At 37.7% G+C, this 144,179-nt stretch overlaps 4 protein-coding genes and 8 long non-coding RNA genes across 18 annotated transcripts; 4 read left to right on the forward strand and 8 right to left on the reverse strand.

The window, feature by feature from the left end:
* Window positions 1-29,808: 29,808 nt before the first annotated feature.
* LOC147511684 (uncharacterized) lies at window positions 29,809-34,307 on the reverse strand. 4 transcript variants are annotated; one of them, XR_015219480.1, is made up of 8 exons: window positions 33,861-34,307; window positions 33,277-33,645; window positions 33,117-33,191; window positions 32,948-33,038; window positions 32,706-32,872; window positions 32,514-32,634; window positions 30,080-32,428; window positions 29,809-29,982 (listed from the first exon to the last, which is right to left on the reverse strand). It is a non-coding gene; the product is annotated as an uncharacterized LOC147511684 (long non-coding RNA). The 4 variants fall into 4 exon arrangements; XR_015219482.1 differs by having other exon boundaries at window positions 32,081-32,428; window positions 33,861-34,298; XR_015219481.1 differs by having other exon boundaries at window positions 29,809-30,326; window positions 32,081-32,428; window positions 33,861-34,298.
* Window positions 34,308-39,131: 4,824 nt separating this feature from the next.
* On the forward strand, window positions 39,132-39,617 carry LOC147511685 (putative disease resistance protein RGA3). The gene has a single exon (XM_086598540.1). The coding sequence runs from the start codon at window positions 39,132-39,134 to the stop codon at window positions 39,615-39,617; it is 486 nt and encodes a 161-aa protein (XP_086454666.1).
* Window positions 39,618-39,680: 63 nt separating this feature from the next.
* Window positions 39,681-40,184, forward strand: LOC147511686 (putative disease resistance protein RGA3). The gene has a single exon (XM_086598541.1). It carries the CDS (start codon window positions 39,681-39,683, stop codon window positions 40,182-40,184), a length of 504 nt encoding a protein of 167 aa, XP_086454667.1.
* Window positions 40,185-43,505: 3,321 nt separating this feature from the next.
* Window positions 43,506-43,922, reverse strand: LOC147511687 (uncharacterized). Its single transcript, XR_015219485.1, has 2 exons — window positions 43,783-43,922; window positions 43,506-43,716 (listed from the first exon to the last, which is right to left on the reverse strand). It is a non-coding gene; the product is annotated as an uncharacterized LOC147511687 (long non-coding RNA).
* Window positions 43,706-45,998, forward strand: LOC147511688 (uncharacterized). Its single transcript, XR_015219484.1, has 3 exons — window positions 43,706-44,130; window positions 44,713-44,760; window positions 45,667-45,998. It is a non-coding gene; the product is annotated as an uncharacterized LOC147511688 (long non-coding RNA).
* Window positions 45,999-46,949: 951 nt separating this feature from the next.
* On the reverse strand, window positions 46,950-49,625 carry LOC147511689 (uncharacterized). Its single transcript, XR_015219483.1, has 3 exons — window positions 49,414-49,625; window positions 49,240-49,329; window positions 46,950-47,448 (listed from the first exon to the last, which is right to left on the reverse strand). It is a non-coding gene; the product is annotated as an uncharacterized LOC147511689 (long non-coding RNA).
* Window positions 49,626-61,047: 11,422 nt separating this feature from the next.
* Window positions 61,048-61,641, reverse strand: LOC147511690 (uncharacterized). Its single transcript, XM_086598542.1, has one exon. It carries the CDS (start codon window positions 61,639-61,641, stop codon window positions 61,048-61,050), a length of 594 nt encoding a protein of 197 aa, XP_086454668.1.
* Window positions 61,642-75,558: 13,917 nt separating this feature from the next.
* LOC147511691 (uncharacterized) lies at window positions 75,559-82,500 on the reverse strand. Of its 4 annotated transcripts, none has more exons than XR_015217053.1 (6): window positions 82,355-82,500; window positions 82,149-82,245; window positions 81,768-81,873; window positions 81,510-81,582; window positions 76,897-76,931; window positions 75,559-75,843 (listed from the first exon to the last, which is right to left on the reverse strand). It is a non-coding gene; the product is annotated as an uncharacterized LOC147511691 (long non-coding RNA). The 4 variants fall into 4 exon arrangements; XR_015217052.1 differs by having other exon boundaries at window positions 75,983-76,931; XR_015217054.1 differs by lacking the exon at window positions 76,897-76,931.
* A 280-nt stretch (window positions 82,501-82,780) lies between these two features.
* LOC147511692 (uncharacterized) lies at window positions 82,781-90,494 on the reverse strand. Its single transcript, XR_015217050.1, has 3 exons — window positions 89,449-90,494; window positions 89,257-89,362; window positions 82,781-83,218 (listed from the first exon to the last, which is right to left on the reverse strand). It is a non-coding gene; the product is annotated as an uncharacterized LOC147511692 (long non-coding RNA).
* A 304-nt stretch (window positions 90,495-90,798) lies between these two features.
* Window positions 90,799-91,411, reverse strand: LOC147511693 (uncharacterized). Its single transcript, XR_015217055.1, has 3 exons — window positions 91,286-91,411; window positions 91,098-91,149; window positions 90,799-90,870 (listed from the first exon to the last, which is right to left on the reverse strand). It is a non-coding gene; the product is annotated as an uncharacterized LOC147511693 (long non-coding RNA).
* Window positions 91,412-98,334: 6,923 nt separating this feature from the next.
* LOC147511694 (uncharacterized) lies at window positions 98,335-99,000 on the reverse strand. The gene has a single exon (XM_086598543.1). It carries the CDS (start codon window positions 98,998-99,000, stop codon window positions 98,335-98,337), a length of 666 nt encoding a protein of 221 aa, XP_086454669.1.
* Window positions 99,001-126,007: 27,007 nt separating this feature from the next.
* LOC147511695 (uncharacterized) lies at window positions 126,008-126,760 on the forward strand. Its single transcript, XR_015217056.1, has 2 exons — window positions 126,008-126,231; window positions 126,326-126,760. It is a non-coding gene; the product is annotated as an uncharacterized LOC147511695 (long non-coding RNA).
* The last annotated feature ends 17,419 nt before the right edge of the window (window positions 126,761-144,179 follow it).

Consider the following 144,179-nt stretch of genomic DNA (forward strand, 5'->3'; position numbering starts at 1 on the left):
TTCTTTTCGCCAAAGACACCCCGTGAATCCTTTTCGAAGCATGGAGCAGATTTATCGATCGCTTCTCGAATGTCCCCATCATCAACTCGACACCGCTGTATTAGTCCGTTCATTCTTTAATGGTCTCTCTGACCATCAAAAGGAAACCTTAGATATCATGAACAGTGGTTATTTCATGGACAAGGGCGCTACTGAAGCATATAATTTTCTTGAGAAACAGGCTTCACGAAGCACCCATTGGGGAAACACTGATTCTTCCAGATCTTCTAAAGACACTCCTACCAAAGTTACGTCTATGTTCGAGGTCAAACCCGATCCGGAATTAAAAACTCTAATTGAGTCCCTAAACAAAAAGGTCGATGCTCTTTCGGTACAAGTAAATGATCAAAAACCCAAACAGGTTATGGCTGCCAACGCTTCCCTATGTCCTCTTTGCTTAAGTCTTGAGCATGACAATTCTTATTGTCCTTTGGTATACGAGTGCCCTCCCCAACCTTCTAAAGAGGCTTGTGCTTTCAACGTCCCTAATGCACCTTGGCAACAACATCCGAATTTAGCTTGGGCACCCCCTACCCAACAACAAGCTCCTCTGGGTGTCAACAACGTTCCTGTACGACCACCCACGAACTACAATTCCTATCGTCAAGGAAATCCTCAGCAATTCCAGCAAGGGCAAAGTAATTTTCCCAACAATGCAAATATAGGGTACCAAAACAACCGCAACCTTGTTCCCGCTAATCAAGGATATGACTACCAAAATCAACCCCAGAATAATAACCCGGAACTAGTTCCCCTTTGCTCCCCTGGTACAATCCACAGTCGATAAAATAGATGAAACTTTTCTGACATACATGAATCAACAGAATCAAATCCTAGCTTCTATCCAACAGTCTCTTCAGCTGTTAGCTCAGGATAAAAGTCAAAAGGGCGTGTTCCCTGGCCAAGCAATTCCAAACCCTAAGCTTACAAACACTGCCTTTGAACTCAACAATGCACCAGGATCTAGTAATCCAAGCCAGGGTGAGATAAATGTCATTACCACTCTTCGTTCTGGCCGAACCATCGACAATAATATACGTATGCCAGATGAGGAATCGACGGAAACCACGGCTGACGTCCTTCCAACTCCTACCTCGCAACCTATAACGGACGAAGTTATGCCTTCCAATTCTACACCCACATCCCTAGGGAAGACGCCACTGATCCTTATGCGCGATTCTGCCCAAAAGCTCCGTTCCCTACCCGTTTGGTAAAGAACAAACGCGATGAACATTTCGATGAGATCCATGAAACCTTCAAAAATTTGACCATAAACTTACCTTTCCTAGATGCACTTAAGTATTTACCCAAGCATGCCAAGTTTTTGAAGAACATGTGCACCACCAAACGACGTACGAATGTTCCTTAACAAGCGTTTCTCACTGAACAGTTTCCCTCGATTACCACTACCAATGGTGTGGTAAAGTACAAGGACCCTGGTCGACCAACTGTACCATGCATGTTGGGCGACAAGTATACCGCTACCGCACTTTTAGACCTAGGCGCCAGTGTTAACCTACTTCCCTACTACTTATTTAAGCAGTTAGGTCTTCATGAATTAAAACCTACCAATATGACTCAAGAACTTCGCGGATCGCTTCCATCAAGTACCCAAAGGGCATAGTAGAGAACGCCATAGTCAAGGTCCAAGATTTTTACTACCCAGTTGATTTTGTCATTCTATATCTCGAAGTGGCACGTGACTCCATTCCTATCATCTTGGGGACGCCCTTTTCTTTGCAATCGCTAACTTGGCGCTCATAAATTGTTGGGACGGTTCAATGACATTGTCTTTCGGGAACCTTTCTGTCGAGCTCAACGTATTCAAATTAATAAAACAATTTCCCGATCCTATAATGGAGGTCGAGATTAGTTTGGTTGATAGTCTAGAACATGATTATTTCACAAACTCTTTTCCCCTAGACGAGATACACCAATTTCTTTCTTTTGATAATCCTGAGTTTGATTATGACTCGTACATAAAGGATGTCCACGCATTATTAGAGTCGGTACCACTATTTGATCCTACTGCTGCGTTGCAAACTGATTCAGAAGAACTGGATTAGCTCATTTTCATTGAAGAGATGATCCCTCACGAATCCTTGATCCCTAATCCTCCAACTCCGGATTTAAAACCTTTACCCTCTGATTTGAAGTACGTGCATCTCGATCTCGATGGTAGTCACCCTAAAATAATTTATGCTCACTTAACTACCGACGAAGAGGCACATTTGATTCATGTCATTCATGAACACCGCTCCACTATCGGATGGTCCTTAGATGATATCAAGGGAATAGACCCTAGCATATGCACGCATCGCATACATCTCGATGACGGCACAAAGACATCGCGAGAACCACAACGCCGCCTTAATCCCGCCATGAAGGAAGTGGTGAGAGAGGAAGTTTTATGTTTACTTGATGCGGGTATCATATACCCTATCTCTGATAGTGATTGGGTTAGTCTTGTCCACGTTGTTCCCAAAAAGTCCGGCATTCAAGTTGTACAAAATGAAAATGGTGAGTACATCTCCACTCGCATTCCATTAAAATGGAGAATTTGCATTGACTATCGCAAACTTAATATCAGAACACGTAAAGATCACTTTCCTCTCCCATTCATTGACCAGATGCTAGAACATTTAGCCGGTCATGCTTACTACTGTTTTCTTGATGGATATTCCGGATACTTCCAAATTGTCATCGATCCCGCCGATCAAGAAAAGATAACTTTCACGTGTCCCTTTGGAACATTTGCATACAGACGAATGCCTTTTGGTGTTTGTAATGCCCAGGCACCTTCCAACGCTGCATGCTTCACATTTTCAGTGATATAGTGGAACGTTATATGGAAGTCTTCATGGACGATTTTTCCATCTACGAAAATTCCTTTGACGACTACCTATCCAACCTTTCTAAAGTATTAACGCGTTGCGAAGAGAAAAATCTGGTACTCAATTGGGAGAAGTGTCATTTCATGGTTACCAAAGGACTTGTTCTAGGTCATACTATTTCGAAAGACGGGATAGAGGTTGATAAAGCTAAAATTGTTAAAATTGCTTCGCTACCTTTCCCACGCAGTTAAATGGATATCCGCGTGCCTTTTAAGCCACGCTGGGTTTTACAGGAGATTCATTTAGGATTTTTCTAAAGTTGCTCGACCTTTAACCAATCTCCTGCTTAAGGATGCAGTAGCAGGGGATTGGTTAAAGGTCGAATTACCAAATGAAATATGATGCCCCTAAATCCTATCTTGATTGTGGAAATTTTTTATGTTTGGGGCATTGATTTTATGGGACCTTTCCCTATTTCTCAAGGTTTTCTATACATTTTAGTCGTTGTAGACTATATGTCCAAATGGATTAAGGCACTCGCATGTCACTCAAATGACCATAAGACTGTCGTGAAATTTGTTAAAGAAAACATTTTCTCTCATTTTGGTGTCCCTAAAGCTATCATCAGTGATGGGGGTACACATTTTTGTAGTAAACTTTTTGGGTTTTTAATGAAGAAATATGGAGTTACTCACAAAGTTGCTACTCCATATCACCCACAAACGAGTGGCCAAGTGGAAGTCTCTAACAGAGAGATAAAGCCTATTCTGGAGAAAACTGTCAACCCATCAAGAAAAGACTAGTCTCTCCGCTTATCGGATGCCTTGTGGGCATCTTGAGCGATATTTAAGACACCTATAGGGATGTCTCCTTACCGCATTATTTTTGGAAAACCTTGTCATCTGCCAGTTGAACTTGAGCATCGTGCCCTTAGGGCCATCAAAAGCCTCAATTACAATATCATCGAGGCAGGCGAGAAGCGAAAACTGCAATTAAATGAGCTTGAGGAGATTCGGAGTGATGCTTATGATCTCTCGAAATCCTATAAAGCAAACATGAAAAGAGTGCACGACAAGCACATTTTGCGTAAGGATTTTAAAATTAGCCAAAAAGTTTTACTGTACAACTCCAGATTACACATTTTTCCTGGTAAATTGAAAACACGATGGTCTGGTCCTTTCATTGTGTCAGCTGTGAAACATTATGGGGCAATCTCTTTGCTTAATCCACAAGATAACAGCGAATTTCAAGTCAATGGACAACGCCTAAAACATTACCATGAATTACGCTCACCAGATGTTGAACAAACTCTTCTTCAGGATCCGGTCTATACAGACTAGATGTTTCGTTTTCGTACTCAATCTTGTTTCTATAGAGGGTACGCCATTTTGGTAGCCAGGCCATCTTCTATCTTATGATCTCCATAGTTCTTTGAAGTGTGTGGTTGCAAGCGCCGGAACCTTAGTCCACGAAAACTCTATTTCAGAACTGAGTGTAAATGTCTTCTGCAACACGAGCAAACGTGCTTTTCGGTAAACGATGGGTACCTAAAATTTCACCTCCTTCCTTCTCTTCCCATTTCTACTCTCTACCTCGCGAACTTCAACTAATCATTTGGTGTAAATCTCACTCATCACGAATAGGGAATGGTCATAGTACTTTTGCTCGTAAACGACGTGCGTGAAGGATGGGTGGTGTATGCATTGTCAAACACCCTTCTGTCTTGACTTCCTATCCGATACTAGCCAGTTTAAGGTATACTTTTGTTTGACACCAGCTGCGCAGGATAGTCTTCGTCGCCACGCCGTTTCTCCCACAGGTTGGGATTCGTCTTGAGGATCTAACGTTAAAAGACTCACCTTGTAGATATGTTTATATTGTTGCCTTTTCCATTTGCATTAAGTTTTGCACATGAGATTCATGTCCAACCTCAGATGTCGCATACTTGGAACACAAACGGGTAATGCATTCCACCAGACCAACCCTAGAATTGGTTACTTTAAGATCCCTTGGGGAGGTTTGAGGATAGTCGTATGTAATAAGGGCAATTTTATTAGACCGTAGCGCGCACGGTCCAGAATGGTACCGTCCTACCCCTAACCCCATAATACATAAAGGTAAAGCCACAGTCTGGTTGGATTGGGTTCGCTCCAGAGCCAACATGACAGTTGTCTATGATTTAAGATGGTGACTCTTCTGGACATCCACTGTTCTTCACGTATATCTCCCTTGTATATAAATAAAACCCTTGTTTATAAATAAAATACTCTCCTTCTTTTCAAAAACTCTTATGACCTTTGAATGACTTATACAATTGGATAACATTTTTTGTGCCGATCATTTCGATATCTCATTCATCCAATTCGGAGTCCAAACGAGTCGTGGGCAAGCGTTTAGTTTTTTTAGGCTTAAATCGGGTTTTTGGCTTGATTTGGGATTGAGAAAATTTTTGGCCCAACCAAAATATCGAAATCTCGGGCCCTTTAAACCCGACAAACCCGACCACACGCGTCACCATCACTCATTTCTTTTTCCCTAAATTCCGGATCTTGCCCCTTCTCATTTAAGTCTCGCACGAGACAGACCCACGCTAATTCCAGGTCTCGCGCGAGACTCTTACAACTCCGACCACAATTCCCTTCCGTCAGCAAGTCCTATTTCTCCCCCTCATCATTAATCAATATCCAGCCTCTCCCTAAGACCAGTGATGGCTGGTAACAGGCGCATTTGTGTGGATAAATGTTTTAGAAATTTATTTGAAAACGGGGTGTTTGCTCCATTCTTTGATAATGAAATTCACTCTAGAGGATGGGAGTACTTGTTATATGCTAATGGAGGGCTTTATTCCAAGGATTTTGTGATGAAATTCTACGACAATGGGAGCTTTAATGGCGACCATTTTTGTGTTACCGTCGAGGGTGTGTGATAAGAGCCCAAAACTGTAGTTTTAACCCTGTAACAGTCATACTTTTAGACCAATTATGTGAGTAATAATTAAGAGTTAATACCGATTACGTGTTTTTATACATTTCAGGCTTCAAAGTCCATTATGTGCAGAAATGTGCCACTTTAGCGAGATAAAGGAACAAAGGTCGGTTGCTAAGGAGTTTTTTTATTAAAGGCCAAGATTCAAGAAGACAAAGCCTTTCTAAAGCCCGCTCAAAAGGTGAAAAGTCGACGCGAGGGCGTAAACAAAGACTCAAAGTCGTGAGAACTCCGAAGGCCATATCTTTGGACTCAGACCTCGGAATTGGGCCTACCTTATGTCAAAATGACCGGCTCGGAAAGAGCTTTCCAATGGTCTAAGCCTTAACCCAATCAGAGGAGCATAAATGGACTAAAAGTCTGTTGAAGCTAACTGCAGCTGAAGAGGCCTTTTTGGACTGAAAGAATTGGGTTTTGGGCCTGATTCTCTGGCCCAAAACATGGATCCAAGCCCATGCACGATTTTTGGATCTGAACATATAAAAACCAAAACTTAGCTCTTTGTTAATGGTAGCTAGTTAGACCTAAAACAATAGATAATTCTAGATCTAGTTTTCATTAATTAAATTAAGTTTAGTTTAAATTCAATTCTTGTTTTAGATTAAACTCTTAGAATCATTATTCTTCATTAGTATTGATAAATAAAATAGTTAGTTTGTTAATTTCGATTTTTGTCATTTCAATTTATAGATCTAATTTTAATTCTTGTTGAGTATCATTTCTGAGTTGTTAAATTAGATTGAAGTATTGTTAGTTAAATTAGCCAAGTAGAATTTTGGTATGATGTTTAGTTTTAAATCAATGGGAAATGATAGTGGTATGAATCAAGGCTAAACATCCATTAGAGGGGTTGAAGAAGCCTTGATGACTCTTGATCTTTGTTAAACCTAGGAATCGTTGTGATAATTATTCCACTCTAGAAACGATTAATTCACCATGAGAATGGGTTTAATCGCTCACATGCTAGTTATGAATTGGTTGAAATGCCATGCATAATTAGGGATTAGGATTACTATTTTGATATGCTAAGCATTCAATTTGAAACACGACGAGTCTTTGTTAGTAGGATTAAGTTGCGTTAAGGTGGATTCAATTCCCTTTAATTATTTATCTAGATTCAAACCCTTAGCATTCTCTCTTTTCGTTATTCGTAACTTGTTAATTTAATTCACCTCGTAGAATAGAATTCCCCTCGTAAAACTCTCATTAGACTTAAGACCGATTAGTTAACTATGAAATCATTCCATGCTAGAGAACTAGGAGTGGAACGAATTTGTTACTCCACTCTATTTCGATAGAATTGAGAGTAGAAAACTTGATAAATATAGACTCGTATAAGTTTTAGTTTACTTGCGTTTTGAGTTTCATCGTTCATTTCGTAGGTAAACTTTCATTTTTATCTTTTATCAAATGGCGCCGCTGCTATCTTAGTTACCTTTAGCATTGTTTTCATAGTATAATTAGTCATTTTTAAGTCCCATTAAACCCACCTACCCTTGTTTGATTCATACTGTGGTTGTCCGTTACAAGATTGAAAAGTTCCGCGAAAAACTACACTGAGCGCGACCTGCGCCCAAACGGAGCGCACCTGCGCCCAAACGCCTGGAACCTTGAGTGTGACCCGCCTAAAGTGAGCGCGACCCGCGCCCAAAGTGAGCGCACCCGCGCCTAAGCTGACTTTTGCCGGATTTCCACAGGTTTGTTTCGAACTTCGAGTTTTTATGTTTTTCAGTGTTCTAACTTGTTATATACACTGAACACGCGTAAACAAGACGCTATTCATAAGAGAAGCAAGGATGCAATCAGGTATTCCTTTCTTCCATACCTCACATCTCCAGTTAGAGGTTTATACTGATATATCAAGATTGTTTGGAGGGTTGTCGTGTTTAGACTTAGACTTGTATGAGATTAAGGTCTGGTCGGAGAAAAACACCGAACGTAATTAACCATCAACGTCAACAAACAAGCTAGTCTATCGAGTATACCAATCACTACACCTCTAGCTATTATCCCACCCACCACACCTGACATAATTGCTGAAGAAAGAGAGACTCCTCTCTCCGACTTTTACAAAGCCTTGAGTGATAGCCCAAAATCTTGCATCGTTCTAGCAGACCCAGTGGGGGATTTTCGAATTCCCCCAAACATATTTAATTTGTTACCCGTTTTCCATGGTTTAGACCATGAAAAACCTTATCAACACATGCGTAGGATTGAACAAGTCCTTACAACATTCCATCATCCTACGGTTGGTGCGGAACAAATTAAACCGAGGGTATTTCCCTTCACCTTAGCCGATAAGGCGTGCGTCTTGGTTAACTCGCCCAAGCCTAACTCAGTAAACTTCGTGGGCTAAACTTGTTCAATTGTTTATGGAACATTTTTACCCACCCCTAAAGACGGATGAGATGCTTTCCAAGATTCATTTTTTCGGAGAATCCTCATGAATCATTTTCTCGAGGCTTGGAATCGTTTAGCCCGATCTGCTTATAGAGTGCCCACACCATAACCTAGCAAAAGACACGTTAGTTCGTGCCTTTTCAAAGGACTTCTACACCACCATAAAGAAGTCCTTGACATAATGAATGGGGTAGTTTCCTAAGTAAGGGAGCCTCGAGGATTACAAATTTTTAGAAGATCAAACTAAAGCTAATAATAATGGGGGTAGTGATGATATCCCCCCCGCTAGTTCTTCTTCAACAGTTAAGGCCGCCGATATGTTTGAGATGAAACCCGATCTAGAACTTAAAATTTTAATCGAATCTCTAACTAAAAAGGTAGAGGCTATTTATGTTCAACAAAACCTATCCCCCGCCATGAATGTCAACTCCAACCCATGTAATTTCTGTTTGAGTCCCCGAGCACCTCGACTCTATTATCCTCTCGCCTATGAACAACAACAATTAGAGCAAGATAATGTTTGCTCCATTAATAGCTATCCTATTCCTAATGCCCCATGGAGACAACATCCCAACTTTAGTTGGCGAAACAATCAACAAGTTACACCTCCAGGGTTTAATAACCAAAATTTTAGGCAAGCAAACAATTATAACCAAACTCCACCTAGACAAGGACAAGGTCAGGGGAATTATAATAATTATAACAACCAAGCGCAACCACGACAAGGTCTAGCACAAGGTCAGGGTAATTATAATAGTTATAATACCAATAGAGGTATCGTTCCGATTAACAATAGTAACTATCACAACCCACCCATAAATAATCAACGTGAGATAGTTCCAGTCGCACCACCTGTGACTACTACACCTACACAACCGGATCGTATCGACACTTTTATCCAGGTTACCCAACAACTTTTCCAATCAATGACTCAATCAAACCAACAGATCTTACAATCCATAAATCAGGGCATACAATAGTTAGCCCAAGAGAAAGCCCAACCAAAAGGTGTGTTTCCAGGACAAGCGATACCAAATCCTAAAATAGCAAACACAGCCTTTGAGGTAAACGGTAATACTAGTACGGAAACTACAATCGTAGGTGACCTAAATGCCATCACCACTCTCCGTTCTGGAAGAGTGGTTGATAACAAAGTAATTATGCCTATAGTTACCCCATCAGTACTCCCTACACCGGATATCGAACTAGATACCGAAATAGAAACTGAAGAGCCTACCACTATAGAGATACCAGTTAAACAACAAACTAAGAAACAAAAAGCCAAGGTTACACATCAAGTCGAGCCATACGCTAAATATAGAGCGAAACCACCGTTCCCTCAGAAATTAGCCATGCTAACCAGGGATACAAACTTTGAGGAGATTAGGAACGTTTTCAAGAATCTAACGATAAACCTTCCTTTTCTCGAAGCTATTAAAAAGCTACCTAACCACGCTAAGTTTCTTAAAGAGTTGTGCACTACTAGGCGTAAGACCAACATACCTAAAGACGCCTTTCTAACTGAACAGTTCCCAACTTTATCCGAAAATAATGGAATTGTTAAGTACAAGGACCCTGGTCGTCCTATTGTAAAATGCACCTTAGGAGATTCCCACACGACGACCCTTTTATTAGACCTGGGGGCGAGTGTTAACTTACTCCCGTATTATTTGTATAAGCAAATAGGTCTACAGGAAATGCAACCTACAAGAATAACATTGCAGTTAGCGGACATGTCAATTAAGTATCCTAAGGGTGTAGTGGAAAATGTGCTTGTTAAGGTTCAGGATTTCTACTATCCTGCTGATTTTGTTATCCTCGATACAGAAGTCGCTAACGACTCAGACCGATCATCTTAGGGCCCCTTCTTGGTAACCGCAAAGCCGCTTTTATAAATTGCCACGATGGTAAGATGTCCTTATCTTTTAGCCATCTTTCTGTTGAAGTAAATGTTTTTAAAATGATGAAACAGTTACCAGAATCGTCTATAGATGGGGAGGTTAGCATGATTGAGAGCTTAGCTCAAGATTATTTTAACAACACTTTTCCCGAACACAATATATATAAATTCCTTTCTTTTGGAACTTCAGATTTTGTAAATGACTCCTACTTAGAGGAAGTCAACACCATCCTTGAGTCCACACCAATTGTAGACCCTTCGGTAGCTCCATATACTAAGTATGAAGACTTGCTACCTAAACAAGTATTCATTATGCAAAATGGGGACCCTGATGAAACATCTATTGATTTTTCTTTCCACCCGGTCTTAAACCTCTTCCCCCGAAGTTAAAATATATTCAACTTGATCCGGATGGTAGTCATTCGGTAATTATATCTTCTCAGTTAACTAAAGGTGAAGAGACAAGTTTAATCCGGGTGATTAGGGAACATCGGTCTGCGATTGGTTGGTCCCTAGCCGACATTAAGGGAATTGACCCTAATGTTTGCACTCATCGCATCCATTTGGAGGATAACGCGAAGACTTCTCGCGAACCTCAGCGTCGTCTGAACCCTGCCATGAAAGAGGTGGTTAGGGAAGAAGTCTTACGATTACTCGATGCGGGTATCATATATCCAATCTCTAATAGTGAATGGGTAAGCCCCATTCATGTAGTTCTTAAGAAATCGGGAGTTACCATGGTACGTAACGGAAAGGGTGACTATGTTGTCACACAAGGTTCTATGAAATGGAGAATCTGTATTGATTACAAACGTTTAAATGCTATGACACGAAAGGATCACTTTCCGTTACCTTTTATAGATCAGATGCTCGAACGCCTAGCTGGTCATGCTTTTTATTGTTTTCTGGATGGCTACTCAGGCTATTTTCATATTATTATTGATATTGATGACCAAGAAAAGACTACCTTCACATGTCCCTTTGGAACGTATGCCGATAAACGAATGCCTTTTGGCCTTTGTAATGCTCCTGGTACCTTCCAGCAGTGTATGCTTCATATATTTAGTGACATGGTATAGCGCTTTATGGAAGTTTTCATGGATGATTTTTCTATCTATGGAGACTTCTTCACAGACTGCTTTGTCTACCCTCGGTTTGTCTAAGGTTTTGACACGGTGTGAAGAAAAGTGCCTCGTTTTAAATTGGGAAAAGTGTCATTTCATGGAGAAAAAGGGCATAGTACTAGGTCACATTGTATCTAGCGATGGCATTGAAGTAGATAAGGCCAAACTAGATAAGATAGCGACTCTACCTAAACCACGGACTGTCCGTGATATTAGAGCCTTTCTAGGCCATGCAGGTTTTATAGGCGATTTATTAAAGATTTTCAAAATAGCTAGGCCTTTAACTAATCCGCTTTTAAAAGATGCAATCTTTTATTTTAATTTTAATCGTAGCGTGCTTTTGAAACTTTAAAAGTTCAGCTCTAACCTCTCGCACCAATTATCTGACCTCCGATTGGTCTAAACCTTCGAACTCATGTGTGATGCTAGTGATTATGCAGGTTGGTCTTTGTCTTGGGATAGAAACTAGATAATAAGTCCACTTTGTTATTTACTATGCTAGTAAAACCTTAAACGATGCTCAACGAAATTATTCAACTACTGAAAAACTAATTCTTAGTCGTCATTTATGCTTTAGATAAGTTTAAGCCCTTATTTGGTTGGTTCTAAAACTTTAGTTTACACGGACCATGCAATTTCTTTTAAGTACCTTCTTGCAAAGAAGGATGCTAAGCGTAGATTAATCCGATGGATCCTTCTCCGCAAGAGTTCACATTAGAAATAAAGGACAAAAAGAGGGTCGAAAACGTAGTTGCCGACCATTTATCTAGACTTACAAACGGCGATAATAGTGATTTCGAGTCCATACCGGACTCTTTCCGATGAGCATCTCAGATGCTATTTTTTCAGCACCATGGTATGCTGACATTGTAAATTATTTAGCGGCTGATGTTATACCTTATAATTGGTCAAGAAATGAACGTAAGAAGTTCTTGGCCAGAGTTAAGCTATACTACTGGGATGAGCCCTACCTTTTTAAGTATTGTGCGGATCAAATTATTCATCGTTGCATTCCCCAGTGGGAATATAATGAAGTTCTATCGTTCTGCCATGACAAAGAGTGTGGTGGCCATTTTAGTGGAATGAAAATAGCCGCTAAAGTTCTTCAATGTGGATTTTATTGGCCTACCCTTTTTAAGGATGCCCAAGTGCATTGCAAGACGTGTATTCGTTGCCAACAACTTGGGCAAATCACGAAGCTTAATATGATGCCATTAAATCTAATCTTGATAGTAGAAATTTTTGACGTTTGGGGTATTGATTTCATGGGTCCCTTCCCTGTTTCCCAAGGTTATATTTATATTCTAGTTGCCGTGGACTACGTGTCTAAATGGATAGAGGCCCTAGCTTGCCGTAGCAATGACCATAAGACAGTTGTATTTTTTATTAAGGAATATATTTTCTGTCGGTTTGGCATTCCTAAAGCCATCATTAGTGATGGTGGAACACATTTTTGCAACAGAGTTGTTGCATCCCTAGTGAAAAAGTATGGAGTTACACACAAAGTAGCAACTCCTTATCATCTACAAACTAGCGGACAAGTAGAAGTTTCTAATAGGGAAATCAAAAAAGATTTTAGAAACAACTGTAAACCCCGATAGGAAAGATCGGTCAAGTTGTCTATCGGATGCCTTATAAGTATGGGGACGGCTTTCAAAACTCCTATCGGTATGTCTCCCCTTTAGACTTGTATTTGGGAAACCATGTCATTTGCCCGTTGAATTAGAGCACACCGTGCTCGTGGGCTATAAAAGCCTTAACTTCAATATTGATGAGGTGGGTGTCAAACGCGAAGTTGCAATTTAATGAGCTTGAAGAAACCGTGAAGCGATTCTTACGATCTCATGAAGGATTATAAAGCTAACATGAAACGTATTCATGATAAGGAAATCTTGCGCAAAGAGTTTGTGGTTGGTCAAAAGGTTTTGCTTTACAACCCCGCCTACATATTTTCCTGTGGAAACTAAAACCCGTTGGTCCGGTCCTTTTCTCGTTATCGGGTTGAAGCCACCCCTTACGGGGCAATTACCTTGGTAAATCCAAGGACAACACAGTACCTTTCAAGTTAATGGTCAACGGTTAAAACATTTTCACTTAACTTCGTCCCCACGATGTAGAGGAAGTCCTTTTACAGGACCCTGGTCTATGAGGATTGACCTTTGTCATTTGGTGTACTTCCTTTCACTTCCATATAGTGGTAAGTGCACCATTCAGGAACCAGGCCCTCCCTATGGAGTGTGTGGGCTGTAAGTACCGGATCCTAAGTCCACGTTTCACATAATTCACGTTTTCCACTTTTGCATGTTTTCTCGGTTTTTGAGTCATGTTCCTCTATGGGGTGAATTATGTATTTATTGTCTTTCGTTTTCTTATAAAAAAAAAAATCTAAAATCATAGAAATAGCAATCCAACAAGTCTTGGGAATCTGACTAAAAAACGACCCACGTTAAAACAAAGTTTGTGTTAAAAAATTTGTTTGGGGGTAGGCAGTCGGTCTTTCCATCCGGATTGCTCGAACTTTCCATTGGTGTTGCTTTGGCCCATTAGTTATAGTTCAATTGGGTTGACGTTATCTAAAACTTAGATTTCCTTCGTTCGCATAACTTACGTCACACATTCACTTTGAGGCGTTTTTCCACCTTCTTATACGTCACCCATGGTTGGAATTGAGTATTTTATGGATCATTGGATTGGAAATTCTCTACTGATCATTTCCATAACTCATTCGCCAAAATCGGACCAGTAACGAAGCGGCAAATTGAATTTGAAATTGCGCGAAATATCGAAAAAGTTCGGAATTCAAATTGGGCTTGGGCCCAAACTCGCGCGCACTGGCAGCGCACCTGCGCCCCCCTTTGTTTTCACGAACAGTATCACGTTCTAACCCACCACCACCATTAACAAAGTTTTCAACCTTAAAAAAAAAAAAAAAAAAAGGAAACCTAACTAAACCCACGCCAAGTAGTTAAACCAAACTGACATCTTCTCCAAACCATTACTACCACCAACCCCAACAATTTTAAAACTCGAAAATAGCCACCAATTCAAGCTTCAACCTGCCACCGTACCCACCAACGCCACCACCGTTGTTTTACATCAAACTCGCCTCCTTCACCGTCTACAAAACCATTGGTTGTTTCAAAAACTTCAATGGCACTACGACGAAGAATTGTGCTGGAGCACGCGTTTGCGTCCGACCGTTTCGCGCCATTTTACGACGCGGAGATGATTAGGAGAAATTGGAATGGACTGTGGTACTCGAGTGAGGAGTTCTATCACTACGATTTGGTAGAACAGTTTTATAAGAAGCGAGAATTGGAGGGGGATAGGATTTTCATTAAGGTAGCAGGAACGAGGAGGGAAGTAACGAGACAGTTGTTGGCTGAGCTGTTAGGAATTACCGAAAGCAACCTAGAAATGACCATTCGGGAATCCGAAGATATTGGAGTTCCCGCTTTGATGAAAGATAATGTCGTGGAGGGTGAATACAATACGAAGTTCTCATCAAGGTTTTTGCCAATCAACCCCGAGAACCAATCAACCGGGTCAGAGCTCGGTGGATTGGTAGGAACGCCCCGGGGAAAGACAAAGTCGGCCGATATCGGTCCGCAATGTCCTGACGTTCTCTGGATTTTGCAAACGAATAAGTATAATTTCTGCATCCTCGATTTAATTTTTAATGTGATTAGAGGAGTGGGAAAGAGCATGGCGCCTCTTCCCGTATTGATCACTAAGATCATTCTCTCATTTAGAGCTATCACAAAATCTGCTCCTATTAAGATCAAATTGCATTCTAATGCAAGTATCTATACGGATTGCATCCAAGAGACTTGGCCGTTGTCCGAAGGAAATGTGGTTGAGTCGGAGGATGAAAGGGAGGATATGACATGTCTGGATGATGATGCATTAGATAGCTGTAGTTCTAATTTAGAACGCATGCAAGTGTTGCAAACTTGCTTGCGTTGCGTTTATGGTATTTGTGAAAATATCCGAGATAGACAGATTGTAATTCGAAATAAGCAAACGAACCTTCAGACGAGACTTGAAATGCTCGAAAGGGGTCAGGACGATATCTTGTCTAACTTGGAGACTATCCACCAGCATCACCAAGCCCAGTATGTAGTACTCAGGATTGAGATGGAAGCACAGCGTTTGTTCAGAATAGAGATGCTACGACGCATGCCACCCGTGGAGGATTCTGTTTTAGCCGAGTCTGAGAGGCATGAGCGTCATCGCCGAAGGACAGATGGCTCAAGCCATTCTTCATCCCAGGACCAATCTCCATCTCGGGGTCCATCTTCATCACATGGCTAGGTGTTCACCATCGGTTTGTGTTATTTGTTATTTCATTGTTTTGATTGTTTTATTAGTTGGATTTTAATTCAGTTGTTAAATTTAAATATTAATGTGTTTGTTTTATGTTGTTTGGATTTAAATTTTTAATATAAATGGTTATTTTTGAATTGTGAGTGTTTTTATCATTAATCCCACCTTCCTGAATTGTTTGGGGGTGGTAATATTTATACCGAGCATAATTCGTTATATGATCATCTTCTGTAAGGTTGTCTTGGAGTTAAAGGTTGAGAATTTGGCCGATATCGGCATATCTATGAATATGTGTGGTGGTAGCATGAAACCTAGGAGAGTTTAGAAGTTACTATCTAAATCCAGTATAAAAGATACTAGGGTTGTTAGAAAATCAAGAATATGGTTTGTTTCCGTTTTCGGGTTTGAAATTTTTCTATTTCCGGAAATTGCCTTAAAACAATTTGGCAACTTGCCGATTCATTTTGGAAGCTCAGAACCTATTTAAACGCCCTTCATTCTACACTCACAAACCACACCACACCCCACCATCATCCCTCACCTTTCACTCCAAGCTTTTTTTTTTTTTCCTTTTAAACTTCGCCAAGATTTACGAGCTTCAAGCTGCGCCTAGACACTTCCAGAAATTTTACTTTCGGGCCACCGGCCAAACACTATAAATCCAAAACACCCGAGCTGACTGCACCCAAGTGGAGCGCGCGCCGCTCCCCCTCCGTACACCGCGAAAATTTCCAATTTTTCGGGGTCGTTCAGGATTTTTGAGTCGTTCAAAAGAGTAGTTGAGATGACATCTCCTATAGTCATACCCCGAACAGTCTTTTCGAAGACGTGTTGGGAACCGAGACCTATGGACATTGGTTCCGGCTACGGGATCCCGCGATTAGGATGGCCATCCATCGGGTAAGTGATGACGATTCATATTGAAGACTACTTTCGCTTATTTCTACGACCACGTTAGATTCTATTGTAATCGGGATGGAGAACAAGAATTCTCCGCCGTGAGTCGATGACACAACACTAGAATTCAATAAAAATGTGGTCGCTTTAGTTTCGTGGATTACCAATACCGATCCCGGCCCACACATGGGCATATATGACCGATAATGCATACCTTTATGATTATACATATTTCCATGAGTATTATGGAGAAGGGGTATTTCGAGTAATGGACCAGGGGCGATATAGCATTGCCCTTGGTAGCCTATCCCTAAACGTAGGCACCACTATGTTATTCATCCTGATGAATATTTTGGGGGAATGGCAGTTCATTTCTGCAAATAGTACTGCTGGTGACATTTTCCTCGCTTTAGCTGAGGGACGTCGCCGATATGACATTCCCCGAGTTTTAGTCGCTAGTCTTAAGAGAGCCCAAAGCATGAGACGTAAGTATCTTCTTATGCCTATTTTGGTAAGCCGCATCATGCGTAGTTGTTTACCTGTATTCTATGCCCAATTCACAGATTGGAAAAGGGTTGATGTCATGAGACCCACCAATGGGTGGTTCGCTCATTGTGAATTATGACTTGGTAGGGATGGCAGTGCACTTTAATTGGTCGCCCACATACATCCCATCAGACATAATAACACTTAACAGGTTAGCATTAATAGATGATAAATGGTGGCAAGCTTGGCAAGTTATAATGGCCTGGCAGGATGCGAAGGAACCTCATCTCTTTGCTAAGGAGGAGGATGCTTAAGCGGGAGATAAGGTAAGTTTTTAGTTTTGTTATTATCTGCTTATGTCCCAAGCAATTTAATTCTGTTAACCCCATAATGGGTGGAACTCTTATAGAGTTGCGTCAGTATTTTTATTTCCTATATTAGTATGTTCTAACCTTGTTTTGCAGATGTTCCAGAATTTTACGCGTTTCCATGGTATTTTTCTACCCTCTTTATTTAAATGCTTTAAGGACAAAGCATGCTTCTTGTTTGGGGGGGGCCTTAGAAACACGTGTAATTAAGGCATCTGTTAGGATATAGATATGTATAACATGCATTTGTTTTCAAGTTAAAAATTTCAAAAATATAAATAAATAAGTTTATGTTATACACTTAGGAATATTGGTGTTGTTTTCTTTCTCTATGCTCTTAACAATCTAAAAGTCTCACGTAGCTTTTGCATCAGAATAATTGTTAGAAACTTAGGTTAATATGTAGGTAATAATCTTTGCATCTATCTATAAATATATTACATGAGTATCTATGATTGTTAGCAGTAAGTTTCTGAAATCTAGGCTAGAGTACTTATTCTATAAATCCTGTGAGAATATAGCCTAAAGCCTTATATGAGCTAAACATTTGAGAAATGACACAAGGGAGAAGTAAAATCCGGATAGGAAATCACAACGTCCACTTGCTTGATCACTATGCCATATCCTAAGCGAGAATTTAGGCCCTCTTTGGATCGATATAGCCAGAAATTCAAACCTATGAATTATTTTCCGCTAGTCGCCCCTCTGAGCCTTTCTTTAGCCTTTCATAAATCACAAATCCTTTACCCTGTTACAAAAACAAAACAAAATAAATAAATAAATAAATAAAAAAAAAAAAAATCAACCTATCCAATCTAGAATAAGTCTGAGAATAGAATGAGGAAGAAAGAAGAAGAGAAAAACCTGTGTAAACAAAAGTTAGTTAATTATTTCAGAAAATAAAGAAAAGAAGTTTCCATCCAAAGAAAAGAAAAATAAAAATAGAAATAAAATAAAAACTCCAAAAAAATAGAATAAAAGGAGTCAAAAGCTAAAGAAAAAGAAAAAAATATGGCTAAGGATGGAAACAAAGTGTAGAAGCAAAAGTAAATAACAAGGTTTTCTCTAGTTACATAATATGAAGACTCTATTATCTCAGACTTGTTCTTTTGAATATCCATTTCATTCCTTCTTAAACCATCTCCTAATCCCCGCAACACCTAATAAAGACCTCTAGCTCAATTAGGAATAGGTTAGTGTGATAGTAAGTGGCAGATGTGTTTGATCGACTCCGGCTTCTTTGTTGTCATTGAGATTGTAAGGTAAAGTGTGCCCACCGCATTAACCGGAGTAAATTAAACTTGAGCGGAAAAATCAGAGTGGTTTTCGTCTTGACATTTATGTGAGGACCTACTTAAAGACGTTATTCCGAGTTTTCATAAACGAACCTGCTAGGCATTTCATAGTATTACTCATAGTATTTATATTTGTATCATAGATGATTGATTATTATGCATATATTAGCTTAGGTTTTTGACTTGGTTATTCTTATTCATTTGCTAGTGAGATGTATAGATAGTTGAGACATGAATGAGGAAACAATAGTTTTATTTCTTAGTCGTTGTAGTATAGATGAAGTTTGTGAGTACCTTCACTGGAAAACTCTCACGAGGCTATAACTTGTCCACTAGGGAATTCCTAGTGGTTTAAGGCCTTGTCAAGATATGGTCAATGCAATCGCGACTCAAATAAAACGAGTAGATAGAACTCCATTTTTGGCCACTTATTCTAATTTCTCATCTTTGCTTGAGGACAAGCAAAATGCTGTTTGGGGGTGGTTTGATAAGAGCCCAAAACTGTAGTTTTAACCCTGTAACAGTCATACTTTTAGACCAATTATGTAAGTAATAATTAAGAGTTAATACTGATTACGTGTTTTTATGCATTTCAGGCTTCAAAGTCCATTATGTGCAAAAATGTGCCACTTTAGCGAGATAAAGGAGCAAAGGTCAGTTGCTAAGGAGTTCTATGATTAAAGGCCAAGATTCAAGAAGACAAAGCCTTTCTAAAGCCCGGTCAAAAGCTGAAAAGTCGACGCCGGGTAGAAAACAAAGACTCAAAGTCGTGAGAACTTCCGAGGTCAGATCTTTGGACTCGGACCCGAATTGGGCCTACCTTATATCAAAACGACCGGCTCGGAAAGAGATTTCCAATGGTCTAAGACTTGACCCAATCAGAGGAGCAGAAGTGGATGAAAAGTCTGTTGAATCCAACTGCAGCTGAAGAGGCTTTTTTGGACTGAAAGAATTGGGTTTTGGGCCTGATTTTCTGGCCCAAAACATAGATCTAAGCCCATGCACGATTTTTGGATCTGAACATATAAAAACCAAAGCTTAGCTCTTTGTTAATGGTAGCTAGTTAGACCTAAAACAATAGATAATTCTAGATCTAGTTTTCATTAATTAAATTAAGTTTAGTTTAAATTTAATTCTTGTTTTAGATTAAACTCTTAGAATCATTGTTCTTCATTAGTATTGATAAATAAAATAGCTAGTTTGTTAATTTCGATTTTTGTCATTTCAATTTATAGATCTAATTTTAATTCTTGTTGAGTATCATTTCTGAGTTGTTAAATTAGATTGAAGTATTGTTAGTTAAATTAGCCAAGTAGAATTTTGGTATGATGTTTAGTTTTAAATCAATGGAAAATGAAAGTGCTATGAATCAAGGTTAAACCTCCATTAGAGGGGTTGAAGAAGCCTTGATGTCGCTTGATCTTTGTTAAACCTAGGAATCGTTGTGATAATTATTCCACTCTAGAAACGATTAATTCACCATGAGAATGGGTTTAATCGCTCACATGCTAGTTATGAATTGGTAGAAATGCCATGTATAATTAGGGATTAGGATTACTATTTTGATATGCTAAGCATTCAATTTGGATCACGACAAGTCTTTGTTAGTAGGATTAAGTCGCGTTAAGGTGGATTCAATTCCCTTTAATTCTTTATCTAGATTCAAACCCTTAGCATTCTCTCTTTTCGTTATTCGTAACTTGTTAATTTAATTCACCTCGTAGAATAGAATTCCCCTCGTAAAACTCTCATTAGACTTAAGACCGATTAGTTAACTATGAAATCATTCCATGCTAGAGAACTAGGAGTGGAACGAATTTGTTACTCCACTTTATTTCGATAGAATTGAGAGTAGAAAACTTGATAAATATAGACTCGTATAAGTTTTAGTTTATTTGCGTTTTGAGTTTCATCGTTCATTTCGTAGGTAAACTTTCATTTTTATCTTTTATCAGTGTGCGCCACGAAGTCACACCTGTTTTGCTATCCGGGATCACGGGCATTCCTCCGGGTCGACCACCACGTCTTTCGGCGAAGTAGCCAGGTACCCACGTGCATTTACGACTAATGCTTTCGACACGCTTAATCGAGGGAGAGTACAACATAGACGGAAAATCAGCGTATCAGCGTTGGTCGCGGCGGAACCGGTTGGGTTGGACTCAATGGCTGGGACTGAACGTCATTGGCACCTCGAAGCCCTCAAACATCAACAAGACCTTCCTCCACCTTCTCTGGATCCTCCAGGAGCAAAAGGGTATGTAACTTCTGCATCGTTACCTTTCTTTTTTATATTATTACACATGCCACTCTTAAATCAGCCCCTCTTGCTATTCTGGTAACACAAGTTATGATTACCTTGGGTTTTCTATCCGCCACCCAGCTACTCCCTATACCACAATATGAGAATATGCTTGTCTTCAAGAAATGCATACTGGACCCTTGGGAACCCACAACACCAAGGGATGCTGAGCACGCTAGCGTAGGCTCATCTCACCCACCCTACTTTGATGAGACTACCATGAGTAAGATGACCCACCCCATAGATGCCTTACGTGCTGTGAACAGTGGTTTGAGAGACATGTACACTTGCCAGGTATCGATGAGACGTACCTTGGGCGAGTTAAGGACAGATATGACCACTCGCCACGAGTCGATGACGACAAAGATGGGCTTAATTCAAAGCAGGAAATGAGAGCTTCCATGACTGCATTTCAGGACCATATGCTTACTCGCCAGAACCAGTTCCAGTTCATGGTAAGCCAGCATCAATTTCAGGCTCAGGTGATGGATACTCTGGGTGATATCCAGGAGCAGTTAGCCTCCACGGGAGCTCAGATCGACGACGTCCGCAGGACTCCCGGTTCTTCTTTCCGCAGCCCCGAGGATTCTTCTGCAGCTCCTGAGGATCATCAGTAGCTAGTTTATTTTTCCAGTCTTGTATAATATTTATGTCAGATATTTGATTTACGTGTTTGCATTTCGAGCCTAATAGTAGGTTATTTCCTAAAAAATTCTGCATGGATATGTCAGTTATATCTAATATTATATTATATATGTAGGAACATATATAATAATATTAGTAATAATAATTTATATACATATATATACATATATATTTTAGATGTCACACTTAACAGCAAACTTTACCGTAAACTAACGTTTTATTAAATGGTCAGAAAACGGTCATGAAAACGCACAAAAAACGGTCATGAAATCGCATCTAAAAACAGTCAGAAAACGGCAATTTTCTTTCTATAAATAAGTTCAACACTTCCTCCACATTCACTCATTCCATATTCTTCCCTCTACACTTCTTCTTCTAAAAATTGTTTTTAGTCCGCTCCAAATTTCAAGCTTCATAGATGCACTAGAAAAGTTTGAGCAGCGGCAAATTGAACATGCTACTCAAGTCTTCATGCTTGTTTGTTTCATTATAGTAATGTTGTTAATGTGGCATATAGTTCTATCTAATATTTAGGTTTGTATTTCATTCCCCGTATCATTATGTTGTGTTTCCATACCATTGTACGTTCTTACATCTTATTATGATAGTATATCTACATTTTCCTTGTCTTTCTACTTAACGCTATTTACGTGGAAAAAAAAAAAAAAAAAGAGCACTCCTTGTCACATGCCCCATTCTTCTCATCCACACTACATCCACTTTTGCGCATATCTTAGAAGATACACGTGGTCTAACTACCCTGTGACACCTCGATCCGTATCTTTTACATTTTCAGATTGGTGCCTATTTATAACAAGGATAGACACCTCAAAAATCTAACTTCCCTTTTTCCAAAATTTTTTTTTCTTCACCACTCCATCTTTAATGGCCCTCACTCGAAGTTTCGTACCCGAGCAAAATTTTATGGAAAATTTCCAAAATGGTCTTTTTCATCCCTTTTTGACACGAAATAAATATTCGAGGATGGTACCCTCTTGTACATCATAAGCGGGCTTTTTATTCCAAATAATTGGTCTTGTTGTTCTATAAAAGCGGTTATTTCCAAAGCGGGCAATTCTTTGTCCCGTGCTAATGATCTTGGCGTGAATTGACTATGGAAATCATCTCGAGGTACTTCAAATTTCTATTACAAACCAAGGAGTACACCGAGGATTCACCTTTTCGACAATATCGGGCATCGATGTTTGCAACTATCCTTTACGGCGAATACAACTGGAAAAACCGTATTGTTTATCAGCGATCTTTGCAAAAGAACCAATTATCTGTGATCCAATGGGTAGCTCATAATGTGCTCGTCACATCTAAGACTTCCGAAATAACCAAACCCCTCCTCCATCTACTCTGGGTCTTACAGAGTAACTGCAATGATTTTTGCATTATTAAATTTCTCTGGAACGCGATCGCACGTGCCAGGAAAAAGGCAGCTCCTTTACCAACCATTGTGACACTTATCATGATACGTTGGGGTTTTTCTAGTACTTCTCCTCATACACCTTTTCGAACAGCTAACATTCTTACCATTAACTCAGTATGTAGGAACGGATTCTGGCGACGTTGCAAAAAACCATGTCGGTGCAGAAACTGACGAAGATTGTTCCGCCGACAACATCTTCACTGAAAATGCATTATGTAACGTATTTAATCCCATGGAAGGCCTTCGTTTAATTCAACAAGGACTGATGACATTATTCAAACGTCAGAACATTATCATCACCAGTATTCTTGAATTTCAGGACCTGCGGACAATAAACGAAGAGGAACAAGCACAATTCTTGCACAGCCACAACCAGTTCTTGGCAAATCACACTCTCATAATGGAGAACCACGCCGAGATTTACCAGACAGAAAGCAAAATGTTGCAACGGGCTGTTGCACGGATTGACGGCATAGAAAATCTTATAAATGGATCCCTCCCACAAAAGGATCCTCGCCGTTGCTTGGGCCCATGACACCATTTAAATTTTGCAATTTTATGTTATTTGTCATTTTCTTTTTAGTTTTTAATTATAGTGAAATTTTCCTATGGTAATTTTTTTTTTACTTAATTATTCTCATCATACTCTAATATTTGTTTATCCTTGTCTAAACAGGTCACATTTTTTTCACACATCTTCTACAATGGAAGCTCCAAAGATGATTCTAGAACAATCTTTCCATTCGTTGCTGAATTCTCCTGCATATGGACATCTTTTCAGAGACTACATCACTCAAGTTGGTTGGAACTCTCTTATTCTACACCCGGAGCAGACATACTCCCCAGGTTTGGCAACTTATTTTTATGATCACATGGAAGATCTACTAGCTGTACAGGGTTTCCCTTTGAATGGATTTACAATCCGTATTGGTAACACCCAACACTCTTTTTACGAGCCAACTGTTGCTATGTCTCTAGACCTTCCTCCTCTTCAGCCAGACCTCCCCATTCAATATATGATAGAGAATGACTTTAATGACTATTCTAGGGAAGATTTTGCTGCCCGGTATGGCGATGGCATTGCCCATATCAGTGAACGTGTCGAAGCTGGCCGATGGCCAGACTTCACTATTCCACTAGCCAGTATGACCATGAATGTTGGAACTGCCATGTTATTTATTCTTCTGAACATCATGGGGGATTAGCATTTTTCCACTGCATCAAAGTCAGGGTGTAAGACATTCCATGCATTGGCCCAGCAACATACCGCCTTTGACATTACAGACCTAGTAATTGAGAATCTTAAGAAGGCTCGGTCTTTTCGGCAACACTATATCACCTTGCCAGTGACAGCATACAGGATAGTGAGGACGTACTTCCCACAATTTGCGGCCACCTTTCAGGACTGGGTAAAGGTCGACTCTATGTGTCCAACAAACAAGATAATTTGTTCTTTGCGATTTCGGACATGGCGACGCCCTGCAAGGTATCTAAAGAAAGTTTGTTCTTTCCCTAATGATGATAAAATAATAGCTCATCTAGACAATGCAAAAAAGAGGAAGTGGAGCAAAGTTTGGAAAGCTATGATAGATTGGCGTGATGCAAAGGAATGTCCTTTCTACAGGGACGAGGCAAGGATGGACTATCCCCCAGTTCAAGGTTGGGGCAATGTGAATTGATGCATGTACATATTTGTTTTACGTTTTGATGTGAAATAAATAAATAACCTAACAGTGTGCTACTCTAACAATGTGCTTCTACTTTTATGATGTATAATATATAGTGTGTTATAATAAATTTCTGTGGAAGATGTCAGCTATATTTTTGCTCAAAGCCTCTCAGGTATACTCTTTCTTCCTCTTAACACTTTGAGGACACAGTGTCCGACTGTTTGGGGGTGGTGAGAACCTTTTGCAAATATTAGGCATGCATAGTTGTATATAGTTTACTTGATGTCTAAATAAACGTATTTAGTGACAAATTCTCGTTTCCCTTTCTATGATGAAAAATATTTAGAAATCTCACCCTAGCATCAGAATTAGGACTTGTTCTTAGAAACTTAATTTAATACGTATGCAATAGTTTTTACATCTTTTCATGGGCATTCATGCACTGACTATCATTAAATATACACAGCAATAAGTTTCTGGGACCCACGGTTAGACAACTTAGTTTCCATATCCTTTAAGAATCTAACCAAAAGCCTCAAAATGTGTGATATATGAGTAATGACATAGAGGAGTAGTTCTTCCGAATAGCAAAGTTCACACGTCTACTTACTTGATCACTACCCAAATCCTATGCGAGAATTTAGGCCTTCTTTGGATCGATATAGCCAAAAAAATTAAAAAAAAAAAAAAAAAAAAAAAAAAACCGCTAATCGCTCCACTGAACCTTTCATTAATCCTTTCTACTTCACCAAAAAAAATCATTACCCATCTATTAACCACAAATAAATAAGCCTACCTAGATGATGAGTATGAGAAATATGATGAAGTGCAGAAAAATGAAGAGAAAAACTTTGTCACAAATCAAAATCAGTTACTGTTTCAGAAGAAAAGAAAAAGAAAAAAAATATATATAGAAATATATTTCCAAAAATCAAAAGAAATATCAAGGTTAGAATTCCCCCCAAAAATCAAATCAAAAGGGAATACAAAAGCTTGAAAAATCCAAGTATGGAAACCCATGTTAGAAACAGGATAGAAAATAAGGATTCTCTAGTATAAATATCTCGAAGACCTTATTCTCTCATACTTATCATTTTTGAATTTTCCATTCCAGTTTATTCTACACTACCTCCTAAGCCCCATAACACCTAATAAAGACCTCTAGCTCAATTAGGAGTAGGATAGTGTGATAATAAGTAGTAGTTGTGACTTCTCGACCTCGGCTCCTCTGACTGTCATTGAGTATGTGAGGAAACATGTGCCCACTACACACTAGAGATAGCAAAACTTGAGTGGAAAAATAAGAGAGAAATTGTGTTTCGACACATACCTGTGAGAACCTATTTAAGAACGCTATCCAAAGGATCCAGAAATAGTCATGCTCGTACATTTCATTATAAGATCACTGCATGCATGCTCATACGTAGATGTTTTGATTATTGTATGTATATTAATTTGAAATTCGAAATTAAATCCTTGTTTCCCCCGCTAGTGAGATGTCTAGATACCTGATATTAATTAAGGAAACAAGCCTTTGTTACTGAGTCGTTGTAGTATAAACGAAGTTTGTGAATATCTTCTCTGGAAAACTCTCACGAGGCTATAACTCGTCCACTAGGGAATTCCTAGTGGTTCAAGACCTTGTTGCATACGGTTAATGCAACCGCACTTTACGAAATGAGATTTAGCTTAGGACAACACATTTTTGACCACTTATCATTTTAATGACTCCTCTTTGCTTGAGGACAAGCAAAATGCTGTTTGGGGTGGTGTGATAAGCACCAAAAACTGTAATATTAAACCCCGAGAGACATAGCATTTTGGTCGATTATGTGTTTAATAATTATGTAATAATTATATTTTCGTACTTTTGCAGGTTTCCGCATTTAAAATGAATATAATGATAAAACATGCATCGAAGTATGGGAATACTGGAATATTTGAAGTTTCCCACTCAACCCCAGTGAAGCCCAATAAAGCCTGACTAGAACCAAAGTTTCCAAAAGAACAAAACCAGTGCAGAATGGGTCCACATATAAAGAAGCAGCAAACTTCCAAAGCTCACATCTGATAAATCTGGGTGTCGACGTTAGCTAGTGAACTGCCATAGCGACCAGGGCGACAAACTCTACGCAAAGACAGGAAGTTGCATGTAAAAACGCCAAAATCGGTACCGCCACTGGACATACTAAGTGGACCCACTCAACGGGGCCCAAAGGCATGACGAGTCAGCATAGGCAGGTGGCAAGAGATGGTCACAAAATTGTGCCACCTTGCAATGTGAGAAGACACGTACCTGTTCAAAGATTGAAATGAAATTGAGCAAAGGGACAAATACAAAGCACAAAAGGACGAAACATTAAATGAAGTTTTGTTTCGTAAACAAAACTTTGGTTAAAAAGAATTCACATGCAAACAAAACTTTGAATATCAAAGTTTTGAATGTCTCAAATTGAGAAACGGCCAAAACTCAATTAATCCTTCTCCAGTCTCCAGCCTACATATATGAGGGGGTAGCCTTTGATATTCTTCCTTCAGCATTCTATGCTTTAGCTATACATTAGTTTTACTTAACGTCTATAGTTTCATTCCAGCACTTAAACTCTGTCATTTTCATTCCAGCAGCTTAAATACTGTAAGTCATTTTACCCTTAATAACAGTCATTTCTTTTCTACTTTAATTCTTGTCCTGCATTTATTTACTTAATGTATAAAGCAAGTTTTATTATTCCTTCAATGACCATAAGTTAATTCCCCCCCCCCCCCTTCAGGGGGAGGGTTATGCTGCTCGTGTGAGAATCCGGATTGACTCTTTAATATTCTAGAATTACTACTTAGGAATTAGGCATAGATTAGACATCCGGTCCCAAAATGACCGAGGCATAAAATTGGAGTGCCGATGCTCGAATCAGCCTCGTCGTCGCGACCCAAAATGTTCTCGCGAATTCTATGTGTCGGACGACTCTCCAATTTGTCCAAATTGATGTGGAATCGAGCAGAGCTGAAATGATATTTCCAGAGATGAAATATTAGTTCAACTCCTTATGCTAGTGCGATGCGGCTCAGAGATGTGGGCATGCGCTAGGGATCAATACTCGACGTCGTCTCTGAACACGAAACGAAGTAGAGATGTAGTGATGTGGTAATATAAACTGTTGAAAAAATGATTCTTGCATGAGTATGATTAATCCTTTCCCTGTTTCTCTATCTTTGTTTATCTACATCAAAATCACCGTAGTAATTTACATTATTTACATTACCGTTAATTTAATTAAACCAACTAAAAAACCTAAAATACTACTCACCAAAAGTTGTAATTCCAGTTGTGAACCTTTCCGAGCCCTAAGGTTTGGACGATCCCTTACTCGACCTATCCTACCAAACCCACGTGAGTAAGGTAACTTGACTAAAATGAACGACTATATGGACTTTGGACTTTGGACTTTGGTCTTCGGACTTCGGACTGTGGACCTCGGACTTAAGAATAAAAACCAATAAACATACAATTAAAAGTTTTTATCAGTACCTTCACTGGAAAACTCTCACTAGGCTATAACTCATCCACTAGGGAATTCCTAGTGGTTTAAGGCCTTGTTGCATATGGTCAATGCAATCACACTTGGCAAAACGAGATTAGTTAGAACTCCATTTTTGGTCACTTATGCTAATTTCTCATATTTGCTTAAGGACAAGCAAAATGCTGTTTGGGGGTGGTTTGATAAGAGCCCAAAACTGTAGTTTTAACCCCTTAACAATAATACTTTTAGACCAATTATGCGAGTAATAAATAAGAGTTAATGCTAATTATGTGCTTTTATGTATTTCAGACATTGAAGTCAATTATGTGCAGAAATGTACCACTTTGGCGATATAAAGGAGTAAGGGTTGGTTGCTAAGAAGTTCTGGGATTAAAGGCCAAGGCATGACACACCCAACAAAAGCTTGAAGTGCAAGTTGATTGTGAATCAGGTTAAACTATATGATTCCTCATATAAGGAAAAACTGCAATATGCATTAGTTTTTTCTTTGTTTTATGTAATATATGTTTCCTAGGGGAAATGGGAAAAAGTTATTCAGGAGAATCAAACTATTGTTCTCTCTATCCTGCTTAATTGAGAGGCATTCAATTAGGCAATTCGCTAGTCACTTCCCAAGTTCGAATTAAAAGGTCGAGAACATGCTATAAGGGCATAAGTTAAAACAGATCTAAGACTGATTATGTGCGCCAGAAAGCGGCTATTCAGAGATAAAAAACTCATACATGCGCAGAGATAGACTGCATGATAATAAAATGAAACAATAAAAAACATGATATTAACTCAAATAATGATTTTGAACAAAATTTTTCAGCTGTGTACAGTCAAAGAATCTAGATAGAAACGAGCTCTCACGCAAAGCGAAGGCACTAATTTCCCCAATATTATCTAAGTTAAAAGATTCGGCCAAAGGGAGCATCTAAAGCAAAGCTGAAGTGCATTGTCGTATTAAGCAACAATGGTTATACTACATGGTAGGCGTGAGTGCGAATCGAATCGTGAGGGGCCTTCAAAGAAAGTGTTTGTTTACTAATATCATAACAAACACTATTACATGGCATAGCAAATCTAGTAGTTTGATAGAACAACTATTTATGTAAATCCTATTGCATTACTATTACATGGCAGAGCAAATCTAGTAGACATTAGTAACACCACTGTTGCATTACAAATTAAATTCCAAGAACAAAATATCTAATAACCATAAATAATAAAACAATAGTAAGTTTAGGACAATAATAATAACGACATGGTCCAATCCATCTCCAGCATTCAGTCCTATTACCGTTTACATGCTCCAATCTCAAACAACAACATCAGCAGCATAATAAGTCGACTACACTACTAAACCGCCTGCCACCTACATTACTACAAACATCACACACCGGTTAAGCACGATACTGAACCAAAGACACTCACCACACGACACCACCGGGCATCAAAGGAAGCCGGCGCAAAGACTTGGAAGCGGCGAAAATAGCAATAGTAGCGGTGTACGGAAAAAGACCTACCACGTAGCGGCCAGAAGCACCCAACACACACAAGAGCGAGAATGGAATCGCACACCACCAAGTACACAACAGCAATAAAACCCAACACTCAACACAACACCACATACACAGCACACCACAACACCACGTCACACACACACACACTACCACCTCCACCAAACCAAACCACACCATACACTACCACATCCACAACACCATACCACAGCACACACATTAGCACACACATTCACTCCTATAACGACATATTCTTTCATCAAACTTTTATTGAAACTAAATATAACAATAGATGGAAGTTTAGCATTCTACTGAACATAATTAAAGTCTATTACCTGGTAAATTTTACGGATTCTCTTAGATGCAGCAGTCATGTCTGAAGTTTCCATGGTTTCATTAAAATTGTATGGATAAATTTCATGTGCCAACATAATACGCACATTTTTTCCCCTTGTGTTAGTTATAAAGGATAGTGAATTGATAAAAACAAATATGTAAAAATCATCGCGGTTGTATATTTACCACACATTTAGACTTTCTACGCATCCGTTTAGGCTTTGTTTCCTTAGTTGAGGTTCCAAGCTGTTCAGCAGAATTTTCAAGTGGTAATATATGTATCAAGAAGGATTGAATTTCTAATGAGCTGCCCTGCCCAAGACATGATTCTTAACAAAATAATATTTAATTTTCTAATTGAAACACCTCCCGTTACAAATAATAAAAGATGGCAACAGATAACATACTTTAAGGCATAGAACTTACCGATGGTTGATTGAAGATTGAAAGAACTAACAATTTTATTTATTTTTCCAAAAACAATGGTATGGCTTATAACGTTATAATCATAAAGATCCATGAACCAAAGCACCTTACATGCACTAACATGAAAAAAACATGCTAGCATACCCACGAAGTCACTAACACACGTTCAGGTGCAGGTAAGCACAGCTACAACCACAGGCATGCATACACCTCTATAACGAAGCAGAAACACGCATGGTCAACAACTAACTCATTATAAAGCATATACACACAACATGCACATATTCACCATACTTATCTCATTATAAAGCATGAAAAAAACATGCTAGCATATTCACCATACTTTTTCATCCTCTTCAAGAATACTTTATCAAACATAACTATAACTCAAGTCCCCAGAGTTTTTTCTATTGATATTGCACTACGTACCTCGTGATTCATTGTGTCAAACAGATCTCTACACATCCCTAACCTAAATAAGAGAGAGATACATATCAATCTTCACGGATAGTCCATTAATGGTTTGAAGCTCCTGAGCCAGATCACCAACTCACTAAAAAACAGGTAGTCTGACCATTGTCCCACACATGCCGAGCTAGCTCAGTCAAAATCTTAGACATCTCATAAGAGTTAATTAAGAACCAAGAGTGTGTTTAATTTGTGGGAATTATTCCAACTCATTTTTAAGAAAATACATGCAAAATTGTAAGGGTTTGTTGGTTCTAAGAGGAATATTTCCTACTCGATATTTTACCCAAACTCTTTGCTCCCCAAACTTCTAAAAAATTTACCACAGAATCAGGAGTAGGATCAAAATTACCTACAAAAAAGGAAGTTTCCTGTAGGAAAACCTTCTCTTGGAAAAAAAATAAATAAATAAAAAATGACGCCCCAACTAAATTTGCAGTAGCAACCCCTTCATCCTCAGTGACAGGTATCAAACCAGTGGCATGATACAGCGCTAATTCATTATCGTTCATTGTGCAATTGCCCTCTAGGAAAATCCTGCAATGTGATCAGTTCACTTAGTTTCTCTGACTGCAGATTTGTTGGCTCTCCTTTCTAATGGGTTATATGACATTTTTCTTCTGGAATGTCGCTAATGATTGGATTGGTTTATATTCTGTGACTAATTTAAGCATTATGTACCTAGAAGTCTAATTGGCTTTCCTAATAGCTTTCCTAATAAAGCTTCAAATGAGTGAGAAAGGAAAAAGAGGAAGAATAAAAAAAGGTTATTGTTCATCAACTTTACATTAACCTTCCTACAAAATCCTAAAGTATGCATCTTTTGAGTTTTTGAAGTGGTCGAGTGAATATGTAGGCAGCTTAAGGTTTGGAAAGTAATGAAGAAAGTAGGAAACATACGTAATGAAGGTATTAGTATGTAAATTTACATACTAAATAAAACGTGAAAACAATAGCTTATCTCAAAAGTTTCTCTCTAATTACACGTAAAAACATGTAATAGCATATTGGTATATACATTTTCTCTCTAATATATATATATAACAATTATCTGAAGTAAACAATTAAATAAAAACCTTTTTTTCGATTAGTTTAGAATCACTCACTTTTGGACGCTCGGATATAGGATTTGGGTAGATAGTATTAAGAGTATGAATTTCCACTTTGGCATGCATCTATAATCACAAAAAGAAATTATGCATTGAATAAATAAAAAATAATGTCTTGTCTATCTATCTTAAACTTTTATTAAATATACTTTTTCTTTTTCCCTGATCAATGTGAGTAAGCATCATGTCTCCTTCTAGCTTGTAATCCACAGGAAAAACTTTAGTTGTTATGAAGCCATTGGTGCCTTGATTGTTGATGTTGTATTCACTAATTTTTATTTCAAAAATTAATGATGAACCTATAAGCTCATTTAGTATATTCTTAACAATTTGTGAACCACTTGCCTGGTTTAAGAAAAGATTATGCGCTTGAATTAGATATATTTAAAGGCAAATAAATTAGTGCTGAAATGTTTAATAGTAGATTTACCGATCTAAGCATAGCCTCCAATTCAGATGCTGGATGTTTAACCAGTTTTTCTGCTTCTTTTCCAAATATTGTCACAATTGAACGATTTGTGTGATCTTGAATGCGAGCTCGAATTTGATATCTAGCATTCAATGTCAATATAAATAATTGAAAGGGAAGTGAAGAAGTTATAATAAAATATAATAGTTTTACCTTGTAAATGGAGATGGTATAAACTCATTACAGTTGTTACACCAATAGCGATCATCTTTTTCCAAAACTTTTTTCTTTCAACAGCCAGCTTTAGGGCAGGATAAATAATATGGCTCGTAGTCATGTATGACTTCGCAAATTGAAGCTTTGCATGTCAAAACATGTCCCTGTAAAGAATGATTCTATATAGTGAGAAGTTTTAAAGCAAAAAAAAATAATATAAAAGTGTAATGTTAACTCACAATGGTGTCTCTGTCCAATGAATTGAGAATTTTAAAGCAATTTTGCGCTTCCAAAATCACAAAGCTTTATGTCATGGGTATGAGTATCAACCTGCTCCAAAAGAAGAAAACTTAAACAATACATCTCATAACACTTTAATTGAATATAAAACACTGAGAGAGTAATTACCAGAAGATTTTGTGGCTTCACATCCCGATGGCAAACTCTAGGTACAGTGTGAATATATGCTAGCCCTCTAAAGATCTAAAAGAAATTCATCAATTACATAGTGTCCTATCAAAGTACTATGATAAAAAAAATATATATGAAAAAGAAGGGAACTACATACTTGGTATGTATAGAGTTTCGCATAGAGGAGTGGCATCCTCTGATTCATGTTCGAGTAGTGCTTAAGAACTCGGTAGACAGTTTCAGGGACTTATTCCATTACCAAGTTGAGATAAAGTTCATTTCTACTGGTGGAAGAAAAAAAATAGTGCTTTAATGAAACAATGTTTGGGTGATCCATTGAACACATCAACTGAAGCTCACGATTCTTATATCGTCTGTCCTGTAAAACCTTCTTTATAGCCACAGTCTCTCCAGATTCTAAGCATTTAGCCTGACATGAAAGAGGGTGGAAATCATGATATCAAAGAGAACGGACAACTCCTAAAGATCCATTTCCAACAACCCGCTCTGCCATGTAGCTAATGGTCTGCAAGATGAAGGACAAACAACATTAAAATCCAAATCACCAGAGAATAGTTAATCTAAAAGAAAAGAAAATACTAAATTATGGCAATGTAAAACCAACGAAAAAAAAAGAGAAGATCGACAAACGACAGTAAGAAAACCAAAGAAAATAGTACCATACCAAAGTTGCATACTAAGTAATATTAGGAAAGAATAAAAATAAAAAGACAGGCAGACCTTTTGATTTGAAGAATGAATCATAGTTGTTTGCAAACCCTGATTTGGAAAGCGCGAAGGTTGAAAACATACCTCTGACATTGGGACTAGAGAGTGACTAAATGAAAATGAATTGAACCGATGACATAAGAGAGATTGATAATCTGGTAGAACAATTTTGGTTCAGTAAAACAAAATGAACCAAAACAATGAATAATCAAAAAACAAACAGTGAATTAGAATTTGTGGTGAGTGAGTTTCAGAAGATGAGGAGAGTCGGGATGATGATGAAAAGCGTTGAAGATAATTTGTGTGGCAGTTATTTGTTACCGTTTTGTGATTTGTTTCCGTTTTGTGAAAGAGTACGTCTGTTTAGTTTTTCTCAGTTGTAATTTAAGTGAATTAAAGGACAAAGCGTGTTTACAATTTTACCCTTTGTGTCAAGAGCAAAACTAAAGTGGCTGTCCAACTTTCCGGTATCCTTCCAATTTAAAACTTTGGTGTAAAACTGGGAATACGGGAACTAATTGTGAAATCTGGTATCCGCTTTATATATAAGATATAAGATATATATATATATATATATATATCTCCATGTTGTTATGCTACATATAATATAATTGAGTTTGTTAATTTTTCAGGGAAGAATGCCGGGTTCAGCGAGATTAAGAGATTGATATTTTACGCAATATTACTAGCAAGCAAGCGGAGGAGAAGAGATTGTATGGTGCTATATGTGTTATACCTGCCGTTACTCTTCGGCCTTGGGGACTTTTGAAAAGAAAGCAGGTAATTTAAATACATTGTAATATTGGTTATCTACTTTTTGTCAAGTGAGCTTAACTGGTTATAGTTATTTTTGCAAGACTAAGACCATGCCAACCTTTATCTGCTACTCTTCTAGGAAGGTATACATAATTCAATAATTATTATTTTGTCACAATTGATAATGTTGTTGTCGCTGTTGTTGTTGTTTTTTAGAATCTGGATTGCCCAACTTTCTTAATTAAACTTTACTTATATTTCGTCTCTCTGTGAATAGAGCACAGGGTTGGTGATGAGGATGAGGGACGTGCAAGTAATCCAAGCAAAAAGTCTTATAGTGGCCCTCCGGAAAAGTGTGATTGGGACAGAGTTAAAATGTTTGTTAAGTTTCTCCAAGATTATTTAGAATCAACAAACAACATATTTGGGTTTAATTATGTCACTTCTGATGTTTTGTTACATGAGCTTATCACAATGAGGAGTAGTTTGAAACAATTATGCGACTCTGAGGAAATCCATTTATGTGAAATGGGTTTGAGGATGGCTGAAAAGTTTGACATGCATTGGAGCCTCGAAAATAATATCAACCCGTTATTGTTAGTTGCGGTTGTTCTCGATCCTAGGTTCAAGTTGGAATATGTGAGGTTTAGTTTGGTGGATTTATATGAAGCCTCGAAGATCGATTCGATTGTAAGGAAAGTGAAGACTACATTACAGCGTTTGCATGAGTGGTATGCTGGGAATAGCTCAAGTATGGCATCACAGAATGAGAGTGAAGAAATTGTCTTTGACGATGAGGTCAACGACTTTGCTACTGAATGGAGAAGGTTTATCCAGAAGCAGCAAAGGTTGGGGAGTGTGTCAGAGGTTGAGAAGTATTTGACATATCCTCTTGAAGAAGAAAGTGGACATAAAGCTTTTGAAATCTTAGGTTGGTGGAAGAATATAATGCCACCGAGTATCCATTCCTCTCTCTCTCTGGCGCGGGATGTATTGGCCATTCATATGACTTCGGTTGCATCAGAGTCTGCTTTTAGCACAACAGGTCGTATACTTGATCCATTTCATAGTTCCTTGCGGCCTAACACGGTTGAAGCCCTCATATGCATGCAAAATTGGCTCTGGTCTAATGCAAAGCCAATCGATCTTCAAACTTCAACGAAAAAAATAGAACAATATGACACAATGGATGCATGCAGGTACACTTTTTAGCAGCTTTGTACTGATATCTTTTGTTTATAGCTTTAATTGGTTATTTATTTAATCAGAATTGTTCGAAGCAGCAACTTCACCGTTATTATTGCAGACTTCTTCTTCTCAAAAAGTTGAAAGTTCCATCTAACTCTATCGTTTCTTTTCAATACAGCCTTCAAGCCCCTGCAACATTTTTTACATCGATCAATGATAAGTGACTATCTCATCCCCAAGACGCGGTCAGCGAGAATTATTTATTAGGGCCTTGGGGACCATATACACAACCAAACCCAGAAAAAAGGCTCAAGATCTAAATCAAATTAAGGTATGTGATGAAAAAAGGCTCAAGATCTAAATCGAATTAAGGTATGTGATGAAAAAAGGCAAAGTCAATATTTGTTATTTGAATTATTATGTTCTCATTTTTTTTTTTCTTTCTCTTCTCTTGGTTAGTTATTTATGATTTTTAGTTATTTATTTTTTGTATCTATTTCAAAAAACATGCATGTTATTGTGAGGTTCTTCTTTGTCTTTCTTCTGGTAATGACCTGACTCTGTTTTGGTGTCCTTTTTCTATTTGAAGAAACGCTTATTGAGATGTATTGAATTTGGGCTATAAAGAGCATACTTCTTGACCTTTTTTTTTGTCATTTAATTGTTTTTTAAATTGATGATGAAGTATGTTTAAATTCTCCTTTTGTTTCTAATATATTTTTTCTAAAAACATTTGTTCTATGTTTTTTGATGGAGAAATTGGGACACTGGAGGGAATTCAAGACATGAGGTGGAAGTTCAGTGTGCAATGCTACCGATCTCAAAGTACTAAACATATGCATATTAAGGTGTTTATAACAATATTATAATTGAGAGATGGAATAGGAGACAACATAGTGGATGACAAAATTTCTTAGGATTTAACTTCTCAAGCTCTTCCGGAACAGACAATGATACATACTATAGATTGACAATGATAAATACCATAGATTGTTGCAAAGGTGTCTAGAAAAGGAGTTGCTATAGTAACTATTTTGTCATTAGTGAAAAATATGGCATTGGGCTAGCTATTATATAGAGATATAACTAATCTGAATAAGCATTAGCTATAAACATGACTTATTGTAGGTATTTATTTGCACCTACCTTGAGATACCCTGGATCATTTCTCCGTGGCAACAATGCAAGCATTAGGTAGCAAGATAAGGAGATATATATACCCTGCGTCATGAAAACCAAATGGCTAAAAAATATGGCATCACTAATTATCATGTACTTACCTCTTCTAACTTTTGGTGTTCACCTGTTTAAGATCAATAAATTTTAGCCTTGGGGCAGTTTATTACAGTTTAGACTATGCATGCTCCTAGGCATTTCTATGCCATAAAACATCTTGCATTCATTACTTTTCACTTCTTCTAATACAATTGCTGCTACTATGCAACTCTGGAAGCAAATTTAAAGAGTTGGAAAGGGAATTTTATGCAAGCTTCATATATGTTATGCCATCTCTGATTTTTTATTTTTTATTTTATTTTTATTTTTTTGTTAATAGTGGTATATCCAAGAAATAAAGTTTGGAAGCAGTGATTGTATGACATGCAGCTTGAGAGGTAACTATCAATATTTCATCCAATATTAAATCATTTTGTTTTCTGATTTTTATAAATTTATTTCTTAACCTCTTCCAAATAAAATTTTGATTTTCTAATAAGAAGCGAACCTTGGCTACAGTACAGGTGTAGTTTTTCTACCAAATTTTTATCAATAGTTTTCTGTTGCACACCATCAGGTTTTGCTGAAGGAAGGGAGGGAAACGTGTCTGCAAGTGTGAGACCTTATTTACCCATTTTGACATTGTGCATTCTATTTCCTTAAATCACAAATTGAGTAGTTATTATAAGCTTCCCGCTTACCTAATTTATGTCTTCCACGATTTAAATATCAATAGTGTTCTTTGTTGAAGCTCTATTTGAGACCGCCATGGTTCTATATTTCAAAACTGTAGAAATGGTTCTTTGATGGGTATTTCCGTAGCTTAGACTATACATTAATCATTTAAACCAAATATTAAATTGAATTTTCTATTATACATATCATAGTTGATGTTAATTGCTATTGTTTGAAATGCTTCCATACCTTTGTCGGTTATTGTCATGAAAATGTTATGTATCTTGGAATGTTTCTCACGCATTATAAATTTATGGAATGGTAGGAAGATTCTTAGTTTTACTTTTTATTTAAATAAAATTACATTAGACCTCAAAATCTTAAACTGGAATGCGTATGGAATTCTATTTTCATTTGTTAATGTAACTTCTATTTCTCATCAAAATAGTATTATATTATCTGACTCGGGCAGTTGAATGTTTAGCATTTTCTAGAGCTCTTAGACGTTGCGGTAGCTTTGTCCCTCCTAATAATTAATAATATAGATTTTTGCTTTCTATGAAAGTTTGATTTTTTTTTTCCTATTGTTTAGTCATATTAATGGCTATTTTTTTTTATGTGATAAGATGGTTTTAATTGTGAGTTTGACTGTTTGAGGAGTTGTCTCATAGAATGGTTCCATTAGTTTTGATCAGGCACTTTGTTACCTATGCTTGGGATGTCGGTCAGTATATATAACAGTGACAAATGTGATAATCTGATTACTCTTGCATTTAAAATTTCTAATATTGTTTTCATCAATAATTTCAGCAACTATAAAAGCTTACAAAATTGAAGAACCAAAGGCACTCGCTTGGAGGCTCTAGAAAAGTTGTACGATGATTTGAAACAAGACCATTACGAGCCAACGACAAGCAAAGTGAGTTCAACGTACCCTGCTTAACAAATATTATAGTTGTGATCTATATGATATATGCAGTTAGAACTACCACTAAATATATTTATTTGCATTTGGCAATATATTAGATATTCCATTCAAGGTTTACACTAGACATATTGGTAACAACATAATTTGGCACAGATACAAAATCGACATATACACAATATGCATGTTTGTTATATATATAAGCACATAGCTTAGATTTTTTGTATAGACTTTTGAATTGGTGTGGTATATTGACCTTATTTTGGCATTGCAGGAAGAGTGGTAGAACAAACTCTAGGGATGCAAAGATCAGTGGTTAATCACATGGCCACTTTCAAGGTGCACAACAGATATGTTCATGGTGCACAACGAATTGCAACTATTTATGGTCGTACAAGTACAAAACAATGAAGGATCACTTGCACAAACCCATAATAGTCTCTTTTCCTCACTTTAGATCTCAAATTTAATTGTTCAGCTGAAAAAATTTTCTTTTCCTCTATTGCCATCGCAGTACGAAAGAAATGGTTGATGCACTTGTTTCTGTTGTGTTGGAACAATTAACTTCTATCATCCGAAGAGAAGTTGAGAAAGAAGTAAAACTAGTGGTGGATGTTCGTGAAGAAATTGGAAATCTCAGTTCTGCGCTCGGTATGCTCCAAGATGTGCTTGATGATGCCGAGGAGAAGCAAGTTAAGGAGAAAGCAGTCAAGCGTTGGCTAGAAAATCTCAAAGAAGTAGTCTATGACGCCGATGACGTACTCGACGAGTGGAACACTAGAACTATTATCTCACAAATTCATGGAGTTGATGATGATGTTGTTAATGGTGGCATACGCAAAAAGGTACTTTCCTACTTGTTCTCTCCTTGCTTCTGCTTTAAAGATGTTGTTGTTCGCCATGATATTGGTCATAGGATAAAAGAAGTGAGAGAGCGACTGGATGTGATTGCTGAAGAGAAGAATCAGTACAATCTCATTCCAAGGCGAAGCCCGGACAGACCTCGATAACTAACTAGCTCCCTTATCGATGTTCCAGAGGTATATGGTCGTGATCATGATAAAGCAGTTATAATGGGGATGTTGTTTAGTGACAGTAGTAGCCAAGTAATGTCATTCGATGCCATCTCCATAGTTGGAACTGGGGGATTCGGCAAGACTACACTTGCGAGGCTAATTCTAAAGGAAGAGGAAGTGACGATAGCCTTCGAGAAGACGATGTGGGTGTGTGTTTCCAAGCCGTTTGATCATACAAGGATTGTTAAGGAAATTATTGAGCAAGCTGGAGAAAAAATTCCGGACGTGGTTGGTTGGGATGCTCTTCACAAGTATTTGTGCGAGTCACTCAGAGGAAAGAAGTTTATTTTAGTCCTAGACGATGTTTGGACAAAAGATGCCAATGATTGGAACCCTTTGAAATTTGCTCTGGATGGTGGTGCTTCTGGTAGTAGAGTCTTGATCACAACACATAATGAGAAAGTTGCACATATGATGGGCTCTACCCAAAACCATAAGTTGGGGGGATTGTCTAAGGATGATAGCTGGTTGTTGTTTAAGCTTATCGCTTTTCAGGGATGAAAAGAAGATCTTAACAAATTATTGGAAGGTATTGGTAGACAAATTGTTGAGAAATGTAAAGGTGTCACACCCCGAATTTCGATAGAATTCGGAAAAACATTATTCGTTTCGACTCTTCGATCTTCGAGGTGTGATGCACTCTCAACTCCCAAAAACCCATAAACAGTTTAAATATGCGGATAATTAAAAACCAATACAAATTTTAACTTAAACAAAAGTCCTCTTCATTACAAAACAATTTACAAATGAAAATGGAAATAACCTTATCTCAACTGTAAATCTATATCACCTCAAAGGAAAACAAAGCCTATCTTGAAATGCGACGCTAACGCAAACCACCAACAACAACCAATCTTCTTCAACACTAAACCTGTCAAGACTTATCAACTATGTTCATTTAATTTATGACTAAGGGCAATGTGGTTATGAGTCATACATTATTGCTGCTGGGTCATAAATTTACGAGTCATACATTTACGAGTCATATATTCAGGTGTCATTTCCATGTTCAACAGGTTCAGGGTCATAGCCATGGTTCATGGCTAAGGGCAATGTGCATGGCTCATGGGCTCATGACTAAGGTAATGGTTCGGACCCAACTGGCCAAGCCCAAACCTTAGAACCCGAAAGTCTAAATATTGAAAGACCCATTTGGATCTCTACTAAGTCCTATGGACTGGCCCCAAACAATATTAGAAATTTGCCCAAAAACTTTAGACTGAACCGGCCCAAAACACAACTGAGTTCGGCCCAAAAATTAAACTAAACTGTCCCAAAACTAAAACAAAACCGGGCCCAAACAAAACAAAGAGAACTGGATCATAGAGCTTAATCTAGAAATGGCCCAACAACTTAAAACAAAAACGGGCCCAAGCCTCAAGCCCAAGCCCCAGGCCCAGCCGGTCAACAGTTCTTCTTCCTCCACCAACTCCTCAAGTCCGGCCACCACTCGTCCTCCTCTCTTAAGCCACCGATTGTAATCCCCATAAAAACCAAACAACATTAATAAAAACAAAAATCTCAAATCCTTAAATCCAAACTTCACCAAACTAGATCTGGAAATAATTCCCGCCGCCATTAACGCTTGTTTCAAGCTTCCAACCGCCCCTATTCGACCGCCCTCACCCACTCAAACACACCCCCTTCAACCCATTATAAATCAACTAGCCAAAATCAACCAAAAACAGTTTATATTAGTTTACTGGAGTCTGTCAGGGCGTGCCGCCATTAACGCCGGATTCGAGGCTTCGACAACACCCTTCCTCCACCACCAAATCACCAATACACTTTACCCATACACCAACAACCAACAATATCAACCACTAACACCATACCCCAGTTCAAAATAAAACAATCCACACCACCTCCTTATCCTAGTTCGACAGTAAAAAGGAAAGGGTGATGGTTTGGGGCTCGCGCCTCATGAACCATCACTTAAGAGTTTCAACAGTTCGGACAGTTCACTATCAATATCCGAGTTTCACTAGAGTTTTAACAACCCGACAAACACGACGTCGAATAAAACAATATAATGAACATTATATAAAAAAAAACATAAACATTACACAGTATACACCGATACACGAAAACCATAAATCCGGTGAAATAGCAAAATAGCTACTCACCTTAATCCCAAGCTCCACGAATTCTCCTAGTCCAAATCGTCACGTTCCAACGCTCTAGAAATCCAGCTTCTATCTTTGCCTCCATTTTTATTATTTTTTTATTCTCTCAAAACCCTATTCTCTAGAACAATGTGATTATATACTTGGAGTGCGAAACCCAAGCCAAACAGAACTTCGGCCCGTAAATCAGGCCCACATGTCCCAAATCCAATCCAACAGATTTTTAAATAACTAATTAAATTAATAAATTAATAAATAAAATACGTATTTTAAATACGGGTGTTACAAAAGGCGTCCCTCTCTCTCTCAAGATTATAGCAGGCCTAATGCGATTTAAGAAAACAAAGAAAGATTGGAACGATGTTCTAACAAGTGAAACCTAGAATATACAAAATGTTGAAAAAGAGATTTTACCTTATTGAGCTATTACCCTTTGTCCTCAAATTTTGAAGCAATGTTTTATATATTGTGTGGTCTTTCCTAAAGATAAAATAACAACAAAGGATTGGTTGGTGAAATTATGGATGGCACAAGGTTTTCTTGGCTCAGGAGGAAGTAGATATCTTGAAAAAATCGGAGAAAAATATTATAATGATCTTGCGATGCGCTCATTTTTTCAAGATTTTGATAGAAATTTGGATGACAACATTATAAGTTGCAAGATGCATGATCTTGTTCATGATTTTGCACAATATCTTGCGAAGAGTGAATGTTGCATTCTAAAGACGAACCATACAAAATTTGATGAAAGCAAAGTCCGTCATTTAGCAGTAATACAAGGTTTGGAGAATTCCTTAGTTTACTCGGCAGAGAAGTTGAGAAGGATTTTGACGCCAACTAAACTAGCAATTCCGATAGAGTTATATCGTCTTAGGACATTGGATTTAGGTGGTTGTTTTGACATCGTGGAACTACCAAATGAAGTCGGAAGATTACTGCATCCAAGATACTTTAATTTGTGGTCTACAAAGTTGTTAGAGTTGCCCGAGACTGTATGCAATTTGTACAATTTACAATCCTTGCTACTCAATTGGTAAACTATGAGACGGCATTGGGAGAAATCTTCATAAAACCATGGACCAAAATATCGCCGATATATCCGATATATCGCCGATATATATCGGTATTTTGGTACACCGATATCGATATTTCCGGAATATAGAACTCTTTTTTTTCCGATATATATCGAATTTCCGATATGAAACTTTATATCGCCGATATAATCGATATTTCGATATAATCGATATATATCGGTTGACTTTTTGACCATTTTAAAAATAAATCCGATATTTCCAATATATTTCGATATATATCCGATATTTCGATATTATATTTCGATATATTCGATATTTTCGATATTTTAAATAGTTTGCAGTTTGGGAAATATCCGATATATCCGATATATATCGGTTTTTGGGTACACCGATATATTAATCGATATCGATATTTTGGGCCTTGATAAAAACTATGAGACGGCATTGGGAAGCTATCTAATTTGAGGCACGATGAAATAAAAAAAATAAAAAATACTTATGCTCTGGACTACTTGCCACGCGGGATAGGTAGATTGGGCTTCCTCGGAACATTGAAGGATTGGAACGGGTGGGAGCAAAGGATGCAAAATAGGAGAAGTAAAAAATCTCAATTTTTAAGAATTGAAGGATTGGAACGGGTGGGGGACATGAATGAGGCGGCTGAAGCAGAATTGGAAAAGAAGAACTATACTTTGAAGCAGAATGGCAAAATGAAAGTGAAAGGTGTTCTCAAAAACCTTCAACCGCATGAAAATCTGGAGGTTGTCCAACCTAGTCAATTTGACGATTGACTCTTGGAAAAACCTGAGGGTATTACCGGATCTTTCAAAACTCAAATCTCTGGAAGCCCTCACGTTGTGGGACTTGGCTAACCTGGAAGAGTGTGAGGAGATGGTTCCAAGTTGCCCCGTCTCCGTCAAGTTAAAAGTAGTGCCGCACTTGTTTTCTTCACTCCTTGAGTATCTTGTCAATAGTTGACTGTCTGTCCAGAACTTGGAGGGGTCCAGCCTCGTCTTCCTCCACTCATTGTGGAGGGATGTAGGTGTCTTTTCAAAGTCACTTCCATTAGTCGGCGAATGCAGCAGTTACCCAAATCTCAAAACTGTTTTCATCTGGTATTCACCGCATTCGTCACTCCCCAAGGGCTTCAATTCAAAGATTGGAACTTCAGGAATTGTGGATCTACAATTGCCCTATTCTGAAAGATCAACTCTTTCCCATGTCCCAAAGATCACCATTGATGACAATGAGATTACAGAAAGCCGCAACTGACCTACTCTTCTCAAGGTATGATGATGAGCTAGCTACTCTTCTCTGCTCTTGTAAAAAAAAAATTTGGGTGATTTTAAGCAAAACCATTTATAATAAATTTTGCTTGTAATTGTAGTAAATTTATTTTGATATATCTGCTTTGTATCTTTTTTGGGTGTGTTTTACAGGTTAGTGAATTACTGTTTAAGGAGAAGTACTCTGCCTTGTTTTAATTTTGGATTGTTCTAGCGTGAGCTTGTATTTTAACAGAAACAAGAGACCACCCATTGCACTTGTTTTAGTGACCACTTGGAGGTTGTCAAAGCTTGGGAAACTTTTTTTTTTCAGCAAATATATTTCTATAACATTGGCAATAAATATTATTTTGTGGACCTCGATATAGGCTCGTTTGGTGTAGAGCAATAGTTTGCTCTGTGACTGGATTATATTGGAAACAGTCCTTCAGGATTTAAGAATGTAACCGTTTCCTCATTTCAATCTCACCATATAACCCGTGGATGACTAATGCAATGAAAAAAAACCCTGTACTTTGCATCCTGCTTTGTTAGTGGGAACATCTACCATGACAAGCTGCTGACCTACTTTTTCGCATACTAGGTTCGAGGAACTCAAAACAGAGCACGCATGCACCACAACACCAAACAGGTAGTCCTTTTTAAAAACTCTATCTAGTTTCTCCTTTTTAGCTTGGTGATCCTATATACATACAAGTAATTTTATACTTTTGGGTGGCTGCAGTTGTCAACACTCTTCATTTCATATTTACATAAGAGTGATCTCCATCTATTAAACATGTGCATTAGGACTTTTTTATATATATTTTTCGGGTCTATGATATCCAACTATTCTATTTATCTCTCTTTGCTAGTTTTACCGAATTTGAAATGTACATAGATATTTGAAAACAACTACACTTAAATATGGCATTATTTTCGAGTTGAAGTTTAACATCAATTTTTCTTGGGTTTTGTTTTTGTTCGTGGGAAATGTGAAACCAAATGATAAAAATAAAACACGATATCGACATCTTATAAGGTCTCTAAAACTACTTCTGCGATCTCACCCAGAACAGTTATTTCTTCGCAGAATACCTTAGCTCAATGTACGGATGGAGTTTTAAACATCATTGACCCTTTTTTGGTTTGTCTAGATTGTAGATAGGCAAGCATCTTCGATACAGAGATATGCATCCTCTAAAGTTGTCGCAGTGCAAGTTCTTCTTTCAAAAACTTTTCTGCACCTATGACTTTTCCTCTCATATGATTAAATGCCAAAGTATAGTTTACTGCTCTTAAGAAAAGGTAGATGTTATTCATTTTGATGAGGTCACAGTCATCAAGTTTAACTGAATTTTTTTCTTATATATGCGAGACAGAAAATTTAGATGTAAGGTTGAGCATATTGGCATGGAGATCATATCTTTGCATATTTTCAAATGTATGGAGGCGATCTGTGCGCATTACAATCTTCTCTAGAGTGGCTATGCACATGAGCAATGTCTTAAGAGCTTTTTCTGGTTGTTGATTCTTGATCTGTCCTTTTTTTTTCCAGACAAATGGTGATTTGTTTTGCAATGGAGAGTGAACAGATGAGTACCACTGGGATCTTGACATTATGTGCTATTAGTTGAACTACGAAATGGCACCATTTGAGGCCAAGGAATCTTCGACAGAAAAAGTTACGCAGAAGTTCAGAACAATCTTGTGTACGATTCCTGTTATGTGTTCGTGTTCTAGGAAGTATGAGCAAAAGGACACTTGGTTTATGAGCTGGCACTCAGATAGCAATAGCTGATTCTATGTATGTGTACACTAGCCTTGAGGACTCAATTGTATACTTATCATTTCGAATCCATAATATAAAATCATTCTATTATTTTGTTATCCTAGAAGTGTTGACTCATGGAAATTTTTTGTCATGTTTGATGTGTTTAGATCCCATTTCATATTTGGCACTGCTAGTTGTAGCGTGTTAAAGTGTTATTTCAACTCCATTTTGGTCAAGGTCTTATACAATATTCTTAGTACTTAAGATAAACTAACTAGAAAGATTTATGTTCAAATGCTTTTTTTTTTTATATAAGAGGGGCATTTCTAAAAGTAGTTGTGTTAGAACAAGACTTTTACTAGCGAATAGGTATTGATCGAAAGGTAGCTGTGTACATGGATCCTTGGTGACTTATCAATGACAAACCGGTTTTGTTGGAAGATTGGGTTGATGTTGAAGATTGCGACGGTGGTTGGATGGTGTACTCTCTGTTATTAGAGGGTGCTCGAGTGTGGGATAGAGGCATACTTCTGAACCTTTCCCAGTTCCTCCTGTCGAGACTATTATGGCTATTAATGTGAGACCAGGCTATATGGGAGACAGGTTATCCTGGCTGGGTAAAAGGCGGGCAATTTTCTGTATAATCTGCTTATCAGAGTTGGGCTTTGCAACTTCTTCCATCAACCCGAACACTCTAAAACAGATACGGAAGCTTGTACTCATAGCTCAATGTCAGACTTTTCTTTGGAAACTATACATGGCCACATGGGTGGTTTAGCATTTAGCAACTGGGGACCAAACAGTTTAAAAGCGATGTCTTGTGTTTCCTGTTTTCATCATAGTGAAACTCCTGATTGTTAAAGGTGCTGATACTAGGGAAGTTATGCTCAGGCAAATTACACATTTAGCTAATCAACTAACTGCGGCATATCTCGAGAATGATGAAAATCCTTTGATGCAGGACATCAATTCTGCTACTCATCATTCTACAACTCCTCATGCTAAGGTTCTTTTTGATGCTGGATATGGTAGAGTGACAAGTAAGGCTTCTGCAGCAGAAGTGCGTATTTGGACAAATGGTGATGTTATCCGTTGCTACTTATATAAGATTTTGATCCCCAGGAGGCAGAACTGATAGGTGCCAAGGTGACAATGGTGCTTGGCTACAAAACTTCAACTCCAATCAGTTCATATTTTAGGAGATAACAAGTCAGTCACTAATGATGCAGAATTTACAGAAGGGCAGACACTTCAAATGTGTAATCATAATTATAAGCAGAATATTCAACTGAGTCTTAATCGAGTATATTCATGGAGCATGCGATCTCTTTCTACTCTCGGGAAACAAATAATTGCTGCGTCCATTGCATACTTCCTTTAGCTGAACCATCGAACTACAATGAATGAAACCATTTGGCACACAAGAACTTGAACACACTGCTTATGCCTGTCTAGCCAGATCCAGAATTCAACCCGGTCCGTCCTCAACAAGCCCCACCAGTAGACTTCGAAAAGAAGAACAGAGTTGATTTGGTACACCACCAACTCCACTATCAAAAAATACACCTGCGGATATGAAAATGAAGCTAATTATTGACTTGTAACAGCCATTCCAATGATTCACAAAACAATGATTAACATGGAAACTTGAAATATTTGTTAAATAACTAATAGCATTTCATTCCTTGCATTGTATGTGGAACTTTTCTAGGTCTCCAAATCAAGAACTCCTAGTCCTCCCTATGTTCTTGATCGGAAAATGGATTCCAAGCTACAGAGCACCTTTTCATCTCCATACCTAAACCTGCTTTGGAATCTGCTGCAGACCTTATTAGTTTCTCTGACAACAGCCTAACGCATGATTACTAAACCCTGTTTAATAAATGCCTTAGCTGGTTAGAACTGAATCTATAAGCTGCACTCCCGCAGCATAAAAGAGATATCAAGATGCCCACGGGGAGAGCTTAGAAGCAAGTTGTCCCAGAGAGGCTGAAGATATGTAGCAATGAGTTCAGAGGCAATAAGGTAGCCCCAAACAGGTATTATCACTATTATGAGGTCAAATGAAACTGCTTACGCAGCTTTTCAACGGAGACATCCAAGACCAAGTGGAGCAAACCAATATGGCATAGCATCACACCAAGACACCATAACCTAATCAAGCATGATAAAATTGTCAAAAGCGGCTCTTTACCTCAAACAAATTGTGTACTATGCACTCATCACAAACGATTAGGCAGCAATAATAGTATGTAGCCGGTAGCAGCAGCTTCTAATTCAACTGCTAGTCTTGGCCCTTGGGCAGTAGAATGATTTGTTAAACCCTAAAGGACCTTGCTTACTAAGACTTTCAACAACTCAATGTAAGGGGAATTTACCTACTCAACCAACAGGGAGACGCGCAAATAGCAATTCTAGGCCAAGTATAATAACAGATACGAGGCTTTTCCACATGGCTAATTCAACTAGGAAAATCAGGAATAAGGTTGACATTATGTGTAGTCTTTTAGCAAAGGACAAAACAGGATTCAAATGAGAATCTCCCATTCTGGTCAAATAGACTAGACTCAACACTCTCTGCTCAGTCTCACAGCAGGTGTAGGCGTATAGCATCCAACCTCCCCATGAGGATATGACAAATTGAATTGCCAAATCCCAAGCAATATGCACATTATCTAACGACAAGAAATTAAAAAAAAAACATGGCAATTCTTAGTGGCGGAACTGAAATAGTCTAGAAAAGTAGAAAATAGTACGAACAAAGGTCCCTGCTCCAACCCTTTCTCCTCCCAAAACCTTATCCTAGCCTTCGCACTCCGATTGGAATTTCCCAAACCTATTCTACCACTCTGCTACCTAACCTGGATGTTGGTTATCGTTCAAGTTCAAATATACTAGAAGAAGGGAGCAATTGCACAACAGATGAACCACAAGGAGCGGAGTGCACAAAGACAATTTAGGCTACTTAGAGGAGCAGGCACTTGGTGGCTGCCACCCGAGACAATGTTACAACATTCCAGGCATTTGACATCATCAATCACATCAGGTGGCGCAAGCATGGCGACTACTTGGGTATCAAAAACTTGCTCTAGACTCTTGTATTCTGTTTTGTATCCTGTGCCAAGAAACTTGCCTTGACGTTGGTTAAAGAGAATCTCTACCAGAAATAAACTATCAAAAAACCTACCTTATCTAACGGTTGCTTCTTGCAAAAAAGACTACCAAGTATCAACTGATAAATGTGCAATTTACTTTGCATGTAGCTCCCAGAATAAGAACTCATAAATAGTTACAAGCACTTCAATAATTTATTGTTATTATGTCCAGTTGTCAAGAAACTCTGCAAGATGGTCTCACCTGTACTTTTGCTGATGTTGGAATAGAACTGGAAGGAACAACATGCAGGGAAACCGAGCTAGGTCTTTTTTCGGAAATTGATAGTCTTCACTATCAAGATTTGGGGATATCATTGATTAGCTTAAGAAGCTGCAAAAATTCTACAAGAAGATCATTAATGAAAAGTTTCCTCACCTGGAGTTGTTGCCTGAAGAAATCTTTTCTACAGTCTGTTGTTTATTCTATACAACAGAATCTCCGATGAGAGAGAAGCCTACAAGCAGCTCTACCTAATACCAAAGTTTATTGTGGGTCCAAGTAAGGCATGGGATTTAAGGACATAATGTCAGGTGAGAAAGTACCATGTTGGCAGAGAATGCACAATCACAAAGTTGTCATTTGTAGGTAAGAAGGAAATATTAGCAGTTCTCTTTAAACTAAGTTATATTGACACGTATCTCACACGGATACGAAGTGTCTGACACGGTGAAATATCAATAATTGAGCTATATCACAATAAAATATGTGTTTGCGTCATGTCTGACACACATAGATACGTATCTGATATAGAATAGTTTCAAAATAAGGCATGCCCATATAACATAGCTTTTTCATAAACTTTCAGGGAGGCAGTATCCACAACTGACCGCACTTTTCAGTGACTTGCAAACTTTTCTGTCTGTAAACACTGAAAAGCCATAACAATCATAAAAATTGCAAAATCATAAAGCATTTTCTATCAATAATCAGGAGGAACCAATTTTAGCAAAAAAACAAGAAGGAATTAAGCTTTTACCTAATAGGTGTACAACCGCTGTTGTTCCATTTTAAGAAATTTCATCAACATCAATATCTTCCTCCACTGAGGAACAAATTAGTGCACAACTTTTTTTTATCAATAAAATATAATTTAATTCCAAAAACTTGTTACAAGTAGCTAAACTTTAGTGAGTTGCTAATTGTAGCTAATTACAATTCCAAAATATAACCCAATTCCAAGAAGTGACTTACAAAACTATCCCATTTACACATGAAAACTTGAAATCTAAGTTCCCCAGGTTGACACTCCTTGACCAATCATATAGACGCGCCTTGATGTCCACCAAAAATCTTGTAATTTTCCTTGAAACGCTCTCCAGTTGCACTCATTCCATATCTGTCTGCAATCCATTTAACCCGGAGCAAGATCCTTAATGACGATGTCCACACCAGTACACCACCTTTACATTCCCGGAAAAAATCCAAAATTCATTCAACGAAAAGATAAAAACCATTCCCACAATCGCTTTGCTACCGGACAAAGAACAAGATGATGATCCACTTCCTTGCAAAGTGGGCAAAATTAACCAACTCCATACCTCTCTCATTAATACTGTCTATTTGGATGCACCCAAGATATACCAGCCATGAGAAGAAAGCCAGTTGGTACAAGATTGAAGACACACATGATTGTGTAAGAAAATAAGCAACGAGCACATGCTCCTTTAGCTCCTATAGCACGTGTTTGGTCTCCACACACTTTCTCCTCCATACTTTCCCACAGTGACCTTTCTATATAATTTTCTTTATCCTCCCCATGGCCCATACCCCCACACCCATTTGGACAATAAAGATTTGTTCATTAAAGAGATGTATTTGGAATCAACACCTCCTCCCCGCTTCTCAAGATTAACCTCACCCAAACGGATGTATTACTAAAAAGATGTAAAAAAAAACACTCCCTATTCTGCTACGACTAGATCTGAGAAGAAAGAAAATTAATCTTTGTAATAAAACCAACAAAGTTTACTCACAAGGGCCATTGACAGATTGCGAATAGAACATCTTCTATGCAATAATGACAAGAGGATTTAGACGAACGGAGCTTCGAAACAGTCTTCATTTGTGGCCAAATAAATTGTCAAGAAAAAATACCACTGCAATGTTCAGGTGCATTTATATGTACAATCTGATATGTTACGAAAGGTTTATGTTAATTGAGGTAAACGGTCGAACAGTTTTAACCGAAAAAATACTTGTCAAATTAAAACAGGCTACACAGAGCCTCGATACATCTCACAGAAGGTTTTAAACAGTTAAACCTGTATCACGGTCGAACAAGATTACCTGTAAATCAATGTAACACAAGTCCTTACTTGATACACCTAAATATTTGCAAGAACTGATATGTGTCTGGTGTCTACCCCTACATTGGTTATCAAAATTGGTTTTGAAATTAATAGTGGCATTTTCACAGAAAGCATACTACATAAAACTAAAATAAAAATAGACATAAATACTGGAAAAATAGACAGAAGCCATTTGCAAATTTGTCCTAATATAGTAAAATAGATTTTAAGAGGTCAAAATTAATCCCCAACTGTGAGTTCCGCCAAGCAGATTTGCTAGGAAGACAATTGACCAAACAAATTGCAATTACCCATTTGAATAGCCTTTACATTTAAAGATAATGCTAAACCCAAAACACAGCATGGATAAGGATGGTTTTTTAAATCAAACAACAGAAAGAGCAGCCTGAAGAGAAGGAGATGGCACAAAAAGAGCAACAAGGATCAAAAGAAGAAGGGAAGTGAAGGAGTCCTTTTGCTTCCTAAAACCTGCAATGTCTACGGTTGATGACATTGAGCACATGCCAGGGTTCCCGAGAGGATTCACAGACCAAATCTCATAAACTGTGATCCCTTAGGGTAGTGTCAATGTATATGACAATTAGTTATTACAATTGGCTCAAGGTATAGATTTATAGTAATCCAAGCATGCATTTAACAACATTTTAGATAAAAGGAATTTTACCACCATGTTATCTATTAAAACCTGCCCTCAATACATTCTAGAAAGTTCAATACATCCTCCATGTTATCCATCTTGTATTGGAAGATTGATATGTCTTGTGTTAAGCTAACATGTCTTAACGACTAGATATTTGCTTTTTTTCTTATCAAAGACCCACGTCAGTCCCTTTTTTTCTCTGGACACATCAGATTTTACATAAAAAAATGAATTATACGCTCTTTTTTGGAGATTTCAATTGTTCGTAACCCAAAATAGATAAAAACATTTTCTATATTTTTTTTAATTCTACAAAATACTCCCAACTCTCCAAAAAAAAATTCATCTCTTCAAACCCTCTCTTATTCTTCTATTCTTCCAAAATTATCACTTTTGTTACTATGTCTAATACAGAAAGAAATTACTTATTCTTCTCTTCTTCCAAAATTATCACTTTTGTTACTATGTCTGATACAGAAAGAAGTTAATACATTCACTAAATGGTTTCCTTAATTCTATAGAGTATTGTTATGGGAATAATGATTCAGTCGCCACCATTATTATGTGCCATTCTTACGTTCTTTGCATTTGGAGGTGCATATTCTATTGATGTAAGTGTTTTTAACTTATTTGATTTTTTTTTTTCGAAAAAGTAGATTACTTTGTAGTATAGTTCCTCATATAAAATTCTTTAACTTATTTTGTTCTTTCGCATTAGTTTCCCTTCCTTAGATGGAAGAGTAATGCTATTCTCGACGCAATTTGCATCATGGGTGCAAGAGCATTTTCTATTCAAATTTCGTCTTCCTTCACATCCAGGTATCATCAGATTATCTTAGCCATATATCTCAAGTTTATTTCATATAATAGAAGAGTTCATAAGTTAACTTCCAGAGATATGTACTTGGGAAGCCTATGGCGTTTACAAGATCATCAGTTTTGGCCACAGTGTTCATGTGCATGTTTGCAGTTGTTGTCTCAGTACTCAAGGTATTACATCAATCATATTCAGAAATCCTTAAACGTGAATATTATTTTCTAAACAAAAAAAATTGGTAAGGAACAAAGACACTGGTTGGTACACTGGGTGTTCTGAATGCAGAAGGCATACTACTAATGTTAGCTTTTTCCCCTTCCGTGACTCATTTACAATAACCAGGAAATGTTAGTGCTGGGAAAAATCGATTTGATTTTTTCTATTTTTGTTTAGATAGATAGATGATCCTGGGGTATGCGTACATGGGTGACCTTGTGAAGGCTCCATTTGCATTGAATTTAGTGGGACTAAATATTAATTGGTTTTGGTGAACAACTACAATTGTTAAATGGCTTAGGTGGAGTACGTTGTCCAAATTCTCAACTCCTAGAATTCACTCCTTCTCTTTCATCATGGTCTCCATCGTCCTTGCCTTAACCCAGTTAGGGCATCTCCAATGGGGGGTGTAAACCGTATAGAGTGGAAATTTTACACTCCAAATATCAAAAAACTCTCTCCAATGGAGGTGCTAAACCGTAGGTAATAGTGTATTAGCTAATAGAGAGGGTGGGGAATTCCCCCTCTCGCTATTAGTTAATAAAAAGCCCGGACGTCACTTAAAATAACGTCTGTTTAACTTAAAAACTCGGACGTCACTTCAACACACGTTTGAAGCTTTATTTTTTAACTCGGACGTCACTCCAAGTGACGTCCCAGTTTAAATTAAAGAGGGACGTCACTTGGAGTGACGTCCGAGTTTAAAATCTATTTTTTTACACTCTTCCATTGGAGAGTATAGAGTGTGGATATTTATGAGCTATACAATACTATACAATTAGAGGTGTAAAATCCTAATGCCACCTACGTGGAGCCTAGGTGGAGGTGTAATTTTACACCCCCTATTGGAGATGCCCTTAATCACTTAATCCCATATGAAAAGGGAGTGCTAACTTTATTCTTACATTAATGTTTGTGCAAAGTTACGGTAGCATTGAACTAGAAGATGAGATGGAATTGCAGTGCCGTGAGAGATCACTAATCTATTACATCAAAATTATCTCAAAAACGGATCTGGACATATAGGAAAAAGTCTGTAATAGCATATATATTGACTTCTAAGTCGAGTATAAATTTTGTAATTTGGTTTGAACTTTAGGATATACCTGATATGGATGGAGATGAAGCGTTTGGAACGAAAAGCTTAGCGATTCTCTTGGGTAAAGAAAAAGTAAGTGTCTACGTTTATAATTCTTCAACCATATATCTTCTCATAATGGGATCCTTACATAGAGATCCTGGATTTTCTTTTATTCCTCCTTGGTAGTTGTGTGGTATCTACAAGATTTTATTTCCTTTTGTTGTTGTTATAGGATTTGTTTTTGTCTATATGGATGATGAGCGAGATGCCGAGGATGCAATTTGAGGACTTAACAGGGTGGAATTTGGAAGATAGGACCGGTGGCTTCATGTTGAGTGTACAAAGGTATGTTTGACAGGACAAATCAAGCCATCTGTCGTGGGTTTGAATCAGGACACAGTGATACATACATGCAAAGGTTCCAGTCAATGGATTAATAGAATGAGACGTAATGGGAACCTCCAGTACCCGCCTACAATGAAATATCTTCACTTGCCTAAGTGTGATATCGTCTCTGTAAGCCTTCAAGTTCTGATCAAGACCTACTAATTTAGTGTTCTTCCTTGATTGTAATTTAATTCCACTTTGATTTTGAGTTGTTGGGATATTGTAGGAGGTGTGGATTAATGAAGTGTTGGGATATATATGTTTGGGTTCTGCCCTATTTTGCAGATATGAAAATTTTGTATACCAACTTCATTGATCATTCCACTTCACAGTCATCCAGGAATTGTATTGAGCACCTCTATGGTTCATTATATGTAAAATCAAATGACTGTCTTGATTTGCTTGGGACTATTAATCCGTCAGAAGATATGACTCTTTTAAATATTGTTCAAAACAATTGGAACCTAGCAATGGATCCTAGAATGACAGAATGTCAGCACAAAAGGACCAATAATTATACTTCGTATATTTGAATTCAATTAATCATTATGCAAAGCAAAATACTTTTTTGAAATAGATTCAATATCAATGTATGGGTTAAAATAGTTATTGAGAAAGTCCAAAAAATATGGACCCAAAATAATCAGCATGGAAAAAGTAATGTAAAATACAAAGACTTCTAATAAAAAACCATGAATACTGAGTAGTTGAGAATGCTCCTAGTGAAACACGTCAACCCAGACACGTCACCCTCTGCAGAAAAAAAAAGCAAATCCACGCCCTTTTCAATTGTTCATAAAAAAAACCAAAAAACAGAAAGTCTAAAAGAGAAACCTCTCTCTTCCTAGCTCTTATCTCCATTCTTAAACAAAAAGAAACTTGAAAAGTGAGAGCTCTCCAAAGTAGTAACTCATGAACCCTAACTTACTGCAAGGATAGAATATGCAAAGTTTTTACATGATACGGTCAAAGAAATGGCAAAAGAAGTTCAAAATTCGCGTTCCACAAACCAAATTTCTCTCTCTCTCAAAAAATTTGAATGCTGTCGTTTTTTGTTTTGGGTAATATTAAAGATGTTATTAATGAGGAGGGTGTTACGAAAGAAACTATGCAGAAACAACCATGGCGTTTTCTATGGTAGAAGCTAAACTTCAATTCGCAGTAGAGTCTTTAGAATCTGTGAAAGAAACGGGTATCTCTGTTGATGATTCAGTAGAGGGTGATATAGAGAATGGGAAAAAAAATGGGGCGTCGGTTTCAGTGGAAGAAGAGGTACTTTTGGTTGCTCAGGATGAGATAGTCAACTGTAGAAATAATTTGGAACAATGTCAGTCGAAGTTGAGTCGGTTACAAAGTAGAAAAGAAGAGATGCAGATCGAAGGAAGTAGACAAACTTAGTGAGGTCGCAGAGAGAGCACAAATGAATGCTTTGAAAGCAGAGAAGGATGTGGCAAATATAATGCACCCAGAGCGTAATCGCATTTTTGAAGTGAGGCTACTAAACGTGTCAATGACGCAGAGATTGCTTTGGCGAGAGCAGAGAAACTTCTTTCCACTTCCATCTTAGGTAGAGAGATCTCTTATGGTTACTGGGTTTGGATATGAACATGATGATGCATGGGCGACAAACATAGAGTTATTCAAAGAATTTACTGATATCAGCAGGGTAAGTTGTAATTCATCTTTCGATAACACTTGCAAAGGGTGTTTTTGGTTGCTTCATGAATTTATTTACTATTCGTTTTACAGGGCGTGAGATGGCTAGGTGCAGCTGCGGTGGACATGTGTCATGTAGCTTTGGGAATCGTAGAAGCTTATTGGGAATACCATCTAAAGCCATGGGACATGGCTGCAGGAGTTCTCGTAATGTCATTTGCATAATTGCACAGTACTCCACATTAAGACAGTTAAAACCGTAATGAAAACATAGTTCGGGATTTCGGAATTCTCGGAATTCCGGTAATTCTAAAAACCGAAATCCAGTAAATTTCGACCCTATATAATTCGGAATTTCGAATTCATTTGGAATTTCGATTATTTCGACACTATATTTAAAATTTCGATTTTTTGAAAAACCGAAATTCCGAGCGGAATTCCGGAGTTTCGTTCAGAATCACGAACTATGAATGAAAAACAATCACATTAACTCATTTTTTTAGTGTTTTGTTAGGATTTCTTGATAGCCCTACATGTAAAAAATTGGGTAAAAAAACGGATGATGGACAGTATTGTGTGAAACTGATTGCTTTTCTAATTTTATTTCTTCGAAAGAATTGAAAGCAAGTATTCCAAAAGTAAGATGTTCAACACTTAATTTGCCAACAAACCACCTAGAATGAGGTTTGTGACATTTATTTGCTTGCTTTGACCCCCAAACTGTGGGAGTGCGGAAACTGATACTGAATTTATGGCAATGGGGAAGAAATCGGGAACCATCAAAGACATTCTTTTGACAATCTGAGTGGAAATGGATGGGGACGAGGGGTACATTAGAGATGCTCTCATACATTTGATTTATACTACTATTTTACTCAGTTTTGTCATGCAAAAATATAAAGGACGAGGATATATAATAAAAGACGAGTCTTTGTTTGAGGAGGAGGAGGGGAGCCAAGAAATTCTTGGCACTATTAGCAATGAAGTAGAGGGAGAAATAGCAGCTGGTATAGGGGAGCCGAATCTGATGTAAGTTACCTTGGTGTAGGGGAGCCGAATCACTCCATCGCCACATCATCACTACTCCAACCACTACAGCACAAACTTCTCTCTCTCATCAAAAAATGGAACCGTAATCTATGAAAACCCTAACCGGAAAACAACAATATTCATCTTCTCCCGTTGTCTCATTCAGCCATTTCAGCAACCCCCCTTGCCTTCTACAAAATTTAATCAAGTCTTCCACCCTAGAACTCCCCATCAAAATGAAAACATCTCTTCTCATCAACAATACTTCCAAGATTGTTCAATCCCTCATTGTCACAGCCCGAATTTCTAAACAATTAAAAAAAAATGAATATTTGAAATATAAATATCTCAAACATCACTTGGTTCAATTGTCTAAAAACCCAGGCTATGACGGGGTGGATACAACACATGTCAAAACCTAAAACCCACATCATAAACAATCTTAACCACAAATTCAATCTCCAAAATTCTCTTTATTACATTATAAAAAATCTATCTTCCGTCCCAATAAAACATCAAACCACTCTAAGAATAACAGGTCTTCCACATCGTATTTTCATGTCATATGAAAAGAAAACTACGTTATTACATACTTCCAAAAGATCAGACCTAATAAAAATAAACTCCCGGACTGCTCCAGATCAAATCCAAATCAAACGCCGCGGTTCCACTGCCTTCCACCTATGTTTCCAAAAGAACACACCTACGTTGCTAAAACAAAGCAAACATGGGTTAGCAAAATGGAATTTGCTGGTATGAGTAGACTAACCACATATAAATATTATCATACTTTAATTATCCAAACAATCACGTTATATTTTCCTATAACTTAATCATTCTCAGCTTGGAAGACAGGTAGTTCCGTCATTTCATCCGGCATAGTTTCTTCCCAAGCAAAACTTCCATTATATTAACTCATTCTAATAACTCGTTTTTAATATCTAAATCATTGAATTAAAACTTACCGATATCCACTGCGGTATAAGGGTAGGACCGCGTCCCTGCACAAAATATTATTAAGTCCTACCCTCCTGCAAAAGAAAGTTAGAACTTGTATATAACATATGTAGATATCCTATATGTATTCAAAAGTAAGCCCAAACACACTCGCATAATCAAATTAATACCACTAACCCGCAAGGCGAATACCTTAGTTCCTCTCTAGGGCAGTCCAAACAATCTGGTCATTCATGGCACATTCAATGGTCATTCATGGCACATTATATAACGCTAACGGACCATTTATGACACATTCAATAAATGCCCACCTAACATATGACATCAACAGTGATAAAACTAAATCCAAAACTTTAGGCGTGGAGAGTTCTAAAAGAGGTGGTAAATTTGTTTACGCATTATTGAACCTTATTGCATATATTATTTCAGAGAACGTAGGAGTACCTTGATTCATGTATTTTTTATTTACGCGTTATTAATTTTAAAGATGTATAAGTGTCATAACGTTGTGTATAAAACTGAAATATCATATAGTATTTAATACACATACCCACGTATATATAAAGATCTTAGCCTAAAGCCAAGCATGCTAATAGCCCTAGACCTATCCTAATAGACCGAATCATAATCCGAGTTGAAAGTCAAAATGGGTCAACTGGTCAAAGTCAACTCTGGTCAACAGTCAACAATCAACTCTAGTCAAAACCCCAAAGACTAAGGCCCAAAGGGTTTAGTCTTTCACAGGCCCAATCTAACATAACTTTAGCCCAAACTGAAATGTCAAAATTCAAAACACTTAAGCCTAGCCACTAAGTTCGGCCCAAGCACAAGCCCAGGCCCAAACCAAAGAAAATTAGAAACTGGCCCAACACTCTACTTAATTTGGCCCAAAACAACTTAAACTAAAAGAGCCCCAAACAAAACACCCTAAGGCCCAATGAACCAAACTAAGGTCCAAGGCCCAACAGAACAAACTTTTCGGCCCAAGGCCCAACTGACCAAACAGTGTCATCTTCTTCACCCCACCCCACCAGCCACCACCGGCTTGAATTCCGGCCACCACTCGTCCACCCATCAAACCGATTTCACTCCCCATAAGAAACCCAACAACATTAATGAAAACAAAAAGCCCAAATCATTCAATCTAAACATCACCAAAACTAGATCTGGAAGAAATTTCGGCCTCCATTAATGGCTTCTCCAAGTTCCACTCGACAGCACACACACACACAACCAATAACTACTCATCAAACTCCCAACCCACAACCAAAATAGTTCAAACAAATGTAATAGGATTTCATTCATGTCTGGGCGATTCTCTGGCCGCCATTAACGCACCTTCAGAGCTAGAACAGCTCCTCCACAACCGATTCTACACCCACATCATTCCCATATACCCCGACAGTTCAACCACCCATCTCTAAACTCCCGACAATCCACCAAAGCAAAACAACAAAAAAAACAAAAACGAATCTTTGGGGTTTTCATTTTGCCACCATTGACGCTCTGTCGAAGCTCCCAACAGTTCTATTAGATGGATCGACACCCCTCTGTGGGATCACAAGTAAATATAATCCTAAAAGTTCAAATAACAAAATCGACGATTTCTTGTCTTTGGACTCGCGTCGCCGCCATTGACGACTTCCGAGTTCCAACAGTTCCAATACCGATTTCAGAGATTCAACAGTTCAAATCAAATCTAAACATATCGACAAAACTAAAAATTATAAAAAAATTGGACGGAAACATTCGACAGTAAAATACGTAAATATTAAACAGACGAAAATCATAGTTTTAGTAGTGGTGAGAGATAAACTCTACTCACCTGTAGCTCTCCAATTATCAACCAAATACTACCGGGAAAAACCTTCCTTTCCTTCCTTCAAGAAAACTCTCATTTTTTTTTTCTAAAACTCATTTGTGTTTTTTCCCAAAACTCTCATTGAGAAAACTCCCCGAAAAACAAGGGCAACACTTATCCATTTACCTACGGGCTTTTATCCGTATCTGATAGTTATCTATATTCAGTTTAACCTATTATTATTATTATTATTATTATTATTATTATTATTATTATTATTATTATTAGGAAAATAAAAGAATAAAACACGGGGTGTTATAATATACATACCTTAAAAGGATCTCATCCCGAGATTCAAGGTAGAGTGTAGATTAACCAAACAAATAGTACATCAACCAATAAAAATGAGACATACGTGTATACGCAAGTATACACACCTTAAAAGGAATAAACATAATTAGTTTTCTTCAATTGCTAACACTTAATTAAAATCATTCTTTCACAGTTCAATAGATTCATATCATCAACAACTTATACTATGTCCACTATCACATAGGATCAAACACCTACAATGTGATGCATGCACACTGGCTCACACACCAACGATATGCAAGTATACACTGGTTCACACACCAACGATGCATACTAACTCTCTACCATCACATAAGATCAAACACCAACAATGTGTGGTATGCACACTGGATCACACTCCAACGGTGTACATGTATACACTAGATCAAACTCCAACAATGCATACAGAGAGATGTTATGTATATTGGATCACACACCAACGATATACATAACTTGGACAATATATAAAAACTTTCAACTCCAACCTTTATCAAAAGGGTTTTCCTTATTCCTTGGGTACATTCCAAATTACTCAAATATGAAATTTTAAAATAACAATTTCTTCTTTAGCCAATACTTACTTAAAATAGAAAACTCCGTTAGGAAAACAACACTATAACATGCTGAACAATTTCAATTATAAATTTCATAAGAGCTAACCGTTAAAACAACCAACATTTTATTTTCATAATCATACGATAAATTCTTACATGCTAAGTACCAATAAAGGAAACTAGCAAACAACAAATTCAAACATACCTAACATTAACCAGTGCAGTTCTTAGCATAGTGTCCCAGCTGTCCACATTTATAACACTTGCCTACTAGTTCATTGGGTTTAGAACATCTTCGAATAGTATGTCCAACCTCCCCGCAGTTCAAACAATTACCATCAAATCTCTTTAGCAAAGCACTCGCGTCCTTATTCACATACTTATTGGTTTGCCTATTATATGGGTGATGCTGACTTTTTCTCTGCCCTTGACGTGGTTGACTAGAAATAAGGTGTAGGCTGGCTTGTTTTGGGGAATTCTCTTTAATCTTCTCATCTCTGGGTTTATTATCCAATTGTTCATATCTTAATGCCAAATATAACACGCGATCGAAAGTTTCTGAATTAAAGGGTATCAAATAACTCGATAGATATGGCTCTAGTCCCCGAATGAACTTCTGGTTCTTCTTTAGTTGGGTATCCACTAGATAAGGAGCATACCTCGATAGTTCATTGAACTTAGTCACGTACTCCGTAACAGTTTTCCCTCCTTGGGTCAGATGAAAGAATTCCTCAGTTAATTGCTCCTTAACAGCATTAGGAACAAACCTTCCCTCAAATCTTACCTGGAAATCCTCCCAAGTCATAGTTTCCACATCCACATTATCATTGATAGACCTCCACCAAAATTAAGCTGACCCCTCCAACTGGTGAGAAGCCAATTCTTGCTTCTGCACCTCAGTGAGTTGCATCTTAGCAAACACGGACTCACACATAGTAACCCATTTCTCAGCATCAATGGCCCCTTTCTCTCCCTTGAACTTCTGGCCTCCTAAAGTTGCAAAATCCTTGTTTCTCCTAGCAAAAGGATCCCCTAGATTAGCATGTTGACCCCTCTGAATAGTTTGCACCAACTGAGTTAATATTGCTCCCAAATCAGCAGATATAGTATTACTTCCAGTACCAGTCATGTCAGTGTCATCTCCAGCCATCACCTTAAAACAAAACGAACTTCTATTAGTACTCTAAACATCTTAAACTCAAACACACCCAACCACCACATTCCGAGGATCACCTAGACCTTCCAAATCTAGGCTAACCTAAGCTCCGATATCAAAAATGTCACAGCCCGAATTTCTAAACAATTAAAAAAAATGAATATTTGAAATATAAATATCTCAAACATCATTTGGTTCAATTGTCTAAAAACCCAGGCTATGACGGGGTGGATACAACACATGTCAAAACCAAAAACCCACATCATAAACAATCTTAACCACAAATTCAATCTCCAAAATTCTCTTTATTACTTTATAAAAAATCTATCTTCCGTCCCAATAAAACATCAAACCACTCTAAGAATAACAGGTCTTTCACATCGTATTTTCATGTCATATGAAAAGAAAACTACGTTATTACATACTTCCAAAAGATCGGACCTAATAAAATAAACTCCCGGTTGCTCGGATCAAATCCAAATCAAACGCCGCGGTTCCATTGCCTTCCACCTATGTTCCCAAGAACACACCCACGTTGCCAAAACAAAACAAACATGGGTCAGCAAAATGGAATTTGCTGGTATGAGTAGACTAACCACATATAAATATTATCATACTTTAATTATCCAAACAATCACGTTATATTTTCCCATAACTTAATCATTCTCAGCTTGGAAGACAGGTAGTTCCGTCATTTCATCTGGCATAGTTTCTTCCCAAGAAAAATTTCCATTATATTAACTCATTCTAATAACTCGTTTTTAATATCTAAATCATTGAATTAAAACTTACCGATATCCACTGCGGTATAAGAGTAGGACTGCGTCTCTGCACAAAATATTATTAAGTCCTACCCTCCTGCAAAAGAAAGTTAGAACTTTTATATAACATATGTAGATATCTTATATGTATTCAAAAGTAAGCCCAAACACACTCGCATAATCAAATTAATACCACTAACCCACAAGGCGAATACCTTAGTTCCTCTCTAGGGCAGTCCAAACAATCTGGTCATTCATGACACATTCAATGAATACCCCTATATAACGCTAACGGGCCATTTATGACACAGTCAATAAATGCCCACCTAACATATGACATCAACAGTGATAAAACTAAATCCAAAACTTTAGGCGTGGAGAGTTCTAAAAGAGGTGGTAAATTTGTTTACGCATTATTGAACCTTATTGCATATATTATTTCAGATAACGTAGGAGTACCTTGATTCATGTATTTTTTATTTACGCGTTATTAATTTTATGGATGTATAAGTGTCATAACGTTGTGTATAAAATTGAAATATCACATAGTATTTAATACACATACCCACGTATATATAAAGGTCTTAGCCTAAAGCCAAGCATGCTAATAGCCCTAGACCTATCCTAATAGACCGAATCATAATCCGAGTTGAAAGTCAAAATGGGTCAACTGGTCAAAGTCAACTCTGGTCAACAGTCAATAGTCAACTCCAGTCAAAACCCCAAAGACTAAGGCCCAAAGGGTTTAGTCTTTCACAGGCCCAATCTAACATAACTTTAGCCCAAACTGAAATGTCAAAATTCAAAACACTTAAGCCCCGCCACTAAGTTCAGCCCAAGCACAAGCCCAGGCCCAAACCAAAGAAAATTAGAAACTGGCCCAACACTCTACTTAATCTGGCCCAAAACAACTTAAACTAAAAGAGCCCCAAACAAAACACCCTAAGGCCTAAAGAACCAAACTAAGGTCCAAGGCCCAACAGAACAAACTTTTCGGCCCAAGTCCCAATTGACCAAACAGTGTCATCTTCTTCCCCCACTGACCACCAGAAGCTTGAATTCCGGCCACCACTCGTCAACCCATCAAACCGATTTTACTCCCCATAAGAAACCCAACAACATTAATGAAAACAAAAAGCCCAAATCATTCAATCTAAACATCACCAAAACTAGATCTGGAAGAAATTTCGGCCTCCATTAATGGCTTCTCCAAGCTCCACTCGACAGCACACACACACACAACCAATAACTACTCATCAAACTCCCAACCCACAACCAAAATAGTTCAAACAAATGTAATAGGATTTCATTCATGTCTGGGCGATTCTCTGGCCGCCATTAACGCACCTTCAGAGCTAGAACAGCTCCTCCACAACCGATTTTACACCCACATCATTCCCATATACCCCGACAGTTCGACCACCCATCTCTAAACTCCCGACAATCCACCAAAGCAAAACAACAACAAAAACAAAATGAATTGGGGGTTTTTTTGCCACCATTGACCTTCTGTCGAAGCTCCCAACAGTTTATCGGATGGATCGACACCCCGGGATCACGAGTAAATATAATCCTAAAAGTTCAAATAACAAAGCTCGGGCCGATTTCTTCTTTTCTTTGGACTCGCGTCGCCATTGGCGACTTCGAGTTCCAATAGTTCCAATACCGATTTCAGAGATTCAACAGTTCAAATCAAATCTAAACATATCGATTTAACTAAAATTATAAAAACGGCCGGAAACACTTTCGACAAGTAAAATACGTAAATATTAAAGCGGGGCGAAAATCATAGTTTTAGTAGTGGTGAGAGATAAACTCTACTCACTGTAGTGCTCTCCGATTATCAACCGCCTACCGGGGAAAAACCTTCTTTTCCTTCCTTGATAAAACTCCCATTTTTTTTTCCTAAAACCCATTGTTTTTTTTTTTCCAAAAACTCTACGTGAGAAAACTCCCGAAAAACAAGGACAACACTTATCCATTTACCTACGGGCTTTTATCCGTATCTGATAGTTATCTATATTCAGTTTAACCTATTATTATTATTATTATTATTATTATTATTATTATTATTAGGAAAATAAAAGAATAAAACACGGGGTGTTATACTCATCATCAAAATTGTATGAGAAGATATAAGAAAAACTTTCAGAATCTCTTTCACCATTCATAGCTTCTACTTACAAATCAGGCATGACTTCTCTTTTTGATTGTTTTTAATTTCCAATTTCTTTTGAATTTCTATCATATCTAACGCTTTTAATTTCCAATTTCTTTTGAATTTCATATATGTCATTAATTCAATATCTACTATGATATATTTGTTTCCTTAAATCTTTAGTTAGTTTTTCTATCGTGTCTTGCTTCCATCTTTTTACCATTAGTAGAAGAAAATTATTTGCTAAGGAAAAGTTTAGACCTTCAATCTCAAGAAATATATACACCAAGATCATTGATTAAGAATTACTTTGGTATGATTAAGAATAGACTGCTTCTTGCATAGTGTAACACACCACAGGAGATTCTTCAATCTGCTTGAGGAAAATGAAGAAACATATTTGGTCTCTCCGGACAAAAGAAGAAGCTTCAGCTAATTGGAGAAAGTGGTTTGGGAATAAACATGACAGGGAATGAGAATGCATGATTGGTAATTGGCTCAATTTCACTCCCCAATATAAAGTTTCAACTACATATATGCAAGAAAATGGTTTTACTTCTAATAGGGATGACTTGTTAAAATATACCTGCAATGCATATAATTTAAAGAGGTATGAAGAACAATGCAGTTCTATGAAGCGTCATTAGGCAAAGTGCATTTCTTTGATAGTACATTTGTTTCATTCCAAATTGGATATAAGACAAATAATTTAGTTATGCGCACTGGAATAAATGTGCTGCTATTGGAAATAGTTGGATTTAGATAACTACCATGGAGTTCGTGTTGAGGATTTACAGTTAGGTGTCATTTGAAATCTCAGTATTCAGTCCCCTAAGGTGTTAGTTAATAATTAAGCTTTTGAGGAGACAATATTCTATATACGTTGGGTTTAGTTTGGAAAGATGTTCATGTTTTAAGCAAATAATTTGGTTATAATTGAAGATATCTTTATATTATTGGTATCCAGTAAATATTTATGCAAGGTATTACTTCACACCACTGAACTTTGTCGGGTTTTTAGGATTCATTAATGGACTTCTACATCAGGAATGACTCTGTGATTATTGAATACCTAAGTGATCTACAAAGGAAAAATTCCTTTCAGAGGGTGGGTGTAATGTCTAGAAATGTAGGGTTTTGACATATACAGACTTTATTCATGAAAATTAGAAATTTGTAAAGGCAAAAAGGAATTTCCCTCTTTCTACATATCTCAACATTACTTGACTTTATCATGTTTCAGTGTCTACTCACGTTTTGTAGAAAGCATAGAGTCACAATACGAAGCTCGATGAGGAGTTGTAGTCAACGGGTTATCTCTAATAGAATGTATTCTAACAAACGTTTAATATGGTAAGAACAAAAGTTTGTATTTCCCTGATCATGCATTGAAATGATTTATCATGGTGAACCAGAAAATTTTAACTTTGATCTGCATTGTATGGAATTATATAAAAAAATATATGTTTCCCAATATTTCTTAATTCTTTTTTTGTAGTGATTTTCAAATTGAGTTATGCTGCCTTTATGCTTATATATATATAGTCACTGAGTTTGAATGGAGGGATTTGGTTGAATAGGTGGTAAATAAAGTCATTCATAGAAAATTTTGTTAGTTTGGTTTCTCCTTTGCCCACCTTCTCTTAAGTTTAATGGCATCTATCTGTAAGCCTAGCTACTTAAAGATCCAAGCTCCATATAGTATATATTCTGACTTTAAATTTTGTTAGTTTGGTTTCTCCTTCGGCCACCATCTTCTAAGCTTAATGGCATCCATCTGTAAGCTTAGCTACTTAAAGATCCAAGCTCCATATAGTATATATTCTGACTTTCTAAGAATGTAGTTTCCTTAAAATCCATCTTTTCTTTGTTGTGATGCTGCCTTAGTTGTTCATTCGAACTATGTATGTATTTTGAGAAGGCCAAACTAACTTAAGATTCTATTTAAATTCTTTAAATTTGCACACAATTTAATAAAACTAAAAACTCTTTCTATGATCCACAAATACATATAAACATTTATTATGCTTTACACGATTTGTAGATCAAACCGCTTGACTAAGTAACTTATATTTTGTTGCATTTGTTCCCGATCCTTGATAGCTATGCTGCTAGCAATATAGGCACAGTTAATAAATTGATATATGTTATGCCTTTGACTGCTACTTAGTGCATATATTGTTTTCATCTCTTAAAAAAAATAGAAAAACATAAACTCTTCAAACAAAGTATGCAATAAATCATTAGCTATCAATATACATATATTATTTTTTCAAGTGGACTTTAGGCTTTTGAGTCATTAGCTATCTATGTAGCAAGTCCGGCCATAGGCCGGGCCAAATGGCTAGTAAATTGTAAAGACTAGATTGCAAGATAAAATATGTTGTATCTTTATTTTTCTTACTCTTCTCTCTTCAACCCTAGGTCTTTTTCTCTCTCCTAGTGAATTTCTCTCCTCTCTTTTCTCTTCTCTTCTTTTCTCTTTATAACCCTGTCTCCTTTCATCTTAGTCGTACACCTGCCTTCTCATCTCACGGTCTCTGACTTTCTACGTGTGTTTTCCGCCAAGTGATTCAGTGATCTGCGACCTTGATCCCTGCCTCTCGACTCTCTTAGTTGTTTGGCTTCGGGGCCATCCCCACATTGATCCTTTGCTCCAGGGATTGATCCACTACAAATACAAATGCCCCCTTTCGAGTCCGCGAAAACATAATAGTGATCGGGGGTCGAGAAGCCCACTCCTTTTCTCGTGTCCTATTCCCTTGTTTGCACGTGCCACCAGTACACGTATACAGTTACACATGTCCATCACATGTGTCCTTGCCAGCGCCCCTTCGATTCTCGTGCTTCCACGCGTTAAGCTCCCCCTGGCCCATTTAGTGGCCCCTCAATTTCAACCCCTCTTTTTTACCTTTTTGCCCCTCCTCCCCTTCAAATCCCACTCTATTCTTTCTCTCCCTTATTTTCCTTATTCACCCTCTCGTCTCTAGCCCCTCACTCCCATTTCTTACTCCCCTTTTTACTACCCTCCCTTCTGCTTGCAACCCATTTCCCTCTCAATTGGGGGTGTTTCTTCATTACTGGCCTTCTTCCTCGTTGTACTTGTTCCGGCTTGTTTAGTCTCGATCGGGCTCTGTTCATGTTGGTTTCTCTATTTTATTTGTTTCCTTTGGCCTGTTTTCTCTCTCTCACTCTCAATTTTTTATCGCTTTTGTCCCTTGCACTTCCCTACTCTCTAACTCACTGACTCACCTTCGTCACCATGTCTAAATCCCACTCCGGTGATTCTTCTTCCTCAAGATCCAACATGGTGGCGTCCCCTCCTCCGGTTGACATCATTATGGCCCCCTCCACATCTAGGCGGTCCACTAGCCTGCTGCCACCCCCGTCACGATTATGTAGACCTAACTTAGAAGCAATTAGGGATGCCTATGGGATTCCTGATGACATCCTCTTAGAACACGTGCCCGAGGTAACTCACTTCCTACATTTGGTTCCTGGTCGGGCGGGGTGTCTTGTAGCCACCATTGGTCAAATCATATATGGTCTGTGGTTCTTTTTGTCGCTTTTGGATGTCGAAGTGTGCAATCACTTCAATATCTCTCCCTATCAATACATCGATAACTTCTTGAGGATTATGTATGCCGCGAACCATTATAACAAAACTGGGGAGCCCAAGATATCCTGCCGCGACATAATTGCTCATTATTATTACATAAAAAAGAGCACCAAGGATGGCAGCGTGGGATATCACTCTTTTTGTGTTCGTCCTAAAAAACAATCTTTTGTCTTTCGTATTACTTCATCGGACAAGACATGACATTATTATCCTTTGTATGTTTATGGAAACTTTCTACCCGCGGACATCCCACCTGCTGTGACTCTTAACCGCCTCACTTTCCTGTCCAGTGGTTAGTTATATATACACCAGAAAAGGCATTTACCAACAGCCATATTCGTTACTAATATTTTTATTAACGCTTATATTCGTTAGCTCTGGAGTGTTACTGTCACTTAGGCAAAAATTACTAACAGATATATCCGTTACTTAAATTATTTTTAGTAACGATTGTTTCGGCAGTAACCTGCTTCAACATAACGAGAGCAATGGTAAAGAACGCACTAAGAAACAAAGGAATTTGATGTTGGGAGAGATGAAACTAAACCAAATAATGACTGCCAACGTACCCAAGATCTATTCTCTAGGGATCAAGTTTCAACGTAGTTCCTTATTGTGAGAGAGAATGTTTTTTTATGAATTGGTAGAGGTTGAGTCCTAATAGGACTGTGTTTGTTTGTCAAAAGAATTCTTATCTCTTTGAACATCTATCCTTATATTTTAGAATAATAAACCTGGACATATTCATAAATAGACCAGTTATTAGGTGTAGCTAGGATTAAGCCCTTGGGCTTAATTGAACTGGGCTGGATCCGTGGGCTTAATGAGCCACAAAGTGGGGGTCTATACATCGCCCTCTCTTTGGTGGATAGGCAAATCCCATGTGGCAAAGAAGTTAATATAGAAAAAAAAAATGGAAGAATAACGATTAAAAGAATAAAATAAAATAGAATAAATGTTACCAAGTATTAGCGTATGTAGTCTCATTGTCAAAAGCGATAGTAGGCGATGACAGGAGACAAAAATTATTGGCGACAAAAGACGGAAATAATTAGCGGAAATTATTGGCGGAAGTAATTGGCGAAAATTTATTGGTGGAAGTTATTGGCGGAAATTATTGGCAGAAGTTATTGGCGGAAATAATTAGCGGAAATTATTGGCGGAAGTAATTGGCGAAAAGACGGAAATTAGTGGCGGAAATTAGTAGCGGAAATAATTGGCAAAAATTATTGACGAAAATTATTGACGGAAGGATAGAAATTAGTGGTGGAAATAATTGGCGGAAGGGCGGAAGTCTTAACTTAAGAGATTGTGTGAGGTTGGCTTTAAACATATTGAATTTGGCCGGTTGAATGGGACGTAAGTAGTTTGCCCAAAAATAGAATAACAATAGGACTACTAAAAAGGCTGGAGTGATAAATTAAACTAATAAAATAAAAAAGGAATTGGAATTGGTATTGATACGACCGGCTAAAAGCTTTGGGTAATATAATATTTGTTTTGGGACTTGCTTATTGAGCTGGTCATCATATATAGATATGAATAAAAGATTGGCAATGTGAATGCATAAAAGCTTTGGTGAATAGGAGGGCCAGCCTTGATCTATTTTTGTTTTTTCTGGTTTTAGGAAGAGACAAAACTCAGTAGACCCGCATATATATATGAACCGCTCCTTTATCCTTTACAGCATTCTCTTGCTCACCTCTCTCTACCTTTTTTTATTATAAAAAAAAGAAAAGAAAATAAAAACACGCTGTTTGAAAACAGTATAGTATAGGTTCATTCTCTGTTTTCGTGAAGCCGGTAGGCTTAGGACCTTAACGAAACAGTCTTGCAATTTCGCTTTTTGAAAAAGGTGAAGAGCAAACATAGTAGTATAAGGAAACAAATAAAATAAAGTTTATGAGCTTGTTCCAATGGAGAGTAGAGTCCTATTGCTAGAGGGAAACAGACTTACAGTCCTAATTCAACTCAAACAAAAGAGTTCATCATTATAAATAACGAGGTAGGACACACATGGATAAAACATATTGAAGGAAAGAAAAAATAACAGGAAAGCGAGATTAAGTAATTTGATATAACAAATTAGAAGCGAGAATTTGATACGATAATGGTGAGAATTCAACTTCAACGAAGATGGACCAAAACAAAAGGTACTCTATACATACGAGGTCAACCAAGGAAGACTTCAATAACGGAGATGAAGAAATGGTTTGCATTACAAGAATTCAATATGGACAGTGTGAAAAGTGTTTTACAAAAGCCAAAGAAGATGAAGTAGTAGCAACATGGCACCAATTATCATATGGTTTGAAATTTCCCTTGGATAATACTGTTGCAAGGATCTTAGAATGGTGGTATGTTACACCTGCACAGATGTCAGTTCCATTTTGGTTAATAGTCTCAAGGATGCGAAGATTACAATTACGATACAAATGAAGATGTGGGTGTCAAGAGTTTTACGCAATTGCAAGGCCTCATGTCACTTCGAAAGACAATTTCATAATGCTTGGCGTGCACTTTAAAAATAGAAGGGAGAGGTTTAGTGGTCTTCCGGATAGCTACAAGTATTGGGAAGATCATCCGTATCGCATACGAGGGAAGTGGAACACGACAGGAAGGGACGTTCAAACAATTTTATTGGTAAGTAACTGTATTGTGTTTACGTATAGGTGATACTATGTTTGTGTTAGGAAAGGAAGATTTTGCAATAACTTTATTACTAATTGTGTTTCTGTTGTTGGCGGTATTTGTAGAGGAAAATCCACCCATTGATATGGTAGACATGAATAGCAAAACACAAGATAACTTAAAATTTTACTTCCATGGGAAAATACCATCTGAAGTATTTGACCTAAGTTTCCCGGATGAAATTGTGGACTTCCTATGTGAGGTGGAGGAAGAGGTGGAAAAAGAGGATGAGAGTGAAGGGCAATAGAGTGAAGAAGAAAGTGATGAGGGAGAAGAAGAAGGAAGTATTGAAGGAGAGGATGAAGATAAGAGTTGTAAAGTTGTAGGAAGGAAAAATAATAAAAAAGGTGTGGAGAAAAAGCAAACTAAAGAATTTGAAGTTATGAGTATACAATTAATTAGACAAAATAAGATCAAAGACCAAAACAATATTATTAGGAATAAGCGAATAATCGTAGAAGATGAAGATAGTAATAGTGATATAGAGGAACGGGTGAATACTTCAAAAAAGAGGAGAACGTTAAGAAGAAAAGATTATGAGTTACCGCTAAAGGACGACGGTGAAACCTATAAATTTTTAGAAGATGATTATGAGAGAGAAGAGAGCATAAAAGAAAAGGAGAAAACTGTGGCTAAAAATTTAGAGAAGAAAGACAATACTATACAGGTTGGAGTTGGCATTTTAGCACTGAAGGAAAATCACAAAACGCAAGGTGAATCCAACAATTTAATCCAAGTAACAACTAGCATGCAACGAGAGAAAAGAAACGAGGTAAATTATTTGTTCTATTTGTTTATTTATTTAACTGTAACATGCGTTTTAAGGTTATGTTAATGTTTCAGGTAGTGAGAATAATGGAAGAATTAAATGAGATGGAAGAACAGGAGTGGAACGCCACTGTAAGGACCGAAGAATTAGAAGATTTGAAAGCTCGGGTGAAAACGCAAGAAGAAGAAAACGAAAAGATGACTGCAAAAGTGTTGGGATTAGAAAAAGAATTAAGTGCTGCTGAGAAAGAGAATGGGGAAAATAAGATATTGTTAACACAAGCTTTCCTAGAGATAGGAAATAAGGAGATGGAGAGGATGCAAGCAATTATGCAAAAGGCAGATGTTCTGGAAGAGAATGAAGAGAGAAAGAATACCTATAATAAATTATATCTAATGTATATGGATATTGTTAAAGTTGTTCCGAAAGGTGTGCCTTTTCTAGAGGGAACTTAATAGACAGTTGATTTTGAAATAAATATAGTAAAAATACTACCAACCTTGAATGAACATGCATTGTCGGCAATAACTTGATAATAATATATCATATCCCTTTTGATCTTGCATGATGTACGTGTTGTATGCTGATACGTAGTATGGATAGAAAAATATGATAGCGATATAACGAGGGGAATGCAGACGCCTCCAATATAAAATCCATTGGAGAAAATGTGATTGAAAGGCAAAGGAGCCATGATCGTCCTCAATGAACCTAACTATTCAGGTGTCAAAATATTTGTACCGAACGTTAGGCAAGGTCTAGAATTTTCCGCAGGTGCAAGGTTGTCATTCTTGCACTTGGACCAAACACAACGTCGTTGCCTTAGTATTGGAATTCACACGGATATTAAAATTTGAGAGTATTCCAATAACCGTACCGAGCAAGAATAACCATCTTATTGACTCGGATTTCCTTCAAGCAAGCATGAATGCGACATACTTGGACTGAAGAAGACATAATATGGATGACCTCTTTGGAATTAATGCTAATGAATGACAATATTGTTGAAAGGATGAGTACAGAATAATAGAGTAATGTAATAAAGGACAACCAAACATATGAGAATGGAAATTGAATGTCTTTATTGATGGATAACATGTAAAAATGTAAAAGAACTTTGTAACGGTACGGTAAAAAATGTCGTTTGAGTCTGTTTCAACAGCAACCATCGAGATGTACTGGAAATCAACTATATGGATGAAACTGATTCAACACCATATTCAAGGTTGAAAGGTGATAATGCAGTTAAATACTTCGGCGTTGTACTATAAGCCTGCAAAATTACAGGTAACTCCTTTACCCAATTCCCTTTGAGAAACGACAAAGTTCTTCATGCCCGTGACCATTATTTGTGGAAGTTACATCAAAGGGACTTTGTGTTAAGTGGGGTGAAATCCGTTTCATCCAGAAGATTTAAACAAACAGACGCCCCCGGTCGAGCCTATGTGGAGGATGACACCTGCCATTATCTCTTACAAGAGTTGGAGATTTTAGGCGGTACACATTTTCAGGTCCGACTGGAGATTGTCTTTTTCTTTATGTGTAACCAGCCTATCTAAATCGGTAGCTTGTCTGGGATCGTGGTCTTCCCTCTAGTTGCTTCTGTGACACCTTCCTTCCCAATCGGATCAGACCTGTTTAGGATGGCGATTTTCCTCTAGTCAACGAGGTCGACCTTCCCTGTCACGTCGGTCTCGTTTGGGATATTGTTCTTCCTTATATTTTCTTCCGTGACACCTTCTTTCCCTGTCTGGGATGGCAATTTTTCTCAAATCTGCAAGGTCGGCCTTCCCTGTCAGGTCAGTCCGGCCTGGGATGATGATCTTCCTTATACTTTCTTCCGTGACACCTTCTTTCCCGGCCTGTCTGGTCGGACCTGTCTAGGATGGCAATTTTCCTCAAATCTGTGAGGTCGGCCTTCCCTATCAGGTCCGTCCGGTCTAGGATGATGGTCTTCTTTATAGTTTTTTCAGTGATGATATTTTTTTTGTTAGGTCAGACTTGTCTGGGATGGCGATTTGCCTCAAATCAGTAAGGTCGCCCTTCCCTGTCAGGTCGGACCTGTCTAGGATGTCGATCTTCCCTGTCAGGTCAAACCTGTCTGGGATGACGTTTTTTCATAACTTATCAAGTACATTTCCTTGACTATCAAATTTTAAATTCTGACATCCCTTGACTCTATCGTTAAGTTTTTTTGGAATCAACTATTTCAATTGTTGTTCCATCAGAGTTAAAGTATTTGCTCAAACAGATAGAAGCCCCCGGTCGTGCTCATGTGGAGAAGGATACCGTCCATTGTCTCTTATTGGAGTTAGAGATCTTTGGCGGTAAGCACGATTAGCTCCGACTGGTGATTGTCTTTCTCTATCCCTGTAGCCAGCCTGCCTAGGTCGGTAGTCACCCTTGGCAGGGCGGTCGGTATAATTATACCGCTCTTCCATGTTTGGTTGCTCTTGTCTGTGGTGCCTGCCTTCCCAGTCATGTCAGACATATCTCGGATGGCAGTTTTCCCTGAAATTGATTCTCTGTGGTAAATCTTCCCTTTAAGATCGGACGTGTCTAGGGTAGTAGTTATCCCTGTCAATCCGATTCTCCCCATAAGTTCGGGTAATAGGGTCATTACTCTTAGAGCGTGCAACGGTTGATTGTGCTTGAGAAATAACACCTTGTGGTGGCGCTGTTGCAGTTGGATGTTGAGAATTGATCCTACCACTAGGAGCAACTCGATTGTTCAACGATTCTTGCATTGGGCGACTTGAATTTCGAGGGTTGCGATTCCTATTGGCAGGAGGAATATGTTGACTATTTGGTCTGCTTCTTGTGCTTACCATCTTGATTGTTTCACGTGATAATGGATTCAAAAAACCCACAGATGGCGCCAATTATGTTTCGGCAGTAACCTGCTTCAACACAACGAGAGCAATGGTAAAGAACGCACTAAGAAACAGAGGAATTTGATGTTGGGGGAGATGAAACTAAACCAAATAATGGCTGCCTACATACCCAAGATCTATTCTCTAGGGATCAAGTTTCAACGTAGTTCCTTATTGTGAGAGAGAATGTTTTTTATGAATTGGTAAAGGCTTAGTCCTAAGAGGACTGTGTTTGTTTGTCAAAAGAATTCTTATCTCTTTGAACATCTATCCCTATATTTTAGAATAATGAATCTGGACATATTCATAAATAGACCAGTTATTAGGTATAGTTAGGATTAAACCCTTGGGCTTAATTGAACTGGGCTGGATCTGTGGGCTTAATGAGCCACAAAGTGGGGGTCTATACAACGATTACATCTGTTATTAAAAATATTTGTAACGGATAGATAGTTGTTGATTGAACGGGTACAAATGTTACTAAAGTTTGGTGATAAGTGAAAAAAAATGATTTGGTTTTGTCACGAAAATATCCGTTAGTAATGGATGTATCTGTTACTAAAGTTTAGTCTAGAAAAAAACATAAAAATAAAAATCCTAGGGTCAAATTGCTCTACCAAATCCGACTATTCAATCTTACAAACATATCACACTTCCGCAACAACTCAAACAACAATTGAAAAACAATAAAAGCCAACCAGTTGAACTTTATAGAAACAAAGCCACCAATCAGCCAAATCTCAATTTACATATAAACAATGCTTCCAATCCAAATACCAATTTACATAGAAACAAAAACTACATCTTAAGGAATTTTCCTACTTTCTTCATTCATTTCAACCATACACATACAAACATATATTGACAAACATAATAAGCAAAATTAGTCTAGCCTTTCAACATTCCTCCATATTATCTTCAAATAGAGAACGATTTGTTCAAGTTGAAAATGAAGGGCTCCACAATGGCAACAAAACAACCTGCATAAAAAATAGGTTTTGGCCTCAAAAAGCATTTGAGAATGAAAGAAATTGGAAAAAAATTGCAACAAAGCAACGACCTTTCAATAAGCAATGCAACTTGGGTAAAAGTAAAAGCAAAAAAATATTTAATACTTACCATCAAAAGCTTTTCATCCTTGACATGAATTTCTAACGAACCCAAGAACGTCGCATTTGTCTTTAGCAAAATGAAACCTAAAGTCTCGACATAATATCACTACTGTACTCCAACTCATCAATTCCCTTTAAAAGATGACTGTGCAGTTAAATCGCTACTCGTTTGAAGAGCGAGTAGCCACTCGAGTAGGTGTAATCGGTCGGGGATTAATCAGGATTAATCAGACGATTTTTTATAACACTATATTTTTTTACAAATAATTATTAAATATATTTAACTTTGAAATACCAACATAATGAAACCAATTAAGAACCTAATCAATCAATAAACAATTAAAACACTCAATCAACTAAAATAAATATGATTAAAGTGTAAAACTTTACAGAATCGAGGGTTGGTCGAATCGGCAAAATGTCGAGTTCAATTACATTGAAATAGTTGAAATATTAAACACAATTACTCGGCTAATCAGCTAATCGGGCCTAATCGGCCGAGTACTCGGGGAGTTTTTGAGCCCGATTGTGATCAGGGATTAAATTGTTAGTCGGGTCGGCTAAGCAGCGAAGTACTCACCGATTACTCGGCGAGTATACAACGATTTAATAGCCCAGAAGGATGATTCCATGCCTCCTCACAGACATAATACACCAAGCAGCTCAATCAGAAGGGGGGAAGGTCTTTTTGTGCCTCGGAAGCTAATAAGATGGCTATTGGAAAGCCACCTCCTCTTTAACCGGTAAGATAACCAACACTATATGATTTCTTTATGACTTGAAATAGCACAATACCACAAGGAGACCATGCATGACTTTCCCAAGAGCCTCATAATGGTTAATAGGAAAAAAAAAATTGCCAGAAGGGTAATATCTAAAAAGAGAGTAACGAAATAGAAATAACACTAACTAGGTGACCACCTTCACGTATTTCGTCATCTCTTTCCATGTTGTATCTGCACCACAAACTAAAATACTTGAAATCCCTTTGTTGTGAATAATTAACTGCGGAAACAACGTTATCCACATCAAACGGATCAATCCTACACAAAGATTGATCTTTCTCAATAGACAAGACTTCAACACCCTCCAAGCAATATCCCAACGCTTCTCATTAACAATTTAACAAGCATATAAAGTAAATATAATAATGCAAAAGAGAACCAACCACAAGACAAGGATATAAGCAATTTGCCTACATCCACATTTGGCGAGATCCAAGCTTTACTAGAAAAAGTAACAGATTACAAGAGCTCTCAATTCACTCACAAAGAATGAACACTTCACTAAGAATTACAATCTCTCTCTTTCTTTCTTTTTGGAAAAGTTAGGTTTTCAAAAACTGATTTTGTTTTATTTTTATACTAAAACAAAAAATGTGATTCTAAAGGCCGCTAAACAAAAGATGCTTCCATTTAATGGTCGCCAAAATCGGGCTTAATCGGAGCTGGATGGCGCTTGAATTGGTCGGCGCCAAACATATCGGGCTTGGTCGAAATTCGAGCGCGGTGGCGGCTCTCATCGGAAAAGCAGAAAAACACCGCTTTTTCTACATTCTCCACCTCGGTGAGGTTTTAACACATTTTGAAACACATCCAAACAAAGAACACATCCATCCGAACTTCGCGATAACCGCCCGAAGGCCATGCCCACAAAGGGCCACCCACAAAGAGTGTCATGCTCACAAAGAGCCACCCACAAAGAGTGTCATGCTCACAAAGAGCCACCCACAAAGAGTGTCATGCTCACAAAGAGCCACCCACAAAGAGTGTCTTGCTCACAAAGAGCCACCCACAAAGAGTGTCATGCTCACAAAGAGCCACCCACAAAGAGTGTCTTGCTCACAAAGAGCCACCCACAAAGAGTGTCATGCTCACAAAGAGCCACCCACAAAGAGTGTCTTGCTCACAAAGAGCCACCCACAAAGAGTGTCATGCTCACGAAGAGCACGTCATGCCCACAAAGGGCCACGCCTACGAAAGGCATCAATCAACAATGGATGAGCCTCCACCATTTGTGGAGTACCTCCAACCAATAGAGAACCTTCTACAACCCAAAACCCTTTTGCCCTTAGGCAATGAAACAAATTCCCAAGTACAAAACTTGTCACGAGCCTCCACCATTTTCTGCATATCCACCGACCAATCTCTGTAATGAGCATCTCTAACAGCTTCCTTGAAGCTATCGTTCATCATCACGCAATCGTGATAAAGAGTCCGGTTGACCATAATGCTTCACCGGCTTATCAGCCATAACTTGTTTCACACTTCCTCTTTGGCTTTGATCTAGCCACCGCCTTCAGTTAAACTAACTTCTTGTTGAATAGTTCTTTCACTAAGAACTCTTTAGCATGACGCTTTATCTCAATTGAGATTGTATAGTATCACCCCCTATTTGCCTTCTCCGGCCGCTAAAATAGCACCGAAGTCTCATCAAAGGTAACCTCCCTTTACCAGAACTTGTGGAGACACCCAATCCGTGATCCCTTTTCCTCCTTTGCATAGCCCAAGAATATTCCTTTCCTAGCTTTAGAATCAAGTTTACTATCATTCATGTGGTAGTAAGCACTAGATCCAAACACTTCGCAAAGTACCATAATCATTTTGGTTTTCCGTCCACACCTCATAAGGTGTTTTGCGTCTATCGCCGGAACCGGTGATCTATTAAACAAGTAAACGCCAAAACTCTTTGCCAAGGTTGGCATTGGAAAGCAAACACCTAGCTTTTCAAACAACGGCGATTCATTTCTCTCGTAACCCATTCTTTTATTTGCGCACAAAACTCTTGGAAAGGCCTATAGGTATACACAAACTACCATTACTTGAAAAAGTCTTCACCTTCCTATCGTGCGATTCTCAACCCCTTGCCTTCCACTTCTTAAATGTCTCGAAAACTGCATTTGGACGTACAAAGCGTGTATAATCATCATGAAAGAGACATAATACCGGTTACCTCCCCTTAGAAGCCACTCGAGAAGGTCCCCAAACATCCCTATGCACATAATCCGGGATGCCTCTCGTCTTGTGCTTGCTTGTACCGAACTTGACTCTGACCGCTTGCCAAGACACAATATTTCCATACTTGGTTTCTCCAAGTCTTTCAAGTAGCCCTCGCTTGACAACTCGGACAATCCCTTTTGGCTCATATGCCCAAGGCATATGCCACAATTTTGTGCACTCGGAATCATCACTACATGTACCCAGTACATCATTATCACCGTACTACCCAACAAAGTATACAAGTTTCCATGTTCTTTGACCCTTCATAATGACTAAAAGAGCCACTAAGGATCTTTAGGACTCCACCATTTCCCACAAAATTGGGCCTTTGGAATCCAAGGTACCAAGAGAAATAAGGTTCTTCTTTTCGGGGAACATGCCTCACATCGGTTAAAGTCCTCACTACACCATCATGCATCTTGACCCGTATAGTTCCAATCCCAACCGCCTTACAAGCAACGTTATTGCCCATCAAAAGCGGAACCTCCACTCAAGTTCTCATAGGTAGCAAACCACTTCCTATTTGGACACATGTGGTAGGAACACCGAATCAAGAATCCACGCATTATCGGTCATGTGGTCGTCTTTGTAGACACCGAAAAGACTTACATCATCCCCATCGAAGCGGAAGCAAGACTTGCTTCACTAACATCCTCATTCTCAAACTTACCACTCATCTTGTTACTTTTTTCGGCTAGAGCAATCACATAGATTAAGACATGTTTTAAAGGCTTCTTCGAACTACCCTTCCACTTGCTTGTGGAAGTCATCTCATTCGACATCATCCTCGCCATCTTTTCTTTTGCTTCTTTATCAAACTTCTCTACTTTAAATCTAGCATTTGACATCTTTTTTTTCAAACACACAATAACCCAAAAAATTATCTCACTCGGGAATTTTATCGAACACCTTTGTCTACATAAATTTCGAAAGCACTATGGTTATTTACCAAAACTCAAAATCCTAGGTGGATACCTCGCCTCGATACCATTTGTTGTGAATAATTAATGCGGAAACAACGTTATCCACATCAAACGGATCAATCCTACACAAAGATTGATCTTTCTCAATAGACAAGAAACCCTCCAAGCAATATCCCAACGCTTCTCATTAACAATTTAACAAGCATATAAAGTAAATATAATAATGCAAAAGAGAACCAACCACAAGACAAAGGATAATCGTGGTTGCAATTTGCCTACATCCACCTTTAGATCCAAGCTTTACTAGAAAGTAACGGATTACAAGAGCTCTCAATTTCACAAAGAATGAACACTTAACTGCTAAGAATTTTCTCTTACAATCTCTCTTTCTTTCTTTTTGGAAAAAAAACTCCATTTTGTTTTTATACTAAAACAAAAAAATTCTTTGAAGCGAGGCCCATAAAACAAAGACTGGCGCTGGCGCTCCATTTAGCCGGGTGCGCCAAAAGTTTGCTTTAAGCCAAACAATGACTTCTTTCGAGCGCTGGCGCTTCTCATCGTGGAAAAGAAAAAAACACCCTTTTTCTCTACACCCTTGATTTTTTTTTACTACAAAGCAAGTCATGACATAACCAATAAAAATATTTGACAACTAAAGAGTTATTTAATGGGCGGGCGGCAGTATTGGCACCGCACTTTATGGGATTGGCACTCTTTTGGCAAAAAGTAAAACAATAATTATTATTTTTTATGTCCTTTTACACCCCACATGCCCAATAGTTCTCCAGCATCGGGTTACCACGAGATCCTATATCCCACGGCAGGCAGTTGCTGCAAGATCCCATATCCCACGACAGGGAGTTGCCGCGGAATATTTTTTTTGTGTTCTTTGTTTTTTTTCACTTCAAATTTTGCGTATTGAACACACACGACATATTAATACCTAATGTTTTTCTTTAAAGTTTCTTTATACACTCCAAGAACAACACAAAAACCATGACAAAAAAAAAATGTACAATCGAAACATAATTTTGCTATCTCGCGGCAAATATATTTCATATGCTATAAGAAAAACTTGTGATCAAATTAATAAAGAAAAGTTTTGATAATTAACACAAACAAAGACTCCATTTTAGTGAACACAATTAAAAAAAAATTAAAAGAAAAATGACCCACGACAACCACCTTCCGTGGGATATGGGATCTCGCGGCAACCCGATGCCGTAGATTGTGCGATCTCGCGGCAGCTTCTTGCCGTGTGTTTTTTTATGTGATTAATGGAGAGGTGTCAGTACCTTTGAATTGGCAAAGGGGTGCCAATTCCAAAAAGTAGGGTGTCAATACCGCGACCCTATTTAATTACTACTAAACATGTCAATAAAAGATTTTGTGGGAATGACTCCATCACCAGAATACATCATGATAACTAAAAATAAAAGAAAGATAATTGGAAAACAAACACCCAGTTCATAAGCATAACAACAAGTTCATGATTCACGTAGAACAAAGAGTTCAAATTTAAGTCTATTGTTTCTCTTTAGTGAGCCACTGAGCCCATCATTTAGAATAGTTGGAAAACTAATTTAAAACCTAAACTTTTTTCTTTCCTGACCTGATGCCCTTCTCTCATCTCATCATTTGTCACAAGAAAGCACTTGAACATAATAGCAGCATATAACCAGTACCTGAAATAAAGATTATGAGCCTTTGCAAATTAAGTGACTTAAAAAGCTAATAACTTCACAGTAGCATATCATTGAAGGAATACCAACCAAGAAAAAAAATCATCCAATGACGCGTACATTACAATACTCATCTGGAAGATTATAAGTACTGAATTCCTTGTATTTTCTGTAAAAATGTTCCTCACCATTATCATTTGATCCTGTAGGTTTGCCATAGAGTGCATCCACATTCTTCCACTTCTCTAACAAAAATTTGTTTGCTGGTTCATCCATCTTGGGTCCTGACACACACTTGAGTAGCACAAAATCAACTCAGTAGTCAGCTTATGCACCAACCAATCAACTCATTGGGGTGCATTGGGAGTGTGCAATTAGACTTTCAGATATATGTTGGTAGAGATCCACGAGTAACCCAAAGAGTTAATGCTCATTTCTCTGCCTCTCTAACGGACTCCTCTTAGATAAGTATTATTGATCGTTTCCCAGGGTTTTTCAGGTGTGAAACACAATGTCAATAATGTGAACAAGTATAAAAGGCATTAAAAAATAGTGGTGACAAAAAGTACCAGAGATTCCCATCTCTTTCTAGCAGCAGTCATTTCATTCACCTGCTTAGTTTCACTATCTCCACCATCAACTCTCACTTGAAAACTAGCTAGAATTCTGAAAAACAAATCCAACCCCATTTTAGAAAACTGAAACTAAAATCAATACAACAAATACCCATCAGCTAAAAACATCACTACAATGTAAGAAAGTTTTGAGTACGTACATGTTGCTGGCTTCTGTAACTGCGTTTCAGTTTGAGAACAGATGTTTTGAAAACAGCAAGTCACGTGTTCTCTGTTTCAGTTTGTGGAGATTATGGTTTGGAATGGTTAAATTATTGAGAGTTGGAAAACCAAAAGCTTTCATTGTTAGAGACTAGTGAATGCCCGTGCCAGTCGGCACTCTAGACATATTGCTTTTGAACAACATCCCAAGAGAGACCATCTCTATGGTAGCATTGGATCGATGATATAACCATTTCCAACAGTTTTATACTTCATAACCATTTCATACGCATATTCAAGTGAGTTTAATTATTGCAATTCTATGTATTTCATTTCTCACAAACCAACTCATTACACATATCCTTATACATTCATTAATTCAGTACATATCAGAATGAGAATGATGAAAATAAAGGGAGAGAGTCTTCAATTAAGAGCATCATCATTTTTTTTTAAAAAAAAATAAAAAAATTCAGCAGAGTCTCCTTTGCATTTTCAACATTTCAAAAACCTAAATCCTGTCATAACCTGAAAATCAAACAATACAATTCTCATAGATCAACCATACCAAAATATATAACTTCATATTTATACATAACACAAATTACTTCTAAAACTAAAAGACAACTCATTAAATATTAAAGAAGACTTTGCATAATTTTTCACCTGGGGCTAATTCTAGTAATGAAATAGAACAATAAAATAAAATAAATACTCCACGCCCACTTATCGAGTTCTTCATTTCTCTCATTCTCCCCTCTATACATACTTTTCACACCATTCTGCTACCATATGGATAAATGCACCATGGAGCAAAGACTACAATCATGTTGCTGAAAAATTATGGCAATTTAACTTGGTACCTGCAAACAAACCACATACACATGATTTTTTTAGACTTGATACATTTAGCATATTGTTTACAAAAGAGATGGTTCTCAAAATAAAATAATCTCTATTCTTATTTTTAAGTATCCACGCTATCATCAACAAAAAAAAACTATCATAAAAACTTACATAACATATATATGGATACAATATATTCTTTATTTTCTAAACCAATAAAAGTAACATTTTTTTAATTTCTCACTTGCCTTTTCTCATTGGTATCGATGTCCTTAGAGAACTTCTGGGTATACGACATTTGTAGTGCAATTTCTTACATTAGGTGGAAGAAAAATGGATATTCTTTTTGAAGAAGTACATCTGGACATGGCCACATAAAGTTGCCCATGACTGAAAACCGGTGTCCTCAAATCAATGCCAACATATTTCACTGACTAGCCTTGCGACTTATTAATTGTCATGGCATAAGCTAGTCGAACAGGGAATTGTTGTCTTGATAGTTTGAAAGGCAACTCTGCATTTGAGGGAGCCAGAGATATTCTTGGGATGAGTACCGGATTTCCAGCTTTCTCTCCAGTCAAAATTTTGGCTTGAAGGACTTTACTGCACATTATTGAAGCACCATAAGTCGGTCCCATTGCAAAGGCCATCTTTAGGTGCTATGTTCCCGAAAGCAACATTATAGGGCATCCGGTTTTAACTTGAGATTGAAAGGTGGTAAGCTAGAAGGGTCGAGGGAGTTCAAACTTCGGTGGGATAGTGAGCCCCACTTGGATTATCAATATCATCTTCGATAATTTTATCTGCAGACCAAATACTCTGCCGCTTCACCAGAAACAAATTCAGTGCAACCTCATTAATTGCACTCACATCATCATTACGGGCAGCAAGAATAGTGCGATCAGTTAAGAAATTTGGAGACGGTGTGTCCATAACATCCAATTGGGGATAGACAGAGAAGATGAGTTCTTGGATATTGGTACACTTGCGTATTCCATTCGGCAATTGTACGCATTCTTTGGGATTCGAACCAATCTAAATGAATCAAAGCAAAAAATGAATTCATTAGTTTCTAAAATAGTTCGTTTATATATGGAACTAATGGAGAAAAAAACATTCTAATTAGAAGGCATTAGTAGCACACCTCCAACAAAAAATCGGCGAATTCGACATTCTCGGACTCTGCCATTTCAAGCCGCATGTTCTGTACCAAGTGCAAAACTTCTAAATAACTCCAAAGGAAAGAGTGCCGTAGTGATGCACCAACAAATTGCTCTCTCTGACCTAACGGTATAACAGGCAGTGTTTGTCGAAAATCACCACCAAGAACTGTAGTGATACCACCAAATATCTTCTTGTTTCCACAAATATCTTGAAGTGTTCTATCCACCACCTCAACACAAGATCTATGTTGCATGGGCACCTCGTCCCAAACAATTAGTTTTGTTTCTTTAAATAGGTCGACAAAGGTCGAGAATGTTTAGTGAAGCCGCAAAAAAAGTGGTATCCATCACATCAATTGGAATTTTAAATGTAGAATGAGCGGTCGCCCACCGATTAATAACAGAGATGCAATTTCCCGATGATGCCACCATGATGACAATAAGACCCATCTTTGCGGCAGGCCTTTGCAATTGTATTATACAAAAAAGTTTTCCCTGTACCAGCTGCTCCATTCAAAAAGAAAAGTTTGCCCTTGTCACCAAATACTGAATCAATCACAGCAGTGTAAGCATGAAGTTGTTCGTCATTAAGACAACTCACATCAATTGTAGCCTCTTCTCATATGCCTTCATGCTGAAGTTGGCGTTGCTCCCAAATGAGCCTATTGCCAACAATTTTGCTCCAATCCTTTTTTTGCTTTGGCATGGGCGGGAAATCTTCCAATGTCTTCCCAGATTCTAAAAGGATTTGTTCCACCAGATATAAGCCGTAATCTGTTATTTGCTCATCAGTTGGATCTGGGATGTCGTGCTTTGTTCGAAGCCAATGTCCAAGATCATCACATATACTCGATGCAAATTTGCTCCAAAGTAGATCTGGTCGTAACGGATGACACTCTAAAAGAATTATACAAAACAACCTCCGCAGTTGATATCCAGTTTTCATTATCGCCGCCTCTTCTAGGCATTGTATCCACTCATCATCAGCTTCCAACAGCCCACGGGCAATACATGCTTCTTTGTATGTGTTGTACACGGTATCACCGACTTTATAAAGATATGCTAAGGAGGTAGGCCCTTTTACAACAGTAAGTAGTAAGCGTAGATAAAACCGCTCCCCGGCATTAGGGCTTGCAAAATACATCCTACCAATGGAAGGTCCCTGAGTCCTAGGAGTCCACTCTTGAAAGTCTTTGTGGAAAACATAGTGTCGTGGAAATTCTTGATAGGTATATGCTCGTGCATCTGGATCTTCAGCACAACGCTTAAAGAAAGCTGTCAGTGTTGAAGTTTGGTCTCTGGCTCGGGCAAGAATTGCATCCATAGGTTCTTTGCTATTGGAAACAACCCTATGCATGCCTTCCAAATGAAGCGCCAATCGTTGGACACTTGGAAACTCTTTATGCATTGGATTTTGAAATAGATGTCATGCAGCTTCTGTTGGTCCAATGTACCTTGCATCGATATATTGCTGAATCTCATCATTTGTTCCTGCCACCACCACTGTTGCTTTGTCATAGCCTTTGTAGATGTACTTGTTAATATATTTAATAGCTTGACACGATGCACAAACTTCAACATTGATATGGCAGTCAAACATTTCAAACAGATATGCATTGTAGGGAACAACATCTCCATTATCAACTTTAACCATTTTATTCTTCCTCTTCACATAATATTTCTTGCCAGTGTCGCGCCTTCGGTAAATGGAGTACCCTTTTTTATCCATAATTGTTTCCTCCACAAACTCTTTTGGATAGGCTTTGGTGCATCGACCATTTTCCATACATGAAGCACTCGGATCTCGATCACCACAGGGGCCATGAACCATGCACTTCTTCACTGTTTCAAACAATGCAGGGTGGGTGTCGGGGTCTGGGAATTCGGCACATACAAATTTATCCACTTGCTCACTGTTTCGGATCTTGTCATCATGCGCGAGAAATAAAAGGCAATGCATGTGTGGAAGACCGCGCTTCTGAAATTCAATGGTATAGACATATGCAACCACCCGGCCGAAGATATCATTCTTCAAGATTTCTTTCATAATTGCTTTTCGTTTCAGCTCGAATACCCGTGCAACTATTTCAGGCCGAAGTGTCGAAGTCTGGTGTTCCTTGAGCGCATCTTTAATTTCCTGCCAATTAGGGTTTGCAGTCACCGTAAGAAAAATATCTGGGTGCTTATAGTGCCGGGTGATAGCCATTGAATCCTGAAAAATCTCGTACATGTGCCTTGGACTTCCAACATGCGAGGAAGGCAAAATGAACCGTTGGCCAATTTGATCAGGACTTAATCCCTCAAGTGCAACATCTGTCAAGCACTTGTACACATCCGAACGGATGGTGTCTTGATTTAGTCTAATGTATCGCAGACGGTTCTGTTCATATGCAGCCCAAGCATCAACCAAAAATTCATGCAACAATTTACACCCCAGCAAGATGGATGAGTACTCGGGTCGCTCAAACAAAAACGGTAGGCGTAATACAATAATTGGGTGAGTCTTGCATTACTTGGAACATTTCCCTTGACGTCCCACAACTTCAAATCAGGTGACCAACCCAAATCCCCATAAGGAAACATAAGAACATAATGCAAAGGAAAATAAGCGGGATGACATTCGCTTATCCGTTCCAACTCATGCCCTCCTCTCAAGCGAAGTACAATATCACGCATGGCATCAACCTTACTCCCATCTCCAAGCAATATCACTGCAATCTCATCAGTTGTCGGAAGATTGTACCTTCGTCTATCCGAACGCGGATCATAGTGTAGATGGACCGGAACATTGTTATTCTCAGAAGCATTTTCAGTTAAAACCTCAAATGCTTGCTTATAGATATCACAAAACTTGTGGGTCTGCAGAAGAGTTTCTTGTACAGTTTTCAACACTTCTCTTGACAAATTCGGGTTGCGATTGTGGCGGTGATCCAAAGCAGCTAGGGGATCATAAATATAAAGTTGCGAAAACTTAGGTTCCATCCCCGGATCAGGCAACAATGAACCGATTTGGTGCCGCAACTCCCCATGGACAGTGAATGAGGTTGGACCACGCCCATGTAACACACGATCGTTAAATTTGCAACCAAGACTGGTAAAGGCATTACACACATTGTATTGCCGAATCTGCTCACGGAATAATCTTGCACGTTTATTAGATCCTTCGAATAAAGATTTAAGTGCCGAAGGTAGTGGAGAAAGAAGCGGTAGCTTAACTTTTCCTTGTAAACAGCAAGTTCCAAATAAAGGTCGGTTGTGCCTTGATTTTGATAACTGTTCATCTTTCCAATGAAGGGCCGAACAAAATGGACAGAGAACATCCATCTTTCCCAGAAAGTGGCGGCGATTTGGAACAGGAAGCACATGGCCTCTATGAGGATTAAGAATTTCTTCTTCACTTTCATCAAATCCAGTCATATCATGATCACTGCAAAAATAGACCTATGATATATCACGCTTTACGGTATGTTGAAACCTAACAAAAGAGTGAGAATTTAAGCACTTGACTTACATATTGTTATCCTCACAACTTTGCATTGTGACATCTTCCGTGATAGATGAAGAGGACCCAACTTCGTACGTTGACCTCGTCTTCTTAAAGGAATCTGATATGTAATCAGACATAACGTCTCTTTCCCTCCGTCTTCGATTTTGTTGTGCTATAGTCCTTTTATCGATATCTTTTTCTCTTCGAAGACGTTGTGCAATAGATCTCCGATTAGGAGGTGCAATAGAGCTTTGAGTGGGAGGCACAATAGATAAGAGATTGGGAGACGCAGTAGATCTTCGATTAGGAGGCACAACAGATAACACATTAGGAGCTGCGGGAGATCGTCGATTAGGAGGCACAACAGATAACCTATTAAGAGCCGCAGGAGAGCTTCGATTAGGAGGCACGACAGATAACCTATTAAGAGCTGCGGGAGATTTTCGATTAGAAGGCACAACAGATAACCTATTCGGAGCCGCATTAGATCTTCGATTAGGAGGCACAACAACAGATAACCTATTCGGAGCCGCATTAGATCTTCGATTAGGAGGCACAACAAATAAAATATTGGGAGTCGCAGTTGATCTTCGATTAGGAGGCACATATACCAGATTAGGAGACACAACATTTCTTCGATGTGGAGGCACATATACCAGATTGGGAGTTTCTGCTATGGAATTGGCTGGGTGAACTAACGATTCCCTTCCTCTCTCTTCAATGCACTCTTTAACCATGATTGCCTAGGAAGCGCCAATTCGCAAAAAAATTGGAAACATAAAGTTAAAGAATCAAAACGGAGCTCTAATCAAATAGCAGCAAAGAAAGACTCAAAGTAGTAAAATATAAAAAGGAAACCAACCAGCAATGCTCGTAGACTTTTCCCACTAAAGTAAGACCACCAGTGGAACGAAGTAAGAAATTGCCTTCACTTACTTCTGAACGGTCAATTTAAATAAAATCACTTCCTATTAAATAAAAGGATTCTCCACTTCCTATTAGATAGATTGAAATTATAACAAATTGGCAAGAGTTTGAGTTGTCGAGATATATCTAGAAATTAACAAAGAAAATTCTAATTCTAATTAAGTCTACATTTTAACCATCTATTCTCCACTACCGATATATATCTAGGAATTAATAAAGAAAATTCTAATTCTAATTAAGTCTACATTTTAACTTCTGTCATTCTCCACTATCGATGGTAAAAAAAGGAATTCGAAAATAACCCCATTAAACGCTCTAGTAACGACAGCAGTACAAAGTTAAAAAAAAAATAGCACACCAGCACAAAGTTAACAAATACCCATTTCTTAATTCAAAAAGAAAAAACAAATAAGCTAGGGGGTTTAATAAAATTCAAAAAGAAAAATTCAAATAAGCTAGAGGGTTCAATAAATTTCACCTTAAAATCGGAACAACAAAATACTTTGTGACTGCGGAATAGCAACGACGCCAGTTTCGATCTCTCGGAAGTTGTCTCCACCTCCAACAACGACGCCAGCACGAAGCTAAAAAATGGTACACATTTCTTTGATACCAATTTCGTAATTTGAAAATAAAAAACAAATAAGCTAGAGGGTTCAATAAAATTCACCTTAAACGGCTTTAGATTATCAAAGTATCAAACCAAACAGTAGCAAGGAAGTCTTGCTATGGTCGTCCAATCCACTATCAACTTGACTATTCCAAGTCTTGCTATGGTCATCCACTCCTAAACTGGATTCCAACTGAAAATTTTCTTCTCATACTCCTAAACTGGCAAAATTTAGTTCACCCCTCCTGCCACTTCCATCATCGTACTTCGATATCAGAACTTGGAGGATAGAATGTGGTACTGCATATCCTAGACTGTAAAGAGCATCCCGCAGTTCCGTTGTGTCGATTTTTCCACTGCGGTCTTTGTCAAATCTCTCGAATATGGCCTAAGAAAGTGAACAAATTAAAATAGTGAATACCAAATATCATAAGAGTACACTTTCAACAGAGCACATTAATAGGAAGGGTGGCCAGGAGGTTGCACACATCAGTTTATAATTTATGCTATAACCCTATATTAAGGTGTTCAAGATAGAATTGCTCCTAAAAATTCTTTTAGTTGGAAAAGTTCAGATATCTATAACCATAAACTCATATCAATCATTTGTATCCTATTTAGATAGACCCAACTAAATAATGCATCCTAGAGGGAATTATTTATCTGACAATATCCTCTTAATATTAACAATAACAAATAATTTCTGTGAAGCACATATTGTTTGGCTAAAACTTCGGCACATATTGTTTGGCTAAAACTTCACAATAGGATTTTGCTGTGATTTTCTCTAGACAGTGCTTATTGAAAAGTGATGAACTCCAAAAGTAACAGCACGGAAGTTGCATGTATCTGAAAGAGTGTCAGGTGCCCTAACCAGGTCCTATATATCTTTTAAAAACATATGATGCACACAATCATAGTCACGTGATAAGATTAAAATGTACTACTCGCATCCCTAGGTCTTACCAATTAAGACCAAAGGAAGAACATCATCTTCACCTTCCAGAACAATGTTTCCTTTTAACCATTAAAGACATACCTCAATGCTAGAATATAGGACCTTATGAAAGAGTACTGCAAACACACTCTATCAAGAATAGATCAAATCATTCACTCAAGTAAACCAAATGACATTTGGTAATTTAAAGTGAATCATAGAATAGCAATAACTAAATATAAACATAAGTAAAACAGTGGTTAATAATAAAGGCACTGCACAGTAATTGGAGGATGGTGAGTAAAACCCCAAAGTGAGAGAAATGGTGAGAAGATGTGTTTTGGTAAAAAAAACCGAAACTAATGTTTTTTTGGGCTCGAACCCACGCCGTGGGATTTTGCTAGAAATGATCCTGACCGTCCTTTATTATAGTTTTGTCTTTTAGTGCTTAAAAAATCCCTATCTTATTAGATAGATGACCCAGAGTGAGCATGTATCCCTCCACCCAAATTTGCTAGTCAGATCAGAGTATTCACCCTCGAGCCCTTTCATTATGTATTGAAAATAATAAATATTAAAATTTACAGTCATTCAAGTATACAGAGAATAGAATTAAAACGACAATATCACTAAATAAATCAAAAAAAAAAAAAAAAGACTTTTCCAAACAATCTATTAAACCAAGAAAGATTTAACAAGTAGACATAGCGAATATGAGGAAAGGAAAGGAAATTATAACAAACAAAAACATACGATTGTGAAGATAGCTTACAGAATTTCTTCATTGAAGTTTCTGGTTACTTGACAAAATCTCTTAACAAACGCTTGTTCAAACGATCCAAAACAAAACCACAAATATTTCTTCAGTAGCAGTAGGTCAACCACCATCAAGAATGCATAAATTTAAAAAAAAAAAAAAAAACAAATTGCTAGAAATGGGACTGGGATTAATTTGCTTACCAGTTCATCTGGGCGATTAGGATTATATTTTCCAATTAATTGGGATCGAAGGAGAGAACAAAATGGATTAATCGGAGAAGAGAATGAAATTACAGAGTTTCTTGGCGAGAGAGAGAGAATGAAAAAAGAGATAAAAGTAAAGGAGATCGGTGCGTGATTAAAAGCCGTCAGCTTCTATTTTTTTTTTAATTACTGTTTTCGATATTTTTCAGCTATTTTGAAACTTTACTCACGGATAAATACGTTAGACATTGCCCACAAAATAACCGTGATAAGCTACTAGTATACTGCGTGGCAGTGGGGAGTGAGCGGAGCTGCGGCTGAGGGAGAGAGTTGGGTGATGCGGGGGGGAGAGAGAGAGGTGGGCGAAGGAGAAAGGTATTTGGGCGAAAAAAAAATAAGAGAGAAGATGAGGACAGACAGACAGAAACCAACCAAGTTGGTTTTTGTCTCGCATAGCCCCCCTTTTCCCAAAATCGTTCGCTTCGCTCACTCGATTAAATATTTATTTTTCGATATTTACTAACCAATTCTTCATTAAGTAACATATATATTCGTGACAAAATTGGTAACATAAATAAATTTTTGGTATGTTAGAAAATGACTGTTCTGGTGCAGTTTCCTTCCTAATTTTCCTTTTTATGTACAATCTCTATCACTAAACAAACTTTTGCCATCTCCTTGCGTAGGTTATTGGAGGACTGATTCTAAGTCGTGCATCTACGTTGGAATTACTTTAGGTGTTTTCCAACAACTCTGTGGTCTGGGATCTGCTCAATCCGATGTTCTAGGCATACACCCTAATCTTGGTACTCCACTGTTGTCTGACCCTAAGCTTCACTCTCTTGGAACGTACTCTGCTCCATTTTACCGCCCTCCCCCTCCTGAAGAAAGAAAATCTCGTGCCTCTCCTCCGTCAAAGAAAATATCTCAGCCCAAAAAAGGCAACTCCCGTAATCCTGCTAGCCGCGGATTCACCACCAAGACTTCCACATCCCAGGTTCGTGCCCAAGCTTTGGCCGCCGTAGTTCGTAAAGCTCAAGGTGAACTGCACTCTCACTCCAGCCAAAACGTCATCCCTTCCTTCAAATCTATTTCTGCTTGGGAAGATCAATACATTTCCGCCGAAACTCAATCTGCAGACTCTACAAGCCAAGCCATGGATATCACCAAGATAAAGTTGTTTGATAGTGACTTGGATGACGAGGTGATGGAAGTCCCTTCTACTATGGAAGTCCCCTCTCCTGGTGAGCCTCCCCACAAGTAGAGTCGGATCTCGGTTTCCTCATAACCCACCGTACCCCTATCGCATCTCCATCTTCTCGCCCCACCGCCCCAGCAAAGAACTTTCTATCTCTTCGGGTAAAAGTGTAACGTCCGTATTTGTAATTTGTATTTATTTATTTATTAATTTATTTATTTATTTATTTAAAATTTGTTGGATTGGATTTGAGATACGTGGGCCTAATTTTTGGGCCTGAGTCTGTATTGGGCTTAGGTTTCAAACCCAGGTATATATTCATATTTTTCCAGAGAATAGGATTTTTTTAGATAAAAATAAAATAAAATGGAGACGGCTCGTTTGCTAGAGAGTTGGAGCACGACGATTTGGACTATGAGGGATTCGTGGAGCTTTTAATACCGATGAGTAATTATATTATTTTTAAATAGATTTCACAAAAGCGTTACTGTTAGAGTTTTGGTTCTTGCTCAGTTTTTGTGTTTTCCCTATTTTCGTTATTTTGCTCCTCCTGTGAAAATATTTGGACTGGTTAAGTTAGATGGTAGTATAGTTATTTACTAAATCCTTGAAACTCTGGATTTAACTGTTGGAACTCGGAAGGAGTCGTCAATAGCGTCGCGAGTCCAATAGCAAGAAATCGTCCTACATTTTTTGTGGAACTCTCGTGGTGTGGTGGTGTTGATATGGTAGTTTTAACTGTTATTTAGTATTGTGGATTGGTTGATTGATGAATGGTGGTAATGAGGAGGTTTGGGTGGTTGATTGAAAGCTAGAAGGAGGAGTTAATAGCGGTCAGGGGTCGACTTTTGGAGGTGAAAGGAATCGACTTTTGTGGGTATGGAAAGATAGGGTTTTTCACAAGGGTCAAAACCGCTAGGGTAAAAGAGGGGAAGGAGGAGAGTTGGTGGCGGGTGCGAGCTGGAACGTGGAGGAGAAGAAGCTGCTGGAGGGAGGAAGACGACTGTTAGTTTAGTTGGGCTTTGGCTTTGGGCCAAAGTCTTTGGTTTAAGTTGTTGGGCCAGATCTATTTAGTTGCTGGGCCGAAATTTAATTTTTGTTTTGGGCCATACTACATTAGTTAGTCTTTGGGCCTTATTGGTTTTCTTTGGGCCCGATTCTATTTTGTTTGGTTGGCCGAAACAAGTTAGTTGTTTGGGCATTTTCAGTTTAGTCTTTGGGACAAAATTTCATGTATTCTTTGGGCCGAACCCATTTGTGTTTTGGGCCAATTTCAGTTTTATTTTCAGTTGGCTTGGGCCGAAATCTATTAGCTTTCTTTGGGCCGAATCACTTAATTGTTTGGGGCAGTCCATAAGACTTAATATAGATCCAAATGGATCTTTCAATATTTAAACTTTTGGGTTTTGGTTTTGAGCTTTGAGCTTTGACTGTTTAATTGTGCTACATTTTACATTGTAAATTGTATGGACAAATCCAATGTTAAAATGCTGTGGAAGCTTGTATAAATTTGGTTGTCATTATCTAAGAAAGATTTGACGTTGATATTGTGTATTTTTTTTTGACACGTGATGAGATAGAAATTTTAGGAGACATAATATTCCTAAAACGCTATAAAAATATTATGCGATACATTTGGAGTTATTGCGACATTATGTGGTATGTTGAAAGTGTTAGGTTGTCATGTTAAATGATATTATATATTAGGATATCTATTAAATACAATATTTTTGGGAGAAATAAAGGTAAACGCTCCATTATTATTTCTGTGAGATGCTATTATGAGGTAGTATAATAATTGTAGATATTTCCTACGGGATTGTGGCTTAGTGCAATAATTAATTGGCACATGAAATAAAAATATATTTGAGATTTGATATAGAGATGCTTGGATATCGTGCAATGAATAGTATTGGCACGTGATAATGTGGATTTTATTATAACGAGAAACGTTGAGTTTCAGTACAATTAAGTATACTAGCATGAGATAGGTCAAGAATTATTATGAGACATGAAGGTATGCCACCTGAATAAATTACGTACGTAACAAAAATCTTAGAACCTAACTACCACAACTGTCACAGCCCGAATTTCTAAACAATTACAATCACTATGTTCAAATTGTCTAAAAACCCAGGCTATGACGGGATGGATACAACACATGCAAAAACTGAAACCCACATCATAAAGAATCAACATAACAACAATAATCTCCAAAATTTCTCAATTTCACTTTATTAAAAGACTGTCTTCCATCCAAAAATCCTCAATATAAAACTCTAAGAATAATAGGTCTTCAACATCGTATTCTCATGTCATATGAATATGAAACTACGTTATTACATACTTCCAAAAAGATAAGACCTAATAAAAATAAACTCCCGGACTGCTCCAGAAACAAATCCAAATCAAAACGCCGCGGTTCCACTGCATTCCACCTATGTTCCCAAGAACACACCCACGTTGCCAAAACAAAGCAAACATGGGTCAGCAAAATGGAATTTGCTGGTATGAGTAGACTAACCACATAAAACAATATCATACTTTAATTATCCAAACAATCACTTTATATTTTTCAATAATTTAATCATTTTCAGCTAGGAAGACAGGTAGTTCCATCATTTCAACCGACATAGTTTCTTCCCAAGCAAGACTTCCATTTTATTAACTCTTTATCATAACTCGTTTTAATAACTAAGTAACTGAATTAAAATTACCGATATCCACTTCTAGATAAGGGTAGGACCGCGTCCCTGCACAAAATATTATTTACTCCTACCCTCCTGCAAAAGAAAGTTAGAAATTTTATATAACAGGTGTAGATTTCCTATAAGTATTCAAATGCAAGTCCAAGCACACCCGTACAATCAATGAATACAACTAACCTTAGTTCCTCTCTAGGGCAGTCCAAACAATCTAGTCATTCATGGCACATTCAATGAACACCCATTTATAACGCTAACAGGCTATTTATGGCACATTCAATAAATGCCCACCTAACATATGACACCATCAATCATAAACCTAATTTCCCAAAACTTGAGGCGTGGAGAGTTCAAAAAAGTGCGGTAAAATTGTTTACGCATTATTGAACTTTATTGCATAAATTATTTCAGAGAACGTAGGAGTATCTTGTTTCATGTATTTTTGGTTTACGCGTTATTAATTAGATTGATGTCTAAGTGTCATAACATTGCATATCATAAAATACTGAAATATCACATAGCAGTTAATACATGAACACACGTATATATAGAAAGGTCTTAGCCTAAAGCCAAGCATGCTAATAGCCCTAGACCTATCCTAATAGACCTAATCATAATCCGAGTTAAAAGTTCAAACTGGGTCAACTGCTCAAAGTCAACCCTGGTCAACAGTCAAAGTCAACCAACCAGGTCAATAGCAGTCAACCAGCCAGGTCAACAACAGTCAACTAGACCTAAATTCCTCTAACCCAAAAGCCCAAAGACTAGGGTCCAAAGGCTAACACTTAAGCCCAAAATGAAATTTCAAAAATTAAAACATTCAAGCCCACGTTTTTAGCTCGGCCCAAGCCCAAACCAAAACTAAAATCGCACTGTTCATCTTCTTCCTCACAGCACCTCTCCCACCAATCAACCACCACCAGCCACCGCTCGCCACCACTTTTTAACCTAGTGGTTTGATTCCTTTTGAAAATCCCTACATACCTATACCAACCAATCTCAATTCCCTCATACTGTGTAAATCGAGATCGACGCCATTAATGGCTTCTCTGGAGCTTTAACAGCCCGAACCCACTATGAAATCAACTCTCCAACAATCCACCTCAACCCAACAACAATCGCACAACAAAAGCCATACCAAACAATCATTCAAACACAAAAACATGATGGTTTGGTTCTGGTTTAAATGCCATTAATGGCTGTTCAAACCTTCACAGCACTCCTACTATAATCCCACCACCACCAATCATCTCGACATTCACCAGGCACAGTTCAACCATAATCCAAGAACAAAACAATGACAGTCCGAGCAAGACAAAAATTGTTAACACGCCCACACTCAAACAGAGAATCAACCATTCTACTGATACTAAGGCCCTTGATGATATATATTAATAACTACATTGGTTAGTTTAATAATCAAATCCGAAATCACTAAAGTTTTTGCGTATCGATGTTTCGACAGTATAACAATATCCAGCATGGTTCGAGAATAACAAAACAAGACAGTATAAAACTTGTATTCTCGATAGAAATCTAGTATAGTGCAGTATAGGTTGGAAGCCACCAGAAAATCCAATAGTTTACTAAAAATTAAAATATCTACTCACCCGTGATTAGCTCCGACTGTCAGCTAGCTATTCGTAGATTTCCAGAAAAACTTCTCTCATCCCTTTCCTCTATGTGAAACTTTCTTTTCTGTAAAACTCTCTGTTTTTTACCAACCCTATTTTGTTTCTTTTTTGTTTTTAAAAAACCCCCGAAATAGGGAAGAAGGTTTATCCCATAAACCCACGTCTCCTATTACTACTAACACTTATCCTATTTTATTTTATCTATTATCCATTATTATTATTATTAGGAAAAATAAAAGAATAAAACTCGGGGTGTTATAATATACACACCTTAAAAGGATCTCGACCCGAGATTCAAGGTAGATTGTAGATTAACCAAACAGACAGTACGTCAAACAATAAATCTTTATAGAGTATAAAGTCAACAGATTATATCCCAACAACTAAATTTTAAACAATAATGTAAAACATGTTAGCAGGGAGATTAAATTAAACACATCATTTACAGCTTTCACCCAATGATCATAGTAAACCAATATCAGAAATGAGACATACGTGTATACGCAAGTATACACAACTTAAAAGAATAAACGTAATTAGTTTCTTCTATTGCCAACACTTAAGTAAACTCATTATTTCTCAATTTAGAAAAACTCATATTCTTCGAGTTAAATCATACAAAGAAGGCAAGGTAGTTCCTCTCACACCGAGGCAGTTAGTTCCACTCTTAGTATTTCCCAACTAATCCAAGGCGTTTAACAATAAATATACATATAATAATTTTCTTTTCAACGAACTTCCCTGTCAAAACTATTAGTTTAAAAACTCATATGTTTCATCCACCATCTTGGTGTTTACAAATATATCCACATTTCTCTCAGTGTCTCACAAACACCACATGTTCGAAAAAAAAAAACTTTTACATTATATAGGCTGATTCATATCATCAACGACCTATACTATGTCCACTATCACATTGGATCAAACACCTACAATGTGATGCATACACATTGGCTCACACACCAATGATGTGCAAGTATACACTGGTTCACACACCAACGATGCATACTAGCTCTCTACCATCACATAGGATCAAACACCAACGATGTGTGGTATGCATACTGGATCACACTCCAACGGTGTATATGTACACACTGGATCAACTCCAACGATGCATACAGAGAGATGTTATGTATATTGGATCACACACCAACGATATACATAACTTGGACAATATAAAAAAAAATTCAAATTCAACCTTTATCAAAAGGGTTTCTTTATTCCTTGGATAATTCCAATTTACTCAAATATGAAATTTTAAAATAACAATTTCTTCTTTTTCCAATACTTACTTAAAATAGAAAACTCCGTTAAGAAAACAACACTATAACATGCTGAACAATTTCGATTATAAATTTCATAAGAAACTAACCGTTAAAACAACCAGCATTTTATTTTCATAATCATACGATAAATTCTTACATGCTAAGTACCAATAAAGGAACTAGTAAACAACAAATTCAACCATACCTAACATTAACCAGTGCAAGTCTTAGCATAGTGTCCCAACTATCCACATTTATAACATTTGCCTACTAGTTCATTTGGTTTAGAACATCTTCGAATAGTATGCCCAACTTCCCCGCAGTTCAAACAATTACCATCAAATTTCTTTAGTGAAATACTAACGTCCTTATTCACATGCTTACTTGTTTGCCTATCATATAGATGATGTCGACTTTTTCTCTGCCCTTGCCGTGGTTGACTAGAAATAAGGTGAAAGCTGACTTGTTTTGAGGCATTCTCTTTAAACCTCTCATCTTTGGATTCATTATCCAATTGTTCATATCTTAATGGAAAATCTAACACGCGATCGAAAGTTTCTAAATCAAAGGGTATCAAATAACTCGATAGATATGGCTCTAGTCCACGGATGAACTTCTGGTTCTTCTTTACTTGGGTATCCACTAGATAAGGAGCATACCTCGATAGTTCATTGAACTTAGTCACGTACTCCGTAACAGTTTTCCCTCCTTGGGTCAGATTAAAGAATTTCTCAGTTAATTGCTCCTTAACAGCATTAGGAACAAACCTTCCCTCAAATCTTACCTGAAAATCCTCCCAAGTCATAGTTCCCACATCTACATTATCCTTGATAGACCTCCACCAAAATAAAGCTGACCCCTCCAACTGGTGAGAAGCCAACTCCTGCTTCTGCACCTTAGTGAGTTGCATCTTAGCAAACACGGACTCACACATAGTAACCCATTTCTCAGCATCAATGACCCCTTTCTCTCCCTTGAACTTCTAGCCTCCTAAAGTTGCAAAATCCTTGTTTCTCCTAGCAAAAGGATCCCCTAGATTAGCATGTTGACCCCTCTGAATAGTTTGTACCAACTGAGTTAATATTGATCCCAAATCAGCAAATATGGTATTATATTACTTCCAGTACCAATAACGTCATTGTCATCTCCAGCCATCACCTTAAAACAAAACGGACTTCAGTACTCCAAACATCTTAAACTCAAACACACCCAATCACCATATTCCGAGAATCACCTAGACCTTCTAAATCTAGGCTAACCTAGGCTCTAATACCAAAAATGTCACAGCCCAAATTTCTAAACAATTACAATCACTATGTTCAAATTGTCTAAAAACCCAGGCTATGACGGGGTGGATACAACACAAACAAAAACCGAAAACCCACATCATAAAGAATCAACTTAACAACAATAATCTCCAAAATTTCTCAATTTCACTTTATTAAAAAACTATCTTCCATCCAAAAATCCTCAATATAAAACTCTAAGAATAATAGGTCTTCAACATCGTATTCTCATGTCATATGAATATGAAACTACGTTATTACATACTTCCAAAAAGATCAGACCTAATAAAAATAAACTCCCAAACTGCTCCAGAAACAAATCCAAATCAAAACGTCACGGTTCCATTGCCTTCCACCTATGTTCCCAAGAACACACCCACGTTGCCAAAACAAAGCAAACATGGGTCAGCAAAAATGGAATTTGCTGGTATGAGTAGACTAACCACATAAAACAATATCATACTTTAATTATCCAAACAATCACTTTATATTTTTCCATAACTTAATCATTTTCAGCTTGGAAGACAGGTAATTCCATCATTTCAACCGACATAGTTTCTTCCCAAGCAAGACTTCCATTCTATTAACTCATTATCATAACTCATTTTAATAACTAAGTAACTGAATTAAAACTTACCAATATCCACTTCTAGATAAGGGTAGGACCGCGTCCCTGCACAAAATATTATTTACTCCTACCCTCCTGCAAAAGAAAGTTAGAAATTTTATATAACAGGTGTAGATTTCCTATAAGTATTCAAATGCAAGTCCAAGCACACCCGTACAATCAATGAATACAACTAACCTTAGTTCCTCTCTAGGGCAGTCCAAACAATCTAGTCATTCATGACACATTCAATGAACACCCATTTATAACGCTAACAGGCTATTTATGGCACATTTAATAAATGCCCACCTAACATATGACATCATCAGTCATAAAACTCATTTCCCAAAAACTTGAGGAGTGGAGAGTTCAAAAAAGTGCGGTAAATTTGTTGACGCATTATTGAACTTTATTGCATAAATTATTTCAGAGAACGTAGGAGTATCTTGTTTCATGTATTTTTGGTTTACGCGTTATTAATTAGATTGATGTTTAAGTGTCATAACGTTGCATATCATAAAATACTGAAATATCACATAGCAGTTAATACACGTACACACGTATATATAGAAAGGTCTTAGCCTAAAGCCAAGCATGCTAATAGCCCTAGACCTATCCTAATAGACCGAATCATAATCCGAGTTAAACGTCAAACTGGGTCAACTGCTCAAAGTCAACCCTAGTCAACAGTCAAAGTCAACCAACCAGGTCAACAGCAGTCAACGACAGTCAACCAGACCTAAATTCCTCTAACCCAAAAGCCCAAAGACTAGGGTCCAAAGGCTAACACTTAAGCCCAAAATGAAATTTCAAAAATTAAAACATTCAAGCCCACGTTTTTAGTTCGGCCCAAGCCCAAACCAAAACAAAAATCGCACTGTTCATCTTCCTCCTCACAGCACCTCTCCCACCAGTCAACCACCACCAGCCATCGCTCGCCACCACTTTTTAACCTAGCGATTTGATTCCTTTTGAAAACCCTACATACCTATACCAACCAATCTCAATTCCCTTATACTGTGTAAATCGGGATCGACGCCATTAATGGCTTCTCTGGAGCTTCAACAACCTGAACCCACTACGAAATCAACTCTCCAACAATCCACCTCAACCTAACAACAATCGCACAACAAAAGTCATACCAAACAATCATTCAAACACAAAAACATGACGGTTTGGTTCTGTTTTGAATGTCATTAATGGCTGTTCAAACCTTCACAGCACTCCTACTATAATCCCACCACCACCAATCATCTCAACGTTCACCACGCACAATTCAACCATAATCCAAGAACAAAACAACGACAGTCCAAGCAAGACAAAAATTGTTAACATGCCTGATAAGAATGAAAATAGAATTTGTCTACCTACGAAATGAACGATGAATTCACAACGTAAGTAAACTAAAACTGACTTTTACGTGCTTGAATTATCAAAGATTTCTACTCTCAATCCTATGAGATATAGTGGAGTAGATAAGTTCGTTCCACTCCTAGTGCTCTAGCATGGATGTTTTCTAATCTAACTAGTTGTTTTTAAGTCTATGAGAAGTTTTACGAAGGGAATTATACTACGATGCAACTACCCACAAGATGCAACTAGTCGGTTATCTAAATAATTATGGGAAGGCTACGTTGATTCTATGATAAGGAGTTAGAGGGGATTGATTCCACCTTAACTCAACTTAATCCACTAACGGCGAGATTTAATCGTCGTAATCGAATGAAGCGCAGAGAACAATTTGGTTATTCCTAATCCCCTAATTATACATGGCATTTCTACCAATTCATAACTAGCATGTGAACAATTAAACCCATTCTCATGGTGAACTAATCATTTCTAGAGTGGAATAGAAAAATACGGCGATTTCTACGATAATCGGAATCAAGCTTTCATCCAGGGCTTCACAACCCCTCTAATGGAGGTTTAGCCTTGAATCATTCATAATCATTTCCATTTAGATTAAAACTAAACATAATATAAAGCATTGAAATTTACTTAATTTAACAATAATGAAATCTAATTTAATGACTAAATTGAAATAAGGACATGAATTGAAATTAGATCTAGAATTGGAATTGACAAAATCGAAATTGATAAAGAATACTACTTTATTGATCTAATCAAATTGAAGAACAAGATCCAAGGGTTTAATCTAATAAAGGATTTGAAACTAATTAAATAAAACAATTAAATCTAGATCTAGAAGCTATTTTAATGGCTACTTTCTATTCTAAGCTATCTACCCTAATTCTCTACTATTTTATCTCCCATTAACAAAAAATTAAGCTTTTGTTTTATACATTCAGATCCAAAATCATGCATGGGCTTGGAGCCATGGCCAAGAATCGGGCCCAAAACCCAATTCTTCGATCCAAAAAGGCCTCTTCAGCTGCAGTTGGCTTCCACAGACTTTTCGTCCACTTTTGCTCCTCTGATTGGGTCAAGGCTTGGACCATTGCAAAGCTCTCTTCCGAGCCGGTCGTTTTGACATAAGGTAGGCCTCAATCCGAGGTCTGAGTCCAAAGATATGGCATTCGAAGTGTCTTCTGACTTTTGCTCCTTTATCTCGCTAAAGTGGCACATTTCGCACATAATGGACTTTGAAGCCCGAAATGCATAAAAAACACTTAATCAAGTATTAACTCTTACTTATTATTCACATAATTGGTCTAACAAGATGATTATTAAGGGGTTAAAACTACAGTTTTGGGCTCTTATCAAACCACCTTTAAAGCGGCATTTTGCTTGTCCTCAAGCAAAAGATGAGAAATTAGAATAAGTGACCAAAAATGGAGTTCTACCTAATCTCGTTTAGCTGAAAGTGCGATTGCATTGACCATATGCAACAAAGCCTTAAACCACTAGGAATTCCCTAGTGGACGAGTTATAGCCTCGTGAGAGTTTTCGATGAAGGTACTCACAAACTTCATCTATACTACTGGCGACTAAGAAAATAAAACTATTGTTTCCTTATTCATGCTCAACTATCTATACATCTCTCTAGCAATTACACAAGAATAACGGTCAAAACCCTAAGTTAATATATGCGTAATAATCAATCATCTACAATAAACATATATACAATGAGTAGTACTATCAAATGTTTAGCAGGTTTGTTTCGAGAACTTCGGAATAAGCGTCCTTAAGTAGGTTCTCACAATAATAGTCAAGAAACAACACTCGATTTTTCCACTCAAGTTTAAGCTACTCCAATTAATGCAGTGGGTACACTTTACCTTACAATCTCAATGACAAAAGGAAGCGGGGGTCGATCAAACACATCGCCACTTACTATCACACTAACCTATTCCTAATTGAGCTAGAGGTCTTTATTAGGTGTTACGAGGGGATTAAGCGGTGGTTTAAGAAGGAAGGAAATGGATATTCAAAAGGACAAGTCTGAGATAATAGAGTCTTCAGATTATGTAACTTAGAGAAAACCTTGTTATTTTCTTTTTTGCTTCTATACTTTGTTTCCATCCTTAGCCATATTTTTTTCTTTTTCTTTTCTTTGGCTTTTGACTCCTTTTTATTCTTTTTTTTTGGAGTTTTTATTTTATTTCTATTTTTCTTTTCTTTGGATGGAAACTTCTTTTCTTTATTTTTGAAGCAACTAACAATTTTTTTGTTTACACGGGTTTTTCTCTTCTTCTTTCTTCACTCATTCTATTCTCGGACTTATTCTAAATTGGGTAGGTTGATTTATTCTCTTTTTTTTTTTATTTTTTTTTTGTTTTTGTTTTTTAACGAGGGTAAAGGAATTGTGGTTTATGGAAGGGCTAATGAAAGGCTCGAGTGGCGACTAGCGGAAAATAATTCATAGGTTTGAATTTCGGCTATATCGATCCAAAGAGCGCCTAAATTCTCACTTAGGATATGGTTTAGTGATCAAGCAAGTGGGCGTGTGATTTCTCTATCCGGATTTTACTTCTCCCTTGTGTCATTTCTCAAATGTTTTAGCTCATATAAGGCTTTTTAGGCTATATTCTCACAGGATTTGTAGAATAAGTACTCTAGCCTAGATTTGAAACTTCTCGCTAACAATCATAGATACTCATGTAATATATTTATAGATAGATGCAAAGATTATTACCTACATTATTAACCTAAGTTTCTAACAATTATTACGATGCAACAGCTATGTGAGACTTCTAGATTGTTAAAAGCATGGAGAAAGAAACAATACCAATATTCCTAAGTGTATAGCATGACTTATTTATTTATATTTTTAAATTTTTGAAATTTTAACTAGAAAACAAATGCATATTATGTCTATCTATATCGTAGCGGATGTCTTAATTACACGTGTTTCTATGCCCCCAAACAAAAGCATGCTTTGTCCTCAAAGCATTTAAATAAAGAGGGTAGGAAAAATACCATTGAAACGCGTGAAATTTCGGGAACATCGCAAAACAAAGTTAGAACGATACTAATATAGGAAATAAAACTGAGACAACTCTATAAGAGTTCTACCCATTATGGGGTTAACATAATTAAATTGCTTGGGACATAGCGCGGACACTACTCAAGGAACTAAAACTTACCTCCACTCCCGTTGTTATCGTCATCTTCGTCATCCTCTACTTCTATAAAGAAGTGAGGTTCCTTCAGCGATCTGCCATGCTATGATAATTTGCCGGGCTTCACGCCATTTATCATCTATGGTTGCTAACCTATTAAGTGCCACTTGGTGCGATGGGGTGTAGGGCGCAACCCGGTGAGGTTGTATCCGCCACCCATGCCAAGTCATTGCACGGAAAGATCGAATAATACTATTGGTGGGTCGCGACCGTGTCTACCTTAATCCAATCCGTGAAGCGTGTACAAAAAGCGGGGAAAGAAACATAGCATAATCGTGAAATTAGAACGGGCATAAGAAGGTACTTATGCCTCATGGTATGGGCTCGTGCTAAACTAGACATCAAAGTCTGGGAAGGTCATAGAACCGGCGTCCATTGGCTAAAGCAAAGGAAAACGCTGCAAGTGGCGTCATTCACGTAAGAAAAAACGCCATTCCCCTAAAATGTTTAGCATAATCCAAAACATAACAGTTCCTATGTTCATGGACGGGCTACCAAGGGCAACGTTATAGTCCCCTTGGTCCTCAATCTGAAAAATGCGCCCCATAAGCCTCGTGCAAAGACTCATAAGTATAGACATGCATATTATCGACCCAATAGCACCATGGGTCTTGTATCTCGGCCGGGCATAGCAAAGTCCAAGAACAAATGCTAGCAGGAACACGGTAATTTCCATTGGTTCATCGTCCATGGTGATGGAGAACACTTGTTCTCCATCCGGTCTCTCAAAGAAAATGCGGTTATTATAAAAATAAGATGCAAGTCTTTGGAGAATAAAGTTCACCCGGTCTTACCATAAGAGGTTCCCTACCAACGATGTGATCACCTCGTGAAACCAAGCACCATAAGTAGTGCTTTGGAACAAATCTTCGAAAGACTGTTCGGTATTATTATGGGAGATGTCATCTCAAAACTACGTTACGGAATAGGCTGCAAACGATCGAAGACAACGCGAAAAACTGAAATTTTTCTGGTCCCGAAGTCGCGCTGGCGCTCAACATAACATAGTATGGCTGGCTCTTTGTATTTTGAATTCAAGTAACTTAGCTGGTCAAATTTTGACTTGAAGCTGCGCGGGCCTCTCGAAAGCAAATTTTTCTCGACAGTGTAGCGGGCTGGGCGCCACCCGGAAGTGCTGATTTTGTGAAAATGGAGGCTAAAACGTGGGAATCAGCGGGTGTGAAGGGTGAGTGATGGAGTTTAGGTGTAGTGTGAGTTGTGAGGATAGATTGTATCAAGTTTATATAGGTATAAAGTTGCTAGAATGGGTCGGAAAGTTGCCAAACTTAATTCTGGCAGAGTTCCGAAATCCAAAAAATTTCCAAACTCGAAAACGGAAACAACTCATCTCACGGATTCTAATTCAAACCCAATTATCTCTTATTTGGATTTTATGGTGAATGTACCTATTTAATCTAGATTTCATCCTACAATGATTCTCAATCATAGATATGCCTAAACTACCATATTTTCACCTTACTCCAAAGAAATTCTAACACTAGGGTTTTTTATAAAAATACTGACTTGACATAATCAAACCACCCCCAAACAAGTTGGGAAGGTGGGGGTCAATATGAAACAAGCACACAAACTGAAAATAACCCCTTATATTAAAATTTTCATTCGGAGGTCCTTTCACTTACAAAATTCAAATTACGAGATAAAAATTACATTACAATAAAACAACAAAAGTAAATAAAACAACAACTTATAAAACAAAAATAACTTCGACTATCACTCCTCATCCTCTCTAAACTCCTCGCCCGATTGGTGGGTGGGAGCCGCGATCTCTAGTGGTGGCTCCGGCTCCGAAGTCGTCCAGTGAGGTATCGCCCGTCGTCGACGACGCTCATGCCTCCGTTTGTGTCCTCGAGGCGAGTCCGTATGAGGTGGGAAGCGTGCTAGCATATCCACTCTAAACCGGCGCTGGGCTTCCATCTCGATACCGCACGCTCCCATCTCTCATCCTCCCTCGGGTGCGGATCTCGAAGTTGTGATGAATGGTGCCTGTCGAGTCCGGAGGTCTGCATTGAGAGTGTTGAGTGAGTGAACGCGATGCCCTATGAAGCATAGTCATGCTTCGACATCAGACCAACACCTCGGAAGGCATCCGTTATCAAAGCAAGTGCCATCCTCCTCATCCTCCTCGAATCATCCTGGCTGTCCCCGGCCTCCTCTTCTTCTTCCTCTCTATCCTCAGCCCTCCTCCATACTTGTTGGGCACACTCTCTATAGATACGCGGGTTACGGTGCGGGGTAATGTAAATCCCTCGGATCGAGGAGTTGCTTTCATCTTGAGATGATCTTAGTAATAAGCCGCGGGGAGAGGTGCCAAAGACCTTCGAACCCCTAATAATATTCAAAGCAAAAGCTGCGGGATCACGAAATCATACTTCTCGCCCTCTGGAGTACCCATAGGACGATGGAGGCAGGTCGGACCGATGTTGACCTTGTCCTTGCCTAGGACATTCCGACCAATCCACCGAAATGCAGTTGGTTGGTCCGAGGATGCTGGCGAACACAATGGGAGTTTGGATTGTAACTCCCATTGATGGCCGAACGCCCATCAACGGCTCTACACCGTCAAACTGAGGATCCTGTAAAGTGGCATCCAGATTGATTCTAGGCGGAATGCCTAGAATCTCAGCCAACAGGCCCGTAGTCAACTCCCTTCTCTTCTTCCTGACCATCACAAAAATCCTACTCCCCTCCAACTCCCTGGTGTTGTAGAACCGTCGGACCAAGTCTTCGTGGTAGAAGTCTTGGTCGAAAGTACCGAAGACTATTCAGTCTCTACTAGCCATTCGTCACCGTAAAAAAGCGAAATGGTCGGCAGTGAAAACTTGCTCCGGTATGATTCGGCATTGAGCCATCTAGTGTTTGGAATGGAGTGAGGGTCTAAATCTGATGTGGTGGTGGTGGATTAGCTTGACCGACCTAAAGAACAGTGGTGGTGATGGAGTGGTGGCGGCGCAGCACCAAATTTTATAAATTTCGGTGGTTTGTAGTGCTTAAAATCGGTGGGGGTTGTGGTGGTTTGGTTGTAGAGAAGATTTGGGTTAGGATTTGATTTTGGGCGTGGGTTTATTGGATTTCCTTTTTAATTTTTTATTTTGTTTAGGTTTTGAAGCTTGTTAATGGCGGAATGGAGGAAAAACGATGAACTGTTCGTGAGAAGGTAAGGGCGCGAGCGCGCTCTCCATGGGCGCGGGTGGGCGCGGGTTGGGCCCAAGCCCAAAGTCGAAATTTTTTGATTTTTTCGATTTTTTTTTTCGCGAATTTCAAATCAAAATTCCCGCTTCGTTACATGTCCGATTTTTGCGAATGAGATATGGAAATGATCAGGAGAGAATTTCATATCCAATGATCCATAAAACACTCTATTCCAACTTCGGATGACATACGAGATAGTGGAAAACGCCTCGAAGCGTGCATGGCGTAAGTTATCTTAACGAATGAAATCTAAATGAATAGATCATGTCAATCCGAATCGTAATACAATAAAACGGCCTAAGCAACTCTAATGGGACATAAAACATTTTAATGCGGAAACATTTAACACCCCCCCAAACAAATTTTTTACAACGAAGCTTAGAAAATTTGTTTTATGATGGGTCTTTTAAAGTCGATTCGAGACTTCATAGATTACTATGTTTATTTTTTTTTTTTTATTTTTTATTTTAGTTTTAGAAGGAAAAACAATAAGCAATAAAGACATAATTCACACCATAGAGAAACATGACTAAAAATCCGAGAAAAACATGCAAGAGTGGAAAGCGTGAACTATGTGAACCGTGGACTTAGGATCCGGTACTTACAAACCACACACTCCATAGGGAGGGCCGGTTACCTTAATGGTGCACTCACCAATATATTGGAATGAAAGGAAATGCACCAACACGAAATTTGAGTCGTTTATAGTCGGATACTCAAGACTTTATCTAAAACATATGTATGAACATGCAGGTTGATCATATATCAACAACCGAAATAGTTGTGGATCATTCCATAAATAAATATCACAGAAAACATATCCAAACACAATGAAGCACCAAGATTTCCTACGACACGGCCTAGTGGAATCCAAACGAAGTCGGATAACCCTATTGGTAACCTATCATGCACCTTCTTTTTCATTTTTGAATGTGTGGGTATTTTAGTAAATAAGTGTAGAAAAGTGAATGGTTGTGGAGGATATGGTGGATATGGATAAGTTTTAGAAAAGAGCACGTGCACAATGAGGATGTGGTTTTGGCAAACAACTCATTCATTGTGTGTGTAGGACTGTCTCAATTCGAAAATGAAGGTGTCAAATAGTTTGTCCTTCCAAGTATCTGTTTGCTAGGAGGATTTAAAAATTATGAAGCAATGGGAGAAACAAAATGATCGAGTGCAAACTCGAGATTCCTTTTGAAAGGGTGGCGTGAGGGGAATCGAGGTGGATGTTGTGCAAGTTAGTTCTTGATAGGGTGAATTGTCACCTACTTTCGAAGAAACTCATCAAATTCCTCATCAAGATTGGTCATATTACCATTACTATGGTAGTCCTCTACATCTTTGAGAAAATCCTCTATCCCTTCCTCATCAATAATACGTGTATCGACTAGTGTAGGGATGAAAATGTTGGAGTCCCGACTTTCCAAAGGAAAGAATTTTGGGCATATGACTATCGGGAACGTGTTGTTGAAATAATCTCGAGCAAAGCTCTCGATCATGCTAACCTATCCATCCATAGGCGAATCGGGTAAATGTGTCCTTGTTTTAAAACATTGACTTCAACAGCAAGATGGCCAAAAGACATGGACATTGAACCATCACGGCAATTAATGAGCGCATTGGCGGTTGCCGGGAAAGGGCGCCCTAAAATAATCGGGGAGTCGTTAGCGACTTACGTATCGAGGACTACAAAATCAGCCGGATAGTAGAAATCTCGAACTTTTACCAACACATTTTCGACTACACCCTTAGGATACTTAATAGACCCGATCAGCTAATTGCAAGCGTCATTTTAGTGGGTTGCATCTTGTCTAGACCTATTTGTCTATACAAATAAAATGGGAGTAAGTTGACACTAGCCCCCAAGTCTAATAACTTGTGGTGCGTCAGTATAGGAATCTCCTAAGGTGCATTATACAAGAGGGATCGACCGTGGTCCTTGTACTTAACAATTCCATTATGTTGGATAAGGTTGGGAATTGTTGCGTTAAAAAAGCGTCTTTTGGTATATTTGTCTTACGCCTAGTAGTACACAATTCCTTAAGAAACTTAGCATGGTGTGGTAGCTTTTTATAGCCGAGGAAAGGAAGGTTTATAGTTAGATTCTTGAAAACGTCCCCTAATCTCCCTCGTAATTTGTATCTCTAGTTAACATGGCTAATTTTTGTGGAAGCGGTGGTTTCTATCTATATTTAGCAATGGTATCACCTGGATGTTTAACTGTGGCTTTTTGTTTCTTAGGTTGTATTGTGGCCGGTACCTCTACGATGGTAGGCTCTTCAGTTTCTATTTGATTATCTAGTAAAATGTTAGGTGTAGGGCTCTTGGTGGGGTAACTATAGGCATAGTTACCTTGTTATCAACTGCCGAAGCGAGAGTGGTGATGGCATTTATCTCACCTACATTTTCATATTCATTCCTAGTATTATCGGTGACCTCAAATGTGTTTGTTGTTTTAGGATTAGGTATTGCGTTACACGGAAACACACCTTTGGGTTGGGCTTTATCTTGAGCCAATTGTTGGGTTAAATTATTAACGGATTGTAGAAGGTGTTGGTTAGATTGAGCCATGGTTTGGAAAAGTTTTTGGCTCACTTGTATGAAGGTGTCAAGGCGATCCGGTTGGGTGGGTGTAGTGTTCACGGGTGGTATTCTTGGAACTATTTCAGTGAATTATTTATTGGTGGATTTTGATAGTTATTATTTACCGAACGATACCTCTATTAGCATTATAATTATTATAATTACCTTGACCTTGTGCTTGACCTTGTCGAGGTTGCACTTGGTTGTTATAATTATTAAAATTACCCGACCTCGTCCTTGTCGTAGTGGAGCTTGGTTAAAGCCGTATGCGTTGGCCTAACATATTGATTATTGTACCCTTGAGGTGTGACTTGTTGGTTATTCCTCCAACCGAAGTTAGGATTTTGTCTCCAAGGGGCGTTAGGTTCACTATTAATGGAACAAGCCTGTTCATAGGCTATAGGACAGTGGGAATCGGGATGCTCAGGACTCCAACAGAAACTACATGGATTTGAATTTACATTCATAACGGGGATTGGCTTTTGTTGTACAGAAATGGCATCTACCTTTTTAGTGAGGGATTCAATCAGAGTTTTAAGCTCAGGATCTGATTTAACCTCAAACATACTGGTAGCCTTAACTGTGGAAGAAGAACTAGCGGAGCGGGGGATATCATCACTACCCCCCCAGTTGTTATTTCGCTTTGTTTGATCCTCTAAAATTTATAAGCCTCCGAGGCTCCTTTACTTAAGAAACTACCCCATTCATTATGTCAAGGACTTCTTTATGGTGATGTTGAAGTCCTTTGAAAAGGCACGAACTAACGTGTCTTTTGCTAAGTTATGGTGTGGACACTCTATAAGCAGATCGGTGAAGCGATTCCAAGCCTCCGAAAATGATTCATGAGGATTTTGTCGAAAAGAAATGAATCTTGGAAAGCATCTCATCCGTCTTTAGGGGTGGGTAAAATGTTCCATAAACGGTGAACAAGTTTAGCCCACGAGTCCACGAAATTAGCGCTTGGCAGTTAACCAAGACGCCTTTATCGGCTAAGGTGAAAGGGAATACCCTTAATTTAATTTGTTAGAACCAACCGTAGGATGGTGGAATGTTGTTAGGACTTGTTCAATCCCTACGCGTGTCTTTGGTAAGGTTTTCATGGTCTAAACCATGAAACACGGGTAACAAATTAAAAATATTTGGAGGGATTTCAAATCCCGGTGGGTCCGCTAGAACGATACAAGATTTGGGGCTATCGCTCAAGGCTTTGTAGAAGTCGAGAGAGGAGTCTCTCTTTCTTCCCCATTATATCGGTGGTGTGTGTGATATAGTAGCTAGAGGTGTAGTTTGTGGTATACTAGATAGACTTGTTTGTTGATGTTGTTGTGTATTTACGTTAGGTGTTTTGTTCGGCCGGACCTTAATCTCATGCAAGGCTAAGTCGAGCTTAACTAAACATGCAACACTCCAAACAATTACGATGTACTAGTATCAACCTCTAACAGGAGATCGCGAGGTGTGGAAGAAAGGAATACGATTGACGTCCTTGCTTCGCTTTATGAATGGCGTCTTGTATGCGGCGTGTTCGGTGTATATAAGAGAATAAACACTGAAAAAACTTGACAACTTCGAAGTTGAAGCAAACTGTGGAAATCAGGAAATTTCAGCTAAACATGGCGGCTCTATCTTTATGGCGGCTTCTATGTAAATTCGAAAGTCCAAGAACTTAGCGGGTGGTCGCTCTTTTTTATGCTCGATTAGTGTATTTTCTCGCGGAATTTTTCCAAAACTGAAACGGCAACCACAGTATGAATCAAACAAGGGTGGGTGGGTGAAATGGGACTTAAAAATTACTAATTCTATTATGAAAACAATGCTAAAGTGCAACTAAGATGGCAGCGGCGCCATTTGATAAGAATGAAAATTGATAACTGTAATGAAATGAACTATGAATTCACAACGTAAGTAAACTAAAACTGACTTTTACGTGCTTGAATTATCAAAGATTTCTACTCTCAATCCTATGAGATATAGTGGAGTAGATAAGTTCGTTCCACTCATAGTGCTCTAGCATGGATGTTTTCTAATCTAACTAGTTGTTTTTAAGTCTATGAGAGTTTTACGAAGGGAATTATACTACGATGCAACTACCCACAAGATGCAACTAGTCGGTTATCTAAATAATTATGGGAAGGCTACGTTGATTCTATGATAAGGAGTTAGAGGGGGATTGATTCCACCTTAACTCAACTTAATCCACTAACGACGAATTTAATCGTAATCGAATGAACTGCCCGTAGAACAATTGGTTATTCCTAATCCCTAATTATACATGGCATTTCTACCAATTCATAACTAGCATGTGAACAATTAAACCCATTCTCATGGTGAACTAATCATTTCTAGAGTGGAATAGAAAATCTTGGCTACTACGATAATCGGAATCAAGCTTTCATCCGGGCTTCACAACCCCTCTAATGGAGGTTTAGCCTTGAATCATTCATAATCATTTCCATTTAGATTAAAACTAAACATAATATAAAGCATTGAAATTTACTTAATTTAACAATAATGAAATCTAATTTAATGACTAAATTGAAATAAGGACATGAATTGAAATTAGATCTAGAATTGGAATTGACAAAATCGAAATTGATAAAGAATACTACTTTATTGATCTAATCAAATTGAATAACAAGATCCAAGGGTTTAATCTAATAAAGGATTTGAAACTAATTAAATAAAACAATTAAATCTAGATCTAGAAGCTATTTTAATGGCTACTTTCTATTCTAAGCTATCTACCCTAATTCTCTACTATTTTATCTCCCATTAACAAAAAATTAAGCTTTTGTTTTTATACATTCAGATCCAAAAATCATGCATGGGCTTGGAGCCATGGTTTTGGGCAGAATCGGCCCAAAACCCAGTCTTCGATCCAAAAAGGCCTCTTCAGCTGCAGTTGGCTTCCACAGACTTTTCGTCCACTTCTGCTCCTCTGATTGGGTCAAGGCTTGGACCATTGCAAAGCTCTTTCCGAGCGGTCGTTTTGACATAAGGTAGGCCTCAATCCGAAGTCTGGAGTCCAAAGATATGGCATTCGAAGTTCGCTGACTTTTGCTCCTTTATCTCGCTAAAGTGGCACATTTTCACACATAATGGACTTTGAAGCCACGAAATGCATAAAAACACTTAATCAAGTATTAACTCTTACTTATTATTCACATAATTGGTCTAACAGTATGATTATTAAGGGGTTAAAACTACAGTTTTGGGCTCTTATCAATGCCTACACTCAAACAGAGAATCAACCATTCTACTGATACTAAGGACCTTGACGATATATATTAATAACTACATTGGTTAGTTTAATAATCAGATCCGAAATCACTAAAGTTTTTGCGTATCGATGTTTCGACAGTATAACAATATCCAACATGGTTCGAGAATAACAAAACAAGACAGTATAAAACTTGTATTCTCGACAAAAATCTAGTATAGTGCAGTATAGGTTGGAAGCCACCAGAAAATCCAATAGTTTAGTAAAAATTAAAATATCTACTCACCCGTGATTAGCTCTGACTGTGAGCTAGCTTTTCGTAAATTTCCAGAAAAACTTCTCTCCTCCCTTTCCTTTATGTGAAACTCTCTTTTCTGTAAAACTCTCTGTTTTTTACCAACCCTATTTTGTTTCTTTTCTGTTTTTAAAAAACCCCCGAAATAGGGAAGAAGGTTTATCCCATAAACCCACGTCTCCTATTTCCACTAACACTTATCCTATTTTATTTTATCTATTATCCATTATTATTATTATTAGGAAAAATAAAAGAATAAAACACGAGGTGTTATAACAACTCATGTGATTTGGCCCTAGTAATGGGCGTATGTGATATGATTCGCCCTTCTGGCGTTTCAGTGAATCTGAATGGTCCTTTAGGCGAAAGTAATTTGATTGGCCCTTCTGGCATTTCAGTAAATTTGAATGGCCCTTCTAGCATAGCCGAATAGTGGCTTGATTATTCCGTTCCCAAAATTAGAACGAGACTCGCGATATTTTATGCCGAATAGTGGCAGTAATCACATAATGGCTTTCGTGTAAGGGTTACCTGGTATGCGATATCCCGCTTAGGGTAGCTATGCACGGAGTGATTCATTATGTGAGGGGAGGCATGTGGATGTACATGTTCGGCGTTGAGTAGCGATTATGGTAGCCAGAGAAACTAGGTAAGACATAGATATGACGTGATTTTAGGGACACGCAAAGAAAACTTTAAATAATATAATTATGGTAATATATTGGTTAATGATATATCTCTAAATATATGATTGTATATGGTTTTGCAGAATGGTGGGTCAAACTAATTACTTATGCAGAGACGACCCACTCTGTAATTAAGTATGAAATGCGGTAAGTATAGACTATGCTTGGCTGGTTATTAGTTTAGTTAGAACCTAAGACACCTCGGTGGAGGAACTAAATGTCTTTGTATTATTATTGGAAGCTAAGGCGCCTTAGTGGAGGAACTACCTGCCTTAATTATGGTACTTAAGGATATTGTATTAGTTGTTGGAAGTTAAGGCGCCTCAATGGAGGAACTAACTGTCTTATTTATTGGGTATATATATATGTTAGTATGATTTGTATTTTAGGGCTACTCACACCAGCATTGTTTATAATGCTGACCCGATTTGCATGTTTGCTTATCGGGTGTGTTCATTAAATGAACATAGTTGATAAGTCTTGACAGGTTTAATGTTGAAGAAGGTTGGTTGCTGCTTGTGGTTTGCATTAGCGTCGCATTTAGGATATGTTTTGTTTTCCCTTAAGGTGTAATAGATTTTAGTTGAGACAAATGTTGTTTTGTATTTTCAGTTGTAATTATAATTAAAGAGTTGTTGAAAGGAGATTTGTAATTTAATCAAATTTGTGAATTTTTGTAATGAAGAGGACTTTTGTTTATTTAAAATTTTTATTGGTTTTTAATTATCCGCAAATTTAAACTGATGTTGGGTTTTTGGAAGTTGAGAGTGCGTCACACCTCGAAAATCGAAGAGTCGGGAATTAATATTGTTTTTCGAATTCTGTCGAAATTCGGGGTGTGACAAAAAGAGTCGCGGTATCTGCTCTGAAAACCTTCTGCCCCACCTTCAAGGTTCGCAACCATGAGGTCAACATGCATTTCAGATTTAGCTTTGGAGAATCCTTCTGTGGCCTCACTTCCTAGAGATATTGTGTGCTTAGGCAAAAGGGAGCTCATTTGAGCAACACCGAACATCCTTGTACACCAATTGGGAGAAGGTAAACCATCTTTTGTACTGCATTCACTCATTCATACTCTCTTTTCCCTTAACAACTTTTCTTTTTCTAGGTCGGTGATCGAGTATGGATTTCTCCTACATGATTCGCGGTCTCTTTAGATCTCTAACCAAGGTGGAGGCGTTGGAGAAGGAGGTTCTTGGACCTGAAGGGCTACGGTATTCTTGCAGTCGTCTCCAAAAGGAGTTAGAAGCTGCGGAGTTGTCTAAGCTCAAAGATGAAGATGAGCTTAAAAATGTTGAAGTCGTCCATCAACAGTACATGGACAATGTAAATGACCACATGGGTAAGAAGCGTGAAACTCTCCTTCTCCAGAATAAGGAAAACACTGATGCTCTCGTCCAACAGCATGAAGAAAGCGTTAAGGCACTCCTTCAGCGGTACAAAGAGGACATGGAAAAGATTCAGTTATGCTTCAAGACACAGGCCGATAAAAAGGTGGCTAAGAAAATCAGGGAAGAACATGCCCGTCTGGCTAAGGAGGGTCGACTCCTTCCTGGGAAACCCTTGTGAAAAAGCACGTAACACGTAATTATTTTGTATCGTTGTTTGCGTTACATTTCTTTTGCAAATCTTACTTAGCCTATTAAATATTGATTAGTATAGTGGCTAGCAAGGTATCAATCATACTCTAAATAATTAGTTGATGATATAGAAATTCCTAATCTAAATTACTCTAATTGACGCAAGTAAAAGATGTGGCTAAGTAATAATGAATATATGGTTGATTTGATTTGAGATGTAAACTAAATTTCCTAGATGATGTAAACTGAGGTTTTTGTGCCTTATATATATATTGGCTTACATGTTCGTTTGGATAGAGATTCGAATCCTATGTTTATTTGGTGTCAAACTCTCTGGAATATTTCTATAAGCAATCCTGAAAAAGTTGGATTTGGTTGGACAAAAGTTAGATGTGGCCCACTTTGCCCTGCAGGCTATTTCCCAAGCTGCAGCTTCTTACAGCTTTCAGTTTCCTAATTCTTGTGAAACTCTGAATTTTTTTCCATGTTGATCTCCTTTTCCTATGAAGTCGAAATGAAGGCTTTGAGATCAGATTTAAGACTCTTCTAACTCAATTATTATCCTCTTTTAGAGTTTCATTAGGCTTGACACTTATGGAGACAAATATGACGTTTTTGCTCTAGGCCTTTAGCTGTAATTCCTAGTGACTCCTTTTTGACTTGTTTGACTTCTTTTCCCTTCATATTTCACATTTAAGTTCTTTGACCTGCAAAAACTCAAATTATATTATATTAGAATATTTAAATATAAAATGGAGACTAACATACACATAATTGGGGATATAAATCATTACTTTTGAGCACTTATCACAGGCCCCAACTAGCATTTTGCTACTCTCTTAGAAAATATATGTTATACTAAAGAAGTGTTCAAAGCTAACAATACTAATTAAATAATAAACTAACTCACTTTCGCAGGCATCGCGGTTGCATTTACCATTTGCAACAAGGCCTTAAACCTTTAAGTTACCCTTAAAGGACGAGTTATAGCCTCATGAGGGTTTTCAATTGATATACCCACAAAATCAATTTTTCATATAAACTATGGTGAAATCTAGAGAAAACAATTTTTTTTAGTTAAAATGTCTAAATCAAAAGGTTACTACTTATCACACCCATGATCATAAAACATTAGGCTAAGGTCCTATTCATAAAGATAGAAAAGACTGACTAATCATCCTAACTAGAGCTTATTCATTTTTAACCATTTTGATTCCTTTCTCTTTTCCAAACAACGGAATTTCTACCTCACATTTGGATTAGTATTTTGACTTCAAATCTTACCATTTCGTACATTCACAAGAAAATCTCTCTCAGATAAGTTTTCTATTTTACCTCCATATGCAGGGAAATGAGTAAAAAGTAGAACATCCCACATATTTAGTCAGAAACATGGAAATTTGCAAATATATAAATAAAGTCTCATGGAAAATGTCGGGTCCTTCACTTTAGCATCCTCTCACATATTCTACACTTCATATCATACTTTAGTAATAAGTTTGAGTATTAAGACGGGGCTTAGGACAAGTTAACAAGAAAAGAGTAAAAGGGATTCAAATATTTCAGAGAATATACTAAAGACCATTTTGCTTTTGACCTTCTTGGAAATTTCTTCACTTGTAGACTGCGACACTTGAACTCTATCACTACTTTTGCTCAATTATTTTTCTTTCTTTTCTTTCTTTTCTTTCTTTTTCTCTTTTCTCTTTTCTTTATTATTATTATTTTTTATGAGCAAAAGAAATAATTTTCTTCATTTGACTTTGGTAAAATTTCCTTCAAAATCTTCTTCGTTCTAGCTTTCTCTTCAGTTCTTTAGAAATCCTTAGAAATATGGGTAAGACTAATAATATGGGGTATACTCCTTATCTGGAGTTGGGTTTAAGATGATTGGTTTAAGAATAAAAGCCTTAATATATAAGGCTCAAAAGGGGTTAACATGATAATCCTACTAGGTGGGATAAAGGCTGATTGGTTCACTACTTGACTTATTAGTATGATATTCCACTTTGAATAGACTACAAGACCTAATGGCTATCTCCCCAATTGATGCCACCTCGTGATTGACCAAATCAAGAATAAATGAGACTACACAATGAATTTAAGTACAACAAAATGGTTGAGTCAATTTGGACTCAGATTTACGTAAAGACTCTCCAATAAATTAAAATTGAAAGACTCAAGTCTCACAGGTCAAGTCTTTGTACTAATCATCTAGTTTGGTAGAAGTTTAAGTTGCTCTTTCACTTGAAATTCCTCTAGTGGTGTATTATATGAACTTACTCTAGACTAAGACTTTTATCAGTGAGATCTATTTATAGTAATAGAAACTTAGTCTAAAAGTCTTACTAATCTTGATTATGATTTATAATTTCCAATTTTCATTAGTCAGTTTAAGCGATAAAAATATATTTTCCACCTAGAATCACCATAATTCACATATAAAATTTCTAAATATTGTAATTAAAATATTGCAAAATTTTAATTCTCACCCCCCTAACTAAATTAGGCATTGTCCTCAATGACTATATAAGATATGTAAAAAACTTACCATAGTTTAAATGATTAGAGAATGAGGGATATTACCTTAAATGTGTGCAAAATTACATCAATTAAAATTTGTAGAATTTATATCTTTAACAAAACAAATACAAGTAATGATTCATAAGGATTAAAATTACTACAGCGACTAAATATTTGTCAAATGCTCATTCCATAGAGTTATACGTCTCCAGAAAACGGAGAAAAGGTGCTGGAGTGGAATGCATGAGACACGTGTACAAATGACACGACTGAAAATAAATTAATAAATAAAAAAGAAATAGACTACAATTAATAAAATAACAATAACTTGAATCAATAGTTTCATTGTTTCACAAAATACATGATTTGTCTCTGCGTATAAATAAGAGTGATAAAGCCATATTAGACAATCAAGTACATGAGTGATAAAAAATAGTTATTAAGAAAATGCGGAACTGTGAGAGTCCAAATTTCTCTACCAGAAAATTAGTTATGATAATAGGCTCAGATTCATTATCCCAATACAACTCCATTTTCCCACTCGCCTCCTCGTAATCTATTCAACAATTATAAAAATGTCGAACAATATTTTCATGACATTTGTCCCTCTTAAAATAAAAAGACAATCCCAACCGCGATTTTCACATTCTTGTTTAAAAAATCCGTTCATGGCATTGTTATCAAAGGACCAATGCACCGCACCTGATCAAGGACGGTGAACAAGTCGTTAAAGTTCAAAACCTGATCCCAAAAGAACTACTAATGGCTAATAAGTTCTTAAGATTCAAGACCTTCTTTCTCTCAAGTTTAAACAATACCAATAATTTACCATTCCTTACAACCGAAACCCCCTGACACCCCCCTCATGTTTTCCTATCTCTCACATTTGATAACAAAAGATCAGAACCCGATTTCTATTGAATAGGGGTGAGAATGTAGTGAGTGGTGAGTAATAGAACTGGTGAGCTGTTTTGGGGTGATCGAGTTTTTACTTGTTCAGAATGCTTATTGATTAGGATTGGTCTGAAACAAGAATGGATTCTAGCTTACTTGTCCGGAACACAGAATAATTTTAGCTTACTAAAAGCACAACTTAACACATATGCTTCACACATACACTTCAAAGCTTCTATTAATTCGATTTTTATTCTTAATAAAAATAATCACTCCATTTATAAACTATTGCTATTTTAAATAATTAGAAACTACTAATCTCATGATGGTAAGATATAAACTTAACTATACTTCTACCCTCTTTCTAATACTATACCATAACGACCAAAAACTAATAAATTCTCCATACTCTTGATGCTTAAATCTCCTTCCCAAACTTGTTGTGGTGACATTAAAATTTTGGAATGTACCTAAGTCGATGTAATTCATTGTAGAACATGGTCAGTTTATGATTTGAGAAGTATTTGAGGTGAAATATGGAGAGTATGGGTCGATTTCTTCTGACATTTTTGGCGATGGGATACATGAAGAAAAAGATGTAGAAAGTATTGAAGTAGTGAACTTAGGAGATGCTACAAAATATAGCTTTATAGGAAAACTTTCAGAAGTGCTCCACGTCATCTCTACTAGTCCTAATCGTAAAGCTACAGCTTCCTAACGCTCGGCAGATTCCAACTCCTATCTTAACTCAATTTCCAAAATGTATCGCACTCTCCTTCTTTTGCCTTGCACGAACTGGGTTAGTTTTCCTAGTTATATTAGAACTTTCCTAGTCCTCTATCATTATTTGAATTGGATTTGGAGAAAGTTACTCACAGTTGGAATGGAAATATAAAAAACTAAAGAATTCGGTGAGTTCTTTACTTTATATCTTCAACACAGGTTCAGGTACGCATTTATTTTCTCAGCTCAATTCCCTTGTCATGAACTACTGATTAAACTATCTATTTAAACTACTTGGGTTGCCTCCCATAAGCACTACGTTTAATGTCGCCAGCCGACGCAGAGGGGGGAAACTTAAGTTTACCCTCCTAACTAAAATAGGATTATCTCCTAATGTGGTCTGACTTGCTCTATCCTTCGTTTTCTCGCGATAGAAAATAAGAAATGAATGGAGCTTATTGTAACTAGTTCTGCTAGAACAAGTATATAATCTTGCAACATTGTGGGTAGTCTATCCCATAGATTGTTTTCTGGATCAGTATGTCTTTGTATATTGGTTCTATAAGTAAAGTTTCCTCACTCTATATCTCGTGTAGGTAGCTCTAAAAATGGTTTTAAATGGTGTGCATTTACTTTAAACCTAGTACCTCGTTTTGAATCCTCTAACTCTATTGCACCATGGTGTGTAACATTTCTTACAAAGTAAGGACCTGACCATCTAGATCTATTTTCCTGGAAATAATTCTAACCTTGAGTCGTAGAGTAAAACTTTCTGACCTGAGTAGAAATCTTTCCTTAAATTTTGTTTATCATGGGCTAGCTTTGTTCTTGTCTTATAGTTCTTTGAACTTTCATAGGCGTCACTCCGTATTTCTTCTAACTCGTTTAGTTGTAGCTTTCTTTGTTCTCCAGCCTTATCTAATTTGAAGTTCATGGCTCTAACATCCCAATAGGCTTGGTGTTCTAGTTCGGTAGGTAGGTGACGTGACAAGTCTTTCCATAGACAATATGATAAGGGGACATAGCTATAGGAGTTTTGAACGCAGTACGATAAGCCCATAAAGGATCATTAAGTTTAAAATACCAATCTTTTCTTGGAGGGTTAATTGTTTTTTCTAAAATTTAATATTTTTAATCTCTCTATTAGAAACTTCGGCTTGCCCATTTGTTTGTGGACTTTATATGTTATGCTGTACTTAGACATTAGATTTCCAAATACCCGATTGCAAAAATGCGAGCCATTATCACTAATTATAGCTTTAGGGGTTCCGAATTAAGGTAATATACATGCTTTAAGAAAATCTATGACCACTTTATGATCTGTGGTCCTTGTGGCTACGGCTTCTACCCATTTGGATACATAATCAACTGCCGCTAGGATGTATAGAAAACCATTAGATTGAGGAAAATGCCCCATGAAGTCTATACCCCATATGTCAAAAATTTCACATATGAGAATGGATTGTTAGGGCCATTAATTTCGTTTGGCTATTTTTCCTAAATGTTGGCATCTAGAACAGGCTTTACAATAGGTCATAGCATCTCTAAACATGGTGGACCAATAAAATCCACACTGCAAAATCTTAGCAGCGGTCTTTCTTGAACCGAAATGCCCACCACAAGCTTGGTCATGGCAAAAAGATAGAATAGATTGTTGCTCGAATTCCGGGATGCACCTACGGATTATCTTATCTGGGCAATGCTTAAATAGGTAGGGGTCATCCCAAAAATAATCTTTTACTTTGACGAAGAAAATATCCTTCTCTGGTTTGATCTAATGAGACGGGATTTGATTGGTCACTAAATAATTCACGATGTCAGCATACCATGGTACTTGTGAAATATTATAGTGTTATTCAGGAAAGTTTTCTCGAATAGGTGGGGATTCTACGATAGACTCACACACTAGCCTAGATAAATGGTCAAAAACTACATTTTCCTTTCCTTGTTTGTCGTGGATTTCTAAGTCAAATTCTTGTAAAAGAAGGACCCAACGAATTAAACGTGGTTTAGCATCTTGTTTAACTAATAAGTGGTGAAGCGCTGCATGATCAATATAAACTATAACTTTAGATCCAATAAGGTACAAACGGAATTTGTCAAGAGAAAAAACGATAGCTAACAACTCTTTTTCAGTTGTGGAATAGTTTCTTTGAGCATCATTAAGTGTTTTACTAGCGTAGGATATTACATAAGGTACTTTGTCCACTTTTTGGCCTAGAACAGCTCCTACGACATAATTGGATGCAGCTCACATAATTTCAAAAGGTAATCTCCAATCAGGAGGTTTGACAATTGGTGTGGTCGTGAGTGCATGTTTAAGTTGTTCAAATGCAGTAAGGCAATCTTCCCCAAATTCAAAATCACTATCCTTGACTAAAAAATTTGTTAAAGGTCGTGCAATTTTGCTAAAATCCTTAGTGAACCTACGGTAGAATTTGGCGTGTCCTAAGAAGGCTCGAATATCTTTTACACATTTTGGGACAGGGAGTTTAGCTATTAACTCAACTTTTGCTCTATCCACTTCAATATCCGCATCAGACACGGAATGACCTAAAACAATCCCTTGTTTAACCATAAAATGGCATTTCTCCCAGTTAAGTACTAGGTTGGTGTCACGACATCTTTTTAGGACTAAAGATAAATGGTGTAGACAATCATCAAATGTAGGTCCAAAAACAGAGAAGTCATCCATAAAGATTTCTATGAATATTTCTACTATGTCACTAAAAATACTCATCATACACCGCTGGAAGGTAGCAGGTGCGTTACATAACCCAAAAGGCATACACCTATAAGCAAATGTTCCAAAGGGACATGTAAATATAATCTTCTCTTGATCGTCAGGATGAATAGGGATTTGGTTATATCCATAATATCCATCTAAGAAACAATAAAATGCTTGATCGGCTAATCTCTCTAGCATTTGGTCTATGAATGGTAATTTAAAGTTATCCTTTCTAGTCACACCAGTGTAATCCAATAATGCTTGATCAGTGTAGTCCTCTCCTATTCTATACGTAACTGTAGGACTACGGGGTCCTTATGTTTTACTACGGCTTGGTTCTGTAGAAAGGATGAACAACTTTGTGCAAGGAAATAAAACTTCTATTGGGATATTTGTTTTCTTCTTTACTAGGTCTTTTATGAATTTGGCATAGGAAGGCATTTGTTTAATTGCACTTAGAAAAGGAATATTGATATGTAGATTTTTAAAAATATTCATGATCTCATTATATTGTGCTTCCTTTTTGTTATCTTTTAACCTAGAGGGGAATGGTGCGGGTGGAATTTTTTTGGTTACCTGCTCTTTGGTTCTCTCAGTTTCAATTGCCTTTTCCTTATCTTTTGTTAGAACAACTTCATCAGAATCAGGTATGTCAACTTTGTTATCTACTTTCTTTCTTGACCGAAGGGTAGATATCGAGTTAGCCCCCTCTGTGGGTGCTGATGAAGGGGTGGTTTCAACTTGATAGACATTTCTACCTTTTGGGTTTTGTTCAGGTTGGCTTGGTAAGGTTCCCCTGGGTCTGTCTGCTAGACTAGCTAGTATCTGATTTAATTGTTGGTTCATTTGTTGAGTCATAACATTAAATTTTTGGTCAATCCTTTTGAATTCATTCTCGATCTTGGTGGCTAAAGCTTTCATGGTTTCATCTGTGGTATTGGTTTGGTAATTACCCATGGGGTCTATGGCTAATTCTTTGTTCATATCTGGTTGATGTTATTGTTGTTGTAGGTAATACTGTGGAGAAGGTACTACTGCGCCTCTATTCATATATTGTTGCCTATTGTTCCCTTGATAACCCTGAAATCCATATTGGTTTTGTTGTGGAGGCATATTCTGTCTCCATGAATTGTTTGAGTTATTTCTAAGATCTGGGTTATAGTTGTTATTACTGAAGTTATTTGGCATAGGTTTTTTGAATGTATTAAAGGCGCAAACATCATCAGTACCTTGAACAACAAACATAGGACAAAGTTAGGTGTTATGATCTGTAGTAAGGCAACTTTCACAAAATTGATTCACACTCATTGCTTGTTGATGTTGATTATTCATTGGAGGGTGAGAATTAAATGAATCAAATTTCTTGTTTAAGTTTTCGATTCCTGTGGTTAAACTAACTAGTACGGCTTTTAATTCTTGATCACTATCGTTTCTAACATCATACATACCTGGTTTTTAAAAACTCATCCCCCATCAACACGTGCCATGTCCTCATGGTCACTACCATTGGCCCAATCCTTAGAACTCTCAGAAAAGCTAGTTTTGCAAAAAAGTGTAGCTTCATCATAAACCCACTTGAAACATAAACCTTTTCACGACCGGAATTATTACTCGCTATAGCAATTGCAGAGTCAGATTTTACTACCTCCTCCTCACTCTCAAACCTTAACGACTCCTCTATTACTTCGTTAGAACGAGTGTCATCTGAGTCAGACATGTTTCACTTTCTCTCTCTCTTTTCTTACAACACAAGGACCCAAACAGGACTACAAACAAGAACCTTACAAACAAGAAGAAAAAATGAAAATGGCGAAAAGACTAATTTGGATACTCTAAACCTTTCGCAAGTTCTGAAAAATGACAAAACGGTGGCTCTCTAGATCTCCAAATGCGGTTTTGTTCCAAGAAAAAAACCCTTCAGTTCCCAAGGCACGTCATGATTACACTAAAACCCTAGACTGACACGTACCCTTATGTAGCGTCTTTTCGACTCCCACAAAACGAGGCGGTTATTATTCCACACATATGCTACACACGTGTTAACGTTCTCTCTCAGCAGATCGCTATAACGTACAAAGCGACCTACTGAGATGGGGCTATATGAGGGAGTAATATTCACAATCTAATGAATATCAAACACATGTTCAGCACAGTAGAGTTAACAACCAACCTCATATCCTCGTCTTCAGAGTTCGCTTCATAGTGACTCGACTTAGGCAAGCGGCCTATGCAACTCCCGCCCAGAGCGATGCCACCACCAATCGATCTCATGTACTCGTCCTGCGAGCTCGCTTCAAAATGACTCGAGTAGAGTAGACGATCTCACACGGGAGCGATCTCCTCAGTACACACTCTTCCCATCCCACAACGGCTCATAACGTATGTCTTTATGACTGCCATCAAGACCAAAGCTTCATGTACGCATCACAGTAAATGTCCTTAACTCGCCATCATGACTTGCAAGTGCCCTGAAGACCTAGATCTGACTTGACGCAGGAGAGCTGGAGACGCGGGCATCTTGCATATATAAAGAGGATGAGGAACTATGTCTGACCTGATTCAAGTCTCCCCCCAGCAGAGAGAACTTTATACGTAGGTAGTTTGTCCATACGAACTCGGTCAATTCAATCCACAAACACCATCTTCTCCAAAACAACCTACATTTGTAAGGTTAACAGAAAACAATCTTTACATTCACTTTGAGTTCCACAAGAAGACAGTACAATACTAGTATTCCCAAGTTTTTTTAAATGATTCTTTTTTCAGATTTCAGTCAAGTTAAGTTCCTTATTTGTAGAGGTAATTGAAACTTGCACGACGATTCCAGTAGAATTAAGTAATTAAATAATGTAATTTCAGTATTCAAAATACATGACAAATACATGTTTGTGGCAAAAAAACAAATGATTTTTTTTGCAAAAACACAGACACACGTGTCTATCTATCCTTTATGCATTTTCTAACCTTGAATCTGTCTAGGTACTTCTGATGATGGGAAGTGTTTTGAGGAGACATGTATTAGTAAATTGGAGATGCGAAGAAGACTTGTATTTATCTGCAAATTCGCAACAAACGCGCGACCATCCAGAGGAAATCTGAAGCAGGTTTTTTGTTTTCGATCTTAATCGAGACAGGATTGATTCGTTTTCATAGCAGGTGGTTTATATATCTTTCTACACACAAGTAACACATTAATGCTGAGAAGATTTCACGAAAGGTATTGGCAGGAAATTTTGCACGATCTTAAAGTACACATATTATCTTATTGTTTAGTTGTTTATATATCTTATTGTATCCAATTTTTTTGCAAGGTGAACGGTGGTTCGGCAAAAGTCTTTCCCGATTCAAGATTCCGTGTAGTGCATTTTCTACAATATGTAGACATGTAGTTGCATCAGACATTTGTAGAAAGTACTTTCATTATAGTTTCTCCACGATAAGCTTAGCTTATCACGAAATGAGGTATTGGTTTGTCTTGATGTTGTGGGGTCCTTGGATTGGCTACGTCACAATTTGAATCACCGAGGTTCCACCATGAAGGCATAGAATGATAGAATTCGGTTTACATAGAAATAATACCTACCTAGGAACGGAGCACTCCTAGCTAGAATTCTGTGAGGATAGCTTGAAAACTGTTTAAACATCACCGCGGTATCGACTCTGTAATCCAAATTTATCAGAATTGTGTTGCTGGTGTGATACGTGAGAATCAAGAAAAAATACGTAAGCTACCTTTGATTCGTTAATTTGTTTTGCAGTTTTTCGTGTGGTACGTGTTTCGTACATAGTACACAGTACACAGTACACACTCACCAGTTGTACCAAAACTCTGGTCTGGATTGATGAACTATACCAGATCTAGTTAAATTTAGGGCCTAAGAAAACATGGTTTATTATTGCGCCTTATTGGTGAGGTCCTCGTAAGTTTAACCGGCTATGTTGATCAAAAAGGAATAACCATACATCAATATCGTTAATTGAGGGAGGGTTTTCTACTTAAGAAATGTTCAAACTTTTTTGTTTTGAGATAGCCAGGATTCATTCTTTTCAAATATTTGATTTTTTAGAAATATCTGATCAATAAATAAATACAAAGCATACCAAGATAAAATCAAGCATTAACATGGTCGATCTTTTGTTTCCTTAAAATATTTAAGACTAAGAGAATAAGTTTTTTTCCAAGAAATAAGTATTTTTTTTAGTAAGATTTTATATTAGATATCTACACAAAACTCGAGAAAATCAAAATCACTACTTAAGAGTTTACAGAAAAAAAGAGCTAAAATATAATATAATAATAATAATAATATATATGTTAAGACATCTATGGGCTTATATGGATGCCCACCATTGATATGTGTTATCGTGATAGTCTTCTATCTTGGTGTTTATCCTGATCATCATCTATCTTACTGTTTATCCTAATAATCCTTTATCTTGGTATTTATCCTGATCATTATCTATCTTACTGTTTATCCTGTTAATCCTTTATCTTAGAAAGGAGGTTATTTGTATGTTAAGGTAATCTCCTCCCATTCAGAATGAACTCAATGAATAAGAATTCTCTCAATCTCATTCTTTTAGAGTCCTATTACTGCCGTTTGTGTTGGGCGGCCTCCCACAAAAAAAACAATTATTACAAGTATGCTATTGGTTTCAAAAAAATCTAAAAAAAAAACAATTATTACAAGTATGCCATTGGTCTCCAAAAAATTGAATTCGAAACCCCAAACTTAAACGACCCGGCTAAGTCGTTTGGGACTTAGTCCAAACGACCTGGCCGGGTCATTTGGACTAAGTCCCAAACGGTGTGGCCAAATTGTCTGGGACTTAGTCCAAACGACTGACCGTCGTCGTTTGGACTAAGTCCCAAACAAATAATAAGGGCCAAGTCGTTTAGGACTTAGTCCAAAAACAAGTCGCTTAAGTTTGGGGGTTCGAATTCAATTTTTTGGGAATCAATGGCATACTTGTAATAATTGTTTTTTTTTTAGATTTTTTGAAACCAATGGCACATTTGTAATAATCGCTTGTTTTTTGGGAGTCTGCCTAACACAAATTGGGGTCCGGTAGGGATGGGAATTTGGCCCTAACGACCCTAACCCGGCCCTGACCGACCCGACCCTAAGTCCTATAAAGCCCTCACAACTAAAGCCCTCACAGAGTTTAGGGCCAGCCCGGCCCCCTAATGCTTTCTAGGGCAGGACTAGGGCTAAGATTCTAAAACATAGGCCCGACCCTAATTCAACCCTAACCGGCCCTGTTTCACACTTTCACTATAAATACACATACCATAATTGTCAAACTCTTTGTTAAAGATTTTCAATTAAAATAACATTGTCCTTTGTAATTTATCACTTACACCCAAGGGTACTTCCAATAACTTGTCTTATATAACAAAAATTTGTCAACTTAACAGCCATGAAGAACAATGAGCACTAGCCTAATAAAAAATAAGACTTTATTCCTTTGATCATCAAGTCAAAGTCCATAACTTATTATTCTCAATTTATTTTCTCACTTATTTCTTATAAATTATATTTTTATTCACATCCAAGCCAAGTCTAAAACTAAAGATTTCCTTCCACACCATTAAAGCAAAAATACTGAGCGGACATTTGTAACATAAAACCAAAAAAAACAACCTTTGTCGGAAAAATAACATTTGTAATCTCAAACCTTTCTCCATCACTTGTTCAAAAGCCAATATTTTCATTTCCATATACAAAGCTTGAATCACTTTTAAATTAGAAGAAATGTAATATTATATTTGTTTGAATCTATTATAGAAATAATTTATGATATTACAAATAGTTTAACAACTTCCATGACCCTTAACCAAAACTATTATGTTTCTTCTTTATATCTATTACTTCTTTCCTTTAAAATGATAATATAATTATTTGTCTATGTATTTCAATTTAAAATGTAATTTTAGTGAGGTTTGAGTACAAGGAAGAACAAATTTCGAACTCTCGATGTACTTGAGTTCATTAGATTGTGGATGTGCATTTTAAAATTTTTGGACTTATACGGGATTATTACTAGATTGGTTGGACTTTGAGTTTGTAGATTATTGTACATTTTTGTAATATAAATGAGTTTTAAAACCGATGTAGTAAAAAAAAAAAATATATAGGCCTCGCCCCTAAAGCCTTTAAAGAGGGCTTAGGGTAGGATAAGTGGCTTGAGGAGGTTTAGACTTGTGACCCGCCCGACCGATCCTATCCGACTTTAGGGCGGGCTGACCCGGCCCTAATATTTGAAGGGCTTTAAATGTTTAGGGCCGGGCTAGCCCGACCCGGCCCATTGCCCACCCCTAAAGTCCGGCAATAACAAATACCTTCTTTTATTAATTCAATGGATGTTAAGTTAGTGTGGTGTTCTCTCCAAATCAGTTTAATTCTAACACGTTATCAGCACGATAGTCTCTAGCTTTGGATGAAAAGTATGTGTTTTACTTACGATTAATGGTATGTGTTTAACTTGTTATTATGAATCGTAATCGATACTATTGAATTTAAATTCGTATTTTGGTATTAAATTTGTTACTGTCGAATTTAACTTTACTGTTAACATCTTTCTCTGGCTTGTTAGTGTAAGTGCCTGTTTAAATTGTAGTGGTCATCACCGGTTCAACCGGTAACGTTCGGTCGTACTTACTTCACATAAATTAGCAGCCTTTCCCGCTGGAATCATGTCATTTTGTTGGATTTTTTCTTTTCAAGTTGTTCGAATTTTATAATCTAAAGTCTCCTAAACACACTGGTCTTCATGTATATCTTTTTGCTAAACGGATCATAGCATTGTAACCTTTAAACGGCTATAGTAGCAACAAACGCTAATGGGGTCCCAACACTAATATCTTATAAGTTTCCTTGGTGTATGTACAGCACCAATTAGAGAAATATTTTGACAAGTCATACGAATTGGAGAATTGTTAATGTGTATAATCAAAAGTTAGTTTATACATTGCATGATGTATGAAGAAACTGTATTCCATGTCTCTTAATCGAAATTTTTATTGATCAAGGAGATCTCACTGTGGGGCTGAATTTGGTATGTCGAATGGACTGAGTCTAAACCCTCAAGTAATTTCCGCTTTTTTCCTGTACTAGTTCCTTAAAGTTGTTATGCAGTGCACCGTTGGTTTTGTGTTTGTTTATAACTTTATATATTTTTCTTCATTAGGTAATAGTAAGTTAGAAAGTATTAGTTATTATTGTGTGATTCTTTAATTACGTTAATTTATTTTATTATATGGTTTTTTCTATAAAGGTATGGATCGTGGAATGCATGATTGTGATAATAACTTATGTCTAGTCGACAGTGCCACAACACACACAATACTGAAAAACCAAAAGTTTTTCTCAGAGTTGGTTTTTAATCCACAAAATGTATCCACCATAGCAGGACCGGTACAAATCATTGAAGGCTCCGGCAGAGCCCATATTATATTACCAAATGATACTCATATATTCAGTGCCGGCCCTGAGACAAAGCCACACAAGCAAGCGCTTTGGGCCCCCATTATTTTGGCAAAGTAAGGGTCACCAGTACACCACTAGAGTCTACTGAAACAGTTTAACACACCTTACAATATACACTTACTAATAAGAACAATATAATTATAGGCTTAATTGTAGCTTATATATGGTTAATGAAATTATTAAATCCACTTGCTATTTCACATATTACGAAGTCAAAAGATGCATAAAATCTTATTTGTTACATAAAACAAAAAGGAATTCGACTAAAAAAGGAGATAACAAATAATAACGCTAGGCAAAAAATGCATCGATTTTTGTTTTTGACATGTGAATTTACACATAGCCACATAGGGCCACATTTTAAGAGTTGGCTTCAGGGCCACTAGAAACTCAGGGCCGGCACTGCATATATTCATCAAAGAAGCATTGTTTTCAAGTAGTTCCAAAAGAAACTTACTTAGCTTTAAAGACATCAGAATGAATGGGTACCATATAGAAACCATAAGTGAAGAAAACAATGAATATTTATGCGTCATCACTAGTGTGGGAAGGCAGAAGCTTACACTTGAAAAACTACGTGCTTTCTCCTCGGGATTATACTATACCAAAATATTATATGTGGAATCACACTCCGTCATGAGCCAAAAGGTCAAATCTGGTCAGAAACTCAAGCTAAGTCAGAAACTTAGTGATACTAAAGCGTTGACTCTTTGGCATGATAGGTTAGGGCACCTTGGGATGAATATGTTAAAGAAAATAATAGATAACTCTAACGGGCATTCTTTAACAAACCATCAGTTAATTTTTCCAAATGGATTTTTCTGTACACCGTGTTCACAAGGTAAACTCATCACGAGACCGTCTTTCACTATGATAACTTTAGAATCACCAACTTTCCTTCAAAGGATACAAGGTGACATTTGTGGACCTATAAATCCTCACAGTGGACCTTTTCGGTATTTCATGGTCCTCATTGATGCTTCCACATGTTGGACATATGTTAGCCTTCTTTCTTCTAGAAATATGGTTTTTGCTCGTCTATTGGCACAAATCATTAAACTTAGAGCTCATTTTCCTGACCAATCTATTAAGTCTATAAGGCTTGATAATGCTGCTGAGTTTACTTCTCAAGTTTTTGATAACTATTGTTCATCCATAGGGATAGATGTTGAGCATCCTGTTCCACATGTGCACATACACACAGAATGGTTTGGCTGAATCTCTCATTAAGCGCCTTCAACTTATAGCAAGGCCACTCCTTATGCAATCTAGATTACCCGTTAGTGCTTGGGGACATGCTATCATGCATGCATCAATGTTAATAAGGATTAGGCCTACAGCCTATCACAAATTTTCTCCTACACAACTTGTCACAGGTAATCCACCGAATATCTCATACTTGCGCAAGTTTGGATGTGTGGTTCAAGTCCCCATCCCACCACCTCAGCACACTAAGATGGGCCCCCAACGAAGGTTGGGGATTTATGTTGGTTTTGACTCGCCCTCTATTATTCGGTATCTAGAACCAATGACTGGAGATGTCTTTACTGCACGCTTTGCAGATTGCCATTTTGATGAGACAGTATTCCCGCCGTTAGGGGGAGATAAGAAAGTTCTTGAAGAATGCCTTGTCCTAGCAAGACAACCCGTTCCAGAAGAACGACGAGAATTAAAGTGGAATACTCCCACTCTGTCTCATCTAGATCCCAAAACTCCTCAGTGTGAATATGAGGTTAGAAGAATATTGCATCTACAAGAAATTGCAAATAAATTGCCTGATGCATTCAATGATGCAGAAAAAGTGACTAGGTCACATGTTCCAGCTATGAATACACCTGCTAAGATTAATGTCCCCGTTGGACAAAATTTGAATATAGCTGCAAATGAATCTGTTGCACGCCAGAAGCGTGGCAGACCTATAGGCTCCAAAGACTCAGCTCCCCAGAATAGGAAGTCCACTAAAAAATTATGCCCCAGTAATACTCTAGAAGAAGTTGTGCAAAACACTCCAGAAGAGGTTATGCACGAAACGCCCACTTCCTTTAAAACCCCGGAAGAGGTTATGAACGAATTAACTATGGAAACCCCTGAAGAGGAACTGGTACAAGAAAATGATGAGATCTCAATATTCCATGCGTATTCGAGAAAAGTGTGGGCCAGAAAGGATATGACCATCGATGACGTATTTACATATACGATAGCTACTGAAATATCCAAGGGCAATGATGATACTGAACCACGTAGTATAAAAGAATGTCGACAAAGATCTGATTGGCCAAAATGGGAAGTTGCTATCAAAGCAGAATTAGAGTCTCTAAATAAACGTGGTGTATTTGGACTTATAGTACAAACCCCAAAAGGTGTTAACCCTGTAGGTTACAAATGGGTGTTTGTTCGGAAATGAAACGAGAAAAATGAAATTTCTCGATATAAGGCACGTCTTGTGGCACAAGGTTTTCTGCAGAAACCCAGGATTGATTATGAAGAAACATACTCTCCTGTTATGGACACTACAACTTTCAGATATCTAATAAGTTTAGCAGTTTCCGAAAGCTTAGATATGAGACTCATGGATGTAGTGACTGCCTAGTTGTATGGGGACATAGACAAAGATATTTACATGAAAATCCCCGAAAGATTTGGTTTGCCTGAAGCAAAATCAAGGAGTACGTACTCAATTAAACTAAGACGTTCATTGTATGGTTTGAAACAATCTGGAAGATTGTGGTACAATCGTCTTAGTGAATATTTGTCTAAGGAAGGGTATGCAAACAATGAAATTTGCCCATGTGTCTTCATAAAGAAATCCTTAAACGGATTTGCAATACTAGCCGTTTATGTAGATGACATAAATTTGATTGGAACTCCGGAAGAGCTCGAGATAACTGCTCAATACCTAAATAAAGAATTTGAGATGAAAGACCTTGGGGAAACAAGACTTTGTCTCGGCTTGCAGATCGAGAGAAGTTCTAGTGGTGTATTAGTCCACCAGACTAATTACACCGAGAATGTTTTGAAACATTTTCATATGGACAAGGCACATCCATTAAGTACCCCAATGGTCGTCCGGTCGAATCTGAGAGAAAGACCCATATTGCCCCACCATACTTGAGTGCAATTGGTGCATTAATGTATCTAGCACAATGCACTAGACCGGACATTTTTTTTCTGTAAATTTGTTAGCCAGGTACAACTCAGCGCCTACTAAAAGACACTGGAATGGTGTAAAACATGTCTTAAGATATCTACGTGGAACCACGGATTTAGGTTTGTTTTACTCAAAGGATTCTAAACGTTCTAAGTTTGTGAGATATGCAGATTCAGGATTTCTGTCAGATCCTCACAAGTGTCGCTCCCAAACAGGTTATGTATTTCTTAGTGGTAATGCTGTCATTTGTTGGCGTTCCACTAAACAAACTTTAGTGCAACTTCCTCTAACCACTCTGAAATTTTAGCTCTTCATGAAGCTAGTCGTGAATGTGTATAGCTAAGGTTATTAATTGGGCATATTCGTAGTTCTTGTCAGTTACATTCTATAACAGATGTTCCAAGCATTATTTATGAGGATAATGCAGCTTGTATAGCCTAGATTCAAGAAGGATTTATAAAAGGAGATAGGACAAAACACATTGCGCCAAAATTCTTTTACACTCATCAGCTTTAGAAGAATAAGCAGATTAAGGTCGAGCAAGTTTGTTCCAGTGACAACCTTGCTGATCTCTTCACTAAATCACTACCGAAGCATACATTTCAAAAGCTTGTATATGGGATCGGCATGCGTAGAGTCCACCACCACACCATATAAAGACTTGTCTTTATCAGGGGGAGCAATAAAACAGGGGGAACATCCTGAAGAATGTGTCCTAGGACATATGCACTGTACTATTTTCCCTTATCTAGGTTTTATCCCACTGGGTTTTCCTAGTAAAGGTTTTAATGAGGCAATATTAAGCAAGTCACAATGATTCTGAGTAATGTTGTACTATTTTTCCTTCGCTTTGGTTTTTCCCACTGGGTTTTCCTTAACAAGGTTTTAATGAGGCAACTGTCATTGGATAGTTATAGAGCATCCAGAAGAATGCTACAAAAGATGCATCCACCATAATTTCCATAAAAATGGTGGACATCCAAGGGGGAGTGTTATGAAATCCATGGGCTTATATGGATGCCTACCATTGATATGTCTTATCCTGATAATCTTCTATCTTGGTGTTTATCCTGATCATCATCTATCTGATTGTTTATCCTGTTAATCATCTATCTTGGTGTTTATCCTGATCATCATCTATCTTACTGTTTATCCTGTTAATCCTTTATCTTATAAAGGAGGTTATCTAGTTGTATATAAAGGTAACCTCCTCCCATTCAGAATGACCTCAATGAATAAGAATTCTCTCTATCTCATTCTTTTTTTATTAATTCAATGCATGTTAAGTTAGTGTTAAGTTAGTGTGGTGTTCTCTCCAAATCGGTTTAATTCTAACAATATATAAGAATTGTTTTTTTTTTCGAAATATTTAGGACTCTAAGGAAATAAATTTCGTTTGAGTAGGATTCCCTCTTAGGTATCTTCGTAAATCTCGGGAAAATCAAGACCATTAATTTTTTCCTTATTAGAAAACTCTAAGTAAATAAGTAAGTTTTGTTTTGAGTTGGATATGTTTTCTATTAATTAGATATCTTTGCAAATCTCGAGAAAATCAATACTACTTTTTTTTTTCAAAATATTTAGGGCTCTATGAGTAAGGTTCTCTATTAGATGTTTTCGCAAATCTCGATAGGATCAATAGCCAATTTTTATTTTTTCAATTATTTTTGAAGGAAATAAGTAAACGCCCTTCATCCCCCCCCCCCCCACAACGAAACTAACTCTTCGCCACATTTTTTTTGTCCCTACACCATACGTCTAATAACGAAATCACGTGTGCCTATATAAAGAGAGTGATGAGAGAAAGACATACATAAAAGGGTGAAGAAGAGAGAAAGTGGGAGAAATATGGCGAAAAAAGAAGAGTAATAACGATGTGGAGTGGATAAAGGAAACCCGAGAAGAGACGAAAGAAACTAATAGAGATGTCATTAAAACTGATAGAGTGATCGAGAAAAATAGTGATTAAGAAGAAGAGTAGGAGAGTGAAGGATATAGTGACTTTGACGAGAAGTTTGGTTACCTAAATCACCAACCTATGTTAGGTATTAGTTCTTTTAATTTTTTTTCTTCAGCTGATTTCTAAATTGATGTCTAAACTATTTTATTTCTAAATTATTCCTAATTAAACTAGTTTACTTCAAAAACAAGGTTTATTATTGGTACGTCCTTTTAAGGTTTACTCCTGGCCATGATGTACACAAATTATGGAAACTACATTTACCTCTTGAGATGAATTTTTTTACGTGGGCAATATTATCGTGGATGTATTCCTACTCCACAGTTCTTAAGTTATATGGGTGTTTAGGTGGACAGATGTGTAGTACGTTAGGAGGCTGTTCAGATCCTCAACTTCATTTGTTTAAAAGGATTGTTCTATTGCTCTTTGGCAGCTTGTGGTTTGGAGGTAATTTGTCAATTTTTTATTCTCTCCCTACTTTCTCTTTTACACAAGGTACAGGGTCTAGATATGCAATTTGATTTCTTAGTTTGATTTATTAATTAAAAAAAAGTTTTATTAACGGCATTTAAGGGACTATTGCCATATTGGTATTTAGGTATTTGGTATTCCATCCCACTCAAAACAAACCGAAAAACATAGCACATGTTTAACACCTAAACTATAGTAGTGAGTGTGAGTTAGAGAATTTGTTTAAACTTTAAACTAGGGTTTACATATGTTTTATTTGCTAACCCAATCCATATATATAGATTCAGTGCCGACTCCACCCCATAGCAAAATAATCAATTGCTTAGGGTTCCGCCTATTGCACCAAGAGTACCTGAGGCTAAGGGTGGTAGTATCCCGAAGGGAATTGATATTAATGAAGTCAATGAACTCATTCCTAGCTCTTTGATTCGGATGACGACCTCCTTTCTTCTCCAAACTTGTAGCAACAATATTAAAGTCTCCAATTGTCATCCAAAAGCAGTTTAGAGCACCAAAATCGCCAAGCTCTTCCCAAAAGGCTCTTCATTGAATGAAAAGCATTTGGCGTGGATAAAAGAGATGGTATGCAAATTGATTGCCACCGTAATCTGCTGGTTGGATGAAGCAACCACATTCACCGTTAACTCTTTCCTCCAAAAAATCCAGATATTGCCTGTACAAAGCGGCGTATGGTTATGGGCAAAATCTATATTGTAGCCATAGTTTAAAAAGACCTTTGGAGTCACTATGGGGGCAATAAGAGGCTCAGCCAGTCCAATGAGGTCAGGCTTATACTCCTAGATTATTTTTCTAAGTAATTGTTCGGCAAGGTTCTTCTCAAACCGCGAACATTCCATAAGAGAACATTCATTTCTTCTGTTTTGGAGTTTTTATTGCCCTTGTGGATGGAGGAGAGTGTTCCTACAACATCCATTGTGGCTTATATTTCTTCTTGTGTATCGTCTACCATGGTTCATCACCATCATCCGATATGTCAACCAAGTCTGCCCAATTCACCGTTCTCGAGATAAAGTTGGTTTCATTCACTACATTGATACTATTGTCCGCACATGAGGTGGAAAATGAGGACTCTTCTCTTGTTAATGATGCAGAATAAGAATTAGAAACTCTACTGTTCATAGCCTGAACTCCAACAGCCTCTTCATGGGTGAAGTTAGACACTATGTTGGGGGAAGGCCCATGTGCCAGTGGGGAAGCGAAGATCTCACCCACAGTAGAAGTATTCAAGACCTGTAAACCAACAACCTCTTCATTATTGGATCTGAAGTTAGGCACTATATTGGGTGTAAGTTCTTTTTGAACTAGAGAGACCGGAATCCCTGCAGCTGGAGATATTAATGGTGCTGCTGCCGCAGTAACCTTAACCCTATTTTCTGCCAGTGTTGAACTCACTCTTGCCACAAGGGACTCATTCAGAGAAGGCTCGATCTCAGTCGATGCCATAACAACCACCTCACATGCTTCTTGAGGGTTTAAATCATGTTCCACTACTGAATTCACAATCATAACATCATTCTTTTCATTCGCTACTTTTGTATGCGCATCTGGGGAAAATTTCTCAGCCGCACTCTGTGTAGAAAAATTCGCAATCGCACCCTCTGAAGAAAATTTCTCAGTAGCACCCTCTGGAGAAAAATTCACTGCAATGATATACTCAGTCGCACCCTCTAAAGAGAAAGTCACCGCAGTGATATACTCAGTCGCACCCTCTGAGGAAAATTTCTCTGCAGTGAAATTCTCCACTGTCTTCCCACTGATGAACTCCAGAGATTTCTTTGCAGGAATGTGTTCAGCAACCTCATGTTCAGCAACACCCTCATGTTCAGCACCTTCATGTTCAGCAGCAAGTTGATCTTGATCCTCAACCGTGTGAATCTCATCCACTTCAAGCCCCTCAAACCAATTTTTTGTCTACACTTCTTTGGGCTTTGCAGTGTTCTTCGCCCTCCATATGGACTCCTCTTGCTTACTGGACTCCCCTGTGTTTTGTTTCTTTCCATGTCTTTTGGGTCTTTTTTCTCCCATAGGTTCCAAGGGGGGAGTGGCATCCACTACAACCTCCTTATCCTTGTTTCCCTTGTCTTTGTTATGCTGCATATCACTTTTAAGCCTCCTACATTCCGTTACCAAATGCCCCACAATTATGCAATGTGTGCACATCTTTGGAAGTTTGCACACCTCAATTGTTTGCCAGAAATTGGTATTCTTCGTTTTGACATAAATTTGGTCCGGGATCGGTTCAGAGAGGTCCACGTCAACCAAAATGTTAGCATAGTACCCGTACTCTCTGTTGAGGGTTTTCTCCTCAATTTGCATAGGGCACCCCACTCCCCGAACAATGGACATCAGTGCCTCTGGATCCCAATATTCCTGGCCGAGGCCAGGCAGTCTAATCCAAACCAAGCCATGAGATTGCCTTTGGCTGTCAGGATTGAATTTTGGAGTCCATTGGCTGATTCTCATAGGCATTTTATCAAAGTTCCATGATCATTTCGTCCAGACTCGGTTTAGATCGTCTGCATTCGAAAACTGGAGAAAAAGGAATCCTTTTCCAATGGGAGTGATAAGCCATTCTCCTGTTGGCTTCCAGAGTTGTGAAGCAATTGCTTTAACTCTCTCTAGCAAAACTTTTTGCAAATCTATTCTTCCCACCAAACAGTGTTTGCAAAACAACAAACCCTTTTCATAAGCTTTCTCTGGGATAGTGATTGCTAGGTATTCTCCCTTTTTTTCGGGGATTGGGAGTTCCTGGAATTCCACTGGTTGTCGAAGTTGATGTTTTGCGGCATCCGCATAAGAAACTCGCAGAGTTCCTATTTGAGCTTCATCAGCGCCATTCTCGGTTGGGGTTCAAAGGTCATGTTGTGGCTATGTCTCATTCAAAGGTTGTTTGAGCTTCTCGAACTCATAAAGGTCCATGATGGAAACCTTTTCAGAACACACACTGTGTATCAGTGTGGGATTTTACCTGAAAGGCGATGGAGCTTGGGAATAGAGAGAGTGGAGAAGCAATGTTGAATTCTCCAAGCTTTTAAAACTCACACTGTTATCAGTGGAGGATTTTACCTAAAAGCAGTGGAGGATCACCAACTTTCCAGAACTCACACTTTTAAGTAGTGGAGGAATTTACCTGAAAAGGAAGGTAGTATGAAGATAGAGAGGATAAGTTTTTTTGGCAAAACTTGTATTTAACTAAAAGCGGCAAAATGGGGGAGTACTGAATCGCAAATAGCTTATGTTATCTCACACCCAATAGCTTAAGTATAGGCTAGGATGTCCTTTACTTTGTCATTACTCTGACGTGTTATAAGTATTAAAAAAACTTGCAGAAGTTGCTAATTTAATGGCTAGGTAGTGATTGCGTTTTACTTGTTTTAATGGCGGAAAGGATTGGATTTTTTTGGGTTGTTGTTGTTGTGGCAATCCCAATTGTTGGTTCAGCTTATGTATTTGTCAGGGGTATGGATGAATATGAATTATTATATTTCCTATTTCTTTTTCCATCGGTATACATAGTTGAAACCTTCTTAAATGATTGTTATTCAGTTACCATACTGTTTCGAGTGCCATCGACAAGAGTTTGTAAAACCAGTTACTATTTTAGTCCTAAACTTGTTTGAACCTTAGATTGTTGCTTGCTAATGATTTTTTGAATAGCTATGAAACAAAACATAGACAAATGAAGATGTTATACAAGTGTCGTTAGTAAACTATCTTTGTTTCCATCAAGGGTAAAAGTACCCTCTTTCTCAAAACATCTCATCACACTCCAAGCTAAATACACCCCAGAGGGAAGGAGCCTAAGCACAGTAGAAGACTTAGAATAGATGAAGAGATATCCTAAACACTGACAATAAAATATAGGGTACACTAATATCCCAATTTTGGCTCTAGACTAAAGAAACTAATTAAGTTGTCAACATTCATAATTGATTCTCTCTGATAGTGAGTCAGATTCCCCGTCTAGTAAGCAACCTGATAAGCACCCAAAACTGTAATATTAAACCCCGAGAGACATAGCAATTTGGTCGATTATGTGTTTAATAATCATGTAATAATTATATTTTCGTACTTTTGCATGTTTCCACAGTTAACATGAATATAATGATAAAACATGCATCGAAGTACGAGAATACTGGAATATTTGAAGTTTCCCACTCAACCCCAGTAAAGCCCAACAAAGCCTGACTAGAGCCGAAGTTTCCAAAAAAATAAAATAAGTGCAGAACGGGTCCACATAAAAGAAACAACAAACTTCAGAAGCTCACATCTAATAAATCTGGATGCCGACGTTGGATAGTGAACTGCCAGAGCGACCAGGGCGACGAACTCTACGAAAAGACATAAAGTTGTTAAAATGTCAATATCAGCGCCGCCACTGGACACACTAAGTGGACCCACTCTGTGGGCCCAAAGGCATGACGAGTCAGCATAGGCAAGTGGCAAGTGATGGTCACAATTTTGTGCCACCTTACAGAAGGGAAAGACACGTATCAATTCAATGTTTGAATTGAATTGAGCAAAGGGACAAAAGCAAAACATAAAAGGACAATACATTAAAAGTTTTGTTTCGTAAACAAAACTTTGGATAAAATGAATTCACATGCAGACAAAACTTTGTATTTCAAAGTTTTGAATCTCTCAATTGAGAAACAGACGAAATCCAATTAAAGGCTTCACGAGAGATCAGCCTATATATATGAGGGGGTCTTCAGATATTCTCCTTCAGCAATTATGCTTTAGCTTATGCATTAGTTAGTTTTCATTCCAGCACTTACATTCCGTCCTTTTTATTCCAGTAGCTTAAATACTGTAAGTCATTTTCTTCTTAATAAAAGTCATTTCTTTTCAAGTTTAATTCATGTCCTGCATTTATTTATTTAATGTATACAGCAAGTTTAATTATTCCTTCAATGACCATGAGCTAATCCCCCCCCCCTCAGGGGGAGGGTTATGCTGCTCATGTGAGAATCCGGATTGACTCTTTAATATTTTAGAATCACTACTTAGGAATTAGGTGTAGATTAGACATCCGGTCCCAAAATGACTAAGACTGTACAAATTTGGAGTGTTGATGCTCCAGAACAGTCTCGCGAGAGACCCAAAATGTCTCGATAGCACGCGACTCTCTGGTGTCAGACAGCTCTCTAATTTGTCCAGCTGATATAGAATTGAACTAGGCTGAAATGATATTCCAGAGATGAAATATTAGTTCAACTTCTTATGCTAGTGCGATGCGGCTCAAAGATGTGGGCATTTCTCTAGGGATCAATACTCGATGTCATCTCGGGTTTGTCTATGAACTCGAGACGACTTAGACCTGTAGTGATGTGGTAATATAAACTGTTAAAAAATAATTCTTGCATGAGTATGATTAACCCTCTCCCTATTTCTCTATCTTTGTTTATTTACATCGAAATCACCGTTAGTAATTTACATTATTTACATTTTCGTTAAATTAATTAAACCAACTAAAAAACCTTAAATCCTACTCACTAAAAGTTATAATTCCAGTTGTGAACCTTGCCGAGCCCTAAGGTTTGGACGATCCCTTACTCGACCTATCCTACCAAACCCACGTGAGTAAGGTAACTTGACTAAACGAACGACTATACGGACTTAAGACTTTGGACTTTGGTCTTCGGACTTCGGACTTCAGACTGTGGACTTCGGACTTAAGTAACTAAAACCAATAAACATACATTTAACATTTTATCAAATGGCGTCGCTGCACGCCTAAGGACTCTAGACATTTAACGTAATAACTGGAATACATCAAACATAAATCCCCTGCCCCCTCATCTTTTTTATCTCCATTTCCTTTGCAATACTAATGTATTACGTACCTATTTGCCCCAACTTTTTCTACTAACAGATACCTGTGAACCAGATCTTGTTTATTTTTATTAGCTTAGTCTAAGTATTCCATAGGAACTTGAAGTACTGAACTGACAAAAGATTCTCGGACGAGACTAAATTAATAATGTGCGAGACTAACCTGGAGTATCAACACTCCAGTTTTCAGGTATAGGCTACTTCCCTTTCAGTACTCTTTTGGACTCTCTAGTCCAGTTTATCCAGTAAGTTAATGGGCTCGGGAGTTAGTTCCATCGTTGTATGAGGAATCGCGGGACGCCAGGTTTCAAATTCTTAAACTATTCAAACTTTGTCGAGGATATTATTTGGTTGTTGCTATAACATGTTTTACCTTGCATGTTTGTGTGTTGGCATGAGAACTCTTTGCATATAAATGTGGTTCGTCATTACATCTTCATGATAACACGATTAATATGATTTGAATATATTTGGATGTATGTGTAGTTTCAAACCACCTGCTTAGAATATTTTTGTATGTGTATGTTACATCAGTTCACGTACGCGGTATTCATTTGTATGAGTTCGTTCTTGACATTCCCCTAGCTCACATTTAAGTTGCACGTATCGATAGCTATAGATTATTGCATGCGTAGGACACATTTCTATTCACATAGATTTGCATATGTAGACTTCCTGTGTAAAACTAGCATGTGTTAATTGTATGTTTAGTTTCTATTTTGACATCTATCATTTTTAATTGCATGTTTCGTAATCACGTCTCCATAATACATTAATTACATAAACTATAAATTAAAAAAATAAAAAATAAAAATAAAATAATAAAAATCCTAATAATAAAAAAAATAAAAAAATTCCTAATAATTAAAATTTCATCTTAATCATCTTAATAACACCCCGCATAATACACCATCATAAATCATCATCCTATTCCATCAGTGCCTAGGAAACTTGAAAAAAATTGAGGTTGCCTAATTAAGGAACGTGCTAGCACGAACAACCTCCCTCAATTCTATCAGGTGACCTGGCTGCTAGAATATTCACACATTGTCCTAGCTTACCTGCTCAAGTTAGCAACAGCTCAGGAAGATGTGCTTCACCTCCCTCCTCCCTTAATTCTAAATCTCTAGTCATAATTCGTTCCTTATGAGCCTTGAATTAAAATTTGTATTTGTATGAGACTATGGTCTGGTAAACATAAGGAATTAGAACTTATATATCGTCGTCGGAAATACAATAAACAACTGCTTATGCTATCTCCTAGACATAATTCCTCCTCCGTAAACCAACCTCGTCAAACATCTCCGTTGCCATTATCTCCCTTAATTATTGCCCAGGAAAATCCCACAGTCGAGAAATCCCTTTCGGATTTCTATACTGCCTTACAGAAAGGACCTGCTTCCTGCATTAAACTCGATGCGATTGTAGGTGATTTTCGCATTCCGTCAAACATTTTCGGTTTGCTACCTATTTACCATGGTTTAGACAATGAAAAACCGTACAATCATCTTCGTCGGATGCAACAAGTAGTCACCACTTTCCGCCATCCGACCGTTACCAATGAACAAGTCTTGCTTAGGTTGTTTCCCTTCACCTTAGCTGTTAAAGCTTCAGTTTGGCTCGCCGAACAAGCGCCGCAATCCATTGACACATGGGCTAAACTCGTACAAGCATTCATGATAAAATTCTATACTCTGAAAAAAAACAACAGAAATGCTTCAGAAGATTCAATTCTTTCGCCAACATCCCCAGGAATCCTTTTCGGAAGCATGGAGCAGATTTACTGATCTGCTTCTCGAATGTCCCCATCATCAACTCGACACCACTGTATTAGTCCGTTCATTCTTTAATGGACTCTCTAACCATCAAAAGGAAACGTTAGATATCATGAACGACGGTTGTTTCATGGACAAAGGCACTACTGAAGCATACACTTTCCTTGAGAAACAGACTTCACGAAGCCCCCATTGGGGAAACACTGATTCTTCCAGATCTTCTGAAGACACTCCTACCAAGGTTACATCTATGTTCGAAGTCAAACCCGATCCGGAATTAAAAACTCTGATCGAGTCCCTAAACAAAAAGGTCGATGCTCTTTCGATTCAAGTAAATGATCAAAAACCCAAACAGGTCATGGCATCCAACGCTTCCCCATGTCCTCTTTGTTTAAGTCTGGAGCACACCGATTCTTACTGTCCCTTGGTATACGAGTGCCCTCCCCAATCTTCTAAAAAGGCTTG

This window comes from Coptis chinensis, chromosome 3 (assembly GCF_015680905.1).
Source record: "Coptis chinensis isolate HL-2020 chromosome 3, ASM1568090v1, whole genome shotgun sequence".
Lineage (NCBI taxonomy): Eukaryota > Viridiplantae > Streptophyta > Magnoliopsida > Ranunculales > Ranunculaceae > Coptis > Coptis chinensis.

Excerpts from the sequence above, each read along its gene's own strand:
- LOC147511685 (XM_086598540.1), top strand. The coding sequence starts at position 39,132 with ATGGTTGATGCACTTGTTTCTGTTGTGTTGGAACAATTAACTTCTATC.
- LOC147511686 (XM_086598541.1), top strand. The coding sequence starts at position 39,681 with ATGGGGATGTTGTTTAGTGACAGTAGTAGCCAAGTAATGTCATTCGAT.
- LOC147511690 (XM_086598542.1), bottom strand. The coding sequence starts at position 61,641 with ATGACTTGGGAGGATTTCCAGGTAAGATTTGAGGGAAGGTTTGTTCCT.
- LOC147511694 (XM_086598543.1), bottom strand. The coding sequence starts at position 99,000 with ATGCAACTCACTAAGGTGCAGAAGCAGGAGTTGGCTTCTCACCAGTTG.